This window comes from Lutra lutra, chromosome 2 (assembly GCF_902655055.1).
Source record: "Lutra lutra chromosome 2, mLutLut1.2, whole genome shotgun sequence".
Lineage (NCBI taxonomy): Eukaryota > Metazoa > Chordata > Mammalia > Carnivora > Mustelidae > Lutra > Lutra lutra.
Genome location: NC_062279.1, coordinates 16,883,603 through 17,003,206, shown reverse-complemented (window position 1 = coordinate 17,003,206; position 119,604 = coordinate 16,883,603). Strand labels below are relative to the sequence as shown.

General features: G+C 42.2%; 2 protein-coding genes across 7 annotated transcripts; both read right to left on the bottom strand.

Annotated features, from left to right (window-relative positions):
- Positions 1–29,017: 29,017 nt before the first annotated feature.
- On the bottom strand, positions 29,018–54,059 carry LOC125091643 (cytochrome P450 4V2). Of its 2 annotated transcripts, XM_047715378.1 has the most exons (12): positions 53,920–54,059; positions 51,987–52,095; positions 47,395–47,507; positions 45,285–45,370; positions 44,296–44,486; positions 43,829–43,898; positions 42,041–42,167; positions 39,684–39,869; positions 36,813–36,915; positions 31,918–32,052; positions 31,646–31,825; positions 29,018–30,222 (listed from the first exon to the last, which is right to left on the bottom strand). In XM_047715378.1, the coding sequence occupies exons 2-12, from the start codon at positions 52,093–52,095 to the stop codon at positions 30,050–30,052; spliced, it is 1,473 nt and encodes a 490-aa protein (XP_047571334.1). In that variant the 5' UTR covers positions 53,920–54,059; the 3' UTR covers positions 29,018–30,049. The 2 variants fall into 2 exon arrangements, with proteins under 2 accessions (XP_047571334.1, XP_047571328.1); XM_047715372.1 differs by lacking the exon at positions 53,920–54,059 and having other exon boundaries at positions 51,987–52,322.
- A 4,456-nt stretch (positions 54,060–58,515) lies between these two features.
- On the bottom strand, positions 58,516–115,334 carry FAM149A (family with sequence similarity 149 member A). 5 transcript variants are annotated; one of them, XM_047715317.1, is made up of 15 exons: positions 114,187–115,334; positions 113,744–113,845; positions 81,662–81,772; positions 81,274–81,412; positions 78,522–78,664; positions 76,636–76,761; positions 75,806–75,976; positions 74,818–75,008; positions 73,847–74,001; positions 70,768–70,856; positions 70,089–70,298; positions 62,262–62,379; positions 61,350–61,478; positions 61,185–61,263; positions 58,516–58,823 (listed from the first exon to the last, which is right to left on the bottom strand). In XM_047715317.1, exons 1-15 carry the CDS (start codon positions 114,849–114,851, stop codon positions 58,750–58,752), a joined length of 2,502 nt encoding a protein of 833 aa, XP_047571273.1. In that variant the 5' UTR covers positions 114,852–115,334; the 3' UTR covers positions 58,516–58,749. The 5 variants fall into 5 exon arrangements, with proteins under 5 accessions (XP_047571273.1, XP_047571284.1, XP_047571293.1 ...); XM_047715328.1 differs by having other exon boundaries at positions 73,847–73,998; XM_047715337.1 differs by lacking the exon at positions 113,744–113,845 and having other exon boundaries at positions 114,187–115,333.
- Between the last annotated feature and the right edge of the window lie 4,270 nt (positions 115,335–119,604).

The window sequence follows — 119,604 nt, the reverse complement described above, 5'->3', positions numbered from 1 at the left end:
GTTTTGTATCAATATATTAATTTTTATTTCATTATTCTTTTCCCCAATTATTATATAAAGCCTAGTTTCTCATATCCTCTTGGAACCAGTTCCATCATTCTGCTGGCTCTTTTATTAATGAGTGAGAGATTTAATATACAAATAGGACAGTGGCTAGATCATATGTAATAATAAAACTCTGAACCACATAAAAAAACAGCTTCTGCAGCAATCAGCTCAAGATGGTCAAAATTTGCTCACAGGCTGCCAACTTCCCCTACACACATAGACACACACATCGTTGCTCACCCTATGAGGACCAACTAGAGAAAAACAAATACGCTCCCCAAACCAATCACTTTGATGGCCCCACTTCTAGTGGTTCCACCTCCAGATTCCCCTATCAACAACGTTTAATCAGAACCATGGGTTCCTGGGTGGCTCAGTCAGTTAAGTGTCCCACTCTGATTTCAGCTCAGTTCATGATCTTGGGATCATGAGAGTGTGAGATGTAGCCCCACATCAGGATCCTCCCTCAGAAGGGAGTCTGCTTGAGACTCTCTCCCTCTCCCTCTGCCCTCCCCTGTGTGTCACATGTTCTCTCTCTCAAATAAATAATAAATCTAAAAAACCAAGAGCCTACCAGAAGCATTCCCCCTTTTTTTCATTAGAAAGTTTCCCCTCTCCCTAACTGCCTTTGAATCTCCACCAAGTAAAAGTGATAATGGCAGACTTCAGTGTTATACAGTACACTCTGTGATCTCTTTCATTGGCATAGCCTTTGTTTATTTCCACTTGTGTTAAGTAAAATTTTGACATCTGTCACTTTCTAGTTACTTGACAATTATGAGTTTAACAATTAGAGAATCATGCTTTTATAGAACTAGATCTACCACAAGGAAAGCGCTCAGTGAACTATTAAAAGATAAACTGAAGTACATTAAAAATTTGAAGAGTTTATTTGAGCAAACATTGATTCAAGTCAGACAGCCCCAAACAGAAAATGGTTAGAAGCGTTCCACTCACAGGAGCTAGGGGAAAGGTTTTTATAAAGAAGATTCCGAAGCAAATCAAAAGAAGTATTTGAATAAGCAGTTACTCTACTTGGGAAAGCTTACTTGGTTTGTGATTAGTAGTTATTAAGTTTCATTTTCTCAGGTTCAAGTTCTTCTAGTTATTAAGTTTCATTTTCTCAGGTTCAAGTTCATTGACTCAGGCTTAGGTTTCAGTTTGCTTATGTAGTTTACCAATGCATTAGAGCATTCCTGGTCCTACAGCCTTCTTGTTTAATTACTTTAACAAAATGCCCACTATTATTACTTTATTTCATGTCTTCTCTCATTTCAGCCAACTGGGACAGATATTGGCCAGGTAAGCTTTCTAACACCAATATTAGTAAAAGGCGAAAAATTTATGCGATCTGAAGAGAAACCAGAGTATTAACACCAATATTAGAATATGTTATTTACAATTCAAACCCTCAAATCTCAGTTGCCCCTTCTTTACCCAAATATTACCTGTTGTTATCACTGCCCAACTTAAAACACTCCTATACACATCCTGGCAAGTCATTAACATATGTAAATGTTGAATCTGGTCAACCCGTGGTATTACTAATGTTTATACTGCCTATGACTAGGTCGTGACACTGAAAACCATGACTGCATTCATTCAAGTCACTTTTGTGTGATATACTGTATTCTGATAGTACTCCTCAAGTGAAGACAAAAATCAGCTCCCTATATGACCAAGAACTAGGCTGTTTTTGTGTTGGAAGTACTTACACAAGAACACCACACTATAAACGAACTAAAAAAAGGATTCCATTTGTTTGCTGGTAATATTGACCATGACAATGACCAACTTAACTGTTTCCAAACAGTATCAACCTAAATCAGCTTGAGTTCAGAGAATTCAAGATTCAGGAACAAACATACAGATTTTTATTCTACCTTCTCTTTCTTATTATACAATGTAGGCACCATCTGGATTCATGAAGACATGGAAAAACTATCCCATAATGAGGTGAGGGGCTTGACTCTAGAGACATGGCTGTTTGTGCAATATGCTTGAAGTCTCCATGATGGATACTTAAATAAATCTTACAATAATTCAAATCACCTATGTACTGGCAATCTCAGTACTTCCAGATCAGAAAGGTGTAGCTAGTGTCAAATTATATGAACAATGATCCAAGCCACTAATACAATAGCCATTTATGTCTTATGTCATGAGTGATTATAATATCCTACCTACTCTTTGGTGGAAAGAATGGTGACTTCTTCAAGGAAACATAATTTGTATATTTTATAAAACACTCTCTGTCCTGACTTACCCAAGCCCTCCTATTCCAACTCAATATAACCACAGGATTCTAATATAGTGGATTAATTTTTTTTACAATTATATTTGTGGTATATAACATAAAATTTGCCATTTCAACCATTTTTTTAAAGATTTTATTTATTTGACAGATAGAGATCACAAGTAGGCAGAGAGGCAGGCAGAGAGAGAGAGAGAGAGAGAGAGAGAGAGGAAGAAGCAGGCTCCCTGCTGAGCAGAGAGCCGGATGCGAGGCTCTATCCCAGGACCCTGGGACATGACCAGAGCAGAAGCCAGAGGCTTTAACCCACTGAGCCACCCAGGCACCCCTCAACCATTTTAAAGCTTACAACTTGGTAGCATCAATTACATTCACAATACAGTACAACCATCATCACTATTTCTAAAATTTTTCATCACTCCAAACAGAAACTCTATACTCATTAAGCAATAACTCCTCATATCCTCCTCTCCCCAGCTCAATATTTTCTAATCTACTTTCTATCTCTGTGAATTTGACCTAATTGTAGATATTTTATTTGAGTAGAATAATACAATATCTGTCTTTTAGTGTCTGGCTTATTTCACTTGATAATATATTTTCTTTTTTTTTAAGTGAGTTTTCTTTTTTCTTTTTAAAGATTATTTATTTATTTATTTGACAGAGAGAGAGAGATCACAAATAGGCAGAGAGGAAGGCAGAGAGAGAGGGAGAAGCAGGCTCCCTGCTGAGCAGAGAGCTCGATGCGGGGCTCAATCCCAGGACCCTGAGATCATGACCCGAGCCGAAGACAGAGGCTTAACCCACTGAGCCACCCAGGTGCCCCTAAATATTTTCTTTTTTTTTAATTAAAATTTATTTTTTTATTTGAGAAAGGGAGAGAGTACATATGGTGGGAGGGGGGGCAAAGGGAGAAGGAGACAAGCAGACTCCCCACTGAACCCCTGAGATCATGACCTGAGCAGAAATCAAAAGCTGGTTGCTCAAGGGACCGAGCCATCTAGGCACTCCCTGATACAATGTTTTCAAGGCACATCCATGTTGTAACATGTATCAGAACTTCATTCTTTTTTATGTAGTAGTTTAATTTTACATTTTAATTTTTTTATGCAATGTAATTGCTTGAAAGAGGAAAACTACAGTAAGGCAAATTAACTTACTTCATTCTGGAATCAAATAATAACTGCTGTGGTTTTCTTTTTTTTTTTTTTTTGTTTTTTTTGTTTTGTTTTGTTTTGTTTTTAGGAAAAATAACTGCCTTTCAACTCCCCTCGCCTGTTCATCTATCTCAACAAATGAAATAGACACCTAAAGTCTCAAAATAGACAAATTAACAAATTAGCTCAAAAAAGCAAATTAGCTCACATCCACACAAATCAAGAACTAAAGTAAGGATTTTGCTTATTGACTGTCTTGAATCTCCCCAGCATTGATGCTCCCTTAGAGCCTTTCCCCAGCCTTCTTAGGTAGCCTACAGAATTCTGTAAATATGTTTCCAGGACCCTACTTCCTTCCCAAGTATTCATCTCATGAAGAAGGAAAAGTCTCCCCCACACCACCACCAATCTAAATTCTCGGGCAGGGTCCTGTAATTAGACTAACAAAAGAGAGATTAACAAAAGAAAAATAAACAGAAGTTTATAGTGACCATCACACATACATATGGGAGTACCTGGAGATGAGCAATTCAAAGGAGATGGGTAGAACTTGGGCTTATTCAGCTTCTTTTTTTTTTTTAAGATTTTATTTTTGAGTAGTTGTTACATCCAACGTGGACCTTGAACTCACCACCCAGAGATCCAGAGTCCCAAACTCCATGAACTGAATCATCCAGGTGCCCATTATTTAGCATCTTAACAACAACAACAACAACAAAAAACAACAAGGGGATCCCTCCTGGCTCAGTCAGTAGAGCATGTGTCCCTTGATCTTGGGGTTGTAGGGTTTGAGGTCCACATTGGGTATAGAGATTACTTAAAAATAAAATATTTAAAATAGATAGATTAGATAGATAGAAAGATAGATAGATAGATATGTCTCCATAAATAAATTTGTCCTTCCTGGTAGAGAGAGTAGGGAGAACATCTTCCTACTGTTAAGCAAACAGAGGGGAGGGCAGGAAGCTTTCTTATATCTGCCTCTCAGTTATCTCCCATTCAAAATAATCTTTATGCTAAAGTTGCATATTTTGTGGTGGCATATTCTGCTACTTTACAATCCTTGCTCTCACAAACGTCCTCCAAAAAGAAAACATTTGCTCTTGCCTCCATCTAGGACCCTTTACTCTGCAGGGGTTCATATACTGGCCTTGGAGCCAGGTAGAACTGGCCTGAATCTCTGCTCCACCACTTACTAGTCTTAGGACCTTGAGCCAGCACCTGATCTCTCTAATCCTCATTTGTAATGGAAAGGATTGTCTCAGTCAGTTTGGGTCGTTATAACAAATTACCATAAACTGGGTGACTTGGTTTAAGCAACAAACATTTATTTCTCAAAGTTCTGGAGGTTGGAAAGTCCAAGATCAAGGTACCAGCAGATTTGGGATCTGGTGAGATCCTGCTTCCTGGTTTGCTGATGGCTGTCTTCTTGCTGTGTCCTCACAAGGCAGAGAGTGGGGTGGGGGCGGTGAGAGGGCGAGAGAGAGACAGAAAGGAAAGAAGCGAGGAAGCTCTCTCCTGTCTCTTTTTTTAAAGCAATAATCCCGAGTGCTCCACGCTCTCAACCCAATTACCTCCCAAAAGCTCCACCTCCTAATATCATCCCATTGGGGGTTACATTTCAACATGCAAATTTGAGGAGGAACACCTAACAAAGATTAAAGTGAGATAATAAATATAAAGCATTCACCACAGTATGTAAACTATAGCAAGTAATCAGTACATTAGAGCCATTATTATTACCCAACTCTCCAATTAAACTCTTCAAAGGTCACCAAGGCTTTCCCAATTGCCAAATCCAATGGCATCTGTGGTAGCTTGTATAATTGTTCATAATTACTCACTTCCTCTTCCTGAAGGAGGCTTATACCACCCACTGTGTTGAACATAGGAGTGGCATGTGACTTGCTTTGGCTAATGGAATGTGAACAGGATGACATGTGTCATCCCTTCTCCAGGGAGAAGATTTCACTTAAGAGCTATCTTTAGCAAAGCACTGTCTTGCTCTTCACTCTTCCATAAAACCCTGCCATATTTCAGATTGGGACATTTTGTCACCCTGATCCCAGAGTGAAGAAGATATGAAGCATAGGTGTGGCCCATCCACAATAACCATGTAGCATGAGTGAGAAATAAACTTCATGGTTGATAGCCATTGAGTTCATCCCAGCCTGATAAAGTATGAGTGCACGGACACTTTTTAGCTTCCACTCCTTTAAAGCTAAGTACCAACCTGGGTCCTACTGACTTCATCAAGATTCCTCCTAAGAGGTCAACTGGTCTCCTAACACAATGTCTATCGTTAGTCTCTCTCTACTTTCAAGACCATCCTTTTCTCACTTAGGGCCTCTTAGTAAGCAGTCAGCTATCCCAATACGCCCTTACCTGACAGCATCTTCACTGTCTTTCTGATAAGAACACATAAAAATAGTGCATCCCTCAGATCTATCCAGTGCCAATCTTTGCTTTCTTTTGACAAGGTAGACTGGATTCATTCATTCTCATCCTTTGAATTCTCTCCTTCTTCTGGAGCAATCTGTTGGATCTAATCCCTTTGGAGTTAAGGTAATGGCCTCTGAGTCCTGATTAACCCTTTGGGAAAGAGCTTCCTACCTATCATGGTGCTCAGCCCTACCTAAAAATCCCATCCACAGGTCCCTTACAGACTCTTCTCATCCAGTCCCTTCCTCTTCATCTGAGATTCAGGCTAGTCTCCTGAAACCCCCCCACAAATCTGGAAGAGGGCCACCAATCTCTCCAGGAATCTTTCTTACACAAAAATCATACCTTTCCTAGACATATATCTCTATTATAAAATCCTTTCTCCTCTGAAGGGCCTACATCCCAACCTGGCCTGCTTTCCAATAACATCTCTAATCCCTTTAATTCAGTGCTCTTATCATCATGCCCATCACCCCGTGCCATGTTCTCCCCATTCAACAAATGCTATGATCTAGGTTCTATTCTTGTGCTATTTGGACACATAGATGAACAATACAAAGTTCCTATCCTAGTGGATCTATTTTAGTGGAGAATATAGACACTCGCAGATATACCTATATACCTATGTGCATTTGTAGGCATATAAAATGTGTATTTGTATATATAAGTATATAAGTTATGTATTTGTTACTTTATATGTTCCTATACATGAAAAACATGACATAATCTTGGATAGTAATATGAAGACTATAGTAGGACCAGAGGATAGGGAGTGACAAGATCATAGAAGGTACCTCTGATAAAGTGAGAACTGAGCAGAGAGCTGAGGTAAGAGGAAAGGTGAGCCATGGCAGGGTGGGGGGGGGAGAAATTTTTAGGTAGAGGGAACTGACCCTTTTTTGAGAAACCAAAAGGAGGCCAGTGTGGCCCAGAGAAAATCCTATAAAGCTTTGCAAGTCATTATAAGGACTTTCACTTAAAGAATGAAGTCAATAAAAAATAAAAATAATAAATAAAGAGTGAAGTCAGGGATGACTACAGATCTTGGCTTTGAGTAGCAGTGAATGGTGATCCATTAAATGAGACAGGCTGTGCTGGGAAAGAAGCAAATTTGGAGGAGAATATTGTTCTGTTTGGCAACATCAAGCTCACAATACCTAACAGATATCTTGGTGGAGTTGTTCGGTAGGGAGTTGGGTGTAGGAGTCAACTTAGAGATAGTATTTAAAACCACAGAACTGGATCAGCTCATCTACTGAGCAAATGCAGATAGAGAAGAAAAGAAGGCCAGGGAATGAGCTTTAGGTCATTCCACTCAAACATTTAGGTCACATTCAAAGGAAGACCACCAAGGGCACAGAGAATGTGTCAGTGAAGGAGAAAAAGAACAAAGGGTGGTGGGGGAGGGGAGGTGGCAGTATCCCAGAAGGCAGGTGACGAAATTTGAAGAAAGAAAAGGTTGACAAAATGATAAATACTGATGGGATGTCATGCAAGAGAAAACTTGAGAATTAACCAGTTCGTGTCATGTAGTCATTAATGACCTTCACTAGGGCATAATGTGGTAGGGTGAATACCGGAGAAGTGAGGAATTAGAAGGAAGGTCTAGATAATTCTTTTAAGGATTTTGCTAGAAATAGATGGCAAAGTAATGAAACAAGAGAGGATACAAAGTCAAGGAAAGATTTGGGTTCAATGGGTTCAATGGGAGCTAATTACAGAATTGTGTATGTCTATAGTTCTGATCCAATAAAGAAAGAGAAATGTATGAAGCAGAGAGAAAAGGAAAGTCCTCAAGTCCAAAGCCTCCTTGGACCCCTCAGTGTGGGTTGCTTATGCTGCTGGTTTGCTCTACAGCTCCTGGCTGCTTCCCCAACACAGTTCTCACTAAACTTGTTCGCTTGTCAGCTTTCCCTCCCATAATCAGCAAATTGGTGAACGGATAGGGCTACACTAAGGAAGAAAAAATTTGTCTGAGGATAACAAAGAGGATGTGTGCACTTTTAAAATGACAATTTAAAATTCAGGTCTCCTGGTTGACTCAGTTGTTAGGCTTCTGCTTTTGGCTCAGGTCATGATCCTGGAGTCGTGGGATCAAGTCCCACATCAGGTTCCCTGCTCAGCACATCAGGCTCTCAGCTCAGCGGAGAGTTTGCTTCTACTTCTGACCCAACCCTAACTTGAGCTCTCTCTCTCTCCCCCTCAAATAAATAAATAAAATCTCCCCCCCCTTTTTTTTTTCAATTTTAAAAAGATTATTTATTTATTTATTTGACAGACAGAAATCACAAATAGGCAGAGAGGCAGGCAGAGAGGGGGAGGCAGGCCCCCCGCTGAGCAGAGAGCCCAAGGCGGGGCTCGATCCCAGGACCCTGAGATCATGACCTGAGCCAAAGGGAGAGGCTTTAACCCACTGAGCCACCCAGGTGCCCCTAAAATCTCTTTTTTTAAATTTAAAATTGAGTAACTTAGGTCTTCCCCTACCTTCGCCTACTTTCCATTAACACAAACAGGGCCTTTGCCCCATATTAGATACACCTATGGCAGCAGATGGCCTGACACAGAGCCAGAGACCAAAGGCCAAAGACACAGAACCTATCAGCTTCAAAGCACCTTATGCCTCCTTTCCCTTTCTTCCCACCCCTCAACTGGAGCTTCCAACACTGAGTACAAGGTCTTTGCTTCTTTCCTGACCCAAAGCTTCTATCTGCTTTGGGGTCTGGCTTATAGAAGGACCATAGCAAATATTTTGAGAATATTAAACCTGTCCCACTGTTCCCTTAACTCAACTTCCCTTCATCTGGTCTCTAGCATAACCCCACTCACCCTTCAAAGACATGTTCCAGTGAGGTATCATGCATGAAGATTTCCCTGGCCTGACAAAAAGAATAGCCCTGGGTAAATACAGCTTAAATAATAAGTAGTTTTTCTTTTCTTTTTTTTTCATAGAATGAATGTGGAGATGGTATTTGTAGGTCACATAAATTCAACAAAATGGCATCATCACAAACCCATCTTCCAGTCTACTAACTTTAGCATGATTTGCCCTTAGCCACAAGATGGCTGAAGCAGTTCCAGTTCCTAGATGCAGACAAGAAGAGAGATCATTTCCTCACTGACATCATTTTAAAAATTTTTTAATTGTGGGAAAATATAAATAACATAAAATGTACAATTATAACCATTTTTAAGTCTATAATTCAGTAGCACAAAATGATGTACATTCACAGTGCTATGCAACCATCACCACTATCCACTTCCAGAACTTTTTCATCATCCCAAATAGTACCCATTAAACATTAACTCCCCATGTCCTCCACCCCTTAGCCCCTGACAATCTCTATTCTACTTTGTAGCTATGAGTTTGCCTATTCTAGACACATCACATAAGTAGAGTCGTACAGTATTTGCCTTTTTGTGATGGACTTATTTTACTCAACATGATATCGTCAAGGTTACTTCATGCTGCCGTATATGTCAGAACATTTCCTTTTTGAGGCAGAATAACATGTAAGAACAGGACTCTATCATGAGATACCACTTCACCTACTTCACTGTTGTTTTTTATTGTCGAGTTGTGGGAAACTCTCCCTCATCACTTTTTAATTGTAACAAAAAACGTAAGATTTACCATTTTAACCATGTTTAATTTCACATTTCAAAATGTTAAGTATGTTATTGTTATAAGTGTATGTTGTTGGGCAACAGATCTCTAGCACTTTTTCATCTCTCAATACTAAAACTCTATGCCCACTAAACATTGATTTCCCCTTCCTGTTGTTGGTAAACACTGTCCTAATTTCTGTTTCTAGGATTTTGACCACTTTACATACTTCATATGAGTGGAATCTTACAGTATTTGTCCCTTTGTGACTGGCTTAGTATCATGTCCTTAAGACTTATCCTTGTTCCAGCCTGTGACAGAATTCCTTCTTTTTAAGGCTGCATAATATTCCATTCCGTGGAGATGTACATTTTCTTTATGTATTCATCTATTGATGGACACTTAGATTGCTTCCTCCTTTTGGCTATCGTGGATAATGCTGCTATGAACACTGGTGTATAAGTATCTGAGTTCCTACGTTCAATTATTTTGGATATATACCAAGAAGTAGAATTGATGAATCATATAATTCTATGTTTAATTTTTTGAGGAACCACCATGCTGTTTTCCACAGGGAATATAGCATGCTATATTCCTACCAATAGTGCACAAGAGTTCTATTTCTCCACATTGCCACCAACACGTGTTTTCTGTTCTTTTGCTAGTAGCCATCCCGATAGGCATGAGGTGATACCTTATTGCGTTGTTGTTGTTGTTGTTGTTTTAAGATTTTAATTTGATATAGAGAGACAGTGAGAGAGGGAATGCAAGCAGGGGGAGTGGGAGAGAGGGAAGCTGGCTTTCCACTGAGCAGGGAGCCCAATGTGGGCTTGATTCCAGGACTCTGGGATCATGACCTGAGCCCAAGGCAGAAGCTTAACTGACTGAGCCACACAGGTGCTCCTTTATTGTGGTTTTGATTTGCATTTCCCTAATGATTCATGATGTTATTTTTTCGTGTGCTTATTGACCATTTGTGTATCTTCTTCAGAGAAATGTCAATTCAAGTCCTTTGCCCATTTTAAAATCATGTTGTTTTTTGTTGGTATTAGTTTTAGAAATTTCTTATATATTCTGGACGTTTGCTCCTTCTCAGATATATGACTTGCAATTAGTTTCTCCCATTCTGTAGGTTGCCTTTTTCACTCCATTTCCTCTAACACACAGAAGTTTTGATGTTTGATGTATCCCCATTTGTCCATACTTGATGTTGTTGTTTGTCCTCTGCATTACTTTTAATGGATAAAGAAAACCTCTGTCAGAGCTCTGATCCCCCACCCCTATACACACAGACTTCCTCCTAGGTAGCTATTGGCTAGGATAAAGCCATATGTCATTGCCTCAACCAATCAATCCCTATTAAATGGAAAGAAACCACTATGATAACCTCAGACAACCATAGCTCACCTTTCTGTGGGTAGGAAGGCAGGAGCCTTCTTTGATCACTCAGGAGTGAAATCAGAACAAAATTCAGGCTTCGCAAACAGAAAGGAGAAGAGGGGTATTACTGAGTATACAACCAGTGATTTTCCTGAGTTCCCATGATATTTGAAATGAGTTCTCATGAGATTTCTCAATCCAAATCTCATGAGATCTCAGCCCAAATCTCGTGATAAATCAAGCTGGAGTGTCCATTACCATCACTGGAGGCAACAGTGAGCTGCACAGTGAGCTAGATGTGACACTGCAGCTTGGCGCCACTGGAGGCAGTGGTGAGCTCCAGTGTAAGAGGCTGGAAGAATGCACTTTCTAACCACTGCATGCGTTGGTGATGTGCAGTGCACGACCCCAGAAGGTATAGCAGTGCAGGTTCCTGCCACTGGAGGCAGTGGTCAGATGCATGTGAGCAACACCTGAAGACCTTGCAGTGCTGCTTATGGCCACAAGAGGCAGTGTTGAGATGCAGTGCAAGACCATGGACAATGTGGCTGTGCAGCTTGTCCCTGGAGGCAATGCCGAGCTGCCATGCGAGATGCTGGAAGGAGTGACAGTGAAGTATCCTGCTACTGGAGGCAGTGTTGAGCTGCATTTTAAGATGTTGCAAGGAGTGACAGTGCAGTTTTCTACCACTGGAGGCAGTGGTGAGCTGCAGGGCAAGATGCTGGAAGGAGAGTCAGTGTCTGTTCCTGCCACTGGAGGCAATGGTCAGAGGCAGTGCGAGGGAAGCCAGAAGGATTTGCAGTGCTCCTTACCACCATTAGAGGCAGTGTTGACATACTGTGCAAGACCATGTATGGTGTGGCTTTGCAGCTTGTCACCACCACTGGAGACAGTGATGAACTACAATACGAGATGTTGAAAGGAGTGTGAGTGAAGTATCCCCACACTGGAAGCAGTGGTGAAATGCAGTGCAAGACGCTGGAAGGAGTGGCAGTGTCGGTTCCCTCCACTGGAGAAATGGTCACCTGCAGTGTGAGGGATGCCTGAAGGCATTGCAGTGCCTCCTACTGCCACTAGATGCAGTGTTGAGATGCAGTGTAAGGCCATGTATGGCATAGCTGTGCATGTTGCCACCACCAGAGGCAGTGGGGAGTCTAACCCACGCCCTCAGGTCAGCACCATGGGGAGCTCGCATGAGCACTGGCAGATTGGGCCTGCCATGTCCCTAGGCCCTAACCCTACTTTGGGTTTTCTGGTTTCTGTCCCCAGAGGCTGGCACCCCAGGTCTCCAGATTGAGGATACCTGAGCCATACCACAGGATTCCACCTGCCACTCAGAAGGAAACTGTGCTTTTTGGAACTCCACAGTGGTTTCAGAGCTGGAGAAATACGCATGCCCACCTGAGGCCACTCCCACTTTCAGCAGCCCCCTGGACACAAATCCGGAGCCTGATACTCAGCCTGACACATGCCCTCAACACAGCATCCCCCGCCCCCGGGAGTTTTCCTCAGTGCCAGCAGATTGGGCCTTCCATGCCCCTATGCCCTAACCCTTACCCTAGATTGGGTTTTCAGGCTTCTGTTACCAGAGTCCTGGCACCCAAGCCCTCCAGATTTAGGACACCTGAGCCATACTGGAGGACTCAGCCTGCCCCCCAGAAAGAAACTGTGCCATTTCAAACTCCAGAAAAGATTCAGAGCAGGAGAATTTTGATAGAAATAACCAGCAAATCCCTGTTTATGTCTATGTTTGTTACCATACTGAACACAAACCCTGAGTCTAATACTCTCCCTACCTATAGCCCTCAAATCAGTCCTCTGCAATATTCTTCTGATATCAGCAGATCACACCTTCTATGCTCCTGGGCCTTAACCCTAACCCTAGCTCAAGACATTGGTGAAAACCTGAACAAGCATTCCCTGTAGACCACATACAAGTGACTAACAGACACAGGAAGGAATGCTCAACATCACCAGCCATCAGGGAAATACAAATCAAAACCACGAGATACCACTCGACACCAGTTAGAATGGCTAAAATTTACAAGTCATGGAATAACAAATGTTGTGGAGGATGCATAGAAAGGGGAACCCTCTTCCACTGCTAGTGAGAATGCAAGCTCATACAGCCAGTCTGTAAAATGGCATTGAGTTTCTTCAAGAAGGTAAAAATAGAGCTATCCTACGACCCAGCAACGGCACTATTGGGTATCTACCCCAAAGATACAGATGGAGTGAAAAGTAGTGGCACCTGTGCCCCAGTGTTCATTGCAGCAATATCCACTATAACCAAACTATGAAAAGAGCCCAGATGTGCACGGACAGATGAATGCATAAATACAATGGAATATTACTCAACCATCATAAAGGATGTATACATCACATCAACCTAGATCACACTGGAAGGTATTCTGATGAACAAAATGAGTCTATCAGAAAGGAAATCATCATAGGGTTTCACTCATACATGAAATAGAAGAAACAGCACAGAGAGTCATAGGGAAGGGAGGGAAAACTGAATGGGAAGTCATCAGAGAAGGAGAAAAACCATGAAAGACTCTTAACTACACAAACAAACTGAGGGTTGCAGGAAGGGAGGTGGATGGGGGATGGAGTAACTGGGTGATGGGCATTAAGGAGGGCATGTGATACAATGAGCACTGGGTGTTATAGACAACCCATCTATTATTGAATACTACACCTGAAACTAATGATATACTCTAAGTTGGCTCATTGAATTTAAATTTAAAAAAACCAAGAGCTCAAACACTCCTAAAAATTGGTATGGAACCACCAAAGATACTGAATAGCCAATGCAATCTTGAGAAAGAAAAACAAAGCTGGAGGAGTCACAATTCCAGATTTCAAGTTGTACTACAAAGCTGTAGTCATCCTAACAGTATGGTCCTGGCACAGAAATACACACAGCAACCAAGAGAACAGGGTAGCAGCTCAGACATAAACCCATAATTATGTGACCAATTAATCTTCCACAAAGTAGGCATGAATATCAAAAGGGAAAAGGACATTCTACAAAAAAATGGTATTGGGAAAACTGAACAGCTACACACAGAAGAATGAAATTAGACTATTTTCTTATACCATACAGACAAATAAACTCGAAACAGTTTCAAGACCTCATTGGAAGACCTGAAACCATAAAAATCCTACAAGAGGACGCAGACAGTAACTTCTCTGACATGGACCATACCAACATTTTTCTAGACATGCTCCCTGAGGCCAAGGAAACAAAAGCAAAAATAAACTACTGGGACTACATCAAAATAAAAAGTTTCCAGACAGCCGAAGAACAATGAAAAAGTAATACTTATAAGTCAACCTACTGAAAGGGAGAAGATATTTGCAAATATCCTATGGAATGAAAGGATAATGTCCAAAATATATAGAACTGATAAAACTCAACACCTGAAAAACAGAATCCAGTTAAAAAAATAGGCAGATGATATGAACAGACATTTCTCCCAAGAAGAAATACATATGGCCAAATGTCCGGAAAAGATGTTCACCATCACCCATCATCAGGAAAATGCAAATCCAAAGTACAAACTGATATTACCTCACACCTATCAGAGTGGCTCACATCAACAGCACAAGAAACAATAGGTGTTGGGTGGATATGGAGAAAGGGAAACCCTCGTGCACTCTTGGTAGGAATGCAATCTGTCACAGTCACCATGAAAAGAGTAGGGATGTTCCTCAAAAAAATTGAACAGAGAACTACCCTAAGATCCAGCAGTCACACGACTGGTGTTTACCCAAAGAATAGGAGAACAATAACTGAAAAGGATATATGCAACCCTGTGTCTTGAAACATAATTTACAATATAACAATAGTGAAGAAACCCAAATATCTATTTATAAATTGATAAATGAGGTGATAGATATGTACACATACACACACACACACACACACACGATGGAATACTACTCAGCCATAAAAAAGAATGAAATCTTGCCATTTGCAGACACATGGATGGAACTAGAGAGTGTGATCCTAAGTGAAATCAGTCAGAGAAAGATAATACCATAGGATGTCACTCTTATGTGGAATTTAAGAAAGAAAAAAATAAGGGAGATAAAGAGACAACCAAAATACAGACTTTTTTTTCCAAAGATTTTATTTATTTATGTATGTATTTATTGACAGAGAGCTAGAGAAAGAGCACAAGTAGACAGGACAGCAGGCAGAGGGAGAGGGAGTGACAGGCTTGCTGCTGAGCAGGGAGCCCAGCGTGGGGCTGGATCCCAGGACCTTGGAATCATGACCTGAGCCAAAGGCAGATGCTTCACTGACTGAGCCACACAGGTGCCCCACAGATTCTTTTTTTTTTTTAAAAGATTTTATTTATTTATTTGACAGAGAGAGAGATCACAAGTAGGCAGACAGGCAGGCAAAGAGAGAGGGAGAAGCAGCCTCCCCGCTGAGCAGAGAGCCCGATGTGGGGCTCTATCCCAGGACCCTGAGATCATGACCTGAGTCGAAGGTGGAGGCTTAACCCACTGAGCCACCCAGGTGCCCCTGCCCCACAGATTCTTAACACTAGAGAACAAACTCATGGCTACCAAAGGGGAGGTGGATGAAGGGATAAGTGAACTAGGTGAAGGGGATTTAGAGTTTGCTTTTCACAATGAGCACAGAGTAATATATCAAATTACTGAATCACTCTATTGTACATCTGAAATGAATATACCACTGTATGTTGTCAACTGGAATTAAAACAAAACCTAAAAAAAGATTTTTCTTTCAGTAACCTATTTGAAAAAGCTTTTGCTGTGCAATGTTCATAAGCCCTACTTGGGAATATTTCCTTGACAATATTTATTTACTCTATGTCTCGAATTCAGATTTCACTAAATTCTTAGAGTTTGATTGTTAATCCTAGGAGACAGGGTCCCTCTCTGTCCCTGCTCTGCACCTAGGCATTCAACAGTGTAAATAGAGACAGAGGCCACTTCACAGTCCAGAAAGCGATTACTCTTTCTGTTTTAATGTGAGATAGTCACGGATTGCGGGACAGGTTTCAGAGCAGGTTGGTTCTCTATCCTGGATCTCTAATTCAATGGTGTTCCCTGGATCTATTTGGCTGATAGGTTCTCTGTGGACGGCTTCCTCCCAAGCATATCCATGGAGGATGCAAAGGTGGGTGGGCTCTGTTCAGGGCAGGAAGAGGTCAAAGTGCAGACAAGGGTACAATCCCTCCCCTGATCCAGGAACTGCCATGGGAGCAGGTATGGGAGGTATAGGCAACAGACCATGGAGGTCACCAAATGAAGGCAGGAGGCACAGGTCATGCAATCTTGAGATGTGGGGCTTGGGGGCTGCTCTGAGCTACCTCTGGGAGGGAGGGGGGGTGAAGGAATGAGAAAGAGAAACTGTCTGCCTCTGGCCCATCCTAGCTACTCACCACTCCTGGCACACATCTGTTTACATAGTTGACACAGAACCTGGGCTCAGGATGGGCTGGCTCAGGTCCCTCAACCTTCAGTGGGATAGGTGGCCCCAGGGCTCAGGGACATGCTGAGGGAGGTGGGAGGGTAGGCTGCCCCTCCCAGATCATCTCCTCTTTGAGCAGACAGCCCTGCAGGACTGCAGAAAACCCACTAACAGGTTTGAAAGACATGCTGTGGATGAACTAAGTCAAGGAGAAATAGAAAAAAATGACTTTTAAGGTCAGAGCTATTAGCTCAGGAAGTAGGGACAGCTTCCCTGAGGAGGACTGAGGGGAGGGCAGGCCAGGATGAAAAGGAAGATGTGGCTCTCCTGATTGGGGACCTGAAGCCCCCTTCCAGGGCACCTCACAGGGGATCCATAGAAGTGTTCCATCAGGGGACAGAACCACCCTGGCATCGGGGTGCACAGGGCCTCAGGGAGGAGGGCCAGATGGAGGGAGGGCAATGCCCCAGAGACCATGGGGAAGAGCAGAGGCTCATGACCATGAAGATGATGAAAAGGAGGCAGCAGCATGGGTGCTGGTTTGAAAGTACCATGGGCACTGTGCCCACTGGTAGACCCAGCCGGAAACCCCCAGAGAACTCGCTTCCAACAGTGGGGGCCCTCAGGGGAGCTTCCTGTGCCTGACTCCTGGTCCCCCGCGTAGCAGCCAGAACCTCACAAAAACATGCTCCAAATGCCATTTGTGCATGTGGCCCAAATCTCTGCACAATGCTGGCCAATTCTCATGAGTTTTCTCCCCAAATTGATATTGATTTGGGCAGAAAGCTTGAGAGAATTGGACAGAAACTCCTGGTTAACTCGTTTCGGGCAGTGGAGGCAGAGCCTTCTGTGCCCAGCCCATGGTCCCACACAGTCACGACCTAAACCTCATGAGAACCTGCTCCAAACACCGGCTAAGTCTCCTGAGCAGACAGATCATGAGAATTGGCTGGATACCCATGGCGAACACGCTTCTGGCAGCGGGGGCCCTCAGGGGAGCCATCTGGGTCAGGCCCATGGATTGGGGACACCTGAGCCACACCACAGGACTCCGATTACCCCCCAAATGGAAACTGTGCCATTTGTTGCTGCGCAAATCCCTCAGAGCAAGAGAAACCTGCATGATCCCCAGAGGCCATACAGATCTTCGGTGGCCCCCTGGACACAAACCCGCAGCCTGACAGTCACTCTGATCCTCGTGCTCGTCTCAGCCTCCTGGGGAGCGTGGCTCAGCACCAGCAGATCGAGCCTCCCATGCCCCTTGACCCTAAACCTAAGTTGGGTTTTCAAGCTTCCATCCCCAGAGGCCCTGCCCCCAAGGCCTCCAGATTGGGGACCCTTGAGCCACACTGCAGGACTCTGCCTGCCCCCCCCAGGAAGAAACCTCACCATTTGGATCTGCACAAAACCCTCACAGTGGAAGGAACCTGCATGCCCCGCTGAGGTCACCGCCACATTCACTGGACCCTTGGACACAAACGCTCAGCCTGACCCTTGCCTTCAACTCAACCCCCTTGGAAGCTTGCCTCAGCACTGGCAGATCGGGCCTGCTATGCCCCTAGGCCCTAACCCTAACCCTATGTTGGGTTTTCAGGCTTCTGTCCCCATAGGCTTGACCAACAAGTCCTCCAGATTGGAGACCCCTGAGACACAATACAGGACTCCACCTACCACCAAGAACGAAACAGTGCTATTTGGAACAGCACAAAAACCTCAGAGTGGGAGAAACGTGCATGCCCCCTTGGCCTCCCTGGACACAAGCGTGAAGCCTCACAGTCAGCCTGACCCCTGCCTTCAACTCAACCCCTCCCCGGGGAGCTCCTTTCTGTGCTGGCAGATCAGGCCTGCCATGCCCCTAGGCCTTAACCCTAACCCTAGGTTTGGTTCGGTTTTCAGGCTTCCGTCCCCAGAGTTCCGGCCCCCTAATCCCTCCATACTGGGGAACTCTGAGTGACACCATAGGTCTCTGCCTGCCCCCCAGGAGGGAACTGTGCCATTTAGAGCTGCACAAAACCCTTAGAGTGGGAGAAACCTGCACAATCCCCTGAGGCCACCCCTACCTTCAGTGACTGCCCTGGACACAAATCCCAGCCTGACACTCAGCCAGACCCCTACCCAACTCAGCTCCCTGGGGAGCTCGCTTCAGGGCTGGTAGATGGGGCCTGCCATGCCCCTTGGTCCTAACTCTATTCCTAGGTTGGGTTTTCATTCTTCCATCCACAGAGGCCTGGCCTCCAATCCCTCCAGATTGGGGACCCCTGAGCCACACCACAGGAATCCGCCTGCCCCCTAGAAGGAATCTGTGCCATTTGGAGCTGTGCAAAACCATCAGAGAGGGAAAAGCTGCATGCTCCCGACTCCACCCCCACACTCGGCGGCCCCCTGACACAAACCACAGCCCTCAACTCAGCCCCCCACGCAGCTTTCCTGGGGAGATCTTCCCCCCTGGGCAGATCGGGTCTGCCAAGCTCCTAGGCCCTAACACTAACCCTAGGTTGGGTTTTAAGGCTTCAGTCCCCAGAGGCCTGGCCCCCAAGCTCTCCAGACTGGGGAACCCTGAGCCACACCACAGAACTCTGCCTGCCCCCCAGAAGGAAACTGCACCATTTGGAGCCGCGCTAAACCCTCAGAGTGGGAGAAACCAGCATGCCCCCTGAGGCCACCCCACTGACACCTCACAGGATTACGGGCCCGGCCAGCAGGATTCTCCTGAGAGCCCCCACCATCAGAAGCAAGTTTGCCAGAGGTTTCTGGCCAATTCTCACCACCTTTCTACCCAAATTGATGTCGAGATTGGCCCTTGTTGTCCAGCAATTCAGGCCACGTGCACTCAGTATTTGGATGAGTTTTTGCAAGGTTTGGGCTGAGACTTCATGGGATGGGGGGCCAAGCTTGTGCAATCCCCATGAGGGCCCCTTGCCCTAATATTTTTTTAAAAGATTTTCTTTATTAGAGAAAGAGAGAGAGCCGGAGCAGGGGGAAAGGGAGAAGCAGACCCCCCCATTGAGCAGGGAGCCTGATGCAGGGCTCCATCCCAGGACCCTTGGATCATGACCTGAGTCAAAGGCAGATGCTTAACCAACTGAGCCATTCAGGAACCCTGCTTTCCCCTTCTTCCAAGGATGGCGCAGTGAAACAGGATCCCATGGGGTCACAGCCCTGCAATAACTTTCTGTCACCCTACTGTCACCTCCCTGAGGTCAAGTTCTAAGCTATCTCCTGTGGCCACGGGCCTGCTTGCTGCTCCTGGACATACCTGGTGTGCTCCTGTCCCAGGACCTTTGCATACACTTTCTCTTCTGTTTAGAAGGTTCCTGATGTGACATCACTCATCTTCTTTAGAAATTTAATCAAGCATCACCTTCCTAGTGAAGTCCCACCTGGCCACCTTCGAGCTACCCTTCAAAAGGCAGAAACAGGTCCATTTAGGCAGGAATGTGTGCAGGAAACTCGGACAACATCCTCCCTGAACACCGACGCTTCCAAGTCCAAGATTCAAACCCTCACTCACTAGGCACAGAGCACCACATCAGCATGAGCCCTGCTCTTTCAAATCTCTTGTCTCCCATTCCTTCAAATCAGACACCAAGCTCCAGTCACCACTCTGTTTTCCCTTCAGAGAAGTAAGGAAAAGGATAGAATAAAGCACTGTGTGTGCACAGCACACTTCTATCCAAATAGAATTTCCTGTTCTTTTTCATCTGGGCAGCCCTACATTGCCCATACTCATGAGAGGCACCACAAGTGCAGTCCTCACGTATATATTGAACCTTATATTTTTCCTTTTGATATTGGTATCCCGAAGTCAATGTTGGCTGCTTTCTTAAAATAAGAAGAACTGTAGATTGCTTTCTTAAAATAACAAAAAATAATAACGACATGATCACGTAAAGGTCTGGATCTCCATAAACAGAAGACATGGTTCAGATAAGGATGAACACACAACCTCTTCCCAGGAAGCAAAGCCCACACCTTAGGCATCCTGGCATGCCACATGGGTGATAGGTTCCTTTGCTCCATGGAGTTGTCCAAATGCAAAGGATGCGGGCACCCTCCAGGGTTCATGCTGTTTTCTTCACAAATTCCCCAGGTCAAGTCACAAGTGACTCACTGAGTCAGGTTTCAGAGCCCAGGATGGGCCACCAGGTGAGCAGCAACCCCTCCCCCCAAGGAAGGCTAACAGGGGCTTGTGTTCCATTGGGAGCCCAATGAGCCACTCCCCGGGTTCCTAAACAACCTGCACTCCTCCTCCATTTCTCCCCCTCACAAAGGGCACTGCACCCTGTTACAACTCTGAAGCTGTACTTTAAAAAATAATTTCTTTTTTTAAAAAAGATTTGATTTATTTATTTGACAGAGAGAGACACAGTGAGAGAGGGAACACAAGCAGGGGGAGTGGGAGAGGGAGAAGCAGGCTTCCTGCTAAGCAGGGAGCCTGATGTGGGGCTCGATTCCAGGACCCTGGGATCATGACCTGAGCCAAAGGCAGATGCTGAACAACTGAGCAATCCAGGGGCCCCTCAAAAATAATTTCAAATATCAGAAAGTGGTTCATGGAAGAGAAAAACATGAACCCCCACAAAAGAGTCTTTGACTATTTCAGAAGACTGTTTTCTCATTATTTAATTAAAACAGGAAAGGAAAACACACAGATCGCCCCTTCCACTAGCAGGTCTGATTCACTTCAGTGATTGGAAGAAGAGCAGGAAATAAAAAAGGAACAGATGTTCTGATGACCCGTCATTTCCACCATCTGACTTTTGAAACGTCACCCATATGCAGAGAATGAAGCACAAACCAACATCTTGGCCTGCCAATGCGGAGAGGTTGGAACTGGAGTGACAGGGACAGACGACGAGGTTGTGTGTGTTGGGGGAGGCTGGTGGCATGGAAGCAGGTGCTCTGCCAGCTCTCCACCTGCGCCTCATCTGTCCGTCCTCAGCCAGGAAACTGCTCACAGCCCTGACCTGTCACAACTGTCACATGGGGGACACACAGCCACCCCTGGAGCCAGCCCTGCCCACACCTCCACCTGCAGAATGCACTCTGCTCTCCTCCGGGACCCCTGTCAGCTCTACCCAGCCCTGGAGCTCCCCTGTCTGCCACTCCCCATCCAAAATTACACTGGCTCAAGGCTTTCATGAGAAAGGCAGGCTACCTCCTGAACAGTTAACACCTCCTTTCCTCTTCTGTCATATTTCTCTGCACTCACCTTCCTACCTGGGCAAACCATAAGTCACATAGCAATGGAACATGAACGTGCTCTGAGATCTGAATCTTTCATTGCAGCTTTCTGAGGACTCCTTATGCAATAAGAAACTAGTGTATCCTACCACAATGTGTTTGAAAGCTATCATCTACAGAATAGGAGAGCAAAAATCACTCAATTTTTGCCTCACTCTTCATGAAGCAGAACATGGTCTTTTCCTTTTCTTCATTGACTTAAATTCCAGTTCGTTTCCATGCAGTGTTCATTCCTTTGCTTCAGGGGTAGGATTTCGGGATTCCTCACCTGCAGACCACAGCTGGGGCTCATCATAAGTGCCCCCCCAAATAGCCATCACCCATTTAGCCCTTCCCCCCATGCACCTGCCCTCCAGCAACCCTCGGTTTGTGCTCTAAGGTTGAGTCTGTTTCCTCATTTGTCTATCTTCCTCCCCAACTATGTGCATCCGTGCTCTCTCTGAAATGCCACAGGAGTGCAGTCAATGGGGATTTGTCTTTCCTTACAGATTTTGCTGAGCTTAATCCACTCTAGATCCATCCGCATCCTTGCAGATGGTAAGATTTCATTCTTTTTTTTTCAAATTTTATTTTTTATAAACATATATTTTTATCCCCAGGGGTACAGGTCTGCGAATCGCCAGGTTTACACACTTCACAGCACTCACCATAGCACATACCCTCCCCAATATCCATAACCCCACCCCCCCTCTCCCAACCCCCCTCCCCCCATCAACCCTCAGTTTGTTTTGTGAGATTAAGAGTCACTTATGGTTTGTCTCCCTCCCAATCCCATCTTGTTTCATTTACTCTTCTCCTACCCCCTTAACTCCCCATGTTGCATCTCCTCTCCCTCATATCAGGGAGATCATATGATAGTTGTCTTTCTCCGATTGACTTATTTCGCTAAGCATGATACCCTCTAGTTCCATCCACGTCGTCGCAAATGGCAAGATTTCATTTCTTTTGATGGCTGCATAGTATTCCATTGTGTATATATACCACATCTTCTTTATCCATTCGTCTAAGATTTCATTCTTTGTGAAGCTGGGTCCTATTCCATTGTGTATATGTCTCCCATATCTTCTTTCTCCATTCATCAGTGAATGGACACTGGGACTCCCTCCATAGATTCGCTATTGTTGATAATGCTGCTATAAACATCATAGTGCTTGGACCCCACTGAATGTGCATTTTTGTGCCCTTTGGGTAAATGCCTAGGAGTGGGGTTGCTGGATCCTATGGTTGTTAGATTCTTAGCTTTTGGAGGAACCACCAGACTCTGTTCCAGAGCGGCTGCAGCGGCCACATGCCGACCAACAGTGCAGGAGAGTTCCGCTTTATGCACAACATTACCTGCCAGCAATTTCCTAAGGAGGAAATGGAAAACCTCTGGGATAACCTGACTGACCCAGCGTCAGGCAAGCAGTTCCAGAAATTCACCCAGGGTTCCTGACGCCAAGCTCCTTGGAGCCACCAGCATGCCTCTATCCAGGAGAATTCCCAAAGACTCTCCTTCTGACTTTACCACAAATGAAACTACAGAGAAAATATGGCATGTCCAAATATCTAGATGATTCATTTAGTGAAACAAGAAAGTCAAGCTTCACTTTTAAATCGTAAAAGACTCCTTGGAATCATTTTGAATTTCGCTCCGCCCTCATTGTAAATCTTTGGATGAAAAGATGAATCAATTATGAAACATCACCTTTGACAAATGACGAGACATCATCCAAGTCTCTATCTGACCCCAAACAGCCACATAACTCTAGATGCCGGCCACTCCACCACAACCTTGGCCCAAGGAATAAACACTGTTAGAGAAGAAACAAATTACATACTAAAAATACACACAGAGTAAATCTCATCTTCCCCTTCTAATCAAAGTGATTGCCCAGGAAAGAGATGTTCCAAATACCTTCATAAGCCAGAAATGAACAGAGAAAATGGGATCCCCTGCCACGTTCTCCCTGCAGGGAAACTAAGGAACTCTTGCCCCCGCTCTAGATGGCTGACAGTTGCTTCAGTTTGACTTTGTGGCTCCACTAGAGACAAGAGAAAAGCCCAGGAGGTTTGGAGTTAAAGAGAAGTTTTTACCTCCTGTCCTGACATGGATGTGACATTACACCCAATGTACCTGCTTCTTTCTTGGAACGCTGACAACCTGGGACAAGCTGCTTGACTGACTCAGATGTTGATTTCAAGACTTTGGGTCTTGTGGAGCCAGAGTGGAGAAGTGTTGTTAGGTGGGGATAAGAAGGCACCTCCAGACCTAAGGCCTACACACCTGCTCCAGTTCCTGGGAGAAGGGGAGACACATGCTTATTTCTGAAGTAGTAATTAGGGGCGCCTGGGTGGCTCAGTGGGTTAAGCCGCTGCCTTCGGCTCAGGTCATGATCTCAGGGTCCTGGGATCGAGCCCCGCATCGGGCTCTCTGCTCAGCAGGGAGTCTGCTTCCCTCTCTCTCTCTGCCTGCCTCTCTGACTGCTTGTGATCTCTCTCTGTCAAATAAATAAATAAAATCTTTAAAAAAAAAATGAAGTAGTAATTAGCTTCATTCTAAAGTTGACCAATGCCACTGTCCTTTTTGGAGAAGCAAAGTTACTCTTTCAAAAACAAAACAAAACAAAACAAAACACGCTCAACTTATCGGTTCCAAATGCAACGTGAGTGGGGTCTGATTTCCTCCAGCCTCCAGACCCCCACCGGGAGGTCCCTCCTGCACCATCCTGACAGCCCATTACCACCAAACCTGGGGACACGGGGCAGAATGCCGAGTTGGTGGACGGCTCTAGAGGTTGTTATTGCCACTCTGGAACCTGGGGAAATAGAGGCTATAAAGCTCACCACTGCCTCCTAGAGAAACAAGCTGCAGTGAGTTGCCTCTCAGGGTCTCTCACCCAGCACCTTGCCATTGCCCTCATTGCCAACAGGCTGCAGAGACTCATCTTCCAGCGTCTTTCACACTGCAGCTTGCCACTGCCTCCAGCGGTGGCAAATAGCATTGCCATGCCTTTCAGTGACTCTTGCACTGCAACTCACCACTCCAGTGGTGTGAACCTGTACTGCCCTGCCTTCCAGCGTCTGGCAATTCAGCTCACAACTGCCTCCACTGGTCTCAAACCACACTGGCACGTCTTCCACCATCACTCAGACTGCAACTCAGCCCTGCCTCCAGTGGCAGAAATCCACACTACCTCTCCTTTCCATGCCTTGCACTGTTCTGTCCATTGCATCCATTGTTGGGGAGCTCCAGCAGCACATCTTCCAGCGTCTCGCCCACTGCAGCTCTTGGAGGCAAACTGAGCTGCCCCATCTTTCAGCATCTGTTGCCCTAGAGCTCAGAACTCCCTCCAGTGGTGGAAAGCTGAATGATGAGAGCTGCTTGACGGCTTGGCAGTGCAGAAGTCTTTTACTGGAGGCTATGCTGAGCTGCATTGTGAGAGCTGCTGAGAGATGTGCCAGTGCAGCTTGCAGCCACTGGAGGCAGTAGAGAGTTGCATTGCGAGACTCTAGAAGAAATGGAAATGTTGGTTCCTGCCACTGGAGGCAGTGGTCAACTGCAGTGCAAGGGATGCCAGAAGGTTTTGCAGTGCTCCTTACCGCCTCTAGAGGCAGTGGTGAGAGACAGTGTGAGACCATGGGCATTGTGGCTTTGCAGCTTGTTGCCACTGGAGGCAGAGTGGAGCGTCAATGCAAGACTGCAAGAGTGGCCATGCAGGTTCCTACCACTAGAGGCTGTGGGGAGCTGCAGTGCGAGACTCTGGAAAAAGTGGCAGTGTCCGTTCCCGCCATTGGAGTCAGTAGTTAGCTGCAATTCGAGACGCTGCAAGGACTGGCAATCTAGTTACCTAGCCCTGGAAGCAGTGGCGAGCTGCATAGTGCGATGTTGGCAGGTCAAGTCCTGTCGATTCTTGCCACTGGCGGCAGTTGTCAGCTGCAGTGCGAGAGATGCCTAAAGGTTTTGCAGTGCTGCTTATGGCAACTAGAGGCAGTGTTCAGCTCCAGTGCAAGTCCATGGCCAGCGTGGAAGTGCAACTTGTCTCCACTGGAGGCAGTGGTAAGCTGCAGGGCGGGATGCTGCAAGGAGTGGCAGTGCAGTTTCCTACCACTGGAGTTAGTGGTGAGCTGCAGTGCAAGACACTGGTAGAAGAGGCTGTATCCATTCCTGTCACTGGAGGCGGTGGTCAGCTGCAGGGATTCCTAAAGGGAATTCCTAAAGCCTTTGGATTGCTGCTTATGGCCACTGGAGGCAGTGTTGAGATGCAGTGCAAGAACATGGACGACGTGGCTGTGCTGCCTGTCGCCACTGGAGGCAGTTCTTAGCTGCCATGCGAGAAGCTGGAAGGAGTGCCAGGGACGTATCCTGCCACTGGAGGCAGTGGAGAGCTGCAATTTGAGATGCTGCAAGAGTGGCAGTCTACTTACCTAGCAGTGGAAGCAGGGTGAGCTGCAGAGCAAGACGCTGGAAGAAGCTGTGTTGATTCTTGCCACTGGAGATAGCGGTCAGCTGTAGTATGAGGGATGCTGGAATGCTTTGCAGTGCTGCTTACCGCCACTAGAGGCAGTATTGAACTGCAGAGCAAAACAATGGATTCCATCACTGTGCAGCTTACCGCCACTGGAGGCAATGAAGTGCTGCAGTGCGAGATGGTGAAAGAAGTTGGAGTGCCGTTTACTGCCACTGAAGGCAGTGGTGAGCGGTGCAGTAAGTGGTGCTGGAGACAGGACACTGTAGCTTGCCACTACTGGAGGCAGTGGTGAGCTCCAGTGCGAGACGCTGGAGGAAGTTGCAATGCACTTTCAAGTCACTGGATGCAATGGAGAGCTACAGCGCAAGACCCCGGGAGAAGAGGCAATGTCGGTTCACGCCACTGGAGGCAAGGGTCAGCTGCAGGGCGAGGGCAGCCAGAAAGTTTTGCAGTGCTCTTTACTGCCACTAGAGGCAGTGTTGAGATGTAGGGCGGGACCAGGGATTGTGTGGCTGTGCAGCTTGTCTCCACTGGAGGCAATGGTGAGTTGGAGTGTTAGATGCTGGAAGGAGTGGAAGTGTCAGTTCCCGCCCCTGGACATATGAGATCTCAGTCCAAATCTCATGAGAACTCAGGCAGTTCTCTGAGATTTTTACCCAAATATCATGAAAATTCATTCCAAATATTGTGAGATGAGATCTTATTCCAAATCTCGAGAGATCTCAGTCCAAATCTCCAGAGAATTTGGGCACTACTCATGAGATTTCTACCCAAACCTCACGGTTCTACCCAGGTGGGTAGAAATCTCATGAGAACTCCTTTCAAATATCTTGAGAACTCAGGGAAATCACATGATCTTGGTCCAAATCTCCTGAGATCCCAGTTTAAATCTCGTGAGAACTTTTTCTAAATCTAAAGAGATCTCAGTCCAAATCTCCTGCGAACTCGGACAATTCTCATGAGATTTCTACCCACCTGGAATGGGTAGCATTGCATGGAATGTGGGATGTGGACCGCCTAGGAGTCTGTCCATTTCTTTCCTCTGCTTCTCTTTTACCCATCACCTCCTTCCCATCTCCTAGCCTCTGCTCCAGTGGCTCAACTGCCAATTGATGCCCGGTCTCACAACTTGAAACCTCCACCAATTCCCAAGGGGAGAACACTGAATTGGCCCCTGCTTGGATCACTCAGTGTAAGTCAAGAGAACAAGATTGCTTAAGAACACGGCATCACCAACTAGAACTGTGTATTTACAGTGTGCATATGTTGGGGAAGCAAAAAGGTGAGGAAAAAAAAAGGAAAAGGGGGGAGGTATTTATCATGGGATAGTTCCAAAGATAAAGAGGGCACTGTTCCTTAAAAAAGAAAGGGGGAGCTTTCCAGATAGACTAAAAAATGTGTCATGTGTCTACAGCATCTTATTAGATGCTGGAAAGAAAAACATTTTGGTCTTCCAGATACATTCCAGGGTAAAAATTGATTCCTCCCCCCTCCCCCCCAAGCAACTCTTTCATTGTGAGATGGGTCACTTGGTTGAGAAACTGACATTTTTTAGTTGTCTGTGACAATGAATAGAACATCACTTGGTTTGCTAGTCCATCACCTGGGAAGGTTTCCAGACTATAAATGCCTGAGATCCAATGATGCTGATAGTTTTGCTGATTCCCTGGCCTCTGTGGGAGATTTCACTTTTTGCTATCAGCTGAGGGAAATGTGTTGGTATTTCTACTTCTCCTCTGGTTAATTCTTCAGAGTCAGGAAAACTCAAAATCAATCTATGACAAGGGCACAAGGAACATTTTGTTAGAAGGTCTGAGTAGCACTGTTGACATCTGCTTAAATGTGCTATTTCTTTTATTACTCATTATGAATTGGTCACCCACTAATTTCCCTTTAAACTTATCTATATTTAATTTATTTTTCTCGAGATACCTCTTTTGAGCAGTAGTAAGACAGGTAGTAAAGTCATAGATATTAGATCATCCTCTTATTAAAAAAAAAAAAAAAAAAGCCAGCACCTGCATTTTGATATCACAGACCATAATATAATTTCTCAATTCTACCTCTAATGCGGTTAAGAGAATTTCTAATTAAAACATGAATAACAAATTCTTCCAGGGCTACTTGAAGATCTTAGGCCAAAAGGTAACATTAAACAGTGTTTGACTCTAAGTTTAATTTCACATCCAATGTAGGTCACTAAAAAAAGAAAAAAGGGAAAAGAACAACAACCAAAAAAGCAAGTTTTATATCTAAACACATAAAATTGAAAAGTAATATTAATTTCCAAGAATAAAACTTTGGTTATCTATAGTCATCTGGGAATAAGATTTTCTGCCTATATCCACTTTCTAGATAATAAAGTTAAGCATATGATGGGAATCTTTTCCAACTGTATCATATACTTCCTTGACTTTTTCTCAACAATCTAGCAACTGGGTTGTCTGTGCCAGGGTTTCTTGGGATTGCAGCGTGGGTAGAACTTCTGACCCTGCCCTAAATGACTCAGCCTGAAGTGCTTGCAAATGGCTTTGGTTTTGTAATCTCTTCCTCTGATATCGATTGAAGAATAGAAATTCCATCCTCTTACTTTGTTGCTTCTATCTGCTATTGCCTTGGGAGTATTGAAGAAAAAATCTTATTAACTTTATTAAAAAGTTGTTTTTTAAAGTCACTGAGTGAGGGAGTAGAGATACTAACTATGGAATTAAAATTCAGAGAATTTATGTCAGTTATCATCTTGATAGGTGTGCTCTGGAGGACTGAATTTACTCAAAGTCTAACCTTAAACTACGTGAGATATTACTGGTTACTAAATATAGATGAATGGCTTCCCTTTTCCTTTAGTAATTGAAGAATTCTAGAAGAAATATTCAAAATCAGAGGCAGAAAACCTGTGGGTTTTTTTAAAGATTTTATTTACTTATTTGACAGAGATCACAAGCAGGCAGAGAGGCAGGCAGAGAGAGGGGGGCGGAAGCAGGCTCCCCGCAGAGCAAAGATCCCAATGTGGAGCTTGATCCCAGCACCCTGGGACCATGACCCGAGCCAAAGGCAGAGGCTTTAACCCACTGAGCCACCTAGGCGCCCCGAAAACCTGTGTTCTAATGACACACCTTAGTTATAGAACTGAGTTCCATAAAGTAAAAGCAGACATAGTGAAGTCTATCGCATTGGGCCTGGTGAGATACAGAATACAGATCTCTGTTTCCGGCCCTATCGCCCGATAGTGGCATGGCTCTGGGTAGAAACTTGCCCTTTCATTGATCTCGTTCCTTCTTCTAATGATAGGGAATGCAACAAGATAAGCAATAAGGACCTTCTTGCTCCAAAAGCCATTATTTAACCTGGATACAATGTGTAGGATTGGATATTACCAAGCGGAATCTTTCCCAACTGTATATGATATGTAAGGGTAGTTGTGATACTATGAATAATGAAGTCATGGCTATAAGCACGTAGTCAAAAGGGAAGTAGGAACAGAATCTATGAGTCAACTTAAAAATTATTTACTCCAGGCGGTAGAATCCCAAAAGTGCTATAATAATAATTCTTCTTATAATTGATGCCACTTATATAATTTAAAAACTTAAGCTTCTTATGCCTAAGTACTTAATTACTCATGCTTTTCAAATTAAATGCATATGTATACATGCATATATATGTTCCCCAGTCTATAAGAATCCCTTTAAAAAATTCTGGAACTTAAAATTCTATCTTTGGATTTGCCAATTGAAATTGAGTTGGTTGTGGATCCCTCTGTTGAGAAACTTGTCCTATGTTTACTTGGGTGCCATCATCAGTTAACTCTACTTTTGGGATCAAAACCAAAGATAAGATCTATGGTGGTGATGAAAATATAAAACTCTTTGGTGGACTTGACCGCAGGGCAAGCAGAACAAGAAAGAAAGAGGTCTAAGGACTAAGAGTACTGATCTCCGACCTAGAAATTGTAAATCCAGTTTCCTTCAAGAAAGACCTTTTACATGACAAAGGCACAGTCCAATTACACGGTTAGGCTTCATTTGCATTTCTCCTCTTCAACTTGATCCAGATGCCATTAGTTGGACGAAGAATCAGCTCTCCTGCTAGACCAAGTTCTTCTCTTTTCTGGTTGGATTCTACCCAAAAATGCCTCAGGATGCAGGAAAGAATGCTCTTTTCTTCCATTATGGCAAATTTCTGACCTTCAAATTAATGTAAGTAGCATTACTTTAATTACACATATCTCTCAAATCTGAGAAATCACAGGTCCTTTTAGAGGAAGCAAGCAATTTCATATTTTCACAGTAGGGACAATCAGAATCACTGGGGATGTTTGTTAAAAAGGAAGATTCTTCAGTTCCCTTCTCTGCTCCTACCCAGTGCATCCGAATAGGTCGGATGAGGTAGGTATCTGTATTTGAGCAATATCCCAGAAAAATTCCGGGGTCACTGAAGCATGAGAATCGCTACTTTAGATGGCTTTCTTATTGGGCCTTTAATTTAATTTACTATAGAGTCACTATATACGTTTCAGATTCTTCATTTAAATCTGACCTCATTTTACTAACACCTGCATTTACATGGATGATAAAATGCTGGAGATCCTAAGTGAAAGTGTTTATAATACATGGTGATATGCATTCATTTTGGTTAAGTAATTCAGCTGGCCATATGGTGAGCATTCTTTGTTTTCATCTTGCATGATGCAATTCTTAAAGCAACAAACACAGATATTAGGTTAAATACAGCTAATCATTACAAATAAATTTTCCACCATATAAAATATATCCTTCTTTGGTCTAAAATCGACATTTTAAAAGTACCATGTAACTGATTGTGTTTATGTTATGGGCTGAACTATGTCCCCCCCCCCCCCCCCGCCCAAATTCATGTGTTGAAGCCCTAACCCTGTACCTTGGAATGTGGCTATTTTTGCAGATAGGGCTTTTACAGAGGTTAATTAACTTAAAATGAGGTCATATGGATGGACCTTAATCCAATCGGAATGGTGCTTTTATTAAAAGAAAAAAATCAGGGTGCCTGGGTGCCTCAGTTGGTTAAGCATCTGCCTTTAGCTCAGGTCATGATCCCAGGGTCCTGGGATCAGGCTCCCCTCTCACTGGGGAGTCTGCTTCTCCCTCTACCCGTCCCTCCCCTACTCGTGATCTCTCTCTCTCTCTCGCTCTATCTCAAATAAATAAAATCTTAAAAAAAAATAAAATAAAAATAAAAAGAAGAAATCAGGACACAACACACACAGGGAAGACCCTGGGGAGATACAGGGAGAAGACAACCATCTACAAGCCAAGCTTTAGAAAGGGCCCAGAAAAAAAACCACCGTGCTGACACCTCGATTTCAGACTTCCAGCTTCCACAATATGAGAAAATGATTATCTGTTGTTTAAGCCACACAGTTGGTAATATTTTGTTATAGCAGCCCTAGCAAATTAATCTACTTTATGATAGTCTTTTTTGGAACAGTAATGTATAGCGAGGGGGAGGAGAAAAGAAACCAGTTTTTTAAAAGACTGTTGCCTGTGAGACACTACAGCTCAAAGAAATTACTGTGAGAAATGCACTAGCACGTGGGCTGGAAAGGTGAAACCAATTCTGATGGATACAAACCAATACAGTTTCTGGGTCCCGCAGAGAAGGGCACGTATGCGTACGGATGGCGTCCTTGCAGATTCTCAGGAAAGAACCTCTCGGGCTGGAACTCCTCAGGATTTGGGAAGTATCTTGGATCTCTATGCAGTGCATAGGGAATGATGAGGACTTGAGAGCCTTTCACAATTTTGTAACCCCCTGCCAAGAGGTAGATAATATGCCATAAGAATGGAGTAAGGTGGACATTAAAAAATCCATTCTACCTGCTCTCCTGATTACAGAGTTCTTACCAACTTCACAGTCTTCATTAAGATTACGAGCGAATAAAGGAACAGAAGGAAAAAGGCGAAGGCTTTCTTTAATGACACATTCCAGGTATTTGAGTTTCTTCAGGTCCTCTAAGGTGGCAGGACGATCAGACTTCCCTGGTTAAAGGAAATACATGAGATGACAATGAAAGAACTCTGTGGGCTTGGGGAATGGGACATCCAAGAGGAATTAATCAAAGCACCAAATGTTTAAATACTTACAGCCAAAGTAGGATTTCTATTATACATAATCAAAACAAAATGAGACGTATTAAGTGAAAGAAAGAAAGACACGAAAGGTCATGTATTGTATGATTCCATTCATAGGAAGGGCTCAGAACAAGTAAATCCGTAGAGACTGAAAGTAAATTAGTGGTTGCCAGGGGCTGGAGGAAGAGGGAATGGGGCTGATTAACAGTACAGGGTTACCTTTCGGGGTACTGAAAATGTCCTGGAATTAGATAGAGTAATGGCTGCACAACATTGTGAATGCACTAAATCATACACTTTAAAATGGTTAGTTTTGAGTTCTCAGAGAATCCAGATATATATCTTCTCTTGGGTCAGATTCTTGGACTCTCTCCGCAGCATGGCCCCTAAAGGTCTCTTGTGCCTGGGTCAAACAAAGACGGGGAGATTGCCTCCTGCTTCCAGGCCAGAGGAGACATCAACCTCTCTGGACTTGCCACAGGAAGAAGAAGAGCAAGGAGCAAATGAACATACTGATGAGGTACAAAATGAAATAGACGGACTTAAGGAAAAAGCCAGTGAAGAATTTTGAAGTGATAACAGAAATATAACAAACGCCCCAATCATGTTTCCAAAGGAAGATGGAATTGATCACCCAAATCCCAAATTCTGGGGTAATAGCATCTGTCAACCACTCACAAATCTGCTACAACTTGGAGAGGAAGACGAAGAGGCATTATCTGACCAGATTCGAAGTGACCGAATTTGAAGATATTAAATCATTATAGAATAGGTGTTCATTTGAGGCGCCTGGGTGGCTCAGTGGGTTAAAGCCTTTGCCTTCGGCTCAGGTCATGATCCCAGGGTCCTGGGATCGAGCCCCGCGTCGGGCTCTCTGGTCAGCAGGGAGCCTGCTTCCTCCTCTCTGTCTCTCTGCCTGCCTCTCCACCTACTTGTGATATCTCTCTCTGTCAAATAAATAAATAAAATCTTAAAAAAAAAAGAATAGGTGTTCATTTTGATAAAAACCCTTCCTTCAAAAATAAAGTTCTCTCCAGAGAATTTCATCTGGATGAGAGTGTAATCCATCTTCAAAGCCTACTGAAGTCAGATGGAAATCGGAAAGGATTTGAAGAGATGCTCCAGTCAAATGCAAAATAAATGCAGTGGGAAGAGGGAGCATGAGAAACCAGAGAGCTTCTTTTTCTGGTTTACTGGCCATCCTGATGCAGGCACAGATGAGTTAGGAGAGGACATCCAAGATGGTATTTGGCCAAATCCGTGACAGTACTTCTTAGTTCCTGACATGGATGTTGAAGAAGGGGATGGAGGAGAGGAATATACTAATGAAGACGGGAATGGGAATGAAGGAGAAGATGAAGAAGTGGGGGAGGTAGGAGATGGAGGAAATGAAAAATGGAAGACTGATGGAGTCCAATCTTCTTGTTTTAATTTTCTCCAGTCCCCTTGCGCTCAGTCATGCTATTCTTGAAATCTCTCTTCTCTCCTTTACACCATGGGTCTCAACTTATTTTGGGGGGCAATTTGAACACAATACACTGGGAAGAGAAACTCTACCTTTTTCTATTCCAAATTTATACTAATCCCTTTCTGTCTCAATCAAAACTTCATATAAACAACACTACTGTGCTCTCTGGGGGACAACAAAACAAAACAAAACAAAACAAAAAACAAACAAAACACCCCCTCTGCTCCCTTAGCTCTGCTAGAAGATGGAGAGTGCTTGGTTCCCATGTGTTGGTGCATAGAATTCTAGCTTTTCTCCTTTTCCTCAATATTGGGCTCAGATATTACATGTCTTTATGTGAATATGGACAGTTAGCATTTACCAACATGTATATGTCTACTTTCTTGTGTTTTTATTTACTTCTTTTTAGATGGGTTTCTAGAAGATCAGAGAAGGGTGGGTTAGAGATCTCTTGGTTAGAGATGAAGTGGGCATCTTTATAGCATAGTTTCTCCTTTGGCATGTTTAATTGTGATGTTTAATGGGCATCCTTGAAGTTTAGGATGACACTTTAGAAATAAAATCCTCTCCTCATGACTTGAATCCTACCACTGGATAGGAGACTCAGTGAGCCTATAAGAACTTATCTGGAATTGACATTCTCTAGTGTAATTTTGTTCCTGTTTATTTTTAAATTTTCTTTTTGTTTCACTGGGTGGGGGGGAATGGTCAGTTTTAAACACTAACAGTGTACAAGTTGCTTTGTTATAAAACAACTAAACAGACACAAATAAATGTTAATTTTATGTGTAACAGGAGGAATTAAAACTTGCAACTTAATGCCCAAAGATTAGTTGCTCATGAAATTTTAGAGCTAATACTAGGGATAGAAGAAAAAGTGAGGCACCATCACAGAAAACAGGAGAAGCACCAGAATAAAGCATCTAGAATAACGACATTTTAATTATGTGATATCAAAAAGATTTTGTGAGACCAGCAACAAGTGAGACATTGTAGAGGATACAAAATGTGAACGTATCCACAAATAAGGTGTGAGTTTTTCAAAGACCAGATGAACTCACTGTAAGCAATATGAGAGAAATTAAAGTCAATATAGAAAGAACCAAGATGCCTTTCAATGGACGAATGGATAAGGAAGATGTGGTCCATATACGCTATGGAGTATTATGCCTCCATCAGAAAGGATGAATACACAACTTTTGTAGCAACATGGACGGGACTGGAAGAGATTATGCTGAGTAAAATAAGTCAAGTAGAGAGAGTCAATTATCATATGGTTTCACTTATTTGTGGAGCATAACAAATAGCATGGAGGACATGGGGAGTTAGGAGAAGGGAGTTGGGGGAAATTGGAAGGGGAGGTGAACCATGAGAGACTATGGACTCTGAAAAACAATCTGAAGGGTTTGAAGAGGTGGGGGGGTGGGAGGTTGGGGGAACCAGGTGGTGGGTATTGTAGAGGGCACGGATTGCATGGAGCACTGGGTGTGGTACAAAAACAATGAATACTGTTATGCTGAAAATAAATTTTAAAAAATGATTAAAAAAATCAATACAGAAAAAAATAAAATGACAACAGAAGCAGAGTGAACAAGTTTAGATTGTCTCCGTTCTACAAAATAAAAGTCTTCCCTCTTGGTATGAAATTCCAGTTCTCACATCATATGAACACAAAACAACTTGTCCAAACTCATCTCTCAATATGTTCTACTATAGGTTCTAAATCCTAGCTACCCCTCCCTATTCACTACTGTCTTCCAAATGTTTCCATTTCCGTGCCATTGTCCATCTGTTCTCCTCATTCTAGAATGCCTGACCTCTCCTCCTTTTACCTTTATTTTCCCCTTCCTACTTCTTTTCTCCATGCAACTGTATCAGATACCACTTTTTTGGTTGGCTGCACCAATCTTTTATTTCCTCCTCCCAGCTTTGGAAGCCATGTGATGTGTGATTAAACAAAGGATAAAATTGATGGCACAATGCATGGCCTCTTTGTGGTCGGCCAGCAATGGCCTCTATATGTGTCAAGTACTAATCCCAGGACCTATAAATATTCCCTTACTTGGAAAAAGATATCATTGCAGATTTGATTCAGTTAATGATAAAAAAAAATGGGGAGATTATCCTGGATAATACAGGTGGGCTCTGAATGACACCACAAATGTCTTTATAAGAAAGAGGAAGATCTCTCTCTCTCTCTCTCACACACACGCACACACACACACTCACACACACACACACACAGGCACACAGGAGAGCAGGTAGTGTAAAACATAGAGGCAGAGGTTTGATGGACCATAAATCAAGGAATGCTGCCAGGCACCAGAAGTGAGAAGGAACAGAGTGCCCGCTAGGCTTCCAGAAGGAGAACAACCTGCCAGCACATCGATTTAGGCTCAGCAATACTGATTTTGGATTTCTGGAGTTCAGAACTGTGGAAGAATACATTTCTGTTGTTTTAAGCCACCCAGCCTATAGAATTTGTTATAGCCCCCCCAGGAAACTAATACACCCTCCATTGCCCCTCCCTCTTTCCTCTAGTCTTGAAGACAAACATGAGACCTAGAACAACAATCAAGAAGACAAAAGCCACGATGGCGAAGAACAGAGAGAAAAAAAGAGAAGGACTGGGCCTCTGACAACATCTCTGTTGGCTTCCGCCTAGGACTCCTTACTTATACTCTTACACCTTGTATACCCAGCTACACAAGTAGATTGCTGGTTGTGTAATTGAAATGTATGTCCACCAGCTTAACCCACCTTTCCTCTCATTTGTGGCCAGACGCAATCCAATATGGAACAGCTTTCCTGGACGCCCTCTAACTAATATCACCTGTTCCTTGCTGCTCCCAAAGAGCACCTTCTTCCTATCACTCAAGTGCAAAGCCAGGTTTCCATGCACAACAGCTGGTTCATCTACTAAGCAGTGAGGTCCTCAGAGACAACAGCATTTATCTGTGCGTCCCCAGCACCCAGCCCAAGGCAGTCACACGCCAGGCAGTTACGCAATGCCTGTAAATCAGCAGAAGAGGCCTTGCAAAGGAGACAGTACTGGAAGGGATCCCACAGGGGGGATTTCCTGCTTATGACGGTGTCTTTACAACAGGCCCTACTGCACATCCTTGATGAGTGCTTTCAGTGGCATTTGTTTCAGTGGACTTGGGACCCATGGAGCAGCTAACGATGGGGCCAAACATACCAAACACTTCCTCCAGTTCACTGTCCACTTGTTTCTGGACTTCTGGGTAAGAACCCAATAGATACAAGGACCAGTTTATTGCTGCTGCTGTCGTATCATGGCCCTACAAATGTGAGAAGAAACATGGCTTAAAAAGCAGAGTTATATCAAGAAGATCAGGAATGATGACTCTATTCTGAATTGTCTCTGGATCTAACAGCTGCAATGTGACTCCAGAACATATAAGTTCATTCCACACAGCATCTCACCTTGGTGAGAAGCAAACAGATAAAATAATCCCTTCAAGGTGGAGATTCATGCTTAGAGAGACATTTCTCTGCTACATGGAGCTGTCCACCTGGTGAGAAGTGGTTCACTGTGCTGATAAGGGGCATTCCCAGGAACGGGGCACACCAGGCAGTTTTGAAGGGGTAAAAGTCCAGGGGTGCCTGGGTGGCTCAGTCAGTTAAGCATCTGCCTTCAGCTCAGGTCATGATCCTGGGGTCCTGGGATCGAGTCCCACATCAGGCTCTCAGCTCAGTGGGGAGTCAGCTTCTCCCTCTGCCCCCCTTCTCCTGGTTTGTGCTCTCTTTCTCTCTCTCTGAAATAAATAAATACAATCTTTAAACAAAATAAAGGAGGGAAATGTGTGATTTTTATGAGCCAGCTTTGCCTGATCTGTACTTCTCTACTTTTCCCCACTTGCAAGGTAGGTTTTACCTGTCCATGTGGACACGAGGCAGTATCTATGCAGTTCTGAATATTGTCATTGCAAGGAATTGATCAATAGCTTCATTTAACATGTGCTGAGTTCCAGACAAAACACTAAGTACTTTGCAGAAACCAACAGAACTGTTCTTCATGAACATCATGAAATACTTGATACTGTTATTCACATTTTCGAGATCAAATACTGGAGGCTGAAAGTCCTATTTCATTTTGTCTGCTACCCAGAGAAAGCAGGATGAAATGAAACAAAGCACGGAATTTACCGGAGCACACTGCTGGGTTGGGGCAGGGCAAAAACCTTCCTATCCAGTGCCTGGCAGCCAGGCAATGGAAGGCCGGGCACTGAGAGCCTGTGGCTCCCTTAGGGAGGAGGTCTCACTATTACAGTCTGGGGCATGCCTCCTATTCCATGCAAAGAAGAAAAAACTTAGGATTTCAAAGAATGTTAAAACTGGAAGAAAGAGAACATTCACAGGTCTGCTTGTTTTCATGGTGTGCGAGGTCACTGGTGGGAGATGGGTGTGCGTGTGCCATATACAGGTACGTATGTGTAGGGATAGGGACGTGGATGACAGTGTGTGTGTGTGTGTGTGTACACGTATGTGTAAGTGCATGCGTACGCACGTATGTGTGCAAATGGGGTGGTGATGGGAAAAGGTCTCTCCCCTTCGACATCAAATAACAGCCAATATCTGCTACATACTTCCTACATGCCAGGCACAGTCCTTGGGACACGTTAAAAAGTTATTGGTCTAATCTACAAGCCCCGTGCTCTGACAACGAGGCTGCTGACACCCAGAAAGCCTGGATGAGGGGCCCGAGGTCACACCTCTAGGATGGGTTATGGCTGGGACTTGGCCCCAGAGCCCACATGCTGAAACCCTCTCCACTTTTTGGCTAAGTAGATGTCCATTTTCTGCATAACATTTCTTTTCAATAAAGTGCTCTACTTAAAGAAGAGGTTTGAAATCACTGCTCTACGCCATCTCTCTATTTTACGCAGGAAAGCTGGGACAGAGATCGGGGATGACTGAAACCATCTCATAGGGCCAGTATGAACTAGAAGGAGAAACCAAGTCGACAGAAGCTTAACGCCACCTGCTTCCTGCTCCAGGGCGCTGACTGTCCTCCCTCAGGAAAAACAGACTGACAGACAAGTGCTAGCATCACATCCCGACGGCTGCAGGCAGAGCAGCGAACACACCGTTGAGCATATGCTGAGCCATCGAAAACTCCTGATGCCGTCTGCTTTCCTCCACTTCCAAAATAGTACCACGTGGTGCTTAAGAAATATTTCTTTATTTGGCAAGCCACGTATTGACACTCACTCCTTGTAATATTTAATATAGTTAGAATTATCTCTGTAAAAAGTGCATCTTTTATTATTACTATTATTATTTGAAGACCACAATTTTTTTTAGAATCACAAACTGCTTAAATTCTCGGGAGGACTCTTGCTTTCTCCTTCAGCTGGGGTAGCTCACGGCAGTAGCTAAGTACTCATGGGTAGAGGCAGGAGGAAGACAGACTTCTTTAAAAGAAGCTAGTGAAGAAACAGACTCATGGGTTTTAGAGATGAAAAGGAAGTGTGAAGCGATGTAGAGAATGGACAGTAAATTTCTGGCTGCTCTTCTGCTCGGGAAAGTCTGATAGACCTTAGATTTTTTTGAGGGAAAAAAAAAATGTATCTACTCTGTATCTACTCTGAAACCACCATGAATCAAAGATTTTCTGAACAAGGAAGTTGATCTGATACTTAATTGTAAAATTAATTATACTTATACTTAATTATAAAATTAAATTTTATAATCTTTAATGCTAATCTAATGATTCTTCCTTAATTATATGAAGCTACTTTAAAATTTCATTAGGGGCGCCTGGGTGGCACAGTCCATTAAACATCTGACTCTTGGCTTGGGCTCGGGTCATGATCTCAGGGTCGTGGGATCGAGACCCACAGGAGGCTCCATGCTCAGTGTGGAGTCTACTAGGATTCTCTCTCTCCCCCAGCCCCTCCACCCCCACTAAAATAAATCTGAAAAAAAAAAAAAATCTTTAAATACATAAAATTTCATTAAACTTCTGAAAATAATGTTAAAGATTCTCCAAAAAACCTGAAATTTATTTAAAGGTATCGGAAAATAACATGATGACATAAAATACCTCAAACATGAAAGTGTCAACTTCTTCTCGAACATCTTCATGACTTAGCTTGTTCCCTTCATCATCAGTCACATTTAAAAGCAAGTCAAGGAAAGCCCTGCGTTTATTTTTGGAAGATGAAGAGTCCTTGTCAGCACTTCTGTGTTCTTCGTCTCTCCTCATTTCACTGGTCCGTTTAGCAATGACCTATGATTTAAACAATCACATGCTTTTGTTTGGAATTTATTATAACCTAACCATACGCCTTCCTATGGAAATATACTAGCTTCTTTAACTTATTTTTTTCTAAACCTTTCCTATGCCTGCTATCGCAGTAATAACTTAGGCTCTTGTAAAAATACAGTCAAGCTTCCTGATCAATTTTAGGGCATAATTTGATAAGACTTCGAAAGATGAATTTAATGTCAGGCAACCTCAGAATTTTCGAGGGCTCTTTTTATAATCTTTCCAATGGGGTACAGCCTAATCATCTCTAGAGGTCTGAGTGAGCCAAGGAGATAAAAGTATAGGTGTGGAGAGAACGCAGTCCTTGTATGGTAGATTCAGGACCCATCACGGTAATTACATGTTGTACTGGAAAAAAGAAATAGCAAGTTGATGGTCGTTCACCTGTTTGCTTGCTGTTCCTTCTGGCGAGACTACTCCTTCCTCTGCATGGCTGGCTCCCTCCTTTCTTTCAAATCTCTGCGCATCATCACACTGTCAGAAAGACCTTCCCTGATCCCTGTGACACTAGTCCCTAGCACTATCTTCCCAGGCCTGCTTTATTTTTTCCCATTTCCCTGGCCATCTGGCATGATGTTACACTTTGTATTTGGTGTCTTTCTCTTCTAATTCAAATGTACGACCCACATGGAAGCAAATTTGTCTTTGTTTACTGATGTATTTCCAAACTCTAGAACATGGCCTGACATTTTGAGAACGTTCGTTATTTGTTGAATGAATGGAAGCATGAAAGCCACCAACTCAACGTTTTTTTCTCCTATCAGGCAATTGACTAAACCGAGTGGTTTGAATGAATAGACCCCAAGTTCTTTGAGGGCAAGATGTCCTGATGGAACCCTTGGTGCTTCAGATTCAGTATGCAATTTTCAATATTTAGTAACCGAATAATACTGTTCATCTGGTTTGGAATTCATTAATTATTGATGCTGATATTCATGCATGAAATTTGAGGAAAAACTCAATTGTATCCATGAAAGACAAATTGTTGGCCAGTCTCCTAAGCCAGGTGATTGTTCTAGACTCGTCTTTAATGCAGACTGATATCCTATATCGGAAAACAACATCACTATCTCTTTGTCAGCTTTGAATTGGAAATAAAATAGTAATATCCAGTTAATTTTTATCTTCTCTGAGTTGAAATACTACCAAAAAGGCCCTTTGCCTTTGAAAACTGTCTATTCCAGACATTTTCCCAGAAGACCCTTATAATCCTCATCTCTTTATTCTCTTAATATAGTGCCCTATTAATAACTATTCACAGTTCATATTGCATTTTGTCATTTTTTAAAAAAGATTTTATTTAGTTATTTGACAGAGAGAGAGATCACAAATAGGCAGAGAGGCAGGCAGAGAGAGAGGAGGAAGCAGGCTCCCCACTGAGCAGAGCGCCTGATGCAGGGCTCGATCCCAGGACCCTGGGATCATGACCTGGGCCAAAGGCAGAGGCTTCACCCATTGAGCCACCCAGGCACTCTCATTTTGTCTTTTTTTTTTTTTTTTTCATTTTGTCATTTTTTAATAGATAACCTCTGTTACTAAACAGAACTTTTTAGGAGAGGGAACATACAGGTCCTACTCATTACTATATTTCTTTTTTTTTTTTAGGATTTTATTTATTTATTTGACAGACAGAGATCACAAGTAGGCAGAGAGGCAGGCAGAGAGAGAGGAAGGGAAGCAGGCTCCCTGCTGAGCAGAGAGCCCGATGTGGGGCTCGATCCCAGGACGCTGGGATCATGACCTGAGCCAAAGGCAGAGGCTTTAACCCACTGAGCCACCCAGGCGCCCCTCATTACTCTATTTCTAACACTAGGTAAAGCATTTGGCACTTAGCAAGTGTTTAATTAATATTTACTAAATACAGAATTGAAATCTAATCATGTTGCCTATTTTTTTCTATTATTCCATTCAAGTTTTATAAGGCACAGACTCCACGGTCCTGCACTGGTTATATTCACAAAACACAAAAATCATGGATTTTAAAAAAAGTTCTAGAAATGGACAGTGGTGATGGCTGCACAGCATTGTGAATGTATTTACTGCCACCAAAGGGAACCCTTCAAATGGCTTTAATGGCAAATTTTTATATTATGTATCTTTTACCACGACCAAAAAATAAATTGAGGACTTACATTATTGGTAAAATTATGGAGGACCTCTAGGCTCCTTTTGTGTTCCCGCCCTTCTTTGCACATGAGAAACAGAAAGTCAAGCCAGAGCCAGGGCGCCTTCATTCTTCGATGTATCGAATCACTCATTCTATAAACAGGATGAAAAGACATCAGCTGATGCATGAGAAACGTGTATTTCTTTAGCACCTCTTTGGTGCCTGCTCTCAACAAGAGTAGTATATGGAAATGAAGATGATCTGTCTTAGAGGCTACTAAGAGCTCCGTGCTTTACACTCAACATGAATGCATGGGCTTTTACATGTCCAGGGAAGCTTAACATTTTAATGGTTTCATTAGTGGAAGGAAGAATTCCTTACAGAACATCCTTACTAGGTGGCCATCTGATGTCTGCTTTTGTTTCTTCAGAAAGAGTTCTGGACCTCCCAAGGCTGCTGTGGCTCTTGGATCGCACACTGGGAGGCAATCTGCCTCTTTTTAATATCCTCTCATTAGCTTGATCATTCCTCTGGAGTGAGAGGACATGAGCGGTTGCCCTCTTCCAGAGAGAAGTGCTCACCAAGCACCCAGGTCTCACAGCTGTCCCGAAGACCTCCCTCGTCATTTCCAGTGATAAAGAAGCAAGACCTCAACAGGTTCCCCTCCTTTGGGATGGACTTAGACACCTGTTCTTCAGAGAGGTGTTTCCTGAGAGTCATCCATTGGACATATCCCTGTTTTCCTTTTCCTTTCCTTTCCTTTTCTTTCCTTTTCCTTTTCTTTTTATCTCTTCTTTCTTTCTTTCCTTTCCTTCTTTCTTTATTCCTTTCTTGAGAGAGAAACAGAGAGAGAGAAAGCTCGAGCAGAGAGCAGAGGGAGAGAAAGAATCTGAAGCAAGCTCCATACTCAATGCAGAGCCCCATGAGGGGCTTGATCTCACAACGCTGAGATTGTGACCTGAGCCAAAATCAAGAGTTGGACACTTAATGGACTGAGCCATCCAGGTGCCCCCACCCCCCCAATGTCAACTTGATCTTTTCTTTCTAAGCAATTATTAGAATTTATGCTGGCACTCATTACAGTGTGTGTCTCCCTGCTATTCTTCCTGTTTGTGTGCTGCGATAAAACTAGTCAGCACCTAGAGCCATGAATGGCCGGTGACAAGATGCTCAGTAAATATTTATGAAAATAAAGTGAAATGAGAAGTGAACTTAAAGATAGGAAACATCAAATCAAATCCTGGCCCTGACTCTTACTCGTTGAATACCTGCACGCCATTTTTAAAGCAAAATTGATTATTTCAATGAAAAAATAATATATACTCAGAGCAGAAAATATGGGAAAGGAGAATAAACAAAGGAACAACAAAAAAACCCAAAACACTGTAAGAAAGAGAAGCACACACACAAAACAATAGTAACCACAGATAATATTTTGGTATAGTATCTTCTAGTTCTTTCTTTCTATAAATATTTTTTATACCTACTGGTAATCATACTAAAAAAATTATTTTTATCTTTATTATTTACATCATAATGTAATTTTTCAATATATTATAAAATCATTTTAAATTATAGCATAATCTGGGTGTGTCATCATTTACAAAACCATTCCTCTCCTGGCCATATACATGCTTAAATGACTAGGTCAATTTTGGTATCAAGTTTTATTTTGAAACAATGGAAAGATTAATAATTAATTACTAATTAATAATTATGAATAACTGCAGAAATTATTAGCACTAATTTTTAAAAAAAAATTTAAGCCCTAATCCGTACCCATTTTAAAGATAATTAAAAGGACTTCATTTACCTATAAACTGCACGGACATACTCGGAATCATCATTAGTTTGAGCACCAATATTCTTCCCCATAGCTGTTTCTGCAAAATAGGGCAAGAAGCAACCGCTCAGTTTGAGCACATATCCTCTGTTTATTTTCCAGGGGCAAACACTTAAAAAAAAGTCATAAGTCCTGTTCTGTTCTCATAGATTTTAAAATTGTTCTCTCCCCCTTTTGCTTCTTCTCTTGTATCTTCTCCTACTCCCTGTTCCTGCTCCTTCTTCCCTCTGCCCTTCTAGGCATGTTGACTCTGTGATTGTCCTGCTCAGAGCCCTCACAGTGGCTGCTGCTTCTCAGGGACCTGAGCATTAGGACCACCCTGAAAAATCCAATATCCTTTCCGATCCCCTCATTCACCTTCCCACTGCAATGTTATTTTCTGTTTGGGCCATTCTATCTCTACACCATAACTTTAGAAACAAATCAGTGAGACTTACCACAAATTATATCTAAGGCACAAAGGGTGATGTAAAAAAAGCAGTTAAATGCTCCTTGGTTAACATGTTTTTCAAGCTTATGGACCAATATATTTGCTTGTTCATTCATGACATCTAAGAAATCTTCCAGAATTGTAAAATGGAAAGTGGGTGTTAACATTTTTCTCCTAGATCGCCATTTGTTTCCAGTACTAGAAACACAAGGTCATGAACAAAAGAAGCAACATTGGAAACAAACAAAGTATAAATTTAGCCGAGTCAACAAAACTCTCCTGAAAGAGATTGATCTAAACATTGTCAAATGCTTCGGTCAGAAAGACAAAGGTTCATAGATAGCTACTGACTGTGCATTGTTTAGATATTATTCTATATTACTAATATTTAAAGGGGCACTCATAAAAATTGAAAAATTTAAGAATTTTTCTAAATTTCCAAGTTCCAAGTTTCTAAAAATTAGAATTTTTTTCCTCCCCTCTATTAAAAACCTCAGTCCTCCGATGATCCCTGTGGTCCGTGATTCTACTTTGATCTCTCTTATTTTCAAATTCTCCACAGACCCCATAAAGGTTTTGCCTTTCTCTTGGCAGGCCTTCTCTCAGAGGATGGAGCCCTATGTCTGGACACAAGTTCCAGGATGGAGATTTTGTGCTCCATATTCTTCGCTGGGGCTGACTGCTTTTTCACTGGATTTTCAAGATCTGCCTGCCCCGAACTCTCCTTTCCTTTCTTTTTCATACACCAGCATCTGACTCTTCTTGAAACGCTGGTCATCATCATTATTGAGTCCCATGGCTGGAGATTACCACACCTGGACTCTTGTCTGTCAGAGCCCACTGTTCTCTACAACTTTCCTTCCAGTTTCTCCCATACTTCCTGGTAGCACAGTCTTGCAGACAGGAGAACTACTTTGTGTCAGTTCCTGACATAACAAATTACCTATCGGAGGAACTGTTTCTGTGAGATAGCTTTACAGATCTACAGTGACATACCTTGTAAGAAGTCCTAGGCCAAGCCATGGTTCCAGAAACTTGTACATATAAGATTTATCAATTTGCTTTGAACTAGTTAAAATTACCTTGGAAAGAGAAAAAAAAATTGAGAGATATATAGACATCAAAACAATTTCAACTCAAAGTTGAATTCTACCTGGCTAGAACACTACTTTTTTTTTTCTTTTTTAAAGATTTTATTTATTTATTTGACAGGTAGAAATCACAAGTAGACAGAGAGGCAGGCAGAGAGAGGGGGAGGCAGGCTCCCCACTGAGCAGAAAGCCCAATGCGGAGTTTGATCCCAGGACCCTGAGATCATGACCTGAGCTGAAGGCAGAGGCTTTAACCCACTGAGCCACCCAGGCACCCCAGAAGGTACATCTCATAGGGATGGCTGGGTGGCTCGGTCGTTAAGCCTCTGCCTTCTGCTCAGGTCACAATCCCAGAGTCCTGGGATCGAGCCCCGCGTCGGGCTCGTGCTCCATGGGAAGCCTGCTTCTCCCTCTCCCTCTGCTGCTCCCTGTTTGTGTTCCCTGTCTCACTGTGTCTCTGTCAGATAAAAAATAAAGGAACATTTCATAGCTATTATTTTTCTGTGATTCATTTTTATTCCTGTGCTTTAAAGGAAGTCAAGTCGAGTTTTGAACACGTAACTGTCATTCAGTCTTGGGACGAAATGGAGTTGAGAAAAAGGAAAATGTCCAAGATAAAGCTCTGGTTCTTACAATGAACTAGGAACCAAGTGGAGTCATTTATTGAGGGTGGGAGGATGGGAGAGAGAAGATAAATGAATCCAAAGATGACCATGTCCAAGGAGATAAAAATCAGAAGTTCATTTTTGGGCATGATGACTTGGAGACATTCGAGTTGCTATGGTCTGAAATAGGAATGATGCCCAGGATAAGGACTTGACCTAGAGGTACACATTTGAGTATCTCCAGCAAGTGAGTAACACTGAAACCCATGAATGTGATCGGATCACTTGGAATCCAGGTGAAGTAGAAGGGATGAGTCTTTAGGTCTGAGCACAAAATCCTCGTCAGGCTCCTAACTCTAGTCACACACTCTGGACAGATCTCTCACATACATACTGAACCTGCTCACACCAAGTCCGCAGTGGTTGAAATCCTACACCTGTCTCCTCACTACCTGTTCTGAACCAGGCTGGTGCAGTGTGGTACAAGAGAAATCCAACATTTTCACTGCAGTAACTAAGAAAGACATATCCCAGCATTAATGCCTAGGAAGTTATATTTAATTTTGTTTCAAGAAGCTCTGTTCATTCCATTCTTATTTCCTGACCCTAATCCTTTTCTCATCAAAACCACAAGAAAATCTCCCAGGTATCATAATGATAAGTAAAAGCTATACAATCATTTTGAGCAGTTATTTCAATAGCATGGATTAATGATATCTGCCCTATCAGTATGACAGGCACATTCTTTTTTAAGAAAATTAATGTGGAAGAGTAAACTCGTAATGGATCGGAAACTCTAATCTCTTGAGAAAAATACTCATACCTTATTAGTCTTATATTTTTGAACTCTTGAAACAGAGCCTGGCAGATAACATGCCCGTTAGCCTTATGGAATAACCTATTTGTAGTTCTATAAAACTATATCCTTATGGGGTGCCTGGTTGGCTCAGTTGGGTGGGCAACTGCCTTTGGCTCAGGTCATGACCTTGGAGTCCTAGGATCGAGTCCCACATCAGGTTCCCTGCTCAGCAGGGAGTCTGCCTCTCCTGCTGACCTCTCTCCTCTCATGCTCTCTCATTCTTTCTCTCAAATAAATAAATAAAATCTTAAACAAAACAAAAACTATACCCTTATGCAGACTTTACAAAAAAAAAAAAAAGACAAAATATCTTGGACCTGATAACAAATGTGTCCAGAGGCTTCTTTGTCCAGAGGTTGCTACCCTCCCCAGGATTAAGACAACATCTGGAAAGCATTCAATGGCACCTACATTGCCAAAAATATGTAATGAGCTGCTCAATATGCTGAATTCAATTAAATATAAGAACAATGTTGCCATATTTATTCTGATGAGACTCTCACACCGTCAGACGTGAAGGGGACTAGAGGTCATACTGACCGCACACTCACCTTCACATTTTCTGCTTTATAAATGGCCACTACTGGCATGGTCCCAAGCCAGAGTTTCAGTAGTGGCTGGTGTTGGTACTTCTTGGTATAATGAATGATCTGCTGAAAAAATTCTGGGAGAAAATATTTAATTTTCAGTGAGTTTCTTGTGTCTTTTGGGTTCGGGTTTTTTTTTTGTTGTTGTTAATCTGTTTACTTTGGGAAAGTCACTTAATATTTCCCACATCTCTCCCATCTTCAAGGTAAACCACACAGTTTCTATTAAGTGATATAATGATTGCATGGCGAAGGTAATTTAATTATGATGACAACCAAGAAACGTGCACCTCCAAAGGACCCAATCCCTACTTTGAAGGAGCTTCTAGGCATGGGAGATGGTGACTTCTGTAGCACCAGAGAAAATGAAATGGTTGCTAAAATCCAAGTTTTAGTCTGAGGAGTTACTGATTCTCATGGGGAGGACTGAAAAAATTTCATGACGGAGATGGCATTTGAGCATTAAAAAATGAGTTGTATTTTTATAGGCAGAAAAGGGGGAAGTAGGGGTAGAGGCAGAACGTAAGCCAAGCAGCAGAAACAGCAGAGCGGAAGTGCAGAGGTCTGGAAATTCCCTGAAAGTGCAGCCAAAGCCTAATTTGGGGAGATACCATTGGAAGAGGAGACTGGAGCATTGGAGGCTTTGATTTTCTTGTATATGCTCTGAGGAGTAACTGGAAGTTTCTGATGAGGACTACTATGACTGGAGTCATATTTTAGGACAGCAACACTAATGTGGTAAGATCTGTGAATCACCTGGGGCCACTGAAAGCTTCTGGGGGTGGGGAAAAGGCTGGGATTCAATGCTGCCAGGGTTAAGGGCATTGGCTGTGCAGTACAGTGGGTCCTTGCATTAGGTGTGGGGAAATGGTGATCGTCAACCCCAACTAGCATCGAAGGAGTGTAGAAAACTTGGGAGTCAACACTTTTCCATGTTGCAATCCATGAGGCCCTTGTCTGGGGGAATGCAGTATGGCATTACAAGAGGTCAAGCCATGACAAAATTCTCTGTTGAGTGTTTTCGTGAGTGTCATCTGGGTAGAAACAAATGACAGTAGCCAGGGACTAAAGAATTAAGATACAGGGTCCATACCTCAGAGAAAAGAGAAAAGGTTAGACATGCTTTCGGAACACGAGTCAAACAAGATGAGGTTAAGGGAGGATTTGAGTCCTAGCTGGGGAACTGATCACATGTCAGGAAACGGGCAAAAACCTCTACACTGCTGGGAAAATCTAGGTAGGGAAGAGTGGGGGTGGGGCAGGCTAATTGGTAGGCATATGGGGATTCTGGGCTGCTTCTGGGCAAAGGGAATGTCTGATTGACAATAGCAAGTCTAATTCCAACCCCACTGTGAGGCTACGAATATGGTCCTTAAGATTTTGACAGAGCTGTTTTGACATGGGAATTTGGGCACCAAGGACAAATGGACAAACGAACCATTCAATTTTCTGGCTCTTTATCAATGCCAATAAATGTGAGCATGCTCAGCCCATCTTTACTACTTATTCACCTGTAAGCTTCACCCATTCCCAGGCTTCAGGGCAAGCTGCGCAAAATGCAGTGGGAGAGGAGCTAAGGCTCACAGATGCCCATTGCATATGATGCTAAATAAACACTAATGATTTTTTTTAAGTGTTTGCAGATTTCCGCACATAAAACTTAGTTATCCCTAAATAGCTAATATCCATTAAGTCGTGTTCCTTTACTGCAGCAAGTTATTACATGTCAGACCTAGTGTTAGGGTTTTTGATGCATTGTTTTTTCTGCCTCACCATAGTTAGATGAAAGGCACTATTATTACTGTCCCAATGGACGAAATTATGCACTGCTAAGTAACTTGCCCAATATCACAGAGTTGGTATATTATAGAATCTGGCTTTGTACTTAAGGCAGTAAGACCATACAAGGTGCCATCTTAACCATTGCACCATATTGCTTGAAAATGTCTTCTGGTCCAAACAGTTGTCAAAATTTCTGTGAAAAGAGCTGGGTCAAATCAACACTGTCAAAAGACCATGCTTTGTGATAATAACTTCCTACCTTGGCCTGATCTGACAGAGGAGACAGGGAAGTGTGAGCCTGTGGTTTGAAAGTATCGGGTCCAATATCAGAGAACTGTTGGGAGAGGCAGGTGTTGACATAATGAACTACAGAGCAAGAGTTTGGTTTGCAAGGCCAACGAAAAGCCAACTGCAGAGCTCTAGGTGAGATTACTGAGGCCAGCACTGAGGCCAGAACTGTGGCCACAGATCCAAAGCACAGCCTCCTGCCCAAGAGACAAGGTCACTGAGAACAGAGAATGTATCTTAGAATGATATGACATCAACCACTTTGTTTAGCTCCATGTTGGGGACAAGGAGGGGCTCCAAGTTTGATGGACACTTAAGGACCTTACTCTAACCAACTGCTAGACAGTGATCTAGAAACAGCATGCATTAAATTTAGTCGTTAAGATAATTCTGTCATACAGTGACTTTTACAAGTAAAGAATAAAAAGAATAAAAAAAAAAACCTCAAACCTTCTAACTTAGCTTTAATATTTGCTTTATATATTTTGGTGCTTATCGGTTAGGGGGATATATATATATATATATATATATATATATTTACATTTACAAATGCTCTATCTTCTTGTTGGGTTGACCCCTCTGTCATTATGGAATACTCTCTTGGTCTTTCATTACAGTCTTTGTTTTAAAGTCTATTTTGTCTGGCATAAGTATAGCGTTCCAGCTTTCTCTTGGGTTTCCATTTGCATGAAACATCTTTTTCTACCCCTTCACGTTCAGTCTGTGTGTGTCCTTATGTCTAAAGTGAGTCTCTTACATGCAGCATATAGGTGGGTCTTGTTTTTCTATCCATTCAGCCACATCATGTCTTTTGATTGGAGAATTCAGTCCATTTGTGTTTAAAGTAATTACTGATATTGCCATTTTGTTCAGTGTTTTCTGGCTGATGTAGTTCTTCTCTGTTCCTTTTTCTTCTCTTGCTCTCCTCCTTTTAGAGAGTTTGAAATAACTTCTCAAATTTAAACAACTTGGTAGCAAAGTTGGAAACTGAGCAGAGCTTTGTCTGATGCCAACATCCAGTACTTGCTGGATTAAAAAGTCCCTTTGTAAAAGCAGTATATTGTCACTCTCTTCACTCAGAAAGTAACTCCAAGGAGAATTACCTTAAATATTCTAATCAACTAACTCTCCATGTATTTTGAAACACGTCTCATTCACTGGAGATTTCCATTCTTAGAAAAATTTCCCAAAAGAATATGATGAGATTTTTAAAGCACATTATTTTTTATTGGGGGTGGGAAGTTAATATTTCCACACAATTATTTTTTCATGCTGTAAAGCCTCAGGGTAGAAGGAGAGATTAGCTCTGCTTTTAGTATTAACCAAGACAATTTTTACAAACATGGTTTTCATATATCTAAACACATTCTTCAATCTCTTGCAACATTAGTCACATTGATGTTTAGGTGGTGAAAAGTTAACTTGGATTTCTTCTGCCTGGAAACATTTTCAATATTTTGATAAACACTCCTCCATGAGGCCTTACTTATTTCTGTGAAGTTGAAATGACAGCATTTGCGGGGTGGGTGGGGGACAGAGCTGGAAAACAATCCTTCAAGATTTGGAGTTAATGTTCAACTTGTAAAACTGTGACTTACAATTAATCTGAAGTGAAACTGGGTTGTGGTCCTAGGCTTATTTTAGATCACTTCATTTCAGGAAAAAATTTTCAGCTCAACTTATACAGTCATTAAAATGAAGTGCTAAGATCTAATTCACTGTCCCCGAGGGGAAACTGTAAATATATCAAGTACTTTTGAAAGCTTTCTAACTTAAAGTGTTGTGTTTTTATTTTTATTTTTCTCATCAACAAAGCATAAATCAATCTCTTCAAAAAGCTATCGGTAGAAAACCCAGAAGCCCCTGCCCTCACAGTTTACTGTTATTATGTAACCTCCTTAAAAGAACTAAAATAAGAAGGTCAAGAAAGAAAGATTTGTGGTCAAGTCTCGTGATGTGGGGAGGGAGGAAAGTCTCAAACCAGTCTCCAGTCCCTGATTTTCCGGAGGGCGGTGGGTGGGTGGAGGATGATCGTACCGTTTGGAGGTACTCGCCACAGTCCCAGGGAAGTTTCTGTCCTTAAGGTTTTAACAGCCCAGAGCCAAGACAGGCAGTGTTTTGAGACTGGAGTAGTTTAGGAGTGGAAAAGAAGCGCGGGAGGACAGGGTTCTAGAAATACTGCGTCCTAGCCTGTACATAAAGAAAGGGGAGCCCAGACAATTTTATCAGGTGTCACAGGGCAAACTGGATAGAACTGGGAATCCCCTCTCTAGCGGTGACAGACCCTTCTTTCCCCTAACAAGCCAGCCGCTCCAGTAGAGGTGGTCTCGGCTGCCGAGAAGGCGCGCGCGCGGGGAGCAGGCGCGGAGCCAGCAGAGGCCCCGCGGAGCTCCTGCGCCCTGGGGCTTCCTGCTAGTGGGCCCCGCAGGCAAGGAGCCCCATGGCCCCCGCGTGTGGGTGCGTCCGGCCTGGGCGCGGTCCCTTACCTCTCCCGTTCGACTTCAGCTTCAGCGAGTGTCCCACCCACGGGAAGGCGCCGGGTATCGTGGGGAGGGGCCTCATCTGATGCCATTTCCGCGCGTAGCTCGTCAGCATCTGCAGAAGGTTCAGGATCAGGGTGGCGCCCGCCACCGAGAAGGCGCCCAGCGCGCCCCAGACCAGCAGCTTCTGCCCCCAGTGCACCAGCCACTTTGCCAGCATCGCGCCGGAAGTCCGCTCCGCAGCTGGCAGAGACTGTATATAGTGCAGGGGCGGGGCATTGGACCCGCCCCCTGGAGTTCAAGTGCATGGTCCTGGGAGGAGTTCCGGGATGCCGCAGGGATGCCAGAGCTCCCCGAAGGGGGAAGAGGTGGTGTCCAGCCGGTTCACTTCTCCCTCCTCCTCCTCCCCACGGAGGCCAGGCCTGCGCCTGGCCTCCCTGAAACGGGGACCTGGAGACCGAGGCTTCCCACTGCAGGGGCCGCCCTGGGCCTCGCGATGAGGGTCGCAGAAAAGCACCGCAGGGGTTGTTAATTGTGCTCCGCAAACACCTAGGTAATGACCACGGGCCTCTTTATCTGGTTAAGCAGAGACCGAAAGACCGGAAAACGGCTATGGAACTACCAAGTTCCCTCTCTTCCTCAGTCCTGCCTTAACCTTAGAAATAAAGCTATCATAGGGGCTCCTGGGTGGCTCAGTGGGTTAAGCCTCTGCCTTCCGCTCAGGTCATGATCCCAGGGTCCTGGGATTGAGCCCCACATCGGGCTCTCTGCTCGACAGAGAGCCTGCTTCCTCACCTCTCTGTCTGCTTGCGATCTCTCTCTCTGTCAAACAAATAAATAAAATTTTTAAAAGAAATAAAGCTGTCAGTTATTTTACCAGCGAAATGGGTGTGTTTGTGTTTTGCAAAGAACTGCAATTTGAGGTATACGAAAGACAGAAAAACCATAAACAAGACCAGAGAAGAAAAAAACAAAAAAACAACGTTGTTTTACAGAGGAAAGAGGGAATTGGCGGCACGTTAGAAGCAAAAAGTCCACTGGCTAATGTGGGAGTTCCAAGTGCAGTGGCTTTTCAGGGGCTGAACTGTGACCGTCTCTCATTGGCTGTACCGTTGCCAGGGGAGGAGAAAAACTTTCCTCCCTCCCTCCTGCGGTGGTAAAGTGGCATCACTTCCAAGTACCTCTCTCGACTTCGGGTCTGCAGTTGAGGAAGAATGGTGGGGTGTGAGAGCTCCCCCTGCTGGCCTCCCACTCCATTTCAGATGAGGTTTCCCTTTATTAATTTGCAAAGGGCCTGGGCTGGGAGTGCGCCCCTCTCCTGGGAAGCCGGGCCCTGAACTATGGCAAACGGGCAAGCAAGAAGGTTAAACTGAAAAATGCTCTGGAGTCCTACTTTGCTTAGTTAGATTAGTTTTATCTCCAGCTATTGTATAGGTTTCACATAACCATTTACAGGGCCTCTTTGAAATAGAGAGAAACACTGGCTAAGGCTTTTCTCCAACTGATTTTTTTAAAAGTCATCTGTAAGTACCAATGTGGAAAGAGGCTCTCCATATACTAAGTAGAAAACTAATAATAAAACAGGTTGCAGAACTGAATAGATAATGCCATGTCATCTCTGGGAGAAAAAGTTTTTTCTCTACAGCAAGACTAATGTTTGGAACAAAAAATACCAATCCTACGCAGTGGGAATGGAGAAGAACTTAAACTATGAGTTGTCTTTTGTCTTTCTGTCTTTTACTTCTGTATTCTTGTCTTTTACTCACTTCTATATTGTTTAATCACGTTAAGACCTTAAGGAAATGTATTTACTTAACCTCTTTATGTGTACCTCATGATTTTTATTTTCTTTCTCTCTAAAGGGTTGAGTTCCCATGTCCTTCTAGATCCATTCCCCTGCTCCCCTTTATAGAAAAATCTATCAAAAGACTAGCCATGCCTGTTGGCTTCAATTCCTCTCCTCATACTCTCTCCTGAACCCTCTGCAGTCAGGGTTTGTCCATTTTTGTCCATTCCACAAAGATCTTGTCAACGTCTCAGGTATCTTCCCTGTGGTTAAGTCTTTAAATCATTTCTCTGCCCTTATCAACATCATTCAATATATTTGAGTCCTTGTCACCTCCTCGGAAAACCTTTCCCCCCCACTTGACTTTGAGTGTTCCACATTCTTTAATGTTTGTTCTCCCTCATGAGTCATTCCATCTCACTCGGCTTGGCTAATTTCTCATCACATCCTGTTCCTCTAGGTGTTAAGAGGCCCAGGGCCCAGAACTCTTGTTTTCCCTGCATATCTACACTTAGTTTCTTGGTTACGTCATCCACTTTGGCACTCAAATACCATCTAGATGTTGACAGTTGCCAAATACCTCCCTCCAGTCTGTACTTCTTCTCTAAACCCCTGTCCAGTTAACCAAATGTCTCAACATCCCCCCTTAGGCATCTAATAGGCATCTCTCTCTTTAAAAAAAAAAAAAAGATTTATTTATTTATTTATTTGAGAGAGAGAGAGAGAGAGAGCATGAACAGGGGGTGGGGGGTAGAGGGAGAAGGAGAAGCAGACTCCCCCGTGAGCAGGAAGCCTGATGTGGGACTAGCTCCCAAGACCCTGGGATCATGACCTGAGCTGAAGGCAGATGCTCAACTGACTGAGCCACCCAGGTGTCCCTCTAATAGGCATCTCAAACATGACATGACACAGCATGCTCCCTAGTGTTAAGCCAAAGCCTAGGAATCAATCTGGATTCCTTTCTCCACATTCAATGCAATGGCAAATCCTATTGGCTCAAATTTCAAAACATCTCTAATAGCGCTTGGCTCCTCACCAGCTGTGCTACTATCTTCTGATCCAGAACATCCTCTGGGGTCAGATTACATCACTCCTCCTGGAAACTCTCCAGTGGCTGCCTATTTCAGATAATTTACCATTTCCAAGGTCAGAAAGGATCTTAATCCTTTGGCTCCCAATTACTGCACCCATCTCATCTCCTATGATACAGCCCCTTGCTAATTCCAAGCCATGTCCCACTGGCCTCTCTTCTGTTCTTCAAACCTCCAGGTATGCTCCTGTTTTAGGCATGTGTGTTTTTTCCTGTCTAGAATGCTTTTCTTGATTTGTTTATAATCATTCCCCATTTGCCAGAATTGAAGTTCTATTAGGGCAAAGACTTTGGACTTTGTCTTGTTCAGTCCAATGCTTAGAACAGAATTTGACACAAAGAAGGTGCTTGGTGAATATTCGGTAAAATAATAAATCCATGATTATCACACAGGAATGTCATCTCCTGGGGGGGGGGAAGCTTAAATTGGGGTATTCATAAATGAGATAAACCCTCCCAAACACATATAGTTATGTATTTTTAATTCACTGGGAAAAGTATACTATCCAGTTAGAAATAAGTGAGTGAATAACACGTGTTTTAGAAACTGGAGAGGTACACAAGTTATATAAATATTGGGAAAGGAAAGACGTCTTTTTTTTAAAAAAGAGGAATCATCTTTTTTTTTTAAGATTTTATTTATTTGATATAGAGAGAGAGATCACAAGTAGGCAGAGAGGCAGGCAGAGACAGAGGGGGAAGCAGGCTCCCTACTGAGCAGAGAGCCCGATTCAGGGCTGGATCCCAGGACCCTGAGATCATAACCTGAGCCGAAGGCAGAGGCTTAATCCACTGAGCCACACAGGCGCCCTGGAAAGATGTCTTATGAGTGTAATGAAGTCTTGAAAAATTTTCCAGTTTTAATTAAAAATTAAAGAGCTAAAAAAAAAAATAAAAATAAAAATTAAAGAGCTAAAATTCCTGAGAAATGATCTGTGGTCATAACGAAGCAGGGACAATAAAAATATAATACCCACATATTTTATGACATTATAAAAATGTACCTCTTAATTGGCATAGAAATTCCGTTCTAGTTCAGAATAACATCAGTATGGATACTACTGTTGATATAAAATTTATAAAATTTTGCAGTTTTCTATGGTATTTTACATCTTTTTTTTTTTTTAAAGATTTTATTTATTTATTTGACAGAGAGAAATCACAAGTAGGCAGAGAGGCAGGCAGAGAGAGAGGAGGAAGCAGGCTCCCTGCTGAGCAGAAAGCCCGATGTGGGGCTCGAACCCAGGACCTGGGATCATGACCTGAGCCGAAGGCAGCGGCCTAACCCACTGAGCCACCCAGGCGCCCCGGTATTTTACATCTTTTTATTATTTTATTAAAAAATTTTATTTATCTGTCAGCAAGCAAAAGAGAACACAAGCAGGGTAAGCAACAGGCAGAGGGAGAGGGAGAGGGAGAGGGAGAAGTAGGCTCCCTATTGAGCAGGGAGCCTGATGTGGGGCTCGATCCCAGCACCCTGGAATCATGACATGAGCTGAAGGCAGCCACTTAACTGACTAAGCCATCCAGGTGTCCCTGTTTTTATATTATTTTAAAATTCCTTCATTCCTTCCTTGGTTTTGGATGAATTAACAGACATTTCCATTAATGCAGTTATTAACCTTCATTTAAAAATTGATCTCAGGAGTTATTCACTTTGCCTTTTTCAATTTTTAACAGAGAAATTCTAAGACTCATTTATCAAGGTAGATTATTATGAAAACACTGCCCCAGTTTTTCCCAAATCAGTTCAGAAAGCACCATCCTTGATACAAACATTATTTACTAACCTCTAAGGTTCACTTAACCTATATATAAAATGTTATCTTTTAATACAGGTGTAAAAATATATGCTATATACAAGTCTTTTTAAATTCAGTGGCAGAGTCAAGTCTCTGCTATTTCTAAGATTGTACTTTATCCTACTGAAATGTTTAGAAGATATGAATCATGATCGCTGCACTGGGTTCTATTTCTGAAAGCATTTTTATCAATACGTATATCCATAACAGATTCTCATTTACAAAACTCAGAAGCCACATAAAGTAAAGCTATCGTAAAATATATTCCATGCTTTTGCATGAAAAAAATAATTTATCTTGGATACTCTATCTTAATGTCAGTTTAGAGTGCATACCAGTCATTTTCCTTCTAAGAAGTCTGTGCTGATTAGGAAAGGTGTTGCAAGGTTCTTGGAAACTGACAGAAATGAGCTTGTGTGGTTCTGTAAGAGCAGGGTGGATAGAAAGGATACAGTTAGCCATAATTAGTGACCAGAGAAACTAAACTAGAGGCCCTTAGGAACTGGGACTCCAGACTGTTTCCATGTCAAGTAATTTCTCATATTTGGAGGCTGCTAAATTGAGACTGATATTTTCTCTTGAAAGTTTCTATAGCTAATGTGGAGGGAGAGTTTATAAAACTCTCAAAATTCTCCAGTCTGCTTTGTGTGGGTAACTAAGCATTAAAAATATTACAGAGCTGTGGCCATCCATCTACTCCCTCACATGCTGTGTTACCATAAGAAATGAGTCAGGAATGTAAGGGAGAAATGATCAGTGAGAGGCAAGGTGACTCTAGCATCGTGTTTGTTCTGTCACTCCGTGATCAAGGACGACACTAATTCCAGTCCCAATGCACTTGTTAATTTCAGACATCTATAAATAGGCCAAGATTTTCTTTTCTTACAACCAGAAATATGTCTGAAAATAATTTATTACACATTTGTATGATGATAGATAAAGTTTCATTTTGGATGAATAAAAAAAGAGATTGATAAAATATACGTATCTGATATAAAAAAAGAAATTATGGTGATTTGAGATCTGAAAGTGAGCCTGAGGATACGAGTCACTAAAGAGGAAAACCATGGGGAGGGGAAATGAAAGAAACTGGCTCCAGAGCCTGACCTCTGATCCATCATTTCTTCTCGACATTCCCTATTCCATTTTCTATATGACCACCAGATAGGGACACATGCCCTGAAAGAAAACAAAGCAGAGCAAGAGGACAGAGAGGATAGAACCTATACTTTAGACAGAGGGGTTGAGAAGGCTTTATGGCAGAGGTGGCATCTGAGCAAAGGTTACACTGTGATCAAACAAGAAAGAAGCTGCTGAAACCTTCCCTCTAGTAGATGAACACTTTCACCTGCAAAACCATATGCAATATACTTTCTGTTTATATTCAGGTTTAAAAATCAGTAAGTTTGGGCTATGTTTGAATAGACTGAGTTTGAGCATGAAAACTAGTAAAACCTAAAAACTAGTAAAAACTAGTAAAACCTAACCTAACTAGTGGCTCAAGAGATAGCCACTGGCATTCCGCAAAGAGGCCGGTGACTAAAGTACTTTTTTAAAAAAGATGGAAGAAAGTCAGCACAGCGACTAGGACCATCTGAACCTTAGTCAAACTGGCATATTGTACCAAAGACGGCTTTGTTCTTTTCTAGAGAAGGGAGTGATATCTATTAGTGGCTAGGATTTTGATGGATCAATAACAGAATGAGACGCAAAACACATGTCAAGACACAATGTTACAAAATGGCATGTTCCTAGATAATATCCTCTCCCATTGTTTAGTGTGTCAATACATGCACTGATTATGTGTGTGTCTGTATATAATTGATAAAAGATGGATGATAAACACAGATCAGATTCTTCTGAGCAAAGCCTAAAGAACCTTTACTGGAATGCTTCCAGTAAAGAAGGTTGGTGAATTTGACTTGTATTCTCTTTGCAAAGCAAGTGTTTAAATTAAGTTGTTTATTTGTTTGCGTTTCTCTCAGACAGGCTCACATTTCACTGTCAGACAAACAGATACATAGTATAATACTTGTTCTTCCATTTTTCAAGTGATAAATGGTATGCTGAGGCTTTGAAGTTCAAGTTCCATCAAGATGCCACTTGGAATCTCTTTCTTGTAGTCAGAGTTGTCCTCTGAAAAGACTTAGGTGGATATTGTGAACCTGAAACACCAACCAAAAAATAACTCTTTTTAGAATGCTAATAAGTCCCAGCTCTCAAAAGGATTCCATGCAGATGATATTTTTAAAAAAGAAAAAATGTGTTTTCATGTCACTTTTACATAAACCAGGAAATATGCAAAAACTGCCATTTTGGGTCCTGGAAGAAAAGAAGGGGGCTCCCCCTCCACTAAGCCTGGGTGCTGGCCCTGTGTCCTCCTGGAGCTGGTGGGTTTGCTAGAACCTTCTACCTAGAGGTGGATGCCTAAGGCCCAGGAATTTGAGTGGGGAGCTCTGGCGGCCCTACCACTTCATGGGGGCAGAAACAATGTCAGCTGCCTTAAGAGATCCTTCCCACTGTTGGGGATACCCCACAGCTTCTCCTTTTCTCTTTTTTTTTCCTGCCACAGAACAATAATCGATATCAATTATCGATAGTCGATAATAGCTCCTGCTATTAGCTTTCTGACCTGGAAACAAAGGTTAAGAAAGTGATTACATGCTTGCTTGTCAGAAGAAAACAAAATAAATGCTTAGAAATAGAGGGATATGTCTCTTACGTACCCTCAGTTATTCTTATAGAAATGAAAAAGGCTTCTGACCATCAATAACGATAGTCACAAAATTAACAATAAGAGAATATACTGACAGGAATGGGGGAAAGTGAAGTGAGCAGATTTAAAATGAGCATGGTGTGGTCAACATCTCCAGAACTGAATTCATCAAAATTATGTGAGTTCTCTCCCTCAGCATCAGTCTCCAGGCCATCCTTGGAGTCAATCTCTCTCTCTCTCTCTCTCTCTCACGTACCATGCTGGGTGGCATGGCTCATGGCTCCTCTGGGAAGCCTCTCTGTCCGTTTACCCATCTGTGTATCCAGCGGCATCCCCTCTCTCGTGGTCCTTTCCATTTCCCCACTACACTGATTGGTCCTTGAGGCACAGACCAAAACATCCTTGGTGTTTGAATGCCAACACTTGGCAGAGAACCTGGCACAGAGTGAGCACTTGGCACATTATTTATTAATAAACATGCTTTGATGCCTACTTTCCTCCAACCATCTACAAGGCAGAGCAGTAACTGATAACAGAGCAGGGCTGCCCTTCAGAGAAGGAACTACCGTCCCTGACAGTGAGAGGGAACGCTTCTGGGAAACATACAAAGAAAAGCAACAGGAAGGCACAGTGGCCTAGGGCTATTTGCATAGGAGAAAAATTGTAAAAGAACTTAAGAATCTTGGACAGCACTAGACTACAAAACTATGGAAGGACTGGTGTAAACAGTGATAAATTGCTGTGTTGTCCCAGTGCTTCTGTTTTACTAGATTTATTTTAAAACTATAGCATTTGCCCTACAATAGCTGATTATCTTTCACATTTCAGATTATATATAAAACAAATTATTCATAATGTTTGAACAAACAGTAGATGCCGGAATCTAGCTAGGTCCTTTGCATATGTTTTTCCAAAGATGGTTTTATCCACCCAGCCTCTAGTAAAAGAGGAAACAGAGGCCCAGAGAGGTTGAGACTCTCCTAAGATAGTTCAACGAAGAGGATGGAAAACAGGCATTTGATTCCAGAGTGGCTCAACTCATGACAGTGCTATGTTGCCTCCTTAAAAGTGCTGGCAAAAAATTTTGAAAACTAAAACATCATTGGCCTAAATTCAGACTGGAAACTTTATCCTAAAAATAGCTACTAGGCTGAAAATAAGTCTGTAGCTATACAGCAACCCATTATAAAATAGTTAGAATATTTGCATTAATTTTCTGAAGCATTTTTTCTCATTAGATCTTCAAAGAGAAGTAAGATTAGGGTTTCATGGAAAACATGAAAACTATTGAAGAGAGAGAGAGAGAGACCCCGATTTCTCGTAAGACTCATGAGACAGGGGCGCCTGGGTGGCTCAGTGGGTTAAGCCGCTGCCTTTGGCTCAGGTCATGATCCCAGGTCCTGGGTTCGAGCCCCACATCGGGCTTTCTGCTCAGCAGGGAGCCTGCTTCCTCCTCTCTCTCTGCCTGCCTCTCTGCTTACTTGTGATTTCTCTCTGTCAAATAAATAAATAAAATCTTAAAAAAAAAAAAAAAGACTCATGAGACAGACTTTTCCTTTTTTCTGAGAGGAGGCCCCGATTTGATGAAGAGTGGGCATTTTTCCCTTTACACTGAACAGTAGGTAGGTGCTTAGTTTTGCATCTTTGCTCTTTGTAGAGACTTCTGTGTCTGCACGTAGAGGGCAAACGTTTGGTATTTCCTCCTACATGTCAAAATAGTCCTGTTAAGGTAGATAATCCCTAATTTCTCTTCCCAACACTTGAAACCTCACATATGACATCATTTTATTTATATGTGGAGAAAACTGACCTGTGAAGAAACTCTGACCTGTCCACATGTGACCAGCAAACTCCATCAGGGTCAGTGAACCTTTTCGAGGAGTATCTAACTGTTGGAAGAAAAACAAAAGGAGGGATGAGTTTTATTATTTCAGATATTTTTAAAAATCACATTTATGGTTAACAGGCAACCTACCCGAAATGCGTGGGTCGTGCTGGGTCTCGAAAAGTGTTCTATCGTCAGAGATCTTTCCCGAAAAGGCAATCGCTCTAAACTGTCAGGTATCGCACTTAGCACACGGTTTTGTGGGTGCCTCCCTCTGTACTGAATAAAGGATAATATGTTCTGGTTTAAGGTAAATGCAATCCTTAAAAAAGACAAAAGAAGATCCCTGTGCTCATGGCCTCGCTAATTCAAAACTTTTTTAAAAAAAGATTTTATTTATTTATTTGACAGAGATCACAAGTAGGCAGAGAGGCAGGCAGAGAGAGAGGAGGAAGCAGGCTCCCTGCCGAGCAGAGAGCCCGATGCGGGGCTCAAACCCAGGACTCTGGGATCATAACCTGAGCCGAAGGCAGAGGCTTTAACCCGCTGAGCCACCCAGGCACCCTGCTAATTCGCTAAATTCTTATTTAAAAACTGTGAAGTATAAGGTCCATCAAGCATGAATATCAATATATATTTTAATTATGTAATTTTGTTATGTAACCTGAGAAAATGGTAGTGTCCTCATAGATAAACATGGATTCAAAAGCTTAGCCACCTAAAATCCTTACTGTTAAATTAAAATAGTCATATAATTTGGCATTTGTGAAGCAACAGACATTTTTATTAAAGTAATGCTTGTATCCTTCTATTAAGACTTTACTCTAAGGGGCGCCTGGGTGGCTCAGTGTGGTTAAAGCCTTTGCCTTCGGCTCAGATCATGATGTCAGGGTCCCACCCCCTGTCCCTTGTTGCAAGCCAGTTACTTCCAGGAAGCAAATCATGGAGACATTTGATGGCACTGAGTTCATTGAGAAGGGTCAAAATTATATTTCGCTTATTTGTCTGTTTTCCCATAGACAATCTAAATGGTGCACTTAGATAGAATGAGAGTTGTCTTACAGAAACAGGGCGAGATCCAGGAATCACCATATTCTGCTCCCCGGTCTCTGCACCTACTGGGGGTAACCTGCTCCAGGAGGAAACCGGTGGGGAGGACACTCGCTCCATGCCAGTTTGCCTGTGAACACAACAACACATGACTGAGCAGTGGGCTCTGGACAGAGGGGGGCAAGACCCCACCCCGAACCTCATCTGAACTACTAATCACAGCTGCCTTCCAAAAGAAATGCTCATGTAGAATGAGCAGAGTGTCAGCCAGACCAGTGAGGAGAGGCGACTGACCACCAGCTCTAGTCACCCCCTCCTTGGTCAGCAGTGATGTCAACCTGTATTTCCTGAGTGCTCAGCTGTGCCAGTCCCTTGCAGAACATAAGTTCCTCCCCCTAAAGAGCTTACTGGTTCCTGAAAACACGATGAAAACCCATGAAGTAATTAGAGAACAATTTAATCAGTTTGTGTAATAAAAGGCCATAGTGAATGATTCTAAATGTAAGTACTGTAGAAATTTAGGGCATGGATGATCAATGAAGTATAAAATCAATACTATAAAACCTAAAACCTACATAAGGTCATTAAAAGGAGAGGCAAAATATGTTTTTTCTTTTAAAATTTTTTTCATTTATTTGAGAGAGAGAGAGAGAGAGCGAGCATGAGCTGGGGGAGGGGCAGAGGGAGAAGCAGGCTCCCCTTGGAGCAGGGAGCCTGATGCAGGACTTGATCGATCCCAGGACCCAAGGATCATGACCTGAGCTGAAAGCAGACACCTAACCGACTGAGCCACCCAGGTGCTCCAAGAATATGTCCTTTGATGGGAAAACTAATTATTATGACAGTGTCAGTTATCCCCACATTTTTAATAGATTTAAGGCCTGAGGTTCAATGTGATACTTTTCATTTTTGAATTTGACAACCAGAACATAAAGTTTGTCAGGAAATGTGAGGAAATGTTAATAAAAGAAGAGTAATGATGATAGACTTTCCCCACCAGATATTGACATTGAAACATTATCTGGTTCATGCACAAGAATAGAGATGGATATTCTAGGAAAAGATTCTAATTCATTTATTCATTAATAATAAAGTTATGAAAGGGGCTGGGCAAGATGGCAGAGAAGTAGGAGACCCTGTTTCAACCGGTCCCCTGACTTGAGCTAAATATCTATCAGAACACTCTGAACATCCATGAAACCAGCCTGAGATGTAGTATTATATACTTCTGGATCTCTATGGTGGCAGAAGACACTAGTGGAGAGGTAAAGCAGAGTGGGAATGCTTACACCAATATCAGAGGATAAACAGAAGGGGGAGGGGGCCACCAGAACCGACCCACTGGAAAGTAATACCCCAATACGAAAGTGCCCTCTGCTTGGGGACCAGCATTAACGTGGAGTCTGGTTAAAAGCACTCAAAAAGAACAAAGGGTTTTAAGAGGCAGTCGGTGGAATTCGGTGGCCACAGGCACGGACCTAACCCCACGGCCCCAGAGCGGTCACAGCCAGCACGCACCCATGTCCGAGAGAGCCAGGCAGGGCTCCCAGTCGGTGGTCCCTGAGCCTGTGGCTTTCTACAGCTTGCACACTGCCGGGGCTGGGCACATCTCCACCTATGCCTGAGACAGCCCGGCACAGGCTCCTGCCAGAGGTCCCTGGACCTGCAGCAATCTGCCACCTGGGTCGCCGCGGGGTCCTCGAGTACACCCGGCATGGGCGTGGACTCTAGACAGCAGTTCCAGCAACAGTAGCCTTTGGTATTGGGCTCACCTGGACCAATATCACTTTCGGTTTTAGTGGCACTGGGGTGACACTAAAGGGGCCTTGGGAGACCACTGAGACGGTGGCTGGGAGTGCACACTGCCTGTGGGGGGCTGTGGGGTTCAGTGGAGTTTGCAAAGGGGGAGTCTGTGTGTTGTGGACGACCCAGAGGGGAGCAGACTGAGGCTTCTCTCTGAGGTGGAACAGAAGGAAAACTTCTAGACTCTTTCTATGAGGCCAACATTACCTTGATCCCCAAACCAGGCAAAGACCCCATCAAAAAGGAGAATTTCAGACCAATATCCCTGATGAATATGGATGTCAAGAGTCTCAAGATCCTAGCTAATAGGATCCAACAGCACATTAAAAAGATTATCCACCATGACCAGGTGGGATTTATCCCTAGGATGCCAGGGTGGTTGAACATTTGCAAATCAATCAATGTGATAGAGCAAATCAATAAGAAGAGAGAAGAACTACATGGTCCTCTCAATTGATACCGAAAAAGCATTTGACAAAATACAGCATCTGTTCCTGATTCAAATTCTTCAAAGTATAGGGATAGAGGGAACATTCCTCAACTTTGTAAAATCTATCTTTGAAAAACCCACAGTGAATATCATTCTCAATGGGGAGAAACTAACAGCCTTCCCACTGAGATCAGGAACATGACAAGGATGCTCACCCTTGCCACTATTGTTCAACATCATACTAAAAGTCCTAGTAACAGCAATCAGACAACAAAAAGTAATTAAATGTTTCAAATTGGCAAAGACGAAATCAAACTCTCTCTCTTCATAGATGACATGATACTTTATATGGAAAATCCAAAAGACTCCATACCCAAACTACTAGAACTCATACAGCAATTCAGTAATGTGGCAGGATACAAAATCAATGCACAGAAATCAGTTGCTTTCTTATACGCTAACAATGGAAATATAGAAAGGGAATTTAGAGAATCAATTCCATTTACTATAGCACCAAGAACCATAAGATACCTTGGAATAAACCTAACCAAAGAGGTAAAGGATCTGTACTCGAGGAGCTATAGAACACTCAAGAAAGAAATTGAAGAAGACACAAAAAGATGGAAGACCATTCCATGCTCTTGGATCAGAAGAATAAACATTATTAAAATGTCTCTACTGCCCAGAGCAATCTATACTTTCAGTGCCATCCTGATAAAAATTCCATCAGCATTTTTCAAAGTACTGGAACAAACAATCCTAAAATGTGTATGGAACCAGAAAAGACCCCGAATTGCCAAGGAAATGTTGAAAGAGAAAAAACAAAGCTGGGTGCATCACGTTGCCTGATTTCAAGCTATATTACAAAACTGTGATCACTAAGACAGCATGGTACTGGCACAAAAACAGACACATAGATCAATGGAACAGAATAGAGAGCCCAGATATGAATCTTCAACTCTATGGTCAACTAATCTTTGACAAAGCAGGAAAAACTGCCCAGTGGAAAAAAGACAGTCTCTTCAATAAATGGTGCTATGAAAATTGGACAGCTATGTATAGAAGAATGAAACTCAACCATTCTATTATACCATACACAAAGATAAACTCGAAATGGATGAAAGACCTCAACATGAGGCAGTAATCTATCAAAATACTAGAGGAGAACATAGGCAATAACTTCTTCGACATCAGCCACAGCAACTTCTTTCAAGACATGTCTCCTGGGGTGCCTGGGTGGCTCAGTGGGTTAAGGCCTCTGCCTTCGGCTCAGGTCGTGATCCCAGGGTTCTAGGGTCGAGTCCCATGTTGGGCTCTCTGCTCAGCGGGGAGCCTGCTTCTCCCTCTCTCTCTCTGCCTGCCTCTCAGCCTACTTGTAATCTCTGCCTGTCAAAACAAATAAATAAAATCTTAAAAAAAAAAAAGACATGTCTCCAAAGGCAAAGGAAACAAAAACAAAAATGAACTTTTGGGATTTCATCAAGATAAAAACCTTCTGCACAGCAAAGGAAACAGTCAATAAAACAAAGAAGCAGCCCACGGAATGGGAGAAGATATTTGCAAATGACACTACAGACAAAGGGCTGATATCCAAGATCTATAAAGAACTCAAACTCAACACCCAAAAACCAGATAATCATGTCAAAAAATCGGCAGAAGACATGAACAGACACTTCTCCAGAGAAGACATACAAATGGCTAACAGACACATGAAAAAATGTTGGTCATCATTAGCCATCAGGGAAATTCAAATCAAAATCACATTGAGATACCACCTTACACCAGTTAGAATGGCCAAAAATAAAGAGGACAGGAAACAACGTGTGTTGGAGAGGATGTGGAGGAAGGGGAAACCTCTTACACTGTTGGCGGGAATGCAAGTTGGTACAGCCACTTCGGGAAACAGTGTAGAGATTCCTTAAGAAAATAAAAATAGGGGTCCCTGGGTGGCTCAGTGGGTTAAAGCCTCTGCCTTTGGCTCAGGTTAAGATCCCAGGATCCTGGGATTGAGCCCCACATCGGGCTCTCTGCTCTGCAGGGAGCCTGCTTCCCCCCTTCTCTCTGCCTCTCTGCCTACTTGTGATCTCTCTGTCAAATAAATGAATAAAATATTTAAAAAAAAAGAAAAGAAAAGAAAAATAGAGCTACTCTATGACCCTGCAATTGCTCTACTGGGTATTTACTCCAAAGATACTGACGTAGTGAAAAGGAGGGCTATGTATCCCAATGTTCATAGTAGCAATGGCCACAATTGCCAAACTGTGGAAAGAGCCAAGATGCCCTTCAACAGAAAAATGGATAAAGAAGATAATGGTCCATATATATTTAATCAAATATTACGCAGGCATCAGAAAGGATGAATACCCAGTTTTTGTATTAACATGGATGGGACTGGAGGAGATTATGCTGAGTGAAATAAGTCAAGCAGAGAAAGTCAATTATCATATGGTTTCACTTATTTGTGGAGTGTAAGGAATAACATGGAGAACATTAGGAAAAGGAAAGGAAAAGTGAATTGGAGTAAATCAGAGGGGGAGACAAAGCATGAGAGACTGTCGGCTCTGAGAAACAAACTGAGGGTTTTGGAGGGGAGAGGGATGGGGGGATGGGTGAGCCTGGTGGTGGGTATTAAGAGGGCACATATTGCATGGAGCACTGGGTATGGTGCATAAACAATGAATCTTAGAACACTGAAAAAATAAAATAAAATAAAATTGTAAACAACAACAACAAAATAAATAAAGTTAGGAGAATTAAAATATGACCCTTTTGACCTCTGATGTTTTAAAATACATATACTATCCATTGTTTAGAAGCTGCAAGGAAAGAGTCTTGTGTCCTGCCAGTGGGATTATAAATTGTGAGAACCATTCTGGGAAGAGCTTTGGAAAATATTTCAAGAGTCTTAAAAATACCTGTAACCTTTGACCTGGTAGCTTTACTTCTGGGTCTATACCACCAGGACACAATTTAAAGTCTTCCTTTTTAAGATTTATATCAAATGATATTGTACACCTGAAACTAATATTACACTAACTGGAATTTAATAAAAACTTAAGAAAGGATTTATATAAAATGATGTCCAGGGACACCTGGGTGACTCACTGCCTAAGTGTCTGCCTTTGACTCAGGTTGTCATCCTGGGATTCCTTGGATCGAATCCCACATTGGGCTCCTTGCTCAGCGCGGAGTCTGCTTCTTCTCTGCCTGCTGCTCCCCCCTTTTTGTACACTCTCTCTGACAAATAAATCAAATCTTTTTAAAAAAGGATGTTTGCTGTACATTATGATAGTGAAAATACAGAAGGAATGAAAAGTTTCCATAACGGGAAATGCTTAAAAGATTATCACATACCACCTGTTATTTTCTAGACATTAAAATCATGCTTTGAGAAATATTTAACAACATGGAAAATATGAATAAAATTAAATGAAAAAATCATATGAAAAAGTGCCACAATAGTATGATAATGTGGTATTAGAAAAAAAACAAGGGAAAGAAAAGAAAAGAAACATGACCATAGACAAAATTGGTAGTAAACTTAGCAAGTTATCATTTTTATATTTCTACATGTTGGCCATACAGGGGATCTTTGATACCTAGTCATATTTCTAGTATTGTTCTAATGTTCCACAGGGAACTTTTTGTACTTTGATAGTTAAAAAACTTATTTTAATAAAAGTGAAAGGCAGAGCATGAACAAAATCTCGGAAGTCAGAACATGCATAGCTGGTCTGTTTGTGGCTCAGAAAGATGGTAAGGCTGCCCCCAGTCAAGGTGGGTGAGGAGAAGTAACGGGAAGATACAGTTATGTAGAGTCAAAGATGGTGACATTGTCCCCAAGGAGCAAACATGGGTTGTTGTTGGGACAAAAAATAACCCTTATTCTTTTTGTGCATAAAACACAGATATAGGGATGCCTGGGTGGCTCAGTTGGTTAAGCAGCTGCCTTTGGCTCAGGTCATGATCCCAGCGTCCTGGGATCGAGTCCCACATCGGGCTCCTTGCTCGGCAGGGAGCCTGCTTCTCCCTCTGCCCTCTGCCTGCCATTCTGTCTGCCTGCATTCGCTCTCTCTCCCTCTCTCTCTGACAAATAAATAAAATCTTTAAAAACAAAACAAAACAAACAAACAAATACAGATATAAAGAACAGTACATAGACTGTACAGTATGTTTGTGGCATTAAAATTCCACAAGTGGGGTAGAAATTAGGAAAACCAGTCTTAAAGGGCTCCTTAGTATGGCGATATTAAAAAAAAATTTTAAAAAGGTTGGAAAACACAGGTCTACAGTTAGGGACAGGGCAGAACATGAAGGGAACAGACAGTTGGAGGCATCTGACTTATCTCAATAGAAAACAGAAAAGGTTTGAGATGAAAGCTTGATGATGGAGTCCAGCTGGACTGGGGGGAGGAGATGAGGGCCCACGAGGTGCTAATGACACCGGATGCAGGGGTCGGGGTCCCAGGTGCCACAACGAGAAGGTGAGAGTTCTTGGAAGAACTGCCAGAGCAAACAACCTTGGACAACCTGAATATCCCAAATAACACTGGAACTATCAGCTCCAGATAGTTAAAGGAACAGTGACCCTTCAAAAAACCAAACATGGCCTGGCATTGTGGAATGCATCCTGAAAAACCCAGTTGCTGGTTAAGTCCTGGTGGCTGCTCATGCCTTCCACCCCTGCAGTGGGGAGGCGGGTGGCCCTAAGGCCCTAGGGTGTGGCCTCCAAAGCTGGACAGCACTGTGGGGAGTCCCAGCTCTGTCTCTCCCTGGTGGGATCATCTTTGGCAAATTATGCAACTTCTCTCAGGCTCTGTCTCCTTACCTTGGACCTGGGATACTATGAGGACCAACTCAAACGATTTGTGCCCGGGAATAAATAAGATAATAAATGTGACTCCCTTAGCCGGTGCTGGTAACCGGATACACCCAATAAACACTGACCCTTATTATTGAGAAAGCTGATGTGCTCTTTTGTAATTCTGCAAAAAAACAAGGGGACAAATTCCTTTCTAACAAGGCAATGCTCTGAAGTTGATACCTAAGGTCAAAAGCTTTTTTGAAACTCCCCATGTGGGGCAAAACACAGCCTTAGAGATAGATAAAAACTAATAGTTATGCTACTTCTGAAACCAATATCACACTACATGTTAACTAACTAGAATTTAAATAAAAATTTGAAACAAAAAACTAATAGTTACATACCTCCCTTTTATTAGTATAGCATTTTATGCACATTAATTGTTTTGAACCTCATAATGAGAAAGAATGAATTATGTAATTTGAAAACATTAGCTAACTATTCCTTTTACAAGTGAGGCCACTGAATACCAATTCAAGATGGCTTCACCATTACAGCTGCGTTTTGCTGCCCGGTTGTGTGTACAGCTGCAGGTACAATACCTGACTTTATGTTCTAGCATACAGCCAACTCAACTACTGCAACACAGCTCATGGGAAATATCCAAATTCACAAACTACTTAGGAAGTGGCCACATAAAAGCTGACAGAGGATGCTTCTGCGTTTGAGTCCATAAGCCCTAACTGGTGAGCCTCTCCCTCCTCTGTGACATCTGGTTTACCAGGAGAGAGACAGGACTTACAGTTTTGTTCCCCTAAGAACTTCATCACTGTACACATTGGGGGTTTTCATCCTCTGTGAGTCTGCAGTAAGAGAAGGCAGCCTCGTGTAGGCGGGTGTTTTCCTTTCAGAAGTGTGGAGCACTCGAGCATCAGAGGTTCGGCCCAGGCGGTGCCGTACCAAAGAAAGGGCACCAGGCCCTGCACCCAACAATCTGTCCTCTTGCTCATTCCTGCGGGGTGGAAGTCAAGCTGATTACTCAGATGTCAGCATTAGGAGAACTTGTGTCCATGACCAGGCATCGTCTAGAACAGCACCTGGCTCAATAAACATCGGTTGAATGAATGGACAGACTATCATTTCCAATTCAATTTCTGTTTCAATGAAGAATCTTCCACAGGGGGAAAGAAGTCTAAGGTTCTCACTGATTGTAATCCTATAGTATAGCCCACGAGGTTAAGAACTCACAGCTCTCTTCCCCTTATCTATCTGCCCTAGCCTAACGGTGATCATTTTGTGGTTGATATTAGAATGGTGTGTCTTCATTCTCACGTGTGGCTTTCTCCTTCCCTAATGGGCTCAGGCACACCTAGCACATATGGGGTTAACCAGGATGCTCCATATCCCACAAGCTCTGTAGTCTTCAGGGCTCAGGGGTATCCAGCCTACAGAAGAGAAAGGTAATCATTTCTTATACGTACTGTGTTCTAGGTCTCTGCTGCAATGGCTTTGCTTGAATTGTCATCACACCACTCAAATCACTATAAAAATTGTTGGAGAAGCGATGAATCTGAGAAAAGTAAAAACAGTACAAATTAAAAAATAAGCACCCAGTGCTATTGTGATTACCGGTGCCTGTCAGGAATTAGCAGGAAAAAAAATGGCACACTCCAACTGGCTAATTTGAGGAAAAAAATGTAACACGCATGATATTTTAAAAAGATGTGGGAAGAGAAATTAACAAGGACTGGCTTTATTCCCCCAGGCAATATAACTACATAACAGTAGAGACATATTACCACAAACAGACCTAGAAGGCCAAAAGTGAGGGAGAAGTTTCTGGAATCTGGACAGCGTAACTGGTTGGGAAAATGCCACCAATTGCTGTGACCTGGCCAAGAGGCCAGGAATAAACAGCGTCCCGCCATTCTCCTCCCCTGCTCTGAGCTCTGAAAGCTGCAGGGCAAGGGAGCCCTCCCTACAGCTTGCATGCACCAGCGTCCGGAGACACGGGGGGAGGAAGGTAGAGGGAGAATCTGGAGAGGCAAAGAAAGGCTACCCCAGCTCCTAATTGGGCTGTTGCTTTGGACCTCTTCTCCTACCCCAGCCTTCATAGCTTGCTCCATGTAGTTGCCTTGGGAGCCGCAAAGAAGCCTGGAAAAAACCCAAACCCCAGATCTCCAAGGCTTACATTTGAATTCCAGTTCTAACTGTTTCCTGTTAGGTGGTCTTGGAAAGATGACTTTGTTCCTGGAGACTTAATTCCCTAATCTTTAAGTTGAGGATAAGGACACATACTTCATATGAGAATTAAATTAGGTAACACTGGTAGAAGCATGAAGTGAGGGTAAATAATCATGATTTCCCTATCTGGTCCCATCATATGGCCAACTGGGGTGGAAAACAACATTTAGATTCAGGGAAATGGGATTTCTGAAACTAGAATCATATTCTAGTTGGAGAATAGATGTAGCAACCACAATCACATTTCCCCCATGATGAATGTTAGAAAAAATGTTAAAGGAATAAAGTAAGACCTGTTGTAATTACCACTAGAATACTTTGACTATTTCAAAAGAGGCTGTAATAATATTTCATTTTTACTTCCACCTTTGTTGTCCATTCTTTTTCTCTTAGCATTGATCCAAATGAAAACAACAAATTAGCTATAAAAAAATCTTCAAAACCCATCCAAAGCTATAAAAAGAAAATACTTGTAGAAAGCCCTTTAGATTTAAAAATTTCCATATTTCTCAGGTTTACTTATATTGCCTAATACTTAAGGTTCTTTCCCATGTTGTCATCAGCTGCCCATTTTTATACGATGCATACTGCATATTTGAACATGCAAAGTGGGAAACACTGTTGAACCTGCCTGAGCAGTTTAAAAAGTCCAAAAAATACAATAAATGGTAGCAGCTCTGAAAGTTTATCTGGAACAGCAGAAGCAAAGAAGGTTTACCATAAAGCCCTTATGCTACAGAGTAAAACAATCCTATGAGGCATTTCTATTTTAAACTTCTGCCCCCTGGACCTCACACACTATTCTGTCTTCTTCCAGTCTTGCAAAGAGCATCTGTTTGCTCCCATGTTAGGTGCATATTTTTGCCTCTGCCTTGAATATCTTCCCTTCTCCTTTCAGGCTTACTAAATCCCACCTATCATTTAGGATTTAGTTCATGTATCACTCTACTTTATGGAGGTATGCTGCTTTTCCCCTGAGCCCCATGGCATATATGAGGTAAAGGACATCAAATTACAATATGTGATAGGATAGGATAGGATAGGATAGGACATACAATTCACATCTGGTTATGATGAAAGCTAACGCTTACTGAGCGCCTTCTCTACACTACACATTGTACCATATGTCTTATTTCCTTTCCTTCTCACAGCTTCCTGACTCACATATCCCATAGATAATGAGATGAAGGGTTTGATTCAGGATCACAGAGCTAAGAAATTGTGAGGTCAGACCCTATACTTGTAGTCAGTCGTACAGCTCAAACTGTCATCCATTCTATGATCTACTGACTGCCTCATGTTGCCTGTGTGCGCATGTGTGTCGTAGTGTTTGGCATGGCTTGACTCCCTCCAGCTAAACTGCATGTACCTCAAGACCAGGAATCCTGTCTTATCCTATTGCTCTGTTCCCCCACATAAGATGGGCTATGCAATACATAAAGTCTAAGCTCCTTAGCACTACTGAAGGTCTCCCATGAACAAGCTCAGCCTTTCCAGCCTCACCCTCCACCAGATCTTTGACTAAGGAAGCAAGTTGAGAAAAATGTATTGCGTGCTTAGCATGTACAGGTTCTGTGTTAGGTGCTCTTACCTATTCATATGATTCTATTCTCACCACCCCAGCATTCTCGCCTCTAACCCCACTCCACCCAATCACTGCTCTCTAAACGTGCCCCTCTCCATTCCTGAAATGACCCACGCAGACTTCCTACCCATTTAAGACCTACTCGTTTCTTCATGTTTCTGCTCAATGTTCACCTCCAACCTAAAAGATCAACATTTGAGCCCTAGTCAGGATGATTCATTCTCTCTGTGATTCTCCTGAGGCCTTGTTCGGCTCATGACTCACAAAATGTGTTGCCTGTGACTTGTATTATACCTTTCCTTTGACTAGAATGGGGCTATATATCTCCTCAAAATACCAAATACAGTGCACTTTAAATATAAACTCAATAAATGTGGGATGAGCCCAACATATTCTCATTGACTTACTTTATTTTTTATCATTTTGGTGGGAAGACCGGAGAATTCTACAACCTTCAAATTGGCTAGAAATGTTGAGAAAAGCATTTTTTTCTCTTAAAAAATATGGAAACAGCTCCACAGCTCCAAGCAGGTCAAAAGTGTCAAATCTAAGTGTCTATCCTCTATTACAGAATATGGGGATGCTACTCACTCCATGAAAAGAGTATTTTTAAAATCTTGGCCTAATTGACAAATGGAACCAAATATTCGATAACAGAATAGCACTCGGACAAAACCGGCCAGAGGTAAAGATACTGAAGGAAAGAGAGATACTGGTCGGCAAGCCTCTACCTGAGGTGGATTGAGGTGAGAAGCCAGGGATACGCTTCGGGTTTCAGAGCTTCTGCCTGGGGGGACACTCGGTGCATCAGTGTTAACACGGGACATGAGTATCAGTGGAGATTTCTTCTCAGCTACTTTCAATTTTTCTTTCTGTTTCGTTCCTTCTGTGTCACCAAAAAAAAAAAAAAATAAAATAAAATAATAAAATAAAAAAAATCAGTATTATTAGGAAACATGTTATCGAATATATGTACTTAAAATTCACAAAGAGAATCTCAGTTTTTCAGTTACGATGAGTCTGCTATGGCTGCTGAACCCTGCAGAGAGCAGAGACCCCAACAGAGCCATTTGCTGACATGAGGCTTTTCACACACACACGCCTATCATTTCAGTGGTAGGTAGAAAACTAGGGATTATACATGGGGGCAAGAACAATTCTTGTTATTTTATCATATCTCAATCCTCTCAGTTGGAAAAAGAATATATTTAAATTAACATGAGGAGTACCCTATCATACAAACGGATTCTGTGACATTAGCCATAACGTCTACCATGGCCATTTCTAGGATTTGTTTCTTCTCAATTTCAAGTAGTTAAGAGAACATTTTATAAGGTTAAATGAAGTGATTATTAGATTACCTATGTTTCTGTTTTGCTTTACGGATGTCATAAACAATTAAAAACCAAACTCCCATTATTAGAGAAGTTATCCTAAAATTTAGAGATTTTTAAAAAGTAACTTTAACCTTCTTTCTTGTGGATTTCTATGTCATCATTCCAAAGTGCATATATATTATTTTTATAATTCAAAAAATAATGTCCTTTTTGAAGGGATTAAAGATCATTTGTGAATAAGGGAAGAAAACCTGCTTCTCTTCTCACCCGATCATGTCCTAGGTACAAGCTGGGTGGCCACACAAAACTGAGCAAGAAGAGTCTTTTTTTTCTTCTTGTTAGGGCTAAATGCTGCAAATAAGTACCTGGGAGTGTAACTTCCCAATTTTTTCGAATCAGCTCTTCCAATATCTCTACCACACTTTTCCAGACGTGATCAAACACTTCGGCGGCCACCGCATCTTTGATACAGTCGTGAGGAGAAATGGGCGGAAGTCCCTGTTTCCACCACATCCTGTGGTGGTGAGGGGATTTTTGCTCAAGACGTTCATTGTCACTAAGAACAAAAGCCACTGTAATTACTAAAAGTATCAATGGTTAAAGTTAAAATAGTGCTATTTACTTCTTTATCTCACTGATATGCACACCCATGTATATTATACTGTATAAACATAACTTTCTTTTTAAAATGGCACATTGTTGGGGCGCCTGGGTGGCTCAGTGGGTCAAAGCCTCTGCCTTCGGGTCGGGTCATGATTCCGGGGTCCTGGGATCGAGCCCCACGTCGGGCTCTCTGCTCAGCAGGGAGCCTGCTTTCCCCTCTCTCTCTGCCTGCCTCTCTGCCTACTTGTGATCTCTGTCAAATAAATAAATAAAATCTTAAAAAAAAATAAAATGGCACATTGTTACTTTCTGATGTACCCGTTTTCGATCACAGGCAACTTTTTATTATTCAGTTTTTGTAGCTTTTATCAAAAACCAACTGAAGTCTCTGTATTTAGTGCAGAGACTGGGCCTTCCTAGACTTTTGACCTTCTGGGCAGCAGCCTGAGTCTCCTCAGGGAATGAAGGTGACCATGAGCCTTGTCCACTTTCACCAACATGGTGAACACAATTCTTGTTTTCTAGCTCTGCCATGTTGTCAAAAAAGAAAAAAAAAAGGAAGCACTGATCTAGCATAGACATAACTTGCTAGGAATCCAAGAGCTTCTGGGGGTGTATTACTCTCAGAAGAATGGAAAATCTTTGGGGCAATTAAAAAATCATTAAACACTAAATGAGCATATAATCAAAATAAATTCCAAGTAAATTAATAGTATTGCACTAAGTCAATGTCAAATAAATTCTATTTACTCTTCTTTTCTGTCAAAAGCAAAATATTCTTCAATCTTTCCATCTACGTCATAAACCTCTTCTTGCAGGGGTGACCCTGCCTTCAGGTCAGCAACCCCTGGGCCATCAGGGCCTGGCAGGGCAAGGGCTGAGTACGCCGCAGGGAGTATTTGAGAACCAGAGACACACAACCTGTGGGGAAAAGCAGATCCTTTGTGAACATCAAAATATATTGCTTGCATGATTTGGATGAGTCTTTAAATAAAGTACAGAATCCCAGACCAAAATAAAAAAAAATCATTTTTTATTACATTTGATAAAATCATATCCTTCAAAGTGACATTTTAACACAGGCAACATTAAAAAATTTTAAGGGCCTCCTAAGTTACTCTATGAGTTTGCATCCCTTTCCTGTAATAAGATGATATCTTGGCACAGTCCCAGATATGTGTGTCTGGCATTGAGGGATTTATCAAAATCTGTTGTTAAGCAAAAGAAAATGGGATAGAGCTTTATTTCTTCCGCTATTGTATTGGAGCCTAGGATGGATCACAAGGGGTCAGGTTTTCATTTTGCATCTAGCCCACCTTTCAGTCTTTGAAACAAACTTTCGGAACTTAACTTCCTTGTTATCTGTATTACACACACACTCCCCATCATCATCACCATCATCATCAATCTAGAATTGGAAGCACCTTGGGGAACAAATGCTCTGTACCTGCCCTTCACTGAAATCTGAGCTTCTGAGTCAGTGGAACCAAGGCTCATGGCTAGGATAGACATGAGAAAAAAAAAAAGTAAAACTAAAATGAAATTAAAAATACTTTCAAAAGTAACTTATAGGAACCTACTCTCTGCTGTTGTGGTTGTGTCCACAGGCATCTGAGAAGGGTTTGTGGACCATGACACTAGGCTCGCTGCCCTGGAAATGTTGGAACCCTTCATCAGTTGGCACGATGAGCTGTCTTCCTAATACCCTGCAAGGTACAAAAAGGAAAAAAAAAGGAACTTACTCATATTTTTGGTTGGAAAAAGGAAAAACTCTTTGCAACATTAGAAGTCAGATGACACAATATTTTGAAGGCATGTGTATAAAGTGATACGGAATAGACTGTTAATGTGAGAAGCGCAATGGTGTCAGAGAGAAAACACAGGTTTGACGGAGAGGGAGAGGCTGTTCTTGCTACTGAAGAAGAGATCTGAGGCAAAGTTCTCAGGCTCTCTCGGCTACTGATTTCATGTGTTTGTTGTTTGTACATGAGATAAAGCAATAGTTACCTGGAGGACTGATGAGTGGTTTAGAGATAACGTGTATCAGATTCAGATAGCGAGGGTAACGCTGGGTGCACAGAAGCTTCTCTATGTTAATATTTACATAATGAATAAAACTATACAAATATATATACCTGGCATATATTCCTTGGTCTTTTCCTGTTTTAAAATTTTACATTTTATTTATTTATTTGAGAGAGAGAGAGAGAGAGCGAGCGAGCATGAGCAGGGGGGAGCAGCAGAGGGAGAGGGAGAATCAGACTCCCCACTGAGCAGGGAGCCCGATGCAGGACTCGATCCCAGGACCCTGGATTGTGACCTGAGCTGAAGGCAGACCTTAACTGACTAAGCCAGCAGGCACCCCTCCTCGCAGTCTTTTGTTTTTCCACCGTCCCCTCCTTCATTTTTATCTTAACTATATAAGACAAGAGGGACAGGAACAGGTCTGAGCTCCTAGCTTTTGGGTAAGTGCCCCGTGCCTAGAAAAGTAAGTGTCCACAATAAATATCGGGCAGATGTATTAAACTCTTCAAGACAGGGGGCTTATGAAGGACTGAATAGAAAGATTTAAAGACTAATTAGTTAAGATTTTTTTTAAGTTGCCTAGTTGAAGTAACCAGAATATCCACCTACATTTGTATGAGGGCTCTAATCTATGCTCCCCAGATGCAATACGGAGGAACTTCTGATAATGGAGATGGATTCTTCTCCTAAGTGGGTTTGGCCAAATCACTGAAAGAGGAAAAGCTCTCCTTCAGACCAAGTCTATGTTCTACACCTTTGATATGAAAAAAATAAGTGATCCTGGGGCGCCTGGATCAGATAAGGTCCAACTCTTGATATCAGCTCAGGTGTTGGTCTCAAGGTCATGAGTTCAAGCCCTGCACTGGGTTCCTCACTGGGCATGGAGCCTATTGAAAAAAGATAAATTAAAAAAAATAATAGCAACAAATAAATAATTACATACATACATACGTATATATATATATATAAAATCCCAGAGGGATTAAAAAAATAAGTGATCCTTCCTACGTAAGGAATCTTCATTAGTTAGAAGATTCATCTATCCATTCATTTGGCAAATAGTTACTGTGTTTCTCCTCCAACTCTGGCCCCGATCGAGTACTGTCCTCAGCTCTGAAGACTGACAACTTGATCACATACTAGTGAACGTGAAGGTAAAGGATCGCTTCTACCACTCTTGCATTTGTTACATACGTAATGCCTTTTTGAAAATAAGCTAGATTTGCTGCTCATGAGTTAAGACACACTTGGGTACCTGGAATGTCCCAGTATTTCCTCACACACCATTTCAAAGGCTGTGCTTTCTTAGTAAAGACATGTGACCTGGATACATATTTTGACTGGGCAATTGCTTTCAGTCAAAATATACTGTTTGTATTAAAGAGGCCAAGAGTGAGTGGTTCCAGAACCCATTTCAGAGAGTTACTCTGAACTTTCCTACCTCAGATGGAGGGATCTTCCTGCCCACTCACTGCATTCAGCCACGAGATTCTGAGTCTGAGGGCTTACTTTCCCTTCAAATAACATTTCCTCCACCTCCCAGAATAACTGCTGTACTTTCTGTGCATTGGCTTTGTCAAACTCCTGAAATAGAAATGGCACATTTTGTTACAAGACTGAAAGTTGTAGAAACACAGCCTTCATCATCATTAACACTTACGAATTTAAAGTGCCCGTTATATAAGAAGAAATATGACATGATAACAAGAACGTGGACTTTGCAGTCAGACAGGGCAGTGGCCCAATTTTTACTCTTCTGGGAAATTACATCCCACTGTTGAGATTTGGCTTCTTTAACAGTTAAATAGAGATCATTTCTACCACATGCATTATGAGACTTATTTGAGATTTTATATAGATATAAATAGAGGTAAAGGTACACATATTGAAAGACATCTATATACTCACATGTACACATACCTACAATATCTACATGTATACGTGTACACAGACATAAGTCCCTCATATAGTTGAGCATGACACACTTAAGCACAGCTGCAAAACTCCAGCTCGTTTTTCTTCTGATAATGATATCATTGAAAAGGAAAATGACTTTTATTTTTTATTTTTTCAAGATTTATTTATTTATTTATTTGAGAGAGAGAGAGAGAGAGAGCATGAGAAGTGGGAGGGTCAGAGGGAGAAGCAGACTCCCTGCCGAGCAGGGATCCCGTTGTGGGACTCGATCCTGGGACTCCAGGATCATGACCTGAGCCGAAGGCAGCCACCTAACCAACTGAGCCACCCAGGTGTCCCAAGGAAAATGACTTTTATATGAAGGGCCATTTCCCTTCTTTTAATGAAGAGCCCTGGCTATATTTTCTTTTAGGGTTGTGTGAACCTAAAATCTAATCCATAACTCAGAGCAACAAAATGCACACTCATTTTTGATACACCTGATCCAAGATGGCCAAACCGGATTGATTTTCATAGAATGATACTTAATACTTTTTTGTTTTGCACCTTCCATCAGATTGATACTATACCAGATTCCCAGACAGCAGAGGAATTGAATGATCTCTTCTAAAAGGCAAATCGGGTAAAAAACTAATATTTGCCTCTGGGGAGGGGACAGGGTGGCTGAGGCGAGGAAAAGGGCTGACTTTCAATTTCCTCTCTTTTGGCTTTTGATGCTTTTTGCAATTATTACCTATCAAAAAAGTAAGTTAAAAAGTTTTTAAATGAGGGACGCCTGGGTGGCTCAGTTGGTTAAGCAGCTGCCTTCGGCTCAGGTCATGATCCCAGTGTCCTGGGATCGAGTCCCGCATCGGGCTCCTTGCTCATCAGGGAACCTGCTTCTCCCTCTGCCTCTGCCTGCCACTCTGTCTGCCTGTGCTCGCTCTCTCTCCCTCGCTCTCTCTGACAAATAAATAAATAAAATCTTAAAAAAAAAAAAAGTTTTTAAATGAAAAGCAATTGCAGGGCCTGAAGGCATTTCAGTTGTTCCATAAATGGAAGTCATAAGAATCTCTCTGGAGAATTACATAAAAACATCTACTGAAAGAATTGTAGAATCGGGAAGGTATGAAGCAATGGTCTTCAGCCTTCTTCCTACCTGCAGACCGGGGAGTGAGGGGGGTGGTTGTTTATCACAGGTGAGCCAGTCCCGCCTTGTTGGAAAAAGCCTGAGTAGTTTGGAGCTGACTCCTTCCAGGGTCCCTCCTGCTGCTGTGGGAAGCCCCGCTGTTACACACACACCTCCCCTGCCCCCGCCTGAAGAAGTGGGCCCATTGGTGCCTTCCAAGTGGTGAACCGTTTTCAAGAGGGCAAAGGAAACCAGAACACACACCAAAAAAGTGCAGGAGTCAGAGCATCCAAGGTAATATAGTGGAGGTTCTTACATAACCACGCGGCCTTCACAAAAGGTTGGGTCCCTATTCTCAGGGGTGCTTGAGGGGATAAAGAGGCAGGAGCCTGTGGTTGGCAGAGTGCCCAATGAAAGCCTGAGCTGGAAACTCAGGTCCACAGAGCTAAGAATCCCACTCCCACAGAGAATGAAAAATAGGGTTCAAGTTAACAGCTTCTTCCAGGGTGAGAGGGGAATGTAAGAGATCTGATTTAGAATATTGGGGGGAAATTCTCCTAATTATGGTGACTTTGTACAATTTTTACTTCTCCATGTTTTCTCTTGTATTTAAGCTGCTCATTGTCAAAGTCTGTCCTGAATTTCCAGTCACAGATATGACACCTATCTATGTGATCATATTCAACATACTAGGAGGAAGGGGCTGGGAAATGGGGAAAAAAACAAAATTATCAACAGCTATGACTCTGGGTTATGTAATTATGAGAGATTTTTTTAAAGATTTTATTTATTTATTTGACAGAGAGAGATCACAAATAGGCAGAGAGGCAGGCAGAGAGAGAGGGAGAAGCAGGCTCCCTGCTGAGCAGAGAGCCTGATGTGGGACTTGATTCCAGGACCCTAAGATCATGACCTGAGCCGAAGGCAGAGGCTTAACCCACTGAGCCACCCAGATGCCCAATTATGAGTGATTTTTATTTTTCCTTATCTTATATGTATTTTTAAGTTTTTCCATGTTGTGATATGTAAACACGTTCATAGGGATAAACGCATATGTGTGTAATGGGTAATGCGTTCAAAATTGGTAAAAAGATTATTTAAAAGTAAGAAAGCAATTCCTCATTATCAACTATAATCACAGAATTATGTAAAACAGGTTGAGACATACATCATCTCTCCAAGAGTAAATGGAGCTCCTCTCAGTTGATAAGCCAGTGGTAGAACTCCGAGTCCCAGACCCTGACCAAGAGCTGTGAGCGCCTGCAGGTGTGGCGCTACCGCTTGATGGGAATGACGACCCCGATTCACTGGAGAGACAAACATAAGCCATGTAAAGACCATTTCCTGGGAAGACATTAAACTGGAAGTGGTTTTACTTCTCTGAGCCGATTTTAAAACCGATTTTAAAACACTTAATGCCGTAAGATTTCATTACACTACAAATGAAACTGCTTTTTTTTTTACTCTTAGAAATGCAATCCTGATTTTGCTCCCTATACTCACTCTGAGTATGTTTTGATTTTGCAATCTGAAGCAGGCAGCGTGCTCATTCTTACCAGGTATATGTAGCAATGGCTTTCTGCACATTGCTTGTAAAATGTGTAGGTAAAGGATCTTTGTTTTTCACAGACAAACTTTGCTTTCCGGAGCCTTCTGACAGTCCTCTTCTGAAAAATAAAATAAATATGAAAAGAATATCTAATGTAATACTTTTATTTGTGAAAACTTTTAAAACGTCCTTCTGCATAAAGTTGCTCCTCTCCTCTCGTCATGTTCCCCGAAACACACATGTTCGCATGTGCACGAGCCCATACCTACACCCACATCCTCCCACACCCCATAGCCTCAAGAAACTGAGGCCTGGGGCCTTACTACTCTTATTTTTCTTAGAACAAAGTTTCCATGAACTTACAGGCTCCTTTATGTAAAAAGGAAAAACAAACAAACAAACCCAACAACTTTTTTGTGACTGGACCAGACTCTTAAAAGTTGCCCAAAACTCTGGGCAGATACAGCCTCATCCCAAGGCAAATGCAACATGAGCTGGATTTCAGGTCCCACTTGTCCTTTGACCAGTGCCCAGTGCCCTTGTGATTACAAAAGCAACCAGCCTTACAGGAAAAAAAAAACAATAATTCCATATTAATTCTAAAATATATTAAATTCTCTTTAATCACTAAACCCATGAATGAATCAAAAATATGACTGAAACACACAAGCAATAACTCATTTTAATTTGATGCCATTGTTTGGTTTGTAGCCTGATGTGCAGAGAGTTTTAAAATATGAAAATTAATGGAAAACTAACACAGAAGAAATCTCAAAACTTTAAATAAAGTAGTAAGCCTGACTGGTATATGGAAGTTAGTGTTAATCATTAAAATGCCCTCTCACTGAACCTCTTAAAACATTTACTTCCCTCTTAGTCAAAGTAGCTTCCTAACATTTAACAGTAAACACCTTGTATTCTTTTATAGAAATAATATTTTCCCACACAAATAACTCATATTTTATATTAACTGAAGATATGGTGGTGATTTGGGGAAAAAAAAAAGTTAACTTTCAATGTTTCTAAGAGGGATACCACAGTAAAATTCATTAAAAAAAAGTTTGCTGTGTCATTGATTAAAATGGTGCCTATCCTTGTTCTGTGGGGAGCCTGCTTCTCCCTCTGTCTCTGCCTGCCACTCTGTCTGCCTGTGCTCGCGCTCTCTCTCTCTCTCTCTCTCTGACAAATAAATAAATAAAATCTTAAAAAAAAAAATGGTGCCTAATTTACAACACTTGTATTTCAGAACGTAAATGGAGTTTTAAAAAATATTAATACAGGGAATAGATTCTGTCCTTAGTTATGTACCTATAGTACTCCACAACAAAGGAATTTGAAACACAAGTTCATTACTACAAGAGGCTAGCAAGACCTCTGCCTTCCATGCGTATGCCCTGTACGAGAGAAGAACAGAATTGTAGAATTTTTTTTCCCTCCTTATTGCTCATATATATTTTAAGTCCAATCAAGCGGTTCTGAGGATAAAGGTGCTAAGAGAAAAGAATACAGGACAAGCTTTTATGCTAACAAACTGCTTTACCTTTGACCTTGTTTAGTTGCTTCAACACCATTAATTATTTATCATCTCCATGTGACTCAATAACTCTCTAAATAAACAAACAAAAAAAACCAACCCCACTTATGATGAAAAAAGAGACCTTAGCTAAAACCTACATCAACAAGAGCTGCTTTGAGCATTAAGAAATATATGCAGGCATATGAGTTAATCTGCTTCTTCCTGAGTTAAACCCCAGGATGGTGAATTAAAATAAAATATATTCCTTCATAATAATCTGTGTAAGTGGGGCACCTCGGTGGCTCAGCCGGTGAAGCACCTGCCTTTGGCCTAGGACATGATCCCTGGGTCCTGGGATGGAGCCCCACATCAGGCTCCCTGCTTCACGGGGAGTCTGTTTCTTCCTCTCCCTCTGTCTGCTGCTCCCCCTGCCTGCGTTCTCTCTGTCTGTCAAATAAATAAATAAAATCTAAAAGAAAAAAAAATCATCTTTATAAGAATAACAAAGGTAGCTTAGAATCCTGCTTTGGCCCTGATGGGCTAGTCCCTCCAAGCAAGTTGCTTCTCCTCTCTTGGAGCCACTACACACATCATCAGTAAAGCAGTGACAATATAGTCAACGTTGTCCTACAGTTGCTGTGAGACCTCACTTAGATCAAGTGTGGAAAGTGTCTGCGTGATCCATACTGGGTCAATCAGGCTTCTCCTGCCACCTGCTATCCCTACCATGTGCTCCTCGATGAAAACACTGAGCTGTTTCTTTGAACCTCCCGCAGCATTTCATATCATATAGATCTCTTTCCGGCCCTCAGCTTTTTATTGGGATGATTCTGACACTTGATTATCTTTTTTTATCAGCAGCACCTAAAGGAATGTCTGTTACCTATAGATGCTCCAGGTTCGCTGAGAGAATCAACATGTAAAGATTCAATTAGCGAGCCAAACAAAGACCACATTTTTACCCTGTGAATTCATGCTTACGACAGAAAGATTACGTTGTGACCAGACACAAACATACTCTTCCAGTTCAAGACATCTCTGGCAATGTGTTGCTCCTTTATAAAGGACCAGAGTTCACAGCTCTTGGGGTAACTGCTATCTGCCAAAATGACTTTTACAACTGAATGGTTGTGATGAGGGAGAAGAAGGCTGGCTGAGGACAAAGCAAAAGCTGGCACCTTACACACCTTCTCCCCACCCCCACCCCCACCTTGGGGACATGTGTGACATCCCTCAGGCACTCCTGGCTGCCCTAAAAGGAAAACAAATAGTTAACTTGTAGACATCACAATCCTGCAAGACAGGAGTCTCCCTTGGTTTATAAAAGTCCTAGTGATTAACAACAAAGAAGCTATCTTATCAATAGCATAACTTCCAGAGACAAGCAACTCAGCTCCTACAGCCCTAACACTGCCCTCCCCTCTATTAAACTGAAGGAGGCTGAGATGAAAGGAAATATAAATAAAGTTAAATTTCTTCTAAACCTAAAGCTCACTGACAAGGACGCTTGGTAGGAGGAATGTGACATTCCCCCAGGAAACTCCCGACTGTCTTCATGTTAGTGCCTCATTAGAGGTAAAAACAGCCTTGGCTTGACAATAACCAGGCCTCCAGTATCCTGACAGTCTTCTGAACACCCCCTTTGTCCTCACCTACCCAACTCCTGTGTATATAATCAGCCACGCCTCAGGATAGCGGGGCAGCAGCTCTTTCTGCCCACGGGTCCTGTCCCTGTGCTTTAATAAACCGCCATTTTGCACCCAAGATGTCTCAAGAGTTCTTTCTTGTCATTGGCTCCGGACCTCACCTCACCGAACCTCACCTATGTTCTAGAACTTCATTAGTTGGATGAAATGGTTTCTTGCTTTCGGCACCTCCTCTGCCTTTTGTGTGACTGGAAAACAAAATTCACTAAGCAGACACATGCCTGTTTGTTTTGTTTCCAATGAACAATAATCACTTCCTCCAGAAAATTCACCTTTTGTGGGGGGGGGGGCGGCAGGGGGAGGTGGGAGAGGAGGGAGTTTTTCCAACCTAAGAAAATGATTTACAAAATGAAAGAACGACTTCCTCTCTTCATATGACACCATATCCTTTCACAGATGGCATCACTACTCACTTTGAAGAGCTGATGACAGATCTGTAAGATGCAGGGATGGAGTGGGAGGGTGCAGGGGTAGGAACTACTGTAAAATGTATGCCCTCAACCACCATCTACTTCTCTATTATTTCTTCGATTTTTTTTCTCCTCGCTCTTCCTGTCTCATCTCCTTCAAAAGCCTATTTCTGAGGAACTTCTTGAACTTCAGAGTTCATCTGACCAGAGAGTTCAGAAAAATTCTGAAGAGGAACTTGAACCTGTTAATGCCGTGACTACCCAAGGTCACCAAGAAGATAAGGAGGGAGCTGCTCCCTGGACCCAGGCCATCTGAATATCTCCCCAGGGACCCCAAATTGCTGATGTTGTTACCTAAAAACAGAATGGATTCAATCTGCCTTTTATTTTTTCTTCTTTGCTCGGAATCTTTGATTTCTCTCCAACCATTGTACTGTTACTTCATGCATAACACGGAACATTTTTAATTCCCTGTGAACTATCAATTCCTACATAAATGATGCAGTCTAAAAAAGTGTACAGGATTTAGAGGATGTGTGAAAAACCTTCAAACTTGGAAGTGGTGGAAAGTCTATTAAGCTTTTATTACATTATACATGACATATAAGTTTTTTTTTTTTTTAAAGATTTTGTTTATTTGACAGAGAGAGATCACACGTAGACAGAGAGGCAGGCAGAGAGAGAGAGAGAGGGAAGCAGGCTCCCTGCTGAGCAGAGAGCCCGATGCGGGACTCGATCCCAGGACCCTGAGATCATGACCTGAGCTGAAGGCAGCGGCTTAACCCACTGAGCCACCCAGGCGCCCATGACATATAAGTTTTACATGAGTTCCTGTCTATACTGCTTAAATTTTAGAGATGTTAAAAAACTGCTAATAGGTACATTTAAGGCTGTTCGTTTGGAAACAGGACTTGGGTTTTGGGGTGGACTGAAGGGCACCCCTGGAACCATATGGCCCTAATTTGTCGGTGCATCAAAGTGAAGGCTGGGTACCAATCTCAGTGTCAAGATAATAACTCTAGTATATAGTTTTACTTTTTAAAATTTGTCTCTTGATAGCTCACAAACCCTCTGCCACTTTGCCTTGTAGACGTTCAGTATCAAACAGTGATCGAAGCTTTCACAATTTTGGATTTCTACTTAAAAGGACTGCCTGAAATGAACACTTGTATTCTGAATGGGTTGAAACACAGGATGGTTTTCTGGGTGGACTGGCTCTCGCGAAGCCCCTCTTCCCACAAAACGCTCGGCGCCGCCCTAACTTAATACAAGCACATCCTAGAAGCAACTGCAGCTCTCGGGACTGATGGAGAATCTGTCATCTCAGACACCACGGATGCTTCTCAGTGCAAGGGCGCAGCTTCGCTTGGGAAAGCGAGGTGATGTCAGGACGAGAGATTTCATGAATGGATTCGGGGAAACAGACCAGATGGATTCCAGCTTTGCAGCCACGAAAAAAAAGAATCACACACATGGCACAAAAATATGACACGACAGAGTTCATCCCACTTCCCTTGCCAGATCAAGACTTACCCAATCACAATCAGCCCCAGGCCTGCGCTCGCGTCCTGGAGGCTGGGCCCAGCGCCCCGAAGCCTGGGCGCCTCCGGGCGCTGACACCCAGCGCGGGTCCCCTGCAGGCGGCGGGCGGCCGTGAGCCCCCGCGCCCCCGGGGCTTCCGCTCCCCGCCCGCCCAGCCCTGCGCCCCCAGCCTGCTAGTCCTGCGCGGGCAGCCGAGTCGCACCCAGGAAGCTCGAGCCTTGAGCGGCGCGGCCAGAGGCGCTCCGAGCCGGGTCTGCGCCGCCCATAGGCGCTGCTGCTCGCGGGGTGCCCCGACCGCCTTCCTCTCCAGGTCCTACAGCCCCGCACCAGCCAGATTCCGGCGCGGCCGGGCGACGCTTCGCGTCCCTCGGAGCACGCCCTTCCCTCCTCCTCCAGCGCCGCAGCGCCCTTCGCGGAGGTTGACCGGGGACTGGCGGCAGGTCGCCTGCGCTCCCCGCCCCACCCACCGCTTCCCTGCCCCGCGTCCGCCTTCCAAGTTCCCAGGAACCTAACGTTGGAAAAGTCCTGCTGCCAGAGGCCCGATTTTACAAGCCAGTGACCTGAGCTTTGGCCGCCAGCCACTCGGCCTCTCGGCATCCGACCTGCCGCCCTCCCTGCGCCTCCACTGGGTACCGTCTGGCCTTGTCACCCTTCCCCGGGGTGGGGGGGGCGGTGGAGGGGGGGCCAGTCTCGGCGGGAGGTCTGTCGCGACAGGTGTTTGCTATCCTTCATTCATTTTTTTTTTTAAGATTTTATTTATTTATTTGATAGAGAGATCACAAGCAGGCAGAGAAGCAGTCAGAGAGAGAGGAGGAAGCAGGCTCCCTGCTGAGCAGAGAGCCCGATGCGGGGCTCTATCCCAGGACCCTGAGATCATGACCTGAGCTGAAGGCAGCGGCTTAACCCACTGAGCCACCCAGGCGCCCCTATCCTTCATTCTTTTAAGTAGACCTGTAACTAACAAGAGAAAACCCGAGAACTACAGAAAGATTTCCCCTATCCACCTCCTCCTATGAAAGGATTCCTAGTTGGGCAGGGGTGCCGTGGGGAGGGGTAGGAGGAAGGAGTTTAAAAAAAAAAATGGTCTCAGACCTGGTAAATGCAAGAGGCTAATCTGGTTAACAGAATCTCTGGGTCAAAGATTTGTTTCTCTCTCTCTCTCCATCTTCAAACAGATGCTTGACCTCATCCAAACCAGTAACTTCTCTACAAAGCAGCGAGCATAGCTGTGTTCACGTATGTGTGCTTGTCTCCGTCTTGGAGTCACACAATTAATTATGCCAGGACCAAAGTCACTGAACCCTATGTTGTGAGACAGGAAAATGACCAAGCCACCATATTTATAAACTGAAAAAAATAGGAATGAGTAGCTTAAGGAAGACACATAAGCAAAGGGTCAAAGTGCGGGCACTTCCTATGGCATGCCTTTCCCCACTAAAAGATTTTTCATAATTGCAATGAGTGAAATGGATGCTGGTACTTTGCAGCCTGTCCAGTATATCCATTCTCCTTTGATCTGAGGCCTTCTGAGTCTGCAAAGCAGCCCATCTAGTCCTGTGCAACTTCCTGCACTAACAAAGGTCTACCCTGCCGCTTCCGTTTGTTAGTGAAAAATCCGGTTGATTTATTTTTAATCTTTTAAGGAACAACCCTAAGAGGACGATTAGAAACCACTACCAAAAACGAAACAATCCATTTCTGGAAATACTGGAACCCTCACCACATTTACCACCATGAATACTCAGTTTCGAGGTGGTAAATGGTTATAAACCCCCAAATAAATAAGATTTTAAATCCTGATCCATACATATGTGTATATACGTGGGGAGTGTGCATGTGTGTGTCTATCAGGAAAACTGCTGGTGTCCGGAGTCAACACATGCCCATGAATACTATGGAAATGAAAAGGGAGATCTGACGGAGAAACAAAAGAAGAAGATTATGATCCAGACACATGCTGGCTGCTTTATATGTACGTTGTTTTGTTTAATTTTTTAACACCCATGCTAAGTAGTTACTATCATCCAATTTTACTGATGAAAATACTGAAGGCAGAGACCTTAATTAAAATGGTCCAGGTCTCTCAACTAGGATGTGGCATGTGTGTGTACGTGTGTGTGTGTTGTCCCAGGTATCCACTATTGCGCCACAAACTACCCCAAATCTGGTGAACTGAAACAAGTCATTTTGTTCCACTCACAAAGCAGAGCAGTCAGGAATTCCGGCGAGCCTTGGCCATGTGGTTCATCTGCTTCACGTGGCACTGTGGCTCCGTGGCATTGCTCCGTGGTATTCAACTATAGCCTCCGGGCTGGTCTGGAGATTTCTGGGAGTCTCGCCCACATGGTGGGTAGCACTTTGGGTTACTTTGGGAGGGCTGGAAGACTGGGCACAGCTGGGCCCTTCTCTCACGTAGTCTCGGGACCTCCCTGGGTCTTGTCTCCAGCAGGGCGGTTAGAATTCCCACATGGCAACTCAGGGCTCTTAGAAACCGCTCTATTAAAGGCTGGCTCCGATCAGGCACAGCGTCACCTACACTGTACTCCATTATCAAAGCATTCACATGTTCAAAGCTTTGGAACATAGAACCCATCTCTCAATGGGAAGGGTTGGGTCAAAGCCCATTTTTACTCCACCATTTCCAGACATTAATCCCATGCACAATATACTCGGGCTGCTCAAAATGCCCTAAAATTTGACCACTTCAGTCATCTTCAAGTGAGGATGAAGAGAGTCCGACCTCCTTAGGAGCATCTCCTGTGGATCTGAAGACCTGCGAACAGAAGAGAGCAGCCAGCGGTCTTCCTCATGCACAGTGAACAACGGACAGACAGAGACCCAAGAACCACAGCTAACACTGCTGTCCCAAGGGAGGGGCAGTGGGAGACACAGCGGTTACTGGTCCGTGGCTATTTGAGTCCAAGGAGGCTCCTGTTTCCAGTGTCTTCATTAGGACCCACTTCTGCTCCCAGCTTCCTCCTGGGTCTCTGCTCTGCCTTCTGGGCTCTCGCTTCCACCCTCTGAGTTATCCTCATGAGGAAGAAATGGCCCCGGTTTGCACCTGAGTAGGCCCTCAGCCTGCTTCTGTCCAGAGTGGCTTCTAGTCCCAGCCGACGTGCTTCTACCACTCCGCTCACATAATCCCCTCGCGTGACGTGTGTGCTTTCCTGTGAATGTCTTCAGAGCTCACTCCGTTAGCCATAAGCCACCCTGACTTTTCTCTCTGGGGCAGGTCATTGGGGCAACTTGGAGGCTGCCGTGGGACAAGGCCCTTAAAACCCCTAAATCTTCCTGAGGCTTTTAGTTAGCCAGACCTTTGGTCTCACCTTTACCGCGGCCCCATATCTGTTCTGCACATGGAGGTCATTTCTTAATTTTGCTCAGAGAGACTGTGAGGTTGAAACAGCTTACTTTCCAAACCTAACATGTCCTGGCTCTTACATTTCTTATGAAATCTGCTCAAAAATTGGACAGTTCCTTCTCTAGTGCATATCTCTCTTCTCTCAAATTTCAAAACCCAAAGCAACACTGATTTAGAGAAGTGAATCATAGGATCCTCCCACTGGATTGGTCTAGGGTGGTGTGCTCCAGAAGAGATATAATGGGAGCCACACACATATTTGTAAATTTTCTTGTGTCTACATTAATCAAGTTAAAATAGTTGAAATTAATTTTAATACTTTATTTAATCCAATAGATCTAAAATATTATCATTTCAACATGTAATCAATATAAAATAATTAGGATATTTTAAATACTTTTGGGGGGACACTCTCTTTGAAATCCGGTGTGTATTTCAAACTTACAGCACATCCCAATTAGGACGAGCCACATTTCAAGTGCTTATTCACTACATGTGGCTAGTGACTTTTGTACTGGACAGTAGCCCAAGAGAATAAAATCCCTTGACTTTTATTTTTAATTTGGCTTAAACATTTTAAGACTCCATCATTCTTAGCCAGGCCTGAAACTGTGAGATAGATAGATAGAAACATACATACATACACACATGTATATGAGAATATGTATGTATTCTCTTCTAAACACACACATATTCTATGTAGTTATCAAAAAAATCATCAACACACAGTTAGAGGCTTAACTGCACATCAGAACTGAAAGCTACTGATTCTGTCAGTTTATCCTTGAAGATACACTGAAATATACATAGCAGAAAAAAATTCATTAAAAAAACTAAAGATATTATACATTTGAATATGATTTATAAAAGAAAAACATTTTTCTCAATGTACAATGTTATTTGTACTTAGTACATACAATTTTCATCCTTTATTGATTACTTAAACCATAATTGAAAACTGGAAGTAAAAAGCGATTTCTGCATTCTTGTTTGACTGTTTTATATTCTAATGCGCGCAGGGGGCTTGGGATCAATAATGACAGGAATTAAATAGGAGACCTCAATTCCTACAATAAGGATATCAGGATCTGCCTTAGCCGATTTTGGAGACTTCATTAGGATGAAGTGAAATTGTACATGTGATCACCCTCTGAAAATCTATTAGTCATTTAAGGATATAGCAATAGTTACAAGCAATATTTAAATTGTCTAAAAATTGATCTGATTGGAAATTCTGGCTTTGCCTTGCTCAAGCCAGGGAATCCTGAGCTGGTAATGATTCTCTGAGCATACATTGTCAAAAACAAGTCTTATATTATTCTCTTCCTTGTAGAGTTGCATGAATTTAATGATTTTTCAGGAGTGCATGTGAATGCATAAAACATTGTAACTTAAAGCATTCCCCCTTTCAGCTCTCCAAACACTGAGTTACTTCCAGTGAGAGTTTAAAAGGAAAAGTGAGTGGAGAGTTCACTTGGGTTCATTTCATTCTTACGCAGTTGCAATTACAAATGTTGTATATAGACTTTTGTATTTATCCAGTGCAGGCAGCCTTGCCTTTGCACAGGTAGCATGCAAACGGAAACTGTGATCATCAGAACTGTGTCCTCGTTTTGCAAATATATACATGTAGATACACATGTATTTTCTTTCTCCACCACAGAGCTGTCCCCTGCAGCAATGAACGCACCTAGCACCTAGATCTTGGTTTCTAGTACCATTCTCCAATAGGAGGAGCTAGGGTTCCTTGGAGAAAGATGATTCCAGGGCTGGGGCAGGGAAAATACAAAAATATACCTGGAGCATTCATAATGCCAGAAAATAAGGAAGTACTCAAAACCTACAAAAGAGTGGGGGCATGTCAGAGGGACTCAGGAACCAACCTGAAAGAGCCCTGGATAGCTAAAGCTGAAATAATTTGAGTAACAGGGGCGCCTGGGTGGCTCAGTTGGTTAAGCGACTGCCTTCGGCTCAGGTCATGATCCTGGAGTCCCAGGATTGAGTCCCACATCGGGCTCCCTGCTCGGCGGGGAGTCTGCTTCTCCTGCTGAACTCTCTCCTCTCATGCTCTCTCTCAAATAAATAAATAACATCTTAAGAAAAATAATTTGAGTAACAAAATAAATAATGTGGTATTGAATTATAGTCCAAGGAGCAAAATAAATATCTGTGAGTACATACTGATATAAATAAGCGAATGAACAAATCAATAAATGGAGGGAAAGAGGTGAATCTCTTACGAATGAATTATAAACAAATTATGTAGTTGCCCCTTCTTTTAGGAGATGGAGCTTAACACCTCCTGGCTTCAGCCTTGAGTGTGGGCTTGATTCCAAAGAGTAGAGTACAAAAAGGGGGCAAGACGACTTTATAGGGGAGAAACCTGACAAGCACTCCCTCAGCCAGGGGATCAAGGCCAACATCATTAGTGATGAGTCATGATGACAGCATGTCCTGAAGAAGATATGAAGATAATGTCACTTCATCTCTGTGGTCTTCCTCCCAGAAACCCATAATCGCAGTCTAATCATGATAAAAACGTAAGACAACTTCTAATTGAGAAACATTCTATAAAATACTGTACTCTTCAAATTCTCAAAGTGGTCAAAACAAGAAAGGTCTGAGAAACTGTCTCAAACCAGAGAATACTAAGGAGACATGATGATTAAATATAATGTGGTATCCTGGATAGGATCCTGGAACAGAAGAAGGACATTGGGGAAAAATTGGTTGTAATGGCTAACTTTAAATCAGTGGACTTTGAATAAAGTAGATAATCCTCCATAACATGGGTGGGCCTTGTCCAATCAGTTGAAGCTTTTAAGAGAACAAAGATAAGGATGACTTTCTTAAACAAGAAGGAATTCTGCAAACAGACTGCCTTTGGACTCAAACTGTGACTCTTCCCCGAGGTCCCCAGCCTGCCAACCTACCCTGCAGAATTTAGACTTATCAAGCCTCCAATATCATGTGAGCCAATTCCTTAAGATAAATCACTCACTCTCTCTCTCTCAAAATACATCTTTCCGTATAAATGTATAAATACAGGAGCAGATGTAGACATAAAGATGCATCCTATTCTGTTTCTCTGGAGAATCCCGGCCTAATACACTGGTGAAATTGGAATGAAATGTGAATTTTAGTTAAGAATAATGCATCAATTATGGTTCATTATTTGTGACAAATGAACTATTCTAGTATAAGATGTTAATAGGGAGCAACTTTTCTGTACATAAAACTGTTCTAGAATAAAGTCTATTTTAAAAATGCATGCAATAAACTATTCTACACATTTAAATATATTTCACAAGTTAATAACTACTTTATAAGAAGACCAATAAAGCAATATTATGTTTTATTATTTTAATGTGAAGAGTATAATAATCTTATGCTGTGTTAGGTAAACTGTGAAGTCCATAGCTTATAGAAAATTATAGAAAAAAATGTAGAATTTATATATATATATACACATATATGTGTGCATGTATATATATGTATATATATACTTTTTTTTTTTTGAGAGAAAGAAGGAGTGGCAGGTGGAAAGGGGCAGATAGAGAGGGAGAGAGAGAATCTTATGCAGGCTCCATGCTTGGCTCCATGTTGGGCAATGTGGAGCTCATTCTCACAATCCTGAGATCATGACCTGAGTTGAAACCAAGAGTTGGACACTTAACGAACTGAGTCACCCAGGCGCCCCTAAAATTAATACATTATTTAACGTAAAAATGAAAAAAAATTACCTAGGTAATAAAATTTATAAGAATTACCTAGGTAAAAAAATTACCTAGGTAATAAAATTTATAAGAAAATTTATAATCAAATTTATAAAATAAAATTTATAAGAATTATAATAAACTACAGTAAGTTATATCAGATATTAAATAGCAACAGAAATGTTTTATATAAATTTTTTCTAAGAACAAACTATGTAAAGCAAAATATAACTACATTATCTGACTCCTTTAGGATTGAAATGTTTGCTGTGATCCCACTAGAGTGCCACTAGATGTCAATCTTTCCCATTTTTAATACTGAAGAACATGCCCAGGTGGATTTTAATACCATGTATGTCTTTTTGCAAGGTTTAGGATTTAGTGAAGTTTCTTTCCAGCGCAGATATGGAATACTGTTTGGATCAAACATCACTACTGCAGTGCACGATATCTAGTATGCACAGCTGACAGAAAATATCAAGACACTAACATTGTCTGTCCATGGAGCGCCAACACTTTGGTAGCAAATAGGCTCGGGGACCGACTTCACTTACTTCTAAACCTTAACAACACCGTGATGGGTGTTGTTTTAAGTACAGAGAAGAAAACTGAGGGTGAGCAATATAAGTGAATTATCGAGGACAAACAGTTTTTTCCAGATCTGTCTAGTCCGAGTTCAAAAGTTTGTCCTTTCTAAGATTCATCTCTGATCTAATTTGCAGCTTTCTGTTGAAGTTCCTTCTCTCATAAAGATGTTCTATGGACCTCTCTTTGGATATACCAAACATGTTCTATATTAACATTCGATAACATTTCCTGAAGACTAACCACATCCCCATCCCTGCTTTAAAGCACTCGAAACGAGTTAGTGCATTTAAGTTTCACAATGAATTCTTTGAAGAGGAAATACTTTTAGAACCATTTTGTAGATTGGCAAATTGAGGCACAAAGAAGTCAATGACATGACAGAGCTAACATTCTGATTTAAGCTACTGAAGACAAAGCTTATTCAATGCCCCACTTCAGTCTTTTATGCATGGCCTACCCCTCACAAGCCCTCTATGAAAGATTTGGAGGAGCTCAAGCACACTACATTTAACAAAGCATATAGAAAAGGTTTTAAATTTAGAGGAATGTTGCATCTGAAAAGAGTAACAGAGGGAAAAATTATTAGACTTTCAATATGAAGACTATAAAACACTTAGAAAGTCCTAAGTAATCTATGAGGTTGATAGGCTATATATATAAGATACAGAATTTGTATTTTATTCAAAACAAAACACCTAAATTGGTTATTTAGAAATCCAGCAATTTCTAAATTAGTGCTGCAGTCTATTAAGGACAACAATTTTTGGGTAAGAGCATATGAAATTGTCAGTCATGTACTGTTTGAATCAGAAAACCAGAAATTTTATCCATCAACCTAATACACTGGATAAATGGATTTAATAACATTCTGTAATCCGTATTTTTTTCTTACTTTTAAATATTAACTTTACCATACTATTATAGTAGAAAGTGATAGAAGAGACAAAGAATCTGAAAAATGTCTTTTTTTTTAATTTTAAAAGATTTTATTTATTTATTTGACAGAGAGAGATCACAAGTAGACGGAGAGGCAGGCAGAGAGAGAGAGAGAGGGAAGCAGGCTTCCTGCTGAGCAGAGAGCCCGATGTGGGACTTGATCCCAGGACCCTGAGATCATGATCTGAGCCGAAGGCAGAGGCTTAACCCGCTGAGCCACCCAGGCGCCCTGAAAAATGTCTTATAAATATTTTTATAAAGAATTCATCAGGGGCACCTGGGTGGCTCAGTGGGTTAAGCCTCTGCCTTCGGCTCAGATCATGATCTCAGGGTCCTGGGATCGAGCTCCGCATCGGGATCTCTGCTCAGCAGGGAGCCTGCTTCCCTTTCTGTCTCTGCCTGCTGCTCTGCCTACTTGTGATCTCTCTCTCTCTCTCTGTCAAATAAATAAATAAAATCTTAAAAAAAAAAAAACGAATTCATCAGACTTTCAAAGTGAAAAAAACTACCTACATATATTCTATGAAGAGTTTATTTTCCCCCAATGCAGAATCAATGTAGTCAAAGTTTTCAAAAGAGTGTTTTTAATGTTTAATTTCACTCATTCTTTTAATTAGTGGAGCAGAAAATGAAGACTTGGTAATAATTGCTAGATCACTATTATAAGTTTCAGTTTCATTTGATGTCATTAAAATATTAAAATACAGTTGATCTTCATTATTTATGGATTCCGTATTTGTGAATTCACCTACTTGCTAAAATTTATTTGTAATTCCAAAATTAATACTCAGGGTGCTTTCACACTTATTCAAAGACATGCGCAGAGCAGCAAAAAACCTGAGTTGTCTGAATTGCACGTTCTCAGCTGAGGTGGAACAAAGCAGCATTTCCCTTCTCAGTTTTGCTCTAACACTATGAAGTACCCTCTTTGTAGTCTGTTTAATGCCATGGTTTGTTTTGTTGTTGTTGTTGTTTTGCATTTTGTGTTTTTAGTTAGTGATTTTGCTGTAAAAATTTGTGGGATACAGCAAAAACAGTGCTTAAAGGGAAATTATAGCATTGAATGAATATATTAAAAAAGAAAATCTAAAATCAATCTCCGACCTTAGGACACCAGAAAAAGAAGAGCAAATGAAATGCAAAGTAAGCAGAAGAAAAGAGATAATAAAAATTAGAGCAGAAATCAGAAAAACTGAAAACAGGAAACTTAATAGAGAAAACCAATGAAACCAAAAAATTTGAAAAGCTTAATAAAAATCAAAAAGCCTCTAGCCAGAAAAAGAGAGAGAAGGAGACAAATTATTGAAGTCAGAAATGAAGGAGGGACTATCACTACAAATAACCACGGACATTATAAAGTTTTTTTTTTTTTTTAAGATTTTATTTATTTATTTGAGAGAGACACAGTGAGAGAGAGCATGAGCGAGGAGAAGGTCATAGAGAGAAGCAGACTCCCTGTGGAGCTGGAAGCCTGATGCGGAACTTGATCCCGGGACTCTGGGATCATGACCTGAGCCGAAGGCAGTCGTCCACCAACTGAGCCACCCAGGCGTCCCTGGACATTAGAAGTTTAATGAAGGAATATTCTGAACAAATCAGTGCTCACAAATTTGATAATCTAGATGGGACATACCAATGCTGGGAAAACACAATCTGCCAAAACTCACACAAGAAGAAAGAGATCATTTGGATAGGCCACTTAAATCTATTAAAGAAATTAAATCAATTAAAAACTTTCCAAAACAGAAAGCACCAGGCCCAAGTGGGCTCACTGGTAAATACTACCAAACATGTAAGGAAGAAATTGTACCAATTCTCTAAATCTCTTTCAGAGGATAAAAGCAAAGGAAATACTTCCTAACTCATTCTATGTGGACCACATAATACCAAAACTAGACAGACATTACAAGAAAACTATAGACCAATATCTCCCATGAAGATAAATGCAAAAATCCTCCACAAATTATTAGTAAATTGAATCCACAATGTGTAAAAAGAATTATATACCACAACCAAGGAAGAGTAATCCTAGGTATGCAAGGCTTGTTTAACACACAAAAATCAATTAATGTAATCAATCATATCAACAGACCAACCAAAGATCACATGATTATATCCATAGATTCATAAAATGAATTTGATAAAATCCAACACCCAACACTGACAACATCAAATGCTGGTAAGGAGTAGAGCAACAGGAACTCTTTTATAGCTGGTGGGAAAGGAAAATGGTACATCCACTTTGGAAGACAGTTCAGCAGTTTCTTACAAAACCAAACCTACTCTTTAAAAAAAAAAAATTATTTATTTATTTATTTGAGAGAGAGAATGAGGAGCAGGGAGGGGCAGAAGGAGAGGGAGAAAGAATCTGAAGCAGACGTTGCACTGAGCACAGGTCCAAACGCAAGAGGCTGGATCCCACAAACAGGAGATCATGACCTAAGCCAAAACCAGGAATCCGATGCTCAACCCACTGAGCCACCCAGGTGCCCCCTAAACATACTCTCACAATACAATCCAGTAATCACACTTGTTGGAATTTACCCAAAGGAGTGAGAACTTATGTCTGCACAAAACCTGCACACAGAGGTTTATAGCAGCTTTATTCATAATCGCCAAAACTTGGAGGCAAAACCAAGCCACCTACCTTCAATAGGTCAGGGAATAAATAAACTGAGCTACTTCCAGACAATGAAATATTCAGCTCTAAAAAGAAATGAGCTATCAAGCTATGAAAGGGCAGAGAGGAAACTTAAATTCATATTACTAAGTGAAAGAAACAATCTGAAAAGCCTACCTATGGTATGATTCCAAATATACAACATTCTGAAAATGGCAAAATATGAAGGAAGTCAAAAGATCAGTGTTCGCCAAGAGTTACGGAGAGGAAGTGATGAACAGAGCACAGAGAATCCTTAGGGCAGTGGAAATATTCTATGTGGTACTACAATGGTAGATACATGTCATACGTTTATCTAAACTCATACAATATACAATGTCAAGGCTGAACCCTAATGTAAACTACAGATGTGGGGTGATAGTGATGTACGTTTATCATTCATAACCAATATCCAGCTCTGGTGGGAGATGTTGATCATAGGGAAGGCACAGGGGGTATATGCAAAAATATCTTCACTGTCACTCAGTTTTGTTGTGAACTTCAAACTGCTCAAAAATAGTCTTTAAAAACTGCCAACCTGAAAAGTCACTAAAGTAAAAAAATAAAAACCAGAATTGCTCACATTGAATCTCTGAGGTTGGGTTGTGTATCACCAATAGCATCTTACGATGGCCAGCCAGGCAGCAAACAGAAAATCCTTGTCGTGAACCATAAAAAAGATTAGCTTCCCATGTCACACTCATTAGGATGATAGTTATCCAAAAGAAGAGAACATGACATGTGTTGGAGAGGATGCAGAGGAATTGGAACCCTTGTATTGCTGGTGGGAATGTAAATGGCGCAGCTACTATGGAAACCAGTCTGGTGGTTCCTTACAAAATGAAACAGAATTACTGTATGATGCAGCAATTCCATGTCTAGGTAAACACCCCAAGGACTGAAAGTAGGGACTCTGGCAGATACTTGGCACTATTATTCATGACAGCATCATTTGCACTAGCCAAAAGCTGGAAATGACCCAAATATTCATCAACATATGAACAGATAAACAGAATGTGTTCTATGCTTACAATTAAATACAATTGAGCCTTAAAAAAGAGTGAAATTCTGACACACGCTACAACATGGATGGACCTTAATGATATGATCAGTGAAATCAACCCAACACCAAGGACCAATAGTATATGACTCTGCTTCCCGGAGATGTCTACAGTAATCAGTTTCATAGAGACAGAAAGTAGCATGGTGACGGCCAAAGGCTGGGGGAACAGAGGAATGGAGAGCTCTTGTTTCATAGCTGCAGAATTTCTATTTGTAATGATGAGAAAGTTATGAAGATGAATGGTTGCATACTACTGTGAATGAAACTGATGTCATTGAATTACACACTTAAAAATGGTGAAAATGAAGGATGCCTGGGTGGCTCAGTTGGTTAGGCGTCCAACTCTTGATTTTGGCTCAGCTCATGATTTCAGGGTTGTGAGATCGAGCCCTACATTAGGCTCCATGTTGGGCATGGAGCCTGCTTGGGATTCTCTTTCCCTCTCCCTCTGCCCACCCTGTCCCAGCTCCAGCCTGCTGTTTCTCTCTTTAAAAAAAAAAAAAAAAGTGGTTAAAAAAGGACATTTTATGTTATATATATTTTACCACATTAAAAAAAAAAGAGATCACCTTCCAACCTGCATAATGGGTCTTAGTGACTTAAGAAGGAAATCTTGAGACAATACAGAAGCACTTATGTAAACTTTAACAATCAATGCCTTAGGGAGGACTTGGAGCTGTCTTGAATCAGATGTCTTTGTTCATGCTCCATAAGCAGGGTCAAGTATAGGCTTGCTCTATGTTACTAACTGCAAAGCCAGAGTAGGAGCCCAGTCCCAGGGGCACCTGGGTGGCTCAGTCAGTTAAGCACCCGCCTTCCCCTCAGGTCATGATCTCAAGGTCCTGGAATCCAGCCCTGCATCAGCGGGAGGCTGCTTCTCCCTGTCCCTCCGCCTCACCCCTCTCCCCTCACCGTGCTGCTCGCTCTCTCTCTTTCACTCACTCTGCTGTCTCTCCCTCTCAAAGAAATAAATAAAATCTTAAAAAAAAAAAAAAAAAAAAAAAGAAAAAGAGCCCAACACCAAGAGCTTTTTATACTTTACTGGATTCATATTTAAAACACTGTCTCAGGGGCGCCTGAGTGGCTCAGTGGGTTAAGCCTCTGCCTTTGGCTCGGGTCATGATCTCGGGGTCCTGGGATCGAGCGCCACATCAGGCTCTCCGCTCAGCGGGGAGCCTGCTTCCTCCTCTCTCTCTGCCTGCTTCTCTGACTACTTGTGATCTCTTCCTCTGTTAAATAAATAAAATCTTTTTTTTTTAAAGATTTTATTTATTTATTTGACAGAGAGAGATCACAAGTAGACGGAGAGGCAGGCAGAGAGAGAGAGAGGGGGGGAAGCAGGCTTCTTGCTGAGCAGAGAGCCCGATGTGGGACTCGATCCCAGGACCCTGAGATCATGACCTGAGCCGAAGGCAGCGGCTTAACCCACTGAGCCACCCAGGTGCCCCAAATAAATAAAATCTTAAAAAAATAAAAATAAAATACTGTCTCATCTATGTTTTAATGGCATAGAAAATATGGAAATATGGAAATGTTCTGGAAATATGGAAATATGGAAAAACTAAGGCCTTGACAATGTTGAGTGGAAAACAAATTCAGAAGAGTTAGTCTTTGAATGTTAAGAACTTTGAAGAACTTATTTAGCTTATATTTTCCTTTTTATATTGGCAGAAGAGCAATTTATGGTTTTAAAAATGCAGCTTGGTTAAACCTAAAAGATGTACTACAATAAGAATAAAATTAGAATTCTAATTTATGGGAAAGCATTGTATTATAGTATAATTGACAACATTTTTCTTTTCTGTGGCATGTGAAATAATAAAGTGTCTTACCATCAAGAACATCATAAATTCCATGAAGTTCAGTAATTCTTGGTTTTGAAACAAGGTTTTTATCAACACAGATGGCTTAATTTACTGAAATGGATAATAGGTCTGTAAAGATTTGCCCTTCATTAAAAATGCAGCATGAACTGGAAAATGATATTGTACCAACATAATTTGTCAAATAATTAATATTACCAAGTCTCTGCTGAGGAAATATTGTTTATCTGTTTCTAGGTCTTTTTTTTTTTTTTTTTAATTTATTTATGTATTTGAGAGTGGGGATGGGGGGAAGGGCAAAGAGAGAGGGAGAGAGAGAGAACCTTCAGCAGGCTCCCTGCTGAGGGTGAACCCTGACGCAAGGCTCGATCTCAGGACCCTGAGACCACAACCTGAGCCAAAATGAAGAGTCTGGCACTTGACTGCCTGAACCACCCAGGCATCCCTGTGTTTCTAAGTCTGAATCTGAAACCCTTTAGGTTTTTGTCTTCTGACTTTTTTTTTAATGTTTTTTTTTTTTTTTAAGATTTTATTATTTATTTGACAGAGATCACAAGTTGGCAGAGAGGCAGGCAGAGAGAGAGGAAGGGAAGCAGGCTCCCCGCTGAGCGGAGAGCCTGATGTGGGGCTCCATCCCAACACCCCGGGATCATGACCTGAGCCGAAAGCAGAGGCTTTAACCCACTGAGCCACCCAGGCGCCCTGCTGTCTTCCGACGTTTTATAGAGATGATAAAGCAAAACAGAAGCTAAACTCAACTCACAAATTCCAAAGGGCCTCCTTTCCAATAATGAATTGCAATTATAGGCCCCGCTGGCCTTACAAAGCTTTCTTGGGGTAAATAAAAGCTTTCCAGTTAGGGGTCTCTTTTGATTAACTGAACTTCTTAATTTTACTATCATGTAATATGCCAATCTTTTCTTTCTGGTTAGCATTTTTTGGTCCTATTTAATAGATCTTTGCCTACCCAAGACATAAAGATCATCTCCTATGCTTTCTTCTAGAAGTGTCATTGTGTTTCCTTTCATACTGAGATCTACAATTCACTTGAAATTGACTTTTTTGTGTAAAATATGGCACAGGTGATTAAGTTTCTTTTACTTCTTTAAGGATGTACAACTGATTTTGCACCATTTATTGAAAAGACCACCTTTCACCAATATTTGCAAAGCCCACTTTGCCACAATATACATTCATATACTTACAAGACAGCATTTGACTTCTTTATTACATTCCACTGGCCCATTTGTCTGTCTTTGCACCAATAATATACTTTATGTATTAATGTGGCTTTATAACAAGTTTTGTGTCCTTTAAAGTAATTATTATATATTACTGTAAACAGTGTTGTATAATAATTGCTGTTTTCTGTATATTTTCTATCAATTGCTGTGAAAGGTATGTTAAAATCTTTCATTATGATTTTAGATTTGCTTATTTTGTTCTTTCTGTCAATCGTTGCTATAAATACATAGATTTTTGTTCTCACAAACTCAAATTTTAGGCTCCTGTTTCTTGGTGTAGAATACACTTTTCATGATCTACAAGGTTATTTCTGAGTTGTAAAATTTATCTCCACCCCATATTTGGTAATTCTTGTATTTCCCCCATTTAATCTTTGCTGCCACAATCAGAAAGCAGAACACTTTTTTCTTGCACTGGTAGAGAAAACTTAGCAGCAGATATTAAGTGTTCCAGGTCTGTCAAAAATAGACACACTTTATATATTTTTGAAATTACCGGTGCCTCTAAATTTAGAATTTTCATATCTTCTAATAAAGTGGCCCTTTTATATTTATAAAATGGCCCTTGTTATCTCCATTCATGCTTTTTATTTTAAAATTTACTTGGTCTGATATTATGAAAGCTACACCAGGTTTCTTTTCATTAGCATTTACATGTACAAACATGCCATCCATACAATTATATTCAGTATTTCTGTATTCTTATATGTAAACTGTTTCTTTGGTAAACAATATAAAGTTGTTGCTTATAGCTAAATTCAGAGAGGATTACATTTGCTTCTCCTGGCAGATGGGGCTACGGGGCTCTAGCAATCCCAAATCATGTTAATCAGTAATTAAGAAGATTTAAAACTGGGTTTCAGTCTCTTTAGTGCTGATCCTTTTCCAGTTTACTCTAACTCTCTGAGTGTTTTTGTTTATGTCGTTGTTTATTGTCCAGCCTTCCTAGCTGTATCAAGTGGTGGGTGGTCTGACACAGTCTAGTCTGCTATTGCTGGAAGTAGAACTAAGGGAATTTTTGTAGAAAAATATCGTACAATGCGTGATATAAATCACCATTCATCTCCCAGGAGAATCTTCAGCAAAATATACATTTTCCCTTAATGCCTTAATGAGAAAGAATTCAGAAACGTTTTATGGTAAAAACAGTTGCATCCTGCTTCATGGTCAGCATAAGGCAACAACAGAGGTTTCCAACGGGGACAAGTAGATGGGTTAGAAGTGTATTTAGAGTACACACACTAGACACACACACGCGCGCGCACGCGCGCACATGATGCTAAATTTAAAGTGTCAGCATTAAACCAATGAGCAGCTGAAGTGCATTAAATAATAAAAATAAACATTCTAATCCTAAACCGAATATTGACCTTGAATTCACAAAAATTGTGAGCTCTGAAACATAACAGACATATTTCCAATAAGCAGAGCTCAATCCTTGGCTATAATAAACTCAAAAACACATTTTCCTCATTGCAAGGAGGAAAATGTATTGTGTGCTAAGATGTTTCACGAAGAGTTCCTTTGTTTGCTTTTGTTTTGTTTTGTGTTTGATAACATTTAGCTGAGTCAGTCTTCAAGACAGAAAACTATTCTGAGTCCTCCTGCAGGGAACAATTTCTTCTCATCCATGTATCACCTCAAATCATGGTCCTTAACTTCCATCGTCATTGTGAGCTATGAACCACATATTTGAGACTAATTTTTCAACAATGTGCATTACAAAATAGAGTGCTTTCAAGACTATCATTTCATATTCTTGTTTATGGGGAGAGTAAGGGATTACATGAACAACTGTGCATGAAAACATGTCTCACACATAAAAATGTCATCCATTAATGTGGAGGAAACGGTTTCAAGGTTGAGAGCCCCTCCTTGACAGGGACCGCCTATCTACTATCCAGCTCTGTGACCTCTGAAGGGCAGAGCTCCCAACATCTCTTTTAAATGTTCATAAGAGACAACCATTCTCAGTATATTCATAAGCTATTGCTAAAAACATCCTTTGTTCTAATCTACCTGTCATCGCAGGATGACTTTGGAAGTAAATATCTTATACTCATTAGCAGTGGTGTGCTGGTAAACCAGCTCTCTGATGTGAGGTGTTTGCAGATTTGCAGGGTGTGAATTCTCCCTCCTTGGCCAGTGATCAGCCACCACTGGGGTGCCACTCAGCGTGGAGCAGGAAAGAGATGAACATAATTGGCTCCTGCCAGCCATTTCAATCAACTCCAGCACACTGCTGTCTCATGGGGAAGGAAGGATTCTCAGAGAATCACACAAACTGGTATTTTTGCCTCTGAAAAAATTGTGCCACCACATTATTCGTAACTGACTCACAAGACAACTTTATCCCTGCAGAAGATCATTCCACTCTTCAGCAAGCCTCCTCAGTGGTTCTGAAGTGGAAAACCAGGTCAAAATCACCACAGAAGTGTGACCCATTGCTCATTTGTAAAGAGCAAGCTTAAGCCAGGTTTCTGGGAGTTTGGAGGGCTACATTAAGCACCAAATTTTCTCACTGAATCCAAAGTTAAACTCCACCACCAAGTGAAGACAAAGGAGTAGAAGCAGAAGGGCAATCAAGTCAGAAGGGAAAACAAGGACAGAGATAAGAGCTGGTGGGAGGATGACACCTGCAAGATTCAGTTTTATAGCCTCAAACTAGACAGTGTGTATGTGTGGGGAAGCGTGTGAGGATAGGCTCAATATATGTTTGGAATTCAGCAACTGTCATTAATATTTCTTTTATATCTGAAACAGGGTCCCATGGTTTTCTTCAATGTAATTTCAATGTGCTTCATAAAAAGAAATTTCATTGTAAGGAATTGAAGTTAATGATTAATTTAAAAATTGTCACTCTAGTGAATCTTTAAAATAAATACCTCATTATTTGATTTTTTTAGGTACTCAAAATTATATCATTGTGTTGGGAATCAATAAACAAGATCCAACATGTTAAATTGTTATGTGAAAGAAAAAAATTCATTAGATAAACATGAATATAAGTGCCTGGCAAGGATTACAGCGGTCAATATTTAATTATAAGCCTTCTTCTAAACCCTTAAGTGAAACACCTAATTAAGAAAATGCTAATGTGAAGGTATACCCTTTCCCCTAGCAAGGGCCTAGTATCTAATTGCTGCTTCTCCATTTTTACTAGTAAGACAATGCCTGCCAATTATCTGCCTTACAAGTATGAATAAAATATTTGATTTGCTATTAAATATATATGAAATAATTTATAAGAACAATATATATAATAAAAGAGAAGACAGTTGATAAAACTAATGTTTCATTTTAAAGAAGTCATGGCTTTGAGATAAAAGTTATTTTTTAATCTGCACTTCAAAATGGACAAAACTAAGCCCTAAATTTTGTCCCCTTACCAGTATTACTAGAAGTATTATTCTAAGAAAGATAGTCTTAGATTGCTTATTAACATAATTATTTTTCAGATTTATTTTTGGAAAGGGTAAAATTTCTTAGAGTCCATTTGTTCCAGGGAAAATATTACCAAATACATAGAAATAGATTTTTATCCTCCTTACCGTCTTCAACAACTCATTAAAAAACACTTGGTTATGACTGCCTGGATATGAATGTCACATTTTCCACCCACTAGCCATGGGCAAGTAAATAATTTCTGTTCCTTTCTGAACCTCAATTTCTTTATCAGTAAAGTGGAAATAAAATTCCTACCTTGTATGTTTGTTTTGGGGATTCATGATAACGTCTATAAAACATGCATGCAGCACTTGGTACCTAGTAGACTTGGAAATACCAGCTGTTGTTTCCAATGCTAAAAATCTTGGCTTTGCAGAATAACACATATTTGAGGAATGCTCATATATCAACAGGCTCATAAAAATGTTAAAACTAGTGGGTAAAGCAAAAGTCTGACTAAGGTAGACTTTTTCTAGAGAATATATCACCTGCTTCTTTAAAATATGTTTTATATATAAAATTAAAGTTCCCTAGGATTTATCTTTATGCATTAATTTAGCAATGAAATTACTGGATTTTAAGGGGAAGGGGCTCACTTTCTTCCATGGAGACGTTTAATTCAACTAGATTTTAATGAATCTTCGATGTACATAAATGGCTTCTAAGTCTTCACAGATGAATGGAAGAAATTTGAATTAAATGTTTCATTTGAAAAGAAGTCCTCATTTTAACCTTCCAGTTATCTAGTGACACTCTCTGAAATTTAATTATTAGCATTAAAAACCTAATGTAACTTGTGATCTTCCAAGTTGGAGTTTGTTTTCATCTTTATTACTGCCATTACAATAAATTTGAGATGACAATGTTCCTAAGAAGAATATACTTGTCTATGTGCATATGAAAAGAACATTTTATTTAGTTCTTTATTTTACTTAATTTATTTAGCCTTAATAATCTGTTTATTAAATAAAATTAGGGAAATGTTTGGCTTGACTGTTTTTCTTGTCATTGCCAAAGACCATTCACTTCTTTTCCAAGTTCACAATTGGATATTTACTCATTTCAAAAGCTTTATTTAATTTCTGTGCTTTATGAAACATGCGGTCTTTGTTGACTATTTCTACCTCTCAAGAATAAAACATCATTTAAAAAGTTTTTTTCAATGCATACTTAATGAATAATATTTATTCATTTATTTAGTGGATAGTACAAAGTATTTTGAGTCATGTCCTATTTAATATGTATATGTAAAATACCTAGTATTCCTAGGACCAAAGAACATTCAGATAGTTTTTTGGAATAAAGCAAAATGTTTGCCTACAGATTGGAAAATTATATTCAAGAAGTGTGTGGTTCAGCTGTTGTTGAATTAAACAAATATCCATACTACTCTGGTGAATGGAAAAGTGTCCTCATGTGAAGTATTTTTAAATTTATTTCAACTGATTTTTTTCCCTAGTGTTTTCATGTTCCTTTGTTCCCTCTCATACTGCATAATCCAAAACTTTTTTGCTTATTGCTTCAGAAAACAAATGCAGCAGGGTTCCCCTTCTTTGATTTTTATGTGTGTGTGTGTGTGTGTGTGTGTGTGTGTGTGTGTGTTTATTAAAGCCTGAACTTACAAGATTGGTATGGACTTTTAACCTAATAAAAGATTTAGGGAAAAACATACATCGGGGAGGTTCTTCCTAACACTCAGAAGAGAAACAGATTCCCTAGAATGGGAAGATTCTGTGAGTCAGATCTTCTGTCTCAGAGAAGGGAACCTTAGGGAGATTAGGAAATGAGGACGTGGACTTGAGTGGCCAATACAAAGCAAAATAGGCCATCAGAGACACTGTGCCCTAGAGAAGGCGCAAAACCAGGAGGTAGGTTTGAAATCTAGCCAGCCCTTGATTTAGTGCTTGATTTCCACTACAGTGCAGTAATGGGCCCAGCGGAGGAAGAACGTCTTTTCTCATTCCCATGAACTGGTGGGTCCTTGAATCAGGCATTCAGCACCAGGAGTTCCTAGAGGTGTTCCCGAGGATCTAGGTAGGGTAAGGGATCAGAGAGGACCTGTGCCCTGATCCTTCAGGAGAGCTGGCGTGAGGATCCTGGAGAAAAGAAAGGCTATGTGGTGTGGACTGTCATCTTCTTGGAAGTCCTATAATGGAGAATGCTGGTATGAGAGGAACAGGTTGACCCCTGGGGCTCTCATGGGTACCACAGAAATAAGGGACAGAGCCCTAACTTGAAGAGGCTTGGTGGATATGTGCATGGGACCTGGGTTATACAGAAGGATAAAATGAGACTGTGGACATTTCAGGGGGTTCAGCAAGAATAGAGGTCATCAACAAACAAGCGGGCTCCTTCCCTGCCACTGAATATCCTGGTCCCGTATTAGACACCCGCAACCACCCCCCAGCTCAAGCCTAAGAAAAAGATGAGGGAAATCCCAGACAATGGAGTTTTAGTTTCTACCACTTTGGCAGAACCTCAAATGGAAATTAAATGTGAGTCTCAAATAGAAATTAAATTTAAAATACGGGAAAATAGCCTCAGGGGGCATAAGATCAGTGTCCTCACTGTGACATGCTTCTTCTCTATGGGATTCAGAAGAGATTAATACATTATGATCATCTCTTTCATCCCAAGCAAAGGACTGTTCCCAAAGAGGACAGATGGGCAACAAGAGAAGAAAGCATATTGTGTTTGCAAATTTTGGGTCAAAAGTTGCTCTTGTTCTGAAAGTATCTGTGTTTGCAAGTTATGCTTTATGAGACAAATTGCCATCAAGGGTTGTAACTGAGTTATGAGAGTCATGGTAGACATAGCCTTTGGATTAAAACTTCAAAAAACAAACAAACAAAAAAACCAAGAATATGAGAAAACCCTCTACTGAGCAGTCCACTCTTGGCTACAGGTTGTACCCTGGGGACCCAGCTCCCAAAGATATTGTGAATAGAGCATGTCTGCAGGTCTAGATCATTTGAGCAACAGAAAGAAGATCATCTTTAACCAGAGGGCGCTCTGAATGTTGCTTAGCCCTGTATTTTAGGGAGAGTAAAAAGACAGTAGAATCACTTGGCTGGTCTCTTCTCTCTTGGTGTCCTGAAATATTTTGCCCCTTGTGGTCTAAAGGTATTTAAGTCAAGTCTGCCTCAGTGCTTCTCAAACTATTGTGCAGTGTCAGACTATTTAAAAAATATTTTTCCAATTCTTTGTGGATAAATATTGTCAAAGCATAATAAAAATCAATTAGCTAGAAAATGAAATGGGGAAAAAAAAAAGATGCACCAAACAGAAATGTTTTGTTATAAGCCAATAGCCATTAAGTTACTCAGTCAATTGCTATAGAAGTTTCTAAATACTTACTCTTACTCCCTGTACTTATCTTTTTTTAAAAAGATTATTTATTTATTTATTTATTTGACAGACAGAGATCACAAGTAGGCAGAGAGAGAGAGAGGAAGGGAAGCAGGCTCCCCGCTGAGCAGAGAGCCCGATGGGGGGCTCGATCCCAGGACCCTGGGATCATGACCCGAGCCAAAGGCAGAGGCTTTAACCTACTGAGCCACCCAGGTGCCCCGACCCTGTTGTTATCTTGTCATGGATTGGGAACAGGTGACGGATGGGACACATATTGAGAAACGCTACTCTAGCACAGAGAAGAAACACCTCTAATTTTAGAAGATCTTTAAACACCCAGCAACAACAAAAAAGAACACTTTATCTTGCAGAGGCTGTAAGGTGCTGTTACACTGTAATATGTAACTGCTGTACATATTCTCCATCAACTGCATATGGAAAGCTGCCATATTTATATTCCCAGTCCTTAATCTTTTTCCCAGGTTCCACTCACGAATGTCAGGCTCTCTGCCTGACACCTTCTTCAGTTGTTTTCCTAAGATTTCAACTCAATGTGCATCCCAAAGTGAATTCCTCATCTACCCCATGATCCCACTTCTGTGTTCCCACTTTATTAATGGCATTCTCCTCGCAGCCATGTAAAACGATCTTCGTCTCTCCTTGCTTCCTTCAGCTGTACCAAGGCGTTGCCATTCTAGTGATATTGGTCATCCCAGTATCTTTATTTTTATCATCTGCATCCCAGACCCTCGTACCACTCAAGGGTTTTACTGCCAGAGACTTCTACTATTTCTGGGCTTACACTCTCCTGTGCATTAGCTTAATCCTTCTAGAGCTCAGTCTAGTTTATGCCACTTCTCTGTCTAAAAACATTTAGTGGCCTCTCCAGGGTTTACTAAACAGAGTCTGGTGTCCAAGCCTCTCCCCGGGTTTTCTCCTAATGGCTTTTCACAAACACTGTGCTCCTAACAAATTGAACTCCTTATGTGACAGAGTTTTGTGCCTCCATGATTTGCTCACACAGTTTTAGTCTCCTGAAATGTCCTTCCAAATCCCAATTCTCTATGTGCCCCAACTTGACCCATTCTTTAGGACTCAAATTCCCTTCCCATTATCTACAGGCACCTTCTCCCCTAACTACGGGCTCATGGGCTCTGAGTGTCCATCTTATTTTTCTTACCCTTTGAGGATAAGATTTATTTCTAGTTATTGCTCCAATCATTCAGAAGATTGAGCTCTGTATGGGTCTTAAATGGAAGAGATATTTTATACATACATGTTAACAGCTATGCTTTGAAAAATCATATGTTAATATTTACTGAAGATCATAGCAATAAACTGTATTTTATACAAAGAATGCTGATGGTGGGTGATAAATAAATAGATACTAAATGATAATTATGAGCCAAAGGTAATTAGCTGCTTATTGAGTATTTATGTCCCCGACACCAATGGGAGATGTTTGCATATATCATCACTTGTAATGCTTACGGTATCTCTTTGACTCAGTATTATTATTAATGCCCATTTTAGGGATGAAAAGGCAAGGCTTAAAGACAAGGAAGGTGAATACTTAACTACTATTCTATTCTTGGTATTCTCAGAAAAATTATCAAGTGGGATTTGATTGAAGTCAATCAGACTTCAAACCCAATCCTAATTTAAATTAACTAGTATGATTTCAGAACTATCAAGATTTTATATCCACATTATGGGATTGGTTTTATGTACCTAGCACCTACCAATACCACTAATACCACATATTAGCTACTACATTAGAAAAAAATATCAAAAGGTGTTCTTTAAATACATAGCAGAACACATAATTATTAGTTCAAATATGATTTTTGAGATTTTTTAAATATAACAAAGCAAGGAAGATAATTTAAAGCATAAAAAACGATTGCAGAAGACAGTAAAAATAAAATTGTTTTCTTGGGTTGAAGCAAATGCTAGACAATTAAGCAACTACGTGCATAACTAACTCAAGCTACTAGTATTTTTAATAAAGGTAATGGTCATAAGAGTATAATAGAAAGTAATAGTCATTTGATAATAGTCTACTGAGCTCACTGTTCATCCCTGTGGAAATGCAAAGTCCCAGCAGAAAACATTACTAACTTTGGGGAAACTCTAAGACAACGAAACAGAAAGACCCAAGACAGCAATTATTCTTAAGGAAAGACATTTAAATTGCCTCTAGGTTTTTAGGCAATTACCCATAAAAGTTAATAAAATTGTTTTTCATTTTACATTTACATCTCACAAGGCGGTTATTGTGTAGCTCAGAAGCAGAAAAAGGCAGTGTGGTGTGTGGGTGAGACTGAATGAGTGTGAGTGAGGTACAAGGTGTAAAGGAAAGGCAGAAGGGCCTGGGGAAGTGAGGGTGAAGACAAAAAGTGTGGGATCACGCATCTGGGAGTGCGAGAAGGCGAGGAGAGGAAGGAAACTCGGTATCCTCTACCTCTGCTTCAGATGTGGCAGCCAGTGTGCCCCAGGGAATGCAAAGAGCAAGCCTTGCTTCTGGCATTCATTTATTGAATCCACGGTTCAGAGATCAAAATTCATGCTGCTAGACAGCAGTGTAGTAAAAAAAGAAAGAAAGAAAGAAAGAAAGAAAGAAAGAAAGAAAGAAAGAAAGAAAAAAGAAAAGAAAAAAGACCCAGAATCGAAAGTTTGCATACCTTCCCACTCCAATTAATTTCACTATTTTTAGTTTTCATAGAATAGTATAGAATCAGAATGTACAACACATGGGTTTTCTTCAAAGAAATAGAAACTGTGAATGAGGATTTTGCTTTGTAAGTGAGTGTCATGGTCTTGCCATTGGATTCGTGTTTCCCAAAGGTTTATTTCCAGTTGTTTCCAAGTCTCCATACTCTCTCTACCTATGCTTTTTTCTTCCTACTCCTGCATTAACTACCCCCACTGACTCACGTCCCTGGGGTTTACAAAACCAAATACTCTATTTTAATATCTCTAATTAACTCTGTTTTAATCAAGCAGGCTAGTAATTCCTGGCAGCTATCTATACAATGGCAGGGGAAGTTGTATTAGTACAACGTAAATCCATCATTGAATGATGAATCTTTATTCAGTGTTATAGCCAACCCAGAAATCCAGGAGGGAAAAAAATATCCTTTAAGGAGCAAAAGGTCTGTATGTAATAAAGGAAAAAGCAGCTTAATACTTTCCTCCTTTCTCCTTGTCCCTTGATAAACTTTATAAATGAAAAAGGAATGAGGTGTGAAAGGAGGGGGATATGAGGATTTGTGTATCTACAAAAGAAAAATGGTACACTCAGAGGGCTGTCTGATGTCCCAGGAGAGTGTGAACACACCTAATTAGAAAGATTATGCACATATCTATGCATATTATTTCTCATAGCAGTTATCTAAAATTCAATGCCTGTAGTTTCAGTAAAAGTGGATACACTTACTAATGCAGAAGTCATTTCTGTATATAATGCCAAATAGTGTCATTCAAAATGTGCCTATTAAAATTTTTAGGACAATAGAAACAGACTAAGATGCTTGAAAATGGAGACCAGCATCAGTTCTGTCCCCGGCCACCATGAGTGTCCGGGGGTCTGTTTGTATAAAGCACTAAGCCTAGAGTTTAAAGTCAGGGTGTTGAACTGTTTGCTCATAAAACATTAACTGCTCAAGTGTTCAGGGCCAGTAGCCAATAACAAAGGCCTAATTTCTCAGGATAGGTATTCTAACCACTTATCCAAATGCAATTGATTTTCCTTCCAGAAAAATCAGTTGATTAATGTATTTCTTACTCTGTTGTTTTAAATAAAAAGAAACAACCCTAAAGTCATTTGTTCACCTTTGCCCAGAGGTGAATGTCACGCAGTATTGTGAAAATGCATTTATTTAAATTGTGAAAGGGTTAGAATCCATTTTAATGCAAAAGTTCTCCTGTCCCTTTGGGGGATGGGGCTGGGAGAGGGGAGGAAGAGGTGGGGAAGAGTTTCGGGGCCAGCAGGATGGTCCTTCCTTAGATAGATTATAATGTAGAAATTTCCATCTGTCAATGGGCCCCTCTGGTCCGCCTTTGACCATTTCACTATTCTTTTGCAGGATTCGGAAGGCTGAACATTTCTGTACCCACCCAAGGTTAGCTGTATGTTCTGCTCATTAAAAAAATAAAATCGGGGCGTCAGGGTGGCTCCGGGGTTAAAGCCTCTGCTTTCGGCTCAGGTCATTATCCCAGGGTCCTGGGATGGAGGCCCACATCTGGATCTCTGCTCAGCAGGGAGCCTGCTTCCCACACCCCCATCCTCGCCCCTCTGCCTGCCTCTCTGCCTTATTGTGATCTCTGTCAAACAAATAAATAAAATCTTAAAAAAAATAAAATTCACCTTAATTCTAAACTGCATGTTTTTAGATGAATGTTTTCATCACTGCTGTCGATGGTGAGAGGGTCGTGTGTGTGTGTGTGTGTGTGTGTGTGTGTGTGTGTGTGTGTGTTGAGGACAGGGTTCCCCAGTCCCCAGTGAAATCAGTCAGCGTTTCTGTAGTACCTCAGCGCACTATGACAATAGCTCAGAAGCTCTAGGGTGTATGATCACAAGTGTCCTGAGCCTTACAAATCCCACGTGTATCAGACGATGGTGTACATATGTAAGTTAATGAGATGTCACACAAAGAAAACCCATGCCATTTGGGATAAGGGTTGTGGCTGATCTTTGAAAAGTAGGGAAGCACCGTGTGTCTCACCGCGTCTCAAAATCGTAGCTGCCAACGAGTGTGCTCGGTGAGGCTGCACATCGAGCATATTCTGCACGAGAGAAAGGGACCGGAGGCCTCCTCTCCAAGTCCCTAAGGAAAGCAGGGTATCAAACGATCTGAACGAACGCTTCAGTTAGAAGAGAAACCAAATTCCGTCCTTTCCTTCAAGCCCTGCTTGGCCTCCCTCTCTGCTGAGAAGCAAGAGAGGATTATCCTTGACAAAGTTGAGCAAAAGCACGTCGCCCCGTGTTTCCAAAAGGCGCAGGGAGCCGAGCGATAAGGACTCGGGGGAAGTGCAAGGGGGGTGCCCCGTAACGCAGTGGAAGTTACTGCCAATAGCGCGGTTTTCTCCCCTGCGCGGGGCGAGGTGGCTGTGCCGGGGGAGCAGAGGCGTCCCAACCCCAACCGACAGGGACCCCGCTGCTACTCACGCTTCTCCGCCGCCCTCCGAGTCGCTGTCCGAGGCCCACTCCTCGCCGATGTCCGGCAGGGTGAAGAACAGAGTCTTGGGGCCGGGCCCGGGAGGCATCCAAGCGCCGGGCTCTCGCTCGCCGGGGCCAGGCTGGCGGGCGTTCCGTGGGCTCGCGGCGGCACTGCGGCTGCCCGCGGCGCCGGGGATCGACGGCAGCGCCGCGCAGACCCCGCCTGCGCCCGCGGACCGCCGCGCGGAGGCCACGGCGTGCGCGGGGGGACCCGCAACGCCGTAGCCGCTGCTGCCGGGGGCTGGGGGCAGGGGCTGAGCTCCGGCGGTGCGGGGGCTGCTGGGCAGCGAGAGGGGCGTCCCTGCCGCTTCCGCCGCGCGGCTCGCGCCCGAGACCCTGGGGTGAGAGGCGGTGAGCGCGGGCTGGAGCGAGGCGGGCGGCTCCCTGGAGGCCGAGGGGGAGTCGGGCGCCCGCGCGGGGAAGGGGAAGGGGAAGGAGGTCAGGGTCTCGGCCATGCTAGGCGAGGCGCCCGCGCTGGAGCCCGCCCGCCGTGCGCTGGCCGCGGCTCCCGAGGGGCTGGAGGCGGTGGCCGGCGAGGGGACCGCAGGGGGCGCCGTCGGGGTCTTGAAGATTTTGGCAAAGAGAGACCCCAGGTCCAACACAGCGACCTTCATGTCCCAGCCTTGGAGATGCTGTCCCCGCTGCTGCCTGGACCTCCAGACCACAGGAAGCCGGGCTGCCGGGCTCCATCCACCGCCGCCCTCAGGGGTCGGACCCGGGCTGTCCCGGGCTGGGGCGCGCGTCCTGCGGTCCGCGTCCCACGCCGAGCCTAGGGGGCCTCTGGCGCTCTCTCCCGGCCGAGGAGCCTCTCCCGGCGCTCAGCCCGGCTCGGCTTTCCACTGACCTTCCCCGACAGCCTGGCCCGCCTGCGGAGTGCTGAGACTGCGGGCGGCGGCCACCCTCTGTGGGGAGCAGCCCCTTCTCTGCCTCACTCTCGGGAGGTGCTTCGAGACCCTCCGAGGGCCAAAGGTCTGGAAGCCCACGGAGGCGACGTGCCGCAGCCGCCCAGCGCCACCGCGGGCTGGAGGTTAATCTGGGCCTCCGCCCGCCAGAGATACCCCAACGGGCCCCCGGGACCGCGCAGGCGGTTGCTAAGCTAAACAAAAACCCTGCTTAGCTCATTGCTAATTGGGCCCCAGACTGCAGCCTGGGGCTGAGTCCACAAAGCTCACACTCGCTCCCTTCCTTGATTCGTGCCTTAAAGGAACACTGCAGTTTCGCCATCACCCTGAGAAGGATAAACCTGGCTCCAAAAGATCTTGTCGAAAGATTCGGCAAAACCAAATGCGCCAGGGTCTGGAGGATGGCCAGATCTCTGATAGGAGGGAAGGTCCGTACAAACATATATTCAGGTGTATTCAGGACTTGAAACAGCAGTGCCCACTCCTGCCACCTCAGGGCCAAGTTCAAAGTGTGTCACTGAAGATGGCCTAGGGGAATAACAGCAGGATGCCTCACCCTAAGAACTCGGGAAGAAGATCGGGGCTCTGATAGTAAAACCCATATACAATGCATGTGTTCTAAACACCTATTGGATTGAACCAAGAGATTTTATAACTAAAATGTTTGAGAACTCGAACTATAATCAGACTGACTGGATACAAACTCAAAGGCAGATATGAAAGTTAAGAGTTCTTTCTTAAGTGGACTAAATTGCATTTTGCTAAATCTGAAGAAATGTGTGCAAGGTGAAGTTAGGAGTGTAAATGTATCTGCAAGGGGATGGGGTCAGTTTTGAGCAAGATTTGAAACTAAAATATTGACAGGGTTTGTCCATTAATTAATATTTAGTAGAGAGTTTCTGTTTTGATCTCAGGAGGTTTATTTTCTGATTTGAGGTGAGGAAAGGAGATGAATAAGGCTGGTAGTGAATAAATTAACTGATAGTCACTACTATATACATTAGTCTTTTGCAAGTTATCAAACTGGATCCTGAGCCATGGGACATTTCTATAATAATGCCAAGCTTTTCATTGGCTTGAAGACAGCTAGCCTATCATGAGCCCTTTTCTGCGTCCAACTACCATGATCAAACACGGGGCACTTTTCTACTTCACAATTGTGTTAAGCATGAAGATGTAAGAAAGGAGAGGTTCTCTTCCCACAATGTGGAATAATCAGCTTAATATCACAAGCTAAGTGTCAGGTGAGTGCCCCAGAAAGCAAGACAGGCACCGCAGTCAGCAGTAGCTTGAGGCAGGAAGAGCACATGTGTGCTTAAGAGAAGTAAGAGACAAGGCAGAGAAGGGTCAGATTATAAAAGGCCTTGGATGTTGGGAAAGGGAAGAGCATGCAATTGCAGCATATAAAGCACCAGCACACTGTGAAGAATCAAAATGAGGGAAAGGGGGGAAAAGTAACTAGAAACTAGAGGCCAAGGTCTCAGGGTCAAATCAGACAAGTGGCACCAACTCTATCATCATGAAAGGAAACAGAAAGTAGCATGGTTTGGGACCATCAATCTTCTTCTGTTCTCATTGTTTCTCTTTTGTAGCAACTCACCAGGTGGCCTCAGCGGTGTCAGCGGTGTATCAGGAGCATTAGAACATTGAACTGATTGAACTGTTTCTGTTTTCATACAGTACTCATTCAAGATTTAAACTGTTTCCTAAAGGTTTTCTGTTTATTTCATAAGGATCTTGATTCTGGTTCATAGAACGATTAAATCCTCAAGATAAGTAGAGGTCATTTCTAGAGTATGCACTTTCAGTGTCTAAGCTGCTAATCATCTGATTGAGTCTGAACATATGCACTGTAACTTGAAGGACAGACAGCAAAGGAGAACCACTACTGAGTGAAGCCTAGTTCAAGTCACCCAGTTCCTGGGAAGCAGTACGTTGTTTGCTGCCACATCTCAGAGTTCCTGATTTTTCAGACTCGAAAATCTGATCAGCCCAAGACCTTCAGAGCTGACCGGCCTCTTAGGATGGAGCTCCACTAACCTGACTCAAAAAATACTGGTGTATAAGCCCAAGTTCAAATGTGGTAACTAATAATTACACAACCACAGAGCTGTCTTCTGCTCTTTTCCTATGAGAAGAATTCCTGTTAAGACCAAATTCAGTTGGGAGATTGTTAAGTGAGCAGAGAATCAAATCAAGGGGAGTAAGTCATATATATATATATCATTATATATCTATATATCATTCATATATAGATATATAATGATATATATATATGAATGACATATATATGTCATATATATGTTTTATAACAAAGGGACAGTAACCGTATAGCCAACACCCTCTTCCCTCTTAGAAGAGCTACCTTATTTTAGATATTTCTGTGCTTATGTTACTAGCCACTTCCTTTCTATGCACATGTTTTTCTTGAAGTATATAGATACTGTTAATGAGACTACAGAAAAGGGGCGCCTGGGTGGCTCAGTGGGTTAAAGCCTCTGCCTTCGGCTCAGGTCATGATCCCAGGGTCCTGGGATTGAGCCCCGCATTGGCTCTCTGCTCGGCGGGGAGCCTGCTTCCCTTCCTCTCTCTCTGCCTGCCTCTCTGCCTACTTGTGATCTCTGTCTGTCAAATAAATAAATAAAATATTATAAAAAAAGAAAAGACTACAGAAAACCTCCTATTCTTCTAGAACCTGGCTTGGAAGTATTCTACCTCTAAGTTGTGTCTACAGGTATTCTATCTGTCTTGCCTGAATCATGTCCCCCAAAAAGATATGCTGAAGTCCTAACTCTCAGTCTGAAACTCCCTAACTCTCTGTGTGAAAGTGGCCTTATTTGGAAATGGGGTCTTTACAGGTGTAATCAAAATAAGACAGGGTCATTAGGATGGGCCCTAGTTCAATATGGCTGCCATGAGCTTAAGAGGAGAGAAACCAGAAGACAAACACAGAGGGTGAACACCAGGTATTGATAGAGGCAGAGTCTGGAGTGAGGCAAGGACTGCTTGCAAGCCAAGGACTGTCAGGGATTGACAGCCATCACCAGAAGCTAGAAAGAGGCAAGGAAGTTTCTTCCCTGTAGGTCTCAGAAAGGGCATGGCTCTACCAGCACCTAATACCGACTTACAGTTCCTAGAACAATGACAGAATCAATTTCTGCTGTTTCGAGCCGCCCAGTCTGTGGCACTTCGTTATGGCAGCCCTAGGAAACGAATGCACTATTTGGGTATTAATTCCTTATTGGGGTACTTCGTGATCATAGTGTCTGGGTGGTATGTTTACAGAGATCTTTAACGGGGTATTTGCTCTATAAAGCTGGTTACAAATGAAAATCTTCATTGTCTCAAATCTACATGGAGAATGGCAGGAATCACAGAAAGGATAGGGGTGGGGGGAGTGGGAGAGCAATATCACTGTCCGTGAAAGCAGTGGATAAAACATTCCGGCCACTCCGCCTCATGAGGAAGGCAGAGCAAATGAAGGATCGATCCTTTTGTCTGAAGGTCCTTTCAAAATGGCCTGTAATTGCAAACATGGTAAACAATTCTTAGCAAGATGCTAGGTCTTTTACTCCCATTGTTCATCCGTCAACAGTCTTTCAGACAGATGCTACCAGGCTTCTCTGTTAATTACCATTCTCAAAACATGAGCCCCAGGTGCTGTACCACAAAGATCTAGCTCAGGTGTAGTCATGAAAGTGAATGCAGTAAACCATTGCTTCTAACTGTGGCAGTGTTGCTTTTTAAAAAGACTTTACGTCCAAGCAGTATTTTATGTGCTAAAATTTTTCTGGTTAGATTGGCTAATAAACATTAGAGGCATTGGTTTTCCGACGTGTATAATGATGCTTGGCTGCATCACTGAAAAAATATTGGGAAGTCATGACCATGTTGCTATGAAGAAATGTTATGTTTTGGAAACCTGAAAGTTAAAACAAATAACCCGAGTAATTAATCTGTTTAAGAATTTAAACTGCCTGACTTAGCATGACACCAAGGCCAGAACCTACAAGGAAAAAGACTATCAGATTTGATTATAAAAAATTTAAAGCTTCTTGGCGCACTCGGGTGGGTCAGTCAGTTGAGATTTGGGCTTTCGTATTGGCTCAGGTCACAATCTCAGGGTGGTGAGACTGAACCCCTCTTCCAACTCAGGTTCCAAGCACTCAGTGGGGAGCACTGGCCTCCCTCCTCGTTCCCTTTACCCCTTGTGCCCTCTCACATGAATAAAGAAGTCTTTAAAGAAATTTAAAGCTTCGGGGCGCCTGGATGGCTCAGTGGGTTAAGCCTCTGCCTTCAGCTCAGGTCATGATCCCAGGTTCTTGGGATCGAGCCCCGCATCGGGCTCTCTGCTCCACCGGGAGCCTGCTTCCCCCGCCCCACCCTGCCTACCTCTCTGCCTACTTGTGATCTCTGTCTGTAAAATAAATAAATAGAATCTTAAAAAAAATTTAAAGCTTCTTAA

Coding starts and splice junctions, on each gene's coding strand:
- LOC125091643 (XM_047715372.1), bottom strand. CDS start 52,200: ATGCTGGCAAAGTGGCTGGTGCACTGGGGGCAGAAGCTGCTGGTCTGG. Junction 36,916..39,683: donor TTGACACTTTCATGTTTGAG/GTATTTTATGTC, acceptor TCACATTTGTAG/GGCCATGATACGACAGCAGC. Junction 32,053..36,812: donor TGAACTGGAGGAAGTGTTTG/GTATGTTTGGCC, acceptor TCCTTTAACCAG/GGAAGTCTGATCGTCCTGCC.
- FAM149A (XM_047715317.1), bottom strand. CDS start 114,851: ATGAAGGTCGCTGTGTTGGACCTGGGGTCTCTCTTTGCCAAAATCTTC. Junction 81,413..81,661: donor GCCATTGCTACATATACCTG/GTAAGAATGAGC, acceptor TTGTCTCTCCAG/TGAATCGGGGTCGTCATTCC. Junction 75,009..75,805: donor GCTTTTGACAGAAAAGAAGA/GTAAATAGAATT, acceptor TTTTGTTCTTAG/TGACAATGAACGTCTTGAGC.